This window comes from Plectropomus leopardus, chromosome 22, assembly GCF_026936395.1.
Source record: "Plectropomus leopardus strain MGB_pleo_1.0 chromosome 22, ASM2693639v1, whole genome shotgun sequence".
NCBI lineage: Eukaryota > Metazoa > Chordata > Actinopteri > Perciformes > Serranidae > Plectropomus > Plectropomus leopardus.
The window spans coordinates 25,011,863-25,146,876 of NC_142197.1; the positions used below are offsets into that span (position 1 = coordinate 25,011,863).

Consider the following 135,014-nt stretch of genomic DNA (forward strand, 5'->3'; position numbering starts at 1 on the left):
ATGAAATGGCAGTACACTTAGTGAGGAGGGCATTATGACTTGTTTGGGACTTGGATCTCAAAGTAAAGCACTTAGGACTTGACTTGGGACTAGTCCATCTTGACTTGTAACTTGACTTGGGACTTGCCGATATTTACTTGGGAGTTAAGTCAGACATGTAATCTCAACAGAATATATGTCATCACGCATGCAGTTTTAAGAGGTTGTGGTTATTTTACTTATTTTTCTGTGAAACCAGGTTGATCCATGCACCCTAACCACTTATGTATCCCAAACATATGGAGTATGCAATGAACTGCGGTGATTCTTCCATCCATCTGTCTATCCATCTGTCCATTCATCCATCACTATTCGCTTATCCGGGGCCCGGTCACAGGGGCAGCAGACTGAGCAAAGTAGTTGAGACATCCCTCTCTCCAGCAATGTTTTCCAGCTTCTCCAGGGGGTCCTGAGGCATTTTGAGGCTAGATGAGGTATATGATCTCTCCAGCATGTTCTGGGTCTGCCCCCAGGCCTCCCACCAGTTGGATGTGCCTGGAGCACCTGCATAGGAGGCACCCAGGAGGTATTCTGATCAGATGCCCGAACCACCTCAACTGGCCCCTTTTGACACGAAGGAGAAGCAGTTCTGCTCCAATCTCATTCTAGCGGGCATTGCCCAAAGCTCATGACCATAGGTGAGATATGGAAGTCATAGATTGACCAATAAATCGAAAACTTTTCCTTCTTGCTCAGCTTCTTCTTCACCACGTTCAGCACAGCGTCCACATCATTGTATATCCCTCCTCAAACTGCAGAGATTCAGTATTCATCAACACTGTAAAAAAATTAAAGCAGAAATCAAAAAGACGCAAACACGTCTATGTTATGGATGCCATACTTTTTATTGTGCTGGATAAAACGCAGTGAATATCTATAAAGACTTTGTTTAGCAAGCAAGCAAAATTTGTAGTGAAATTAAAGACGGTAATACTACGTGGATAGAGAAAGCAATAAAAGTTAGATACTGTAGAAGACACTTGAAATGACACAGAAGGAGCAAGGCAGAAGGAGAGCTGGGAAATCTCTCCACTTCCCTCACAGCTAACTACAAAACATTGCATAATGTAAGAAAAATCCTTTCCAAAGGTTACATGTCCAGTCTTACCTAATGGTGACTGAGAGGCAGAGAAAAACAGTCTTATAAAATTCATCCCCCACAAAAATAAACTATATATATATAAAATTTTAAAATGTTCTCCATATGCTCTCGGACACCTGAATTTTAAACAGTATTTAAGTTTGAAAATGAGGTAAAAGTAGGCCTTACAGGAGGTAGTGATGTGTATTCGATTGTACTAGAACATGATATCATGAAGAGATCAACTTCATTAAGACTCCCAGAGCTGAAAGCTCATCAACAGTGGCTTCTGCAATCATTCTGCCCAACAGCGAGGTAACATCTCCTCCACACAACATGAGCTGGTGTTTCAGATTCTACTGACCTCAAGTTTCTGAAGGAAATACAAACTTCAAAAGCTCAAAATTTGGAGCTTGTTGAGCTTGGTGGTGTCACGTAGGCCACATTTATACCTGGTATTATCGCATGCTCCAGTACCCTTTTTCCTTATCGGGACATACAGATCACATGTTAATACCAGGTCTACATGGGGTCTGTGTGACTGATGGATGGTGTGGTGTTAAATGATGAAGCCTGTCTGTTTCAAAGCCATTCGTTCAAAGCTACTGATGAGCCGCCATCAACAGGTGCACAGTGTTTTCTTAGCCAGCTCATTTAACAGAAGCTTATGATTCTCTCTGTCTGGATTGGTTGGATTATTAGAAATAGCATTACCTGCACAGTGTCTGGAATATAAAAAATAGCAGTTTCATGTAGGAACTATTTTCCAAACCTATCAGCACGCAGAGGGAAGTGTGCAGCGTCTGCTAGCACACCTAGCCCTGTTGACCTTGCTAACGTTAGAGGGGCACTCAGAGAGTGCAAACCTTGGTCATGGCCAAATTCTCTATCCTGCAGCTTTCACCAAAATGAAAATTTGTTTATCTGTTCAATGATTTGGATTTGCTTCAAAATGTAAAATGTTCTTCCTTGGCTCATACGACACCCATTAACCAAATTTCATGAAAAAAAAATCCAGAAGATTTTCCGTAATTCTGCTGATAAACACAATCGAAAACAGCCGTCTTCGTATATGACTCAGTTCAATTTACGTGTCCTTGCAAACCATCACAGTGTGACAGTGAGTCAGCATACACAATACCAGGACCCTGAACCTGAAGCAGATAAATAGAATTCATTAATTTATCATTTAAACCTGTGCTTTTCCTTGTATATGAAACCATCTTGCGTGAAAAAGGCCTAATGTGGGAGCAGTAAGCTGATGGTGCTACTATGGTGTGTTCACACTGAATGTGTACTGAATTTTAAACCCGGCACACCTGCAGATAAAGGCACATAAATAAGTCAACACGAACAAACCCAAAGTTGCCCTGGGTGGTGCCATTTGAGGCAAAGACACAACAGTGGCTTGTAATTTCACCTGCATCAATTGTATTTTGTGAACCCTCACATGCTGGCAGTATCATTGCTGTAAGACTTCTTTATTGAGCAACTATCACATGCAGTGTTTTTTCAAGTTCTAGATATTGGTCCTTGGACACTCAGTAAAGTGGGAATACATTTTGCAGCTTGAAGGCAGTTTCATGGTAGAAGACACTGTGCAGGTTGTTGCTTAGCGAGAGTTTACCACAGCCTCTGTTAATTTGCCATTGTTCCATACTGGTGTTGCTGACCTGGTTTGAATGTTATCACTCGAGTAAAGCTACAGTTGGTACCTTTTATGAAAATAACTTTTTGACATATCTGCAGAAACCATCACTATATCCTGACAGTAGTACATGAGACAGATCATCTCTAAGAAAAAAGTTCTCTGCCTCCTCCTATTTCTTCCAATGGTATTTGTTAGAATCTACCTTGGCTGAAGGAAAACCATTCATCAGTGCTGAGAAGTCTATAACGCAGCTGTCAATCATGTCAATCACTGCTTGTAAAATCAAACTATGCAGCACCGATCAATTAGTCAAGATTTTGTTACTGCATTTCCCATTTCCTGCCTCAAATGTTTTCAGAAACATATTTTTGTGCACTGTTTAGCTGTAACATAAGATTGTTGGTCTGGCCAGTGAGCCAGTGTTTTCAATATGGTGGCTGGGTTTCGCTGAAGGGGATTCTAACAAAAGCCATTAGAGGCACTAAGAGAAGCAAGAGGAACATGTTTTTTCACAGACATGTGATCTGTCTCATTTACTACTGTCTGGATCTACTAATAGTAGAGCGAATACAACAAAAACTTGTTATAAATGTTACCAACTACAGGTTTATATGGCCGTTCTTGGTGGTAGATGTGGGTTAGAAGAGTCTTGCTAAACCAAGTAGTATGTTCAGAATGCTGTTATCAGTGTATTAAATGTCAGTGTTTATTGATATGCAAGGACGAAGGAAGTCAGTTGACATAACGTTAGTATAAAGAGCAAGAAAGTCCGGTAGGTAGGGAGGGTGATCGGGGCGATGGGTGGTTCAAGCACTGGACTTTCACTCAAGAGACCGGGATTTGTGTCCCTTGTGAAACTAAAAGGCATAGGTATGTAACATATGTCCAGTAGGGTATGTCACATGACATATGTGTATAATAGATGCCAATGGGCATTTATTGATAATGGCATTCTGATTATACTGGTGTAGAACCCCTCTAACCCATATCAATGACCACTAAATTGGGTGGTAACATTCAAAATGGGTGCTGGCAGCAGGTTGATGGGCTGTAGCCCCTCTGAGGCTCTACCTCAGGCCCAGTTTAAAATACCATGTTAACTTTTCAAAGGTTGCCATGGTGACAGGTGAAAAATGGTATAATCCATCACTAAGTACAAAGCAATTCCATATACATCTGGTTTAACCATATCACAAGAAAAGAAAAATCACATTTGTGTGAAGTACACAAAACAGCTAATCAAGTATATCGATATCTACTAATTAAAAACAAGAAAAACATATTCATGAATACAATATACAAAAATCCAAACATATCTGTTCCAAAACCTGAAAGTCACTTTGAAGTTGAGAATCCAAATGTACTGAGATCGGAAACTTGAATGATCTGATACAATACTTTAAGTAAGGAGCTTCTGCAGTCCTGACATAGATCATATCATACATCAATGTAACTCATACTGAAAGTAAACCAGCAAAATCATTCCTTTTCGAGACTGGAGGTAGGTATTTGTCAATTGATTAGTCCATTTTTAACGTGTGTTTGAGGTACTGTACATATATAGGTAGTACATAACTCAGGAAAAACAAGTTTAACTATTAAAAGCCAAAAAAAAACAACAACAAAAAAAAACATTTGTAGTAATATGTAGTGTCGTACAAACACTTGATCCTTATTAAACCATTGTGTAAATCAGAAGAAAAAAAAATAAATTCAAGTTAACAGCTTGTCAAACAGAAGTCCCAGTTTGCAGATAATGCTAAATATGTTTCATTAAAATGTTTAGATACAAATTAACATTAAGGTAAATAAGAAAAAACAGTACTTAATATGTTAGCTGCTTTTGTGTTTTAAGTATAAAAAACAGACCACTGAATCGAGGCTTTTTCCAGGAATCTCTAAAGAAGAAAATGTCAGGCCAGTCAGTGCCAAGTGCATGAGTGATGAAATTGAACTCTCAAGACTGCATCGAAACAATAATTGTTGGATCATCACCGAAGGTTATGACGACATTTCAGTCATATTGCAAAGATCTGGAAAGTCTTTACCACAAAGAAGACACAAGTGATCCATTAAACACATACTCAGTTTCACTTCTGTAAAGCTGTCTTAAAAACATAGACAGATATACATCTACAGGGCAGAGAACATATTTTCTTTGCAGCAGTGACGAATAGTTCTCAGTTGTATCATCAGCGTTTTTACCTAAAATGTCTTCTGTGATTCTTGTACCTTTAGCTAATTCTAAATTATTAATTCTTAAATGCTTCTTGGCTTAACGTGTGGGTAGGTAAAAATGATATTTTGGTTGTGTTACGGTTTCAAGTAAAAAGTTGTTCAGATAATGCAGTTAAGTCTGAAAGCAACAACAATTTTAGGTCAAATATTGTAGTGTCATGTCTAGGAAATCATGAGCACTTTCCTTAAATGATTATTGGTAAAATTAAAATCATTTGAAAAAAACGATGTAGAAGTGTTGCTTATTTCAAGCAATACCAAATGCTATTTTTCACAGTAACATTTTGCATATACTTTAACAGCATTGCATAGCCTATTGATTAATCAAGTGAATTTCATGTTTGATAAAATTCTTAACAACCAATTAGTCGATTGTCAATTAATTGTTATCATTCCTAGTCATAACTAAGTGAAACCAACACAGGAGTGCATAAAAACTGCGGTTCCTCAAATGGCCACTTGAGGCTTGCTCCAAAAGTGAGTCAATCCCCATAGACCCCCATGTTAAATGCCCAAATTTACAGCAGAAATAAACATGTTTACAGCCTGAAACTAAAATACTTTTGGTCACAGTCGCTAATTTCAGCATTCATAACAAGAGTACGGGATGAATTTTTATATCACTCTCACGATTAATTGTTATTTAGGCTGAAAGTTATGTGTAGCTAAGGGCATGGCCACTTTGAGTGACCACTGGGGTGCAGTCCACTGACAATTAGCTACCACAACAACAATGTTTGGATAACATAACTAAAGCGTATCCCCCAGAGTAAAGACATAGCTGTAGTGTCTATGATGTTATGAGTATTTTGAGTTCATGAAAATAACTTTTACCATTTTGGTCATCTAAAAAGTCTTGCTCAGTATTCGGTTCAACTAAAAGTCCTTGTAATGAGTCAAATATTCAGTTTCAGTGATGTTACATTTTGTTTTAATAGGTTTTAGGCTGCTTTTTGCCAGCAAAAATTAGCACTAGCATTAGCATTATCACAGTTGAAAAGTTGTAAATGTACCATGCTAACCAAGCTAGCAGCTAGCATTAGGGTTACCTCCACCCTCATGACCAAATACGGTCACTTGTAGTTCCAGAAATCCAAGATGGTAACTGCCAAAATACAAAACTCAAGGCTTCAAAATGGAAGTCCACATTAGCGACCATTATTGTATACAGTCTATAGTCATCACCAATAGTAAAGATGATCATATGTGACAAAAATGAGGCCACCGTAGTAAAACAGCTGAATTTTCCTTCAATGTTTATGCACTTGGCTCTGTCATATCTGACATTTGCTTCTTTCTGGATTGTGTAGGGTTTACCTGACTGAATCAAACAAAACAGTTGCAGACAAATTGCCGTTCCCCCATGACAAGACAGCAACCAACCGGCATGACCTCGCTTTAATGTACAGTATAAAGTTGCAACACAATATCTGAACGCACACTGCCCTCCCTGGCATTACTCAGTGTGTACTGAGCAACAGCGTTCATTAGCTGGTTCTTCTGAGTCAGAGGTAGTTTGAAATCATGAGAGGATATTGCATATCAGTGAGCAGAAAGCACTGGCATACCAACAGGTTTCTATAAATGTAAGGCTCCCTGGAGTTACAGTGCGTGATGAGTCATCCAATGTCACACTGCCACTAAATCCAGGTATCAAGTGTGTCATGAGGTAATGTGTGGTTTGTTCTTGTGGTTTTTTGTTCTTGAGGTTTTGGGTTCTTGAGTGTTTTTTTGCAAGTCTGTGGATTTCTTTGTAGTGTGACATCAATGACGGAGTCAAGGCTTTAAAGCTATGCTGCGCAAAGAACAAACTGAACAAGGCTATGTTAATGTAACTGTGAACAAATGGTATACAGTAGTCTGATGCAATGTCAACCTGTCTGGTAGTGGAGTACCAACAGGATGTGAAGAGGTTCTATGGTTTTTCTGGCGCAGTAAGAGGTGTGGAAGTCCACCAACAACAGGGAGAGCAACGGAGAGTTCATGTAGTTCTCGGATGTTCTTCTTTATCAAGTAAAACTGACACCACCTTGGGTGACATCAACAAAATTAAAGCTTTAAATGCATACTGGAGGCATTGCTGGACTAGATCTTTCAAATGGGCAGATCCATAAAGAGAACTGGCTGCAACCCAATGTTAAATTTTAAGGCTGTTGAGTTTTTTAAATAACCAAAAGGAAGAGACTATATATTTCTGGAGAAAGATAAATCAATTGTTGAGTTTCATTCTGAGGTCATCAAATACTGCGTGTGACCATAATGACTGTCCAAGTGAGCACTTTAACTTTCTAGATTAAGTGATGTACGCAATAATAAAATCTGAACACTAGTATTCAACTGATGACACATTATAAGCTTTAACAGCAGTTGATCTACTTCTGTACTGACAACGTACCCTCATACAACGTTTGGTATGATATCTAACAAATTAACTCTCTACAAATGGCGTGTTCAAAATACTTAGCACAAGGTACTTAAGTCAACTTATGTAGGTTAGATTAAGGAAAAGAAACATGGCAACAACATGTTTTAAAATAAAGATCACTTGGTTTCATATGGTTCCAAACACTGGTCTCCTACAGGAAAGTCCTGTGTTTTTTGACCCATTCAGTGACCCAGCCTTCCCTTATTTGGCGCACTTTTGGTCTTTATGCTACTTCCTCAATGCCACCAGCACAATGGCCACAGAACCACAGCCTTCCTGGGCTGTACACAAATTACTGGCTTATGATTATGTGAATCATATACAAATTGTGGTACTTTTTGTAGGTATACATAGAAATGGTTCAGATCATCAAAATGCATGTTTATAGCAGATGTAAACAGGCTCTTTAAGTCAAGAAAACTGACTTCACTTGCGGACTGATCCTTTGATGGACCTTTGCATTGGGCGCAACCCATAGAGAGAAGTACAGGATGGCTTTTCCTTAGGATGATGTGTGAGGACTAGCCAATGCTAACAACCTCAGCAATTTTTTTTCTAAATAACTTTGAGCCAACATGATGGATCAACCAGTGCCCTGAGAAAGGCCTGAGTGTCTCCTTGTTGTTGGTGGCTTGAAACCAGTTTTGGTGAGGGGTAGTTGGGTTGGTTTGTCTTAGTGCCAACACAATGATATATTGGAATAGCAGACTGTTGTTCTACATGTCTGTATGACAAAAGCAGACTGTCCCAGTCTCTTTTTGCCATCGGTGTCTGGAGAATCAGTCAACAACGACAGGGTGTGTGAAAGTTTTCTGATTTGTTTCTGTCCATGAGAGAGATGCAGTGGCAGTATGAGTGCATGTAATGTGCACCTCAGTACAATGGTGTGGTCTTCAGAATTATGCACCCCCTAGTGATGCTCTCACTCATATGAAGATGATTATGCTCTGAGGATTCTGAATCGAAACCACCGAACATTTACTCATTGTGTCTGTCTGTTTTCGAGTTGATTCTCACTGAGTGTGAGTGTGTTGTAAGGGGGTTGATGATGTGTCTGTCTCTGCCTGAGTTGTGTTTGTTTTGGCAGGCAGAGTGTCTGAAGCTGTACTTTTTGCTTGTTTGTATCTGTTCAGCCAATAAGACCTGGCAGCACTACAATTACTAGATTTTTTTTATATGTTGCTGCATTCTGTATGGTCTATGTAAAAGCGTATCAAAGGAAATAAAAGACATATACTGAACGTTTCTGCCAGTTCAGTGACAGAGTTAAGATGGAAACTCTCTAGCTGAAACTAAACCAAGTAAGATAACATGTGGAAAAAGTCAAAAATAAGTGGTCAAGGCAGTCTTTTCCCTTTGAAAGACCTGACAGCTGAATGAGGTAGAGTTTTCATGATGTGGTAGCTTAGTCCTCCTCTGGGGACTCTCCAGCCTCTTCTTCTTCCTCTTCTTCCTGTAATGAAACAAGACACAAGCATACGACTCAGTATTTGACCAAATGTCTCCTCAAAAAAACAAAGAAAAGTGTTTTTGCAGAACATTATGATGTCACAGTTACCTTTGACCTTTTAGATATACAATGTTATCACTTCACTGTATCCTAGTAGACACTTGTGTGACTTTTTTGTCATCATAACTGTATAAATTTCTGACTTATGGTCAAAAACATGTTTTGTGACTTCACAGTGACCATTGAGCACCTAATTCTAATCAGTTCATTCTGGAGTCCAAGTGGGCGCTTGTGCTAAATTCCAGTAAAGTTAAAGTGAATGTTTGTGTCATATTTAAAGAAATTCCCTAAGGGCATCCTTGACATAATTCTTTTACAAGAATGAGACGAATGTAAGGTCACTTTGACCTTTGACCACCAAAATCTAATTTGCTCATCCTTGAGTCTGCTCAAACATTTGTGCCAAATTTAAAGAAATTCCCTCAAAGTGTTCTTGAGATATTGTGCCGACAAGAATGAAGTCACGATGACCTTGACCTTTGACCTGTGACCTGTGACCACCAAAATCTAACTGCTCATCCTCGAGTCCAAGTGACTATTCATGTAAAATTTTGAAGAAATTCCCTTAAGGAAATTTGGGAATTTGAAGTATCGCTCTCACAACAATGTGTCGGATGGACCGACGGACGGACAATCCAAAAACATAAATCCCTCTAGCCTCGGCTATCACCGGTGTGGAGGTATAAAAAATGTGGAGATGTTGTACTCAAAATCTGTGCAAGTATAAACTAAACAGCCACACCAACACCTCTAAACAATTTTAGCTGTTAGCTTTAGCTGAACCAGTATTTTTCAGCCTTTTTCTGCATTTTGGAAATCTGCATGATAAAAAGTCTACCAGCAGTTCCTGTTAGCACTGTAACCATGGATGTACAGACAGTTATCATCCTGAATAATTTTGATAGTGAAGATGTCCTAACATTATAATTATGAGGCAAGAACTTCCATCTTTTCCATCTTTTTTATATAATTTCCAAGTGGATTAATACAATAGATTTTTATCTAAATGTACACCCAAGATTCCATTATCAGTGGTAAAAGTAAGTTCTCTGATTTCATGTGTTTGGACTGAAAGAAGAAGCTGTTTGGATTTTGTTGGTAATTGCTCTGCTTGTCGGCAGCAGGTGCTCTTTAATTAATTTTGCTGGTGAAGTAACAAAGCATAACCTCAAGCACTCACTTCACTTCACTTAACAAAATAGCAACATTGTTTTTTTTTCTTCTACAAAATCAAAATGTGCCCTACAACAGAGGATGTAAATGGACTGCAGTGCTAATGATGGCTCCCTAACCCTAAATTCCCCTCTATTCCCAGAACAAGTGGCAGTTGTTTTTTCAAAGTGCAAGATGACCACTGCGACACTGGGGGGGACAGAGAGAACTCCTCCCTCCTCAGATGAAATGGATTTCATTTTCCACATGGCTTCATTTTATTCAGGGAGGCTAACTGACACAATTTATAACCCTCTTCCTTCCCAGGCCACAGCAATGCAGCTCAAACTCCATTCATTAGCACTCACACACTTTGGTCTTGAAAGGCCCGCTAAATGCTACCATGTGTAACGAGGGCAAATGAGAGCAGGAGAGAAGAAAGGTGGTGGTCATGGTGGTAGTGTGGGTTGAGAACAAAAAAGAAGCTTTAATCATATTGGCCCTCCACTCCCACCCACACCAATTCACACCTTCATTCTAAAAGGATGGAGGTATCCATCACTATTGCCTCCAATTTAATCAACCTGGTGATGGTGTCTACAACCAAACTGACATGTCAAAGCACAGATTCCCAATCAATTAATGATGAATTTTACATAAAGATTTGTATGTGCATTTTCTGCCACTCCATGGTCAAGGTTTGAGTAGGTAGCCTGGTACTTCCTGCTTAGCACTCCGTGTACTTATGTGAGGATAAAAAGATTCAATCATGCAGCTCTTCTAGACTTTCCAAATGTTATCAGACCAAAGTGATCAAATCCTGATAGTAAAATTAGTCACTTTGTGGAGATTGTGAGGCTCCAAAAATTGTATCCACTGACTCACAGGTGCCTCTTTCACATTGTAAGTCAATGGGAAAATGTCTTTTTAAGCTGCAGGGCATCACGTGACTGTATAATTACATGGTTTTACTACCACGAAAATTGGTTTCAGAGTCCAGCATACCCTCTGGGAACTTGGTTTGGACTAGTTTTTGCGACAAGTCGTCTGACTACATCTGAAGTGTGGTCATAGCTGTCCCAACCAGTCACACTTCAAGTGAAAAGGTGAACACTTGTCATCACAGAGATGTGACACACCATAATCCTTCAAACACTGGCATAATAATACCCTTTCTGACAATCACTACTCCGGCATTTATAGTTTCAGTTGTACCTACAAAAAGTATATCCCAATTCTGTTCAAGTCACACTTGCTGCTTCATCAACTGCCATCTCCTCCAAACAAAGTTTCGTGGCCACCTTGGCAAGAATCACCGTTGCTCCCTACCTTATTGGTTTCTCTCATATTCCGTTTCTCCAGTCTCCATAAACTCAGGACATTCAGTCATACAATTTCTGAATCAGCTCACCACAACTTGTGACATCTAGTGCCAGTCTTTTTTTTGCATCTTTCTTGTATCTTTTTGTGACAGAATCCTTCTCCAGTTGTCCACTAATTCTCAATAGATAGCTAACATCTTACCAGTGACTCCACGGATGTGGTGTTCCCCACAACCCTCAAATGTGATAGCTGTCTTAAGGCTAATTTGTACTCCATTTCCGTAAGAAAATACATATGCCGTTTCAAACATTGTAAACATCACTGCCCTCATAATTCTATGACTCCTTTATGATTGCATAGATACAACCAATAAGTGGCACTAGAGGTCAGGGTCAAAAGTTTCCAACACAACAAACAAGGCAACGGTGGAAGAAGTTGTAATAATGTGCCTTTGATGGACACATTGTAGAAGTCAGAAGCCTGTGAGGCCATTAAATACATCAAGAAGTGGATAGAGAACCATTTCAATTCATTTCGTTGAGCCATTTTTCAATGTCTTTGTCATGTCCTCCAACCATATCCCCCTTAAACTATGCTTCACTGCCCACACAATCTCCAGTGGTACTGCTCTGTTTCGTTCATATTGATAAGCTTTTAGATAACAAGCATTAATACGAACAAAATCAATGCAGAGTATGGACACAAGACTTCACTCGAGTCCATATATGTATCTAACTTTGAGCATAAATAACCCCTTAGGCCAGTCAGGAGTACAGAAAAAGTAAAAACTGTTTAGTACCATCATGCATATACCGAAGACTTTGATTACTATGTGGTTTGCTTGTAATACAGGAATCCAACTGCATGAAACAGTTGCAGAATGTAAACAGTTAGAGATGCATCGATTGCAATTTTCTCAGAAGATCTCAATTTCCAGTCCTTGACATGACAACTGAGTTTCTGACCGGTTCTGATTTTCTTTCAAATAACATATAACTGACACAAACATATTTACAACGTTTCTTCAAAGCCAAGGATGGAGGATGTTTGTTTTACTATACCTCCTAGAATGTGGTGCTTATAAAAAGTTAGCATTAGCTTTTTTTATGTGGAACTGTTGAGCTTTTAGAGTGCCCAATGAATGAGTCCTAAAAAACGAGTTAGCATCTCGGCATGTATGGTTCCCTCGTCTCAAACTCAATGTGTTTTTTGAGTGGGTTTTTGGTTAGATGTCAGAAGGTCTGTGGTTAACACAAACTCAGGAGACTTCCACATTTTGTTCTTAGATATAAAATACAACAGTAAACTGTAAACAGTGAACTTTGAAGCTTTTATGCGTCTTAAAAAAACAAGCTTAATGAGATCTTACGTTAGTTTTTTACTTCTGGCAATTACATTTAGGGTTCAAAAATTCAAAAGTAGTGTTCATTACTGAAAATTATCTTGCTGAACAAAACATGTAAGTAACATAAACATTAGTTTACCACAGAGTTTACTTTCTGCAGTAATCCAAATTTTAATGGAAGAATCCCACAGAATTTGGGATAAGGGAACTAGGGCGAAGCCACATGGTGCTACAGATTAACGTTACTCCTGGAGCAATCTATTATCAACTACCCCAGTAGTCTTCTAGTTATCTTGGCTAATCAGCTAACTAGCAGACTAGCATAGGCCAATTATATTTATGGTTTTATTGACTTATACTTACTTACTTATACTCTCGGACTAAGTGCACAGTCTCAGTTTCTCTGAGTAATCAGCCAGGGGAGATATTCAGACTGTATTTTTCAAGCAAAACAAGCCGAATGTAGAAATAGGAGACCTGGCAGGTAGCAGTAGCTGAAACTTCAATGGGAAATGGTGCCATGTTCATGTGTAAAGTTGAAGGTTTCTTTTGGGTCATTTATCCTTCCCACCCCACCCCATCCCAAGCACTGGAATGAAAGGGACTTGAGGTTTTGTACAGGCTAGTGGTGGTGGGGCTGAGATAAAGCAGCCTATCAAAGTGGGAGAGCTAAATGACATTTTTATGGCTTGCAGCTCCCAGGGCCTCACAGCGCCTCCCAACTACCTCAGCCCTGTTCCCACACAGCCACAAATCAGAGCCGAGTTATGCATTCACACCAAGAAGTGGCCCGCATCAGTGAACAGAGGGAGGCTGGTGGATTCCTGGAGTGTGAGGGAATGCTGGGGGTGGGGGTCCTGTGTCATGTTGCACTCACTTATTACCATTCTGCTTTCATTCTCCCTCTGATGTAGGTGCTCACACCAACAATACAAAACAGCATCTAATTATCTGCTACATATGAACCGTCAGAGATGGAGGAACTGCTGTTAATCTTGGAATTTCTCCCTAAGAATAACTCATGGCTCATCTCACCTTTTTCTTGCTAAAAGCACCCCTGTATTTACAGATATGACTTAGTCCACAGTTCTAATCTGGCCCGACCTTTTGTAAGTGAAAATGCCAGCACTAGCGTAAGCCTTACATAGGGACATAGTTAAAGTTGCACCAACTATAGGCTTGGACCAAGCCTCAGAGGTGATTGGTACAGTAAAACCTCTTTGGGAGGACCTGGAGTGAATGGATTGGTCAACTATGCATGCAACTTTAACATAGGAGATTAAGCTTGGACGGTATCACTGTATTACGGCACACCAAGGTATTTAAAAATCCTGAAGGTATGTTTTTCAATACCATCAAAAATACATGCGCTCCTCTTTCTGTTAAACTCATTATGTGTAGTGCATAGCACGCACTGACAGAGCTTAGTCTCTGGTCTCTTCTGGTGAAACAGGCGGGTGAGTGAAAATACACTGCGATACTTAGTGTTGGCGGGAGAAGTTACAGGACTATAAACAGCCGGCGCCCAGCAACAACAGTGTGGGGAATTTTTACATCTAACTCTGAGAATTGAGGATTGGTTTTGACCAAACAGGAGATGGTGTTTTTGGAACTGTGGACTTGCTTACTAACGCCACACACTAATTCCATCATATAGCATATACCCTGTTGAAATTTCAGAAACATATGAAGGTATGAAATATTACATACCACCCAAGCTTACAGGAGACAGTTATGTTGCTCCTTCAGTCAAATGTGGCGGTACACAATTTCACTTTGTGGAAAAGATTTTAATCCAGGACAACCAAGGTTACCCGAAGAAATTATTGGTATTGTACATTTATGAAAACCACGAATGCCTTCCATTTGTATGCTTCATATGTATCATATCAGTGTTTCTAAATTGATTTAAGTTAAGTAGTATATAAACTGACTGTCATGTGGAGGTGGAGGGGATGGTGGATGGCGTGACAGCTAGGCGAGATGCCTACCAGGCTGGAAACCAGTGTTTGACACGTACAAACAATAGCAAGTAATCACTGCTTGTCTAGTGGCTTTTAACCTCCAAACATGGGTGTTTTTTATTGTCACCTGGTAATGTGTTCAGAAATGGAGCATCCCTACGACCAAGCCAGGTCGTGGGGGCACTAAAAGTGGTATTTTTTTTACGAAGACATCCTTGCATTTCCTGTCACGATTGGGCCAATAAGAAAGGGTATTTTTAAGCCAAAACATGGTCTTTTCTGAACCAAAGGGGTAAACTCCAGTTTTGTGCCTTAACATAACCACACGCTGACCACAGCATTGTTTACACATAAAGTTTCAACTACACTTACCAGGACTGCAAAAAACATACAACCACATCCTCCACTGGGAGACCAAATGATGCTTTTTACCATGGAAACCATTCAGGACCACAGTAATTTATGACTTTTAAATTCTGAACTGGATCTACCTAAACTTAAAAACTCATAGTGAGCAATTTAAAATAATAGTTGAGTATGTAACCTAAAAATGTAGCACACAGTATTCATACAAAGCGCAATGTGTTGAAATACAGTGTAATATAATGTATAATAAGGACTGAATAGCATGTGTGTTGCATTTGTGTTTGTGTGTTGCATTTGTGTTTGTGTGTGTGTGTGTGTGTGTGTGTGTGTGTGTGTGTGTGTGTGTTAATGCTCAATCTTTATGGTCTTACCTGAGCAGGCTTTTTCTGGACGACTTGCTGTGGCTGCAAGAGATCAGAAGGGAGAGGTTAGTCCTCCACTTGCTATCATAAACAACAAGCAGAACAGTTCTTTGCTGTCATTTAACAAAAAGGTCAAGGCAGAAATTGATTGCTAGCTGGTTTATTATTCAAGATGAAATAAAAGCAGACTGAAACTGGTAGAACTGAAAGTACAGAGTATCTTGGTTCGGTCTAAAACGATGTACAGTAAGTAAATCTGCTTGACACTCAAGAGAGCAGTGTACATGTACACCATTATATACTGTATACCCTGGTGCAATTTCAGGATGGTATTAGGGTATGACATATTATATACCACCCAAACCCAAGGATCCGATCACACCGAGTAGTATTTTTCGAGAAGCGTCGCCAGCAAAACCATTGTTTCCCTAAAGTACAGCACACTTCTCCTCTCTTGCTGCTACACAACGCATTTTTTGCAAGGTTATTATTTTCTGCTTTTCTGCTCAAAATGCGGATTCGCACCGCTCATCAATGCCACTTTTGGCCACCTGCACCAGTTCCACTGGCACTCCTAGATGTTTTTCCAGATGTGCTACCTAGGCGTTTTTGGAGCCATTGAACCTGGTGCGATGTATCTCGGTGTGATCAGCCCATAATGTATTACAGTATCTAGATGGACTTACCCATATAGACAACCAATTACATTCGGATTAACACCAACAGGCAATTTAAAGGTTCACTATACTTGAAACAAACTAGGTCATGGTGGTGTTGTCTCACCCTTCAGTCGAAAGTCCAAGTGTTTCTAATTTTTCTAAATGAAGGTATGTAAAGACTGTGCTAAAAGGTTGTTGTCACAGTCTCCTCCTAGCTGCACACCACAAACCCTATTTACATTTACACCACACCTGGCCAATCAGGTACATCAATGAAAAGTGAACATGACTAAGCGGGTTTCCATTAGAGATTTGCCCAAAACTTAAGCAATATTTTCACAATTGTATGATGACTATGTTTCCACTGAGTGATGTTCAGCGACTTCTCCTTTGGCAATAACATTCCAAGAAGCATGGTGATGGATTTTCAAAGCATTAGCAGCTTTATTTCTATGGCAGCAACCGCACTAGCCATCATTATTTCCAATCCAAGCCCATGTTATGCGAGCGACAATGTAAAGGTGAGCCCCTTATACATGGGAGCAGCCACGTAGGAGGGGCTTCTGGGAGGTGATAGTCCACGATTTCACAGAGGAATTATGGATCTAAAACATCCGGATGATCCGCTCAACAAGTTATGTAATGCAATAACACCTCTTGTAGCGCCTCCCGAAAACCGCATAGCCATAGCATCATGTGACCTATAAAAACGGAAAAAAAGTATTTCAATTGCATCCATCCATCCATCCATTTTCTACCGCTTATCCAGGGTTGGGTCGCAGGGGCAGCAGCCTAAGCTGGGAAGCCCAGAATCCCCTCTCCCCGGCCACTTCGTCCAGCTCTTTCCTGGGGGCTCCCGAGGCATTCCCAGGCCAGCTGGGAGACATAGTCTCTTAAGCGTGTCCTGGGTCTTCCCCAGGGTCTCCTACCAGTGGGACGTGCCCTGAACACCTCACCAGGGAGGCGTCTGGGAGGCATCCTAATTAGATGCCCAAGCCACCTCATCTAGCTCTTCTCAACGCGGAGCAGTGGCTCTACTCCGAGCTCCTTACCCTTTCTCTAAGGGAGAGCCCAGCCACCCTACAGGGGGAGCTCATTTCGGCCACTTGTACCCTCAGTGAGGGTAGGAACGGGGATTGACCGGTAAATCGAGAGCTTTGCCTTTCGGTTCAGCTCCCTCTTCACCACGACAGATCGGTGCAGAGTCTGCATTACTGCAGATGCCGCACCAGTCCGCCTGTCAATCTCCTGCTCCATCCTTCCCTCACTCATGAACAAGACTCCAAGGTACCTAAACTCCTCAACTTGGGTCAGGATCTCTTCCCCAATCTGGAGAGGGCACTCTATCCTTTTTCCGGCTGAGAACCATGGCCTCCGATTTTGAGGTACTGATTCTCATACCGGCCACTTCACACTCAGCTGCGAACCAATCCAGTGAGAGCTGAAGGTCACGGCCTGATGAAGCCAACAGGACCACATCAACTGCAAAAAGCAGCAACCCAATCCTGAGGTCACCAAACTGGACCCCTTCAACACCCTGGCTGCACCTAGAAATTCTGTCCACAAAAGTTATGAACAGAATCGATGACAAAGGGCAGCCCTGGCAGAGTCCAACCCTCACTGGAAACAAGTCCGACTTACTGCCGGCAATGCGGACCAAGCTCCAGCACCAGTCGTACAGGGAACGGACGGCCCGTATCACGAGGTCCGATACCCCATACTCCCGGAGAAACCCCCAAAGGACTCCCCGAGGGACAAGGGTTGAATGCCTTCTCCAAGTCCACAAAGCACATGTGGACTGGTTGGGCAAACTCCCATGCACCCTCAGGTTTCCTACCAATGGTCCAGAGCTGGTCCACAGATCCACAACCAGGACGAAAAACTGCATTGCTCCTCCTGGATCCGAGGTTCGACTATCCGGCAGACACTCCTCTCCAGTACCCCTGAATAGACCTTACCAGGGAGGCTGAAAAGTGTGATCCCCCTATAGTTAGAACACACCCTCCGGTCCCCCTTCTTAAAAAGAGGGACCACCAACCCCGCCTGCCAGTCCAGAGGCACTGCCCCCGATATCCATGCAATGCTGCAGAGTCGTGTTAACCATGACAGCCCCACAACATCCAGGGCCTTAAGGAACTCTGGGGGACCACCTTATGGCCACAGCACCGATCGGCCGAATCAGCAACAGAACAATGTTCCCCGTCTCCCCCGGGACATGGTCGAAGCTCTCCTAGAGGGGGGAGTTGAAGCTACTTCTGACGGGAGACTATGCCAGATGTTCCAAGTAGACCCTCACAATGCGTTTGGGTCTGCCAGGTCTGACCGGTGTCCCCCCCCACCATCGGAGCCAACTCACCACCAGGTGGTGATCGGTTGACAGCTCCACCCCTCTCTTCACCCGACTGTCCAAGACATGCGGTTGCAAGTCCGATGACACGACTACAAAGTCAATCTTTGAACTGCAGCCTAGGGTGTCCTGATGCCAAGTGCACATATGGACACCCTTATGCCTGAACATCGTGTTCGTTATGGACAATCTGTGGCAAGCACAGAAGTCCAATAACAAAACACCACCCAGGTTCAGATTGGGGGGGGCATTCCTCCCAATCACGCTCCTCCAAGCTCCTCCTCAAGCTCCTCCACTCTTTTATTACATTTTTTATACATTTTTTTAAACAAGGCAAGATAGTTATCCCTTTTTAAATGTTCCCGTACATGTGTTTTTATTAATCTATGGAACTGTTGTGTGATTTTATGTAAGTGTCATGGGTGTGAGTGCTTTTTCATGATTTTGGAACCCTCTACCAAAGGCTATTTTCTGTAACTATGTGACAGAAAATAACGTTTTTTGAATCCTGAAAGGCCCCAGCAGGTCACTGCATTAAAATCCTCTGTGAGGTGAACCACTTCACCACCATATCATAGGTGTCCTAAAAATAATTGTAACAAAACGCTCTGCGATTTGTGCATGCAAAACTCTTCTACAACTGCACATGGACTTTACCTCAATATAACACAGTGTTATCATTTTAGGAAATAGATTAGACACCTGCCTTCAGCCTGGCCTGTAACAGTCATTTAAACACTTTAATGATGGCAGGCAAAGAGCCAAACAGAAGCAGCAGCACACCACAGGGACATTTTGGCTGCAACACTGTATAAAGGATGCAGCTGCCTCTCATGCCACATTATGGCCGTGTGGATATCTTATTTGGATGGCAATCATTCTCAACAAAGCCACATGCAGAAACTCCATGAATGGAAAATGTCGGGAATGCATAATGAAGTTATATTAGCCGACATATTATCCACTAAAGTGTGCAGCAGATTTTTGAATAGGACTTGTGTTTGCATCTCTCAATATGAAAATAGCAGGGACAACTGCAGTGGCACGCACTTGATCAAGCATACATACCTTCTACTACAGCTCTCCAAATTTTGGCATAGTTGGGAGTCACCAAATTACAAATGGGGACCGATGATAAACTAGAATTACGTCCTTGTGGTTCTATGCATCTGTGAGCCAAGTTGCACTCGCAGGTTACATCATGTCTGTGAAAACGTGAATGATTCACACACAGAAGATCTCTACATTTAGCACAGTTTAAGACCAGTGTCACCAATTCAGTATCTGACTAAATGTCTCCCCTTCTGTCCCTGAGTTATTGCATTGAAAAATGGCCAGAAAAGTGTTTTTGCAGAACATTATGATGTCACATTGATGTTGACCTTTTGAATATAAAATGTCAGCACTTCATCGTTTTATCCTATTGAACATTTGTCTGAAATTTGGTCAAACTTAGTATGTGAATTTATGAATTATGGCCCAATACAGGCTTTGTGAGGTCACGGTGACCTTGACCTACCACCATTAAATTCTTATCACTTCATTCTTGAGTCCAAATGCTCATTTTTGCCAAATTTGAGAAAAGGCTACTTGAGATATAGCTTTTCACGAGAATGACACTGATGCAAGGTCACAGGGACCTTGACCTACAACCATCAAATTCTGATAAAATTTGGCTCTAGCATCCACTTAGACTCAACAATTAACTGATGAATTCCTCCTGGGTGTTCTTGAGATATTGCTTTTACTAAAATGCAACAGATAAGGTCACAGTGACAAATGGACATTTGTGCGAAATTTAAAGATATTCTCTGAGACATTTTTGAGATATCGAGTTCAAGAGAACGGGATGGACAGATGCACAGTCAACCAGAAAACACAATGCCTTTGGCCACAGTTGTCACTGATGTAAAAAATTCCAGGACATACAGACATTAAATAGCCACCCCTAATGTTCTCCACCACATTTGCGTGCTTGCTTTCATGATACGTAAAATCAGGAGTGATTGATTATTTCTGATAAAAAGTCTGTATATGTGAAGACAAACGCCTTTATATTCAAATCTTTAGGCTTAGGACAACATGCAGAACGATCCGTGTTTGCATTTGACGGAGGTTTCATGTGACGGAGATCCCAAACAAGCTCACAACTGCACAGGAAGTAGCTCTGGACCAGAGCTCAACAGCTGAGCACTCCATTAGCTCTGAGAATGCAAAAAGAAAATGTAGAGTCCCTGGTGCTCATAAGCCCAACCAGCTGCTGGCCCCAAAAAGAGTACCATGTCCCTAACACTCCCAAACACACACACACACACAAGATCAGCTCAACAGCTGGTGTTTTCTGTGCCAGCTCTGGCTGGAATGTCAGTCGGCTCAAACTCAGTAATGGAGTCCATGTCAACACCGGATGGGTCCTGCATGAGGAATGCAGGCAGCAGTGAAGGAAGAATTTTGGAAGTTGGTGCTCACAGAGCGGAGGATGCAGGCCCTCCGAACACTGCCAGGACTCTGAAAAACGCCTCGAGCACTCTCCCTCCTTCGTTAGTGAGCAGGTGGGTGCTCGACCACTTCCGCTGAGAACTTCCACCAACCCCTCACACTCCGCCTGCAGTAACCTACCTACTGTAATGTCCTGTTTCTGACCTGAACTGTTGCATTTACGTCTTTAAATCTTTTTTTTTTTTTGTATTACTTCACCTAACCAGGAATATAATTATTGCATTCTGTGTGAAAAAGTTTTGGTTTCAGAAGGTGAAATGTAATATAACAATTTTTTTTTGTTTGGTATTGCTAAAAATAAGTTCTTATTTTCCTTGCAGGAATGGCCTTCCATACCTCTTGGTCAAATAAATAAATAGTGCAGGTCAGAATTTTTAATAATGAACCAAGACTCATGGACTATCACCTCCTAGAAGCCCCTCCTACGTGGCCGCTTGAATAATAAACTTTGGACAATCATGTGTCTGTGGGTCACTTACTGAACATAATTCATGTGTCTTTACACCTCTAATGATATCCATGTTGGTTTTATACTCCAAACAAGTTTACAATTTACAAGAAAATTACCTAAAAATATGCAAAAAAAAAAAAAAAACGCTGGATAGGTGTTAATGGGATCAGTATTTACGGCCTGTTTGTTTGTTCCTTTGCTCTTTCTTGTCATTTATCTTTTGTTGTATTTTTCTGTTTTTTTTTTTAATTTGTTTTTTTGTTTGTTTTGTCATCGTTTTTGTGTTTGTTGTTTTAATGTTTATTCATTTTATAATAAATATATAGTTTTCAGGACATTTTTACTTCTTTTTTTAACATCTTCTAATAATCCTCCCCTCTTTTTGTTTTTATTTTCTTCTTTATTTTGCCAAGTTGGTCACTGCTTTTGTTCCCAATGTTTTCTGGAAGAAAAAACTAAACAAAACAAAATATTTGGGTTTTAAAGGTTCAAATGGCTTGTGAAAGGTGTCCCAACGCAAACACAAGAAAACTGATGTCGATCCAGGTTCCAGGGGGTTAAAGTAGCTACAGGTACACAGCTGAATGGAGTTACAGGGACTACAAAGACAAAGGATGAAGAGTCCTCCATGTTTACTGTCTGACAATAAAACTTAGCGCAGTACATCTGGAGCAAAGTATTCCGAAATAACCATCAGTGAAACCCAATCCCTTTAAGTACAGAAGGCACTCCTGCTAGTAGAGCTTCTCCCCCACTGCCCCAAAGCAGACCCCTCTCCCTCTGTACCACAAAAGAGAACCAGCAGCATTGTCTTTCACAGGCTCCGGCAGCTCTTTGATGTCGCCTGGGCCGAACACGATGAATCACTTGTAGGCCCAGCTGCTCCCCTACAAGTGATTCTGGGGGAGCAGCTAGCGTGAGGGCAGTGTGGGCAGCCTCAACCATTCCAAGGTATGCAAGGTAAGTATGCCTAAAAGTAGGAGCCCTATGGTGGGGGACCCCATCTCAGCTGAAACCCAATCCCTCTGCTGCTCCAGGAATGCGGCGCTCCAGGCTCTGCGCTCTACAACCACCCAGCAGCCTCTTTCCAGAAGTCTTCCTCTGATCACAGATCAAAGAGAGCTCTGCTGAGCACCTTGTACAGGCCACCATTCACAAAAGCCCAACCTATCAGCCCCACGCTCTCTCCAGCACCACAGCAGTTTTCCTCATCACTTTCCACTGTGTCTTTACTGGTTCTCCAACCAGCCATAGAAATGCCGCAGTCATGTCATCACTTCCGCTGTGTTCAAATAAATGTAGATTTGCACAAGCACTATAAATGATAGACTGCTCTTAAGAGAGCTAGTAGACCATGTGGTGTTTAGCCTTTTTCTGGTTCAACAGACTGAATACAGACCAGAATCTCTTTTTTTTTATAAAAGAGAGCAACTTCAAGTCTAAAGTAAGCTTTAACTCTGGGTATCAGTACTCAATGTCTTTAACTTATCAACCACAGTAATCCAGTATCAAGCAGCCAACAGTTGTATCTGGGGCCAATGTGGGCCCAAAAATGGACTGAAAAATGGACCTTGTATGTGATTGTCCACCAGTTCCACAATGGCTCCATGCCATATGCCCATATGGGTGGGTTTACCCAAGTGGGCCCCACACTGGTTATGCTAGGGCTACCTGGGTATCAAGTGGGTATAGGGCCAAAATGAGCATCTTATCTTGTGCCTACTTGGGTAAGTTCGTCCATGTGAAAAACTGGCATGGGGCCATTATGGAACCCATGGACAATACCATTCAGGGCCCAATTCTTCAGCCCATGTACTACCCACATGGGCCCCACATATAAATGTTGGCAGCATTAAAACTTCTCCAGTCACATTCTTTTTGTACCCAGATCTAGAAACGGGTTTAGTGGTCCTTTCACACCCAACATTTTTGGATTGGTTGAACCGTAAACTCTGGTACAGACCAAAAAAGGGACCCCAGCATGACTTGCTGTCAGTCTCTCTAACTCCATGTTTACTTCTTGAGGTTTGTTTGTAAAAAGTTAGAGTGAACATGAACCGAAGCAGAACTAAAAGGCAAAACTGTCAAATAAACATAACTAAGTGCTCTAACTTTACGTCTACACAGGAGGCATTTCAGCTCCTTTTTTCAGTTGTCCATCTAATGGAACAGATCTGCCTCTATTTTAAACAATCCAGCTGTCAACCCAGGCCATGTAGTGGCTCACATTTCACTCGCTATAAGTATGTAAATGTGACCTTAAACGTATTTTCACACTTAAAGTCTATTTTTTTCCCATTTTCCGTATAGTGATGGTGTGTTGGACTCTGAGCGCTTGGGTGGCTTACACTCAGTACTGTGCCTGAATGCATCATGTCAGACACAGATGCTGCTCTGCTAATGTGCTGCATTATAAGTCAGTGGGTAAAAAAAGCCCCAACTGTGTGTTCAAGTGTTCAACCCATTTAAACATCCAAGCTTTTCAGTGGAATCACATTTAATATCTGAAGTAACTAAAAGGAGATATCCATTGTTGGCTGTTTTTGAATATCTTTTTTGTAGTCCATTCTAATTTGGGATGAGACACAGTGCAGCTGCATGCAAACAAAATAGAGACAAATTCACATGCATGCAGCATACAAGCCTACTGTAAAACACTGCAAACAACACCTTCAAATTTACCACAGCGCTGGATTTTCTTTTTCAGTTTTTTATGTTGTTGTTTCCCTATCAACCCTGTCTCTAGGAATTACATTGGCATATTACTAAATTGCATTATAATTAAGTTGTGGTGTTGCTAGAGTTCCTTTGAGTTAATGAAACACTTAATTTTTGTACCGCTCTGGATTTGCAAGGAGGTGACTGGGATGGATGGCAGACATACAAAGTCTGTCACAAGAACCTTGGGTTCATGTCCAGACTCATGTATGCTCTTAGGTTTAGGCAAAATAAAAAATCATTTTGGTTAAAGGTTCTGTATGCAACATTCAGAGCATGAATGAAGTAGCAAACCACTATTTGCCATGTAAAGATAAGGTGGAGTAATGACATCCTGAGCAGAGAATAAAGTCATGCTCTACAGAGAAGCTCCGGAATCTGAGCTTGTTGTAGTTAACCCTCTGACCGTGCGTGCAAGTTGATGCATGCAAGTATACTGGGCTCATAAGGTGCATACTGCTGATATCAGGGCAGCACCATGGTTAACATGTTAGCTCTGCCAGCACTGTTGCAGTTATTTAGCACTGGTTAGCATACTTACCTGGAATTAACTTATGCTACTTCTGTGTGTTGTGATCTGAGCTTCTCTGTAGCTTGCTGCCAGTCATGTTAGTGCATGTGTGTAGGTAGCTAATTTCTGCCGCCTTCCACTGTGCTCATATGGCAGTTTCTGCTGATGTCGGTTTGTTGTCGTTGTGGAAGCCACACCCCCAGTTTCCCCCTGGGTTACCATTGTTTGTTCTGTTAGCACTGTTGCCTTTGTTAAGTGCTAGTTATGGAGTTAGCACCTTTAGCAGCTAGTCACTGGCTCAGCAACCTCCATGTTTAGATCCACATAAAGACGACTAAAATGCTCTGAGTTTCCCAAAATAATGCTATAGTCACCACAATATTTGCCATTTTGGTGGAAAACAAGGGAAATATGTTGTGAACATTTGAATACGTTTAGCAACAACATTTTTTTGACATGCAAGCTAGTATTTCAATTTAATGCAATTCAGTTCTATTCTATTTTTAAAATTCCCGATACTGCCAATAGAAAAACATCATGTGCTCTCTGCATTACATTTCCCTCAAAGACATATTTATTGTACATGAATGTAGTTTCTATGAGACAGGGCCCCACCTCTTCTGACTGCACATATAGCATTAAAACATGTATTTGTGTATCTGATTGTACTGTGTGCATGTGTGTATGTAAAGTGCATTGTGTTTCCGCTCTGCTGTCCTTGCAGTGTGAGTGTTAATTATCCCATAAGATAGGCACTGCTGCTGTTTACTCTGGTTAACCGTTACTGGGCCGGCTAACCTTTGGACCTCCTTTGAAGCCAAATGGATGATTTGACCAACCTTCCCTCCACAAACACAAGTCTGCATGGATGAAAAGTCCGTCCTGAGATATGCTTCGGATGAAAAGCTGTGCAGAGCATGAGCCTGTTAAAGCCTGGAATGGTCACCATTTAAATTGTTAAAATGTAACTTTGCCTAATAGAGCACTTAGGTAGGTAAACATTTGTCTTATCTGGCAGGTTTGTAAAACACTTGGGAATTCACAGACTGCAGGGGTTAACTGTCTGTGTGGGAAACTATGGAGGCTACATTGTGCCACTACAATCATTGTAGACTTTAAACCATAATTTACATTTAAGTGATGTTATTTTGAATTTATTATTGGTAAAGGTAATCAAATACACCACTTATTACAGGTACTGATTCTTCTTCCTCCTATCATTATTAATAATAAGGGTTTCTAGGTAACTGTCTATCCATCCTCATTCTGATGATTTGACATTTGGTCCAGACCAAAACCTTTCAACAGTGGATTGATCACCATCTAGGCCTTTCACATTTTTTCCGTTATTGACATATCGTATTATAGATGACATGAACTCGATTGTTGCTGTTGCTGACCTCAATATTACCCGTTGTGTTTTTCTCTCAATCCTCACCTAATTGCAGAAATCCAAAGAAAACAAAAAAGCACATAAATGACCCAGAGAGGCTTATCCCTACCAAATTTGGGTTTTCTTGGATAGCAAAGGCATGATGTACCTTAATTAAGCCGAGAGTAAGAATATCATGGTGAGCCAATCAACAGCAGAGACAAGCATAGTAGGGCGAGTCATGCCTTTGTTATCCTTGGAAACGCAAATTTACTTACCGGTAGCCTGCAGCAGCACTTCTTTTAATGGAAAACGCACAGTCCTAATAGTCATGAGCTTGCCTACCCCTGGCAACAAGCTACAAAGATGATCATTTGTAGTTTTACCTCCCAACAATTTCATCCACCACTTCATAAATTCAACAGCAAACCACCCATGAAGGTAACAGCAATGTTCAGGGAGCTTCATTAAGCTTTTCTATCAGTCACCAGAAGCAAAAATCTTGAAAGTTTGGAATACTCCTATAATAGTACATGACTGAATATACTTTCATGTATATATTAACAAGTGTTGATTCATTTTTTTAAGAATATATAAAATATAGTATTGTTAAGAATATAAAAGTTTGTTGCTTTTTGAAGGAGTGTACTTGCATTATTATGCTTTTATATTATCATTATATCAGTGGCATAAATTGGTCCCAGAATGAACCTGATGAACCTGTTTCCATCAAATGTTTGAAACAAGTTGCAACCTCCAAGGCTGAAAAATGAAGCCAATGCAGAAGTGCCAAAAACTAAAGTTCATTAAATTTTCACTTAAGGCTTACTCCAAAACAGAGTCAATCTCCATAGAGCCCCATTTTCAATTTTCCATCTTTATGGAAAAAATATACACATATACTGATACAAAAAAGATGGTTTTGGTCTCTATAACAAATTTCCACATGCATGACAAATGTACAGGGGGTGATTTTTTTAAAAATAATTTTTAGAACTTTCCGTTTATGTTTTTTAAGGCCCATAGTTACACATGTTTAAAAGCAAGGCCGCTTGACTGTCACTACAGTCTTTGAGTCAAACTAACCCCTCCTCCACAGCTCCTCCCTCTCGTCCCAATATGGTCACTTCTGGCTCTAAGAAAACAAGATGGCGACAGCCAAAATGCCAAACTTGAGGCTTCAGAACAGCAGTGCATAAACCAGCGGGTGATGTTACAGTAGCTACGTTAATTAATTTTACAGTCTACTGCTGTAAAGACATCCACAGTCTGGATTTTGGTCACCAGTTGACCTTTCCATCATGTTCAGACGAATATTTCAAATCGTACATGCCTTGTGGTCAGAAAAGCAGATGACATGAACTGAATACTTTCATGCTCCTCGAATTCTGATGACCTCATGAGCCTTCATCTAGCATCAATCTCAGGACAAGCAGACATCTTTTCACACACGATATCTCATTTCATACAGGCAGGTAGCCATGGCATTCACTGAGCAAATTCATCCTCCCAAAAGAAACAACCTTGGCCTTCAGCAAAACCTAAAACCTTTTTGCACGGCTCATGATACAATTAAAAAGTTTCTCTTTCCTTCCGTACATGCACACACTCCCCCAATTTCTCGCCCACATGTGCATGCTTTTTATTTCCTCTCTTGTTCTTTGTTTCTTTTATTTCAACGAAAATTTTGCCTTGAACTTGACCCCGTGAGATTTCCCTACATGAGCAGTCTACCAGATTCAGGCTTGTAGTCTCAGAGAGAGCAAATAATATAAATCTTGGTGTTCATCAGCACTTGTCTTCTGTGGAAGAGTCTGATTACAGCTTGTTATTGTCTGTCTGTCTCCAGATCAGGCACTCTAACTTGTTCAAACATGCAGGTCTTCCTCTAAAGATTATAGGATTGAATTCAAAATCCATCAAAAATGTGGAAGTTCTTCTGTTGACTTGACCTCTCAGTACGTGTACATGATGTAAGAAAAAGTAAGTTATTGTTTTAGTCCAACAAAAACTGGACTTTCAAATACATGTTAGACTGACAGAAATTGTACTAAGTCGAATTTCTCAAAGTCAGACTAACATACCTATATAATGCAATTGGGGGTTGATAAATTCATAGCAGAAAGCTGCAAAAAACAAAAGAAGGAGGGAAGAAAACAACACGAGACACGAGAGTACACATAAAATGTACAGCGCCATGTTTTCACCATTTGACATGCAACCCGTTTGCTACTTGTTCACTTGCTTGGTATGTGACATAATAGGTCAACCAGAGGAGGGTCCAGTAGCAACTAATATCCCCCAAACTTGTGCTCCTTTCTCACCAAAGTTAGCGTGTGCACTCAGGTTTTTTAAACATAGATACACCCCTAAATTTGACCTGAAATTTGATGTCCACTGCCACTAAACTCACCTCTGGAGGACGAGTCGGCCTCTCTGTCAGCTGGCATGTATGTGTGTATGTATGTGTGTCTGTTTGTGTTGTCTTGTTTGTGTGTCCGGGCGACATCACAGACAGGCAGGAGAACAGTTAAACAGCAGACAACAGCAGGAACAGAGATCTTTGAAAACATTTTGGTGTCTTCTCTTTATTTATCTCTTACTTTTAAAGTCCCTCTTTCAAACTCAGTGCAGACTAATTTGGGTGGGTGGGGAGGGTAATTAGTGATGGCACATCATTGCATCTCAGCGTTTAAGGAGCTGAAATTAGCATGTTCACCCGGATGTTGCGTTCCCATCAATGCAGATCAGAGCTGGAGGCAAAAAACCTGTATCTACTGCAGAGTCATTTGACCCGGATGTGAATGCCGAATGTATGCATTCCCATTGCATTAAAAAGGCAGATGTAAGGAGGTGATAGAGTTTTTTTTGTGCAATGGGAATAAGGCTTAAAAGAGGGCATATCACCACCAACTGTGGCGCAGTTGGACATACTTCTGTCAATAAATTGATTCTCCTCTGGTGCTTTCATACTGGGACAAGGACAGTAGTCCTATTAAATTATGGCATAAGATAGCTGTCAAAAAGATGTATCCATAATTAATCATTCTTATTTGTAATTTTAACAATTTCTATGTCAAAAAAGTTGTTTTACACAAAATTCTGCTGTCATATACGTGAGTCTGTGAAACTGGGTTTGAGTTTGCATTGTTTTTATGAGTATGAGTGTAAAATCTGTGAGTGCAAAGTCTTGTGAATATAACTCACATTTCTACTACTACGTAGTCTTCACTGTGAGCACGAATCCAAGTTTACGTGTACAAATCGAAAAGTGCTGAAATGACGTCACTGAGGTCACAGTCAGGTCGCAGGGAGAGTAATCGTTCTGCAATTCCTCCAACTGCGCATGCGCATGCATATCAACCTTCTCACTCCTTCCATGTTATCACAAAGTTATGGGTTCACATTAACTCATCCCAAATGTGGCATGATTGTTAATGCTGTGGTGATGAACATATAGGGTCAGTGCATTATGTTTAGGGTAACGTTAAATGTTTCATAACATGCAGTTCAGTGCTAACTAACTAAAATAACATAGCACTGGCCAACTTCTAATCCCAGTAACGATAGCATTACAATAGCATCATCAACATGTGAATGTCTTTAGCTTGCAAGTTAAAGCAATAAGTTTGTGACTCCAAGAAATGTATATTTTACATAATGGTTCGATTTTATGAAAGAAATAATGGCTATGCAATGCACGTTATGATTGACATTACCTGTGATGTTTCTCCGGAGCTGCTACTACTTGGTACCATGTTGCCCTCCATGTTTGCCTCTGGGGCATGTGCAGTTGGAGGAAAACAATCCAAACTTGAACCCAATTTCACAGACTCACGTATATGACAGTAGAATTTTGTGTATATCAACTTTTTTGACATAGAAATTGTTAAAATTACAAATAAGAATGATTAATTATGGATACATCTTTTTGACAGCTATCTTACACCATATTAAATGACCTAAATGAGCTAACCGTAGCTCAATTTAACCGTGCATGTAAACGTTCTGTCTGATTAACCCCAGGAAGCACACAGAAGAAAACAAGACCAAAGAACAAACCGTCAACTGACCAGTGCAAATTACACCTGGACACCAGTGCCACCCAGTAGCTTTCCCTCCTGAACAGCCATCATTATCCTGGATAAAAGCCATATGTTGTGATGCCATATGAAGTGATGGAAATAAACCAGGGATCTCACAGCTAAAGCCCCCCCCCCAATCCAACCATTGCCCCACCAGAGTTATGAATTGCACCTATCAGGGTCCAACTAAACCCGGCGATTAGTGGGAATTTGCCGAAGGGCCCTTTGTACAGGAGAAAAATGTCTGTCGTTGCAAGGAATGTGGAAAATTCCTAGCAGACAAGCAGGCTTTTGTTGGTAGGGTTTTGGGGGGTGCTCTGAAAGGAAAGAAAGGCGCAGACAAATTGGATCGGCTCCATTTAGGAGCCTCTGCTGTTTGAAGTGAAATCTGTTCCCAGAGTATCTCAAAGGGAAAGAGGAAATGCAATATGTCTGCTTAGACTTTACAAATATTTCTTTGCTTTTTGTTTGGTATATTGGATTTTGCATTTACAGAATTTTAAAACATCACAAACTTTTTTTTGTTGTTGAGCATGTATTATATGCAGCAGTCTTTGGTGTCTTGGAACCATTTGATGCAAATGCATGTGGCTGTTTCCCAGTGTGCATGCGGGGCTGCTTTGAAACAGGAAGGACTGTATGCATGGCACTCAGCTCTGCCTTGTTTTAACAGAGCCTTGCAGATGTTATGAATTAACCTGTCGGGCCTGGAACAGCTCACTTCCTGCCTCATAATAGTGGTAGCAGAAATACTCTAATGACATAAATGTCCATATCTATTTAAGGAATTTGAAAGAAGTGCATTGTGAAAGGAAGAGGGAAAAATCCAAGCCATCGCTGCACAAACAGCCAGGACACCACAGGACAGCCATGTAACTTCCTGTGTAAAACAAACAGTGAATGAGCGGTACTCTGAATAAGTGCTCTGCTTCTCTCACTTAATGTGCATGTTAAGATTTTGTGGGCAGGTTTGCTTGTTTCATTACAATATACCAGCAGACGCTCAGCTTGTTTTTCTTTTTTTTTTTTTTTTTGCTGCTTTTAATGGTTTCTACAGAACCCCTAAGGAGCAAAGTAAAGAAAAAAAATCTGTTTTGAACTAAAAATTAACTTGATTTTTCCAGAATGATTTGTATCCTACACATAAGTGTGAAATTGATGTTAGTAATGGCCTAAAATTTCAACATGGGAATTCCCTATGGAGCACTGAAACAAGTCAACAAGCCAGTTTATCTATTTTTTTTGTATATTTATTTGGTATATTTTCCAGCAAAAAGTATATATAAAATATTCAAGTTAGCAACACTTTGCAAAAGATACATATTTCATCTATTTGTTTAAATTTTAAGAAAATCGAGGTTACATTATATCTGCATGTAAATCCCCTCGCTGGTGATTCATGATTTGCCAAGTTTGCTGTTGCAAACATCCTTCTTTTTATCTTGGGGTAGTGTGCCCCCCCTTTTTTTATTTTTTTTTATTGTTTTGTTGTCCCCTCTCTAAATTTGGATGCTTTTGCGGGACCCTGAACGTAGTGCAGGTGGAACTCTTCGTGAGATTTTTTCCTCAGCAGCAGTTTATGATGTTTGAGTTGCTGGGTGGATGATTGATTGTTTGAGCTGATCAGATTAGATCGATGGATGAGAGGAGCAGCTGCTACAGGGTGAGTGAAAGCAAGCTTTTAGATCCAGCTAAATGAAAAGTGAGGTTTCACTTTCACTGTGTCTGGCATCCTGCGGCTCCGACTGTACACGCCGCGCTACGATAGTGTGGTGTAATGCATCACCAGATTATCTGAGTGTGTAAATCCTCTTGCTGGCACTTCAGTTTGTTAGGTTTGTAGTTGTGGTTATCATTGCCCATGCCAACCTCCAACAGTTTCCTCTGTTAATTCCTGATGCATCACTGGATAGGTTTACATGCAAGCCAATATTCCACTATTATTCTAATTATAACAATATTCTGAGTTTGATACAGGTCATGTAAACAACATATTCTGTTTAGATATTCTAAACGTTGTAGACATAGGATATGCCGATATTATTTGGGTTTTAGGAGCATTCGTCATTCATATTTACAGGACTATAAGTCTCAACCAGGGTTTTTAACTACTCTTAAGCATTATAAAATACTTGAAGTCTCAAAACAGAGAGGCTGTGTTAGTACGGTCCAACAAGTCCAGTGGAAAACTTTGCAAAAAAAAAGTATTTTGACACAAAGCAGAAAAATGCCAAAAGCGAACACCATTCAACTTTTCTATATTTTGACATGATAAACAACATGTAAGGACATGTTAATCGCAGTGTACATTGCTTCATGTCAATGGGAATATTAGTGTAATATAAATTTTCATGTAAATTTCCTGTATGTTTTACAGGGTTTCCCGCACATTTATTTATTTATGGCAGCCTGCCATGACATATTGATTTTATATTTTTGGAGCTGAACTGTTCATTAGAAACACTATTGGAAGATATCTATAGCGCTTGGCTGTTGATTGCACAACACTCTCAGCAGCAGAATGTAAGGTGCAGTGAAAGTGAAACTTAGCCATTCATCGTGTTGGGTCTAAAAGATTGCTTTCACTTCTTTTACAGCAGCTCCTTCTTTCATCCATTGATCTGATCTGATCAGCTCTGAATGAATCAGTAGATGAGTTATCCACCTGAGTCACAAACTGCTTCTGGGGGATAAAATGGACTCATGAGAGCTCTGCCTTTGCTGCGTTCATGGTCCCACAAAAACCTTTACATTTTTTTTTTTTTTTCTATTTTGAGGTGACACCGACACGTTCATCAGGGATGAATAAAGTATCTTATATTCTATTCTATTGATTGGAGTAAGCATAGCTGTATGTAAACAGGAATATTACAGGAATACAGTAGAAATATTGTATTTTTTTAAATAAGGGGAAAAAATAACATTTTGGGGATATAAATGTACTGTATGCCTGAGGATTTCTGCAAGGAAAGCTTTCATAATGAAGCACTATTCTGTGGAAGTACTTAATCAACAGAAGAACAAAAGAACAAAACTATTTTTTTAAGTTTTAGTGATATGGAGTGAAAGGATGTTTGATTCATGCCATGTTGACCAAAATGTTAGTAGCAGTCTTAAACGCCACTGCTTTTTACATACTAATCTGTGTAACAGCTCGCTGAAGACTCAGAGTGAAATGATTAAACTCTTCCAGAGACTGCAGCAGGAAAAAGGGGGGGTGGGAGTATGTAGAGAGAGGCATAGGTGACCTGTGGAAATCCGCTAACGTCCCAGAGAACTCCTGATGTTTGTAGAGTCCCTGTCTGAACAAAGGCCTCTAGTGGCTGGAATCCAGCCATCCAGCCCGCCAGCAGCCAGGGCTGGAGAAAGGTGGGGGGTTGAGAATGTGGGGAATGAGGCAAAGCTGCTGCCCACCCCCAACTCCTTTCAGTGTCTCTGTGGTCTCTGAGGTCTTTCTTTCTCTCGCTCTTACAAATAGCCTGGGGAAGCAGTACCGTACAGCACAACCAATCTAAAAATAACTAAATGCACTAAATCATTCAGTAGACACATGTCACTACAAGTGTAATTAACTGCAACCTTAATGCAAAAAAACCTGTTTTTTTATAAATAAATGGAACTGAGTCATAAGAATTCTAACAGCATGTTCTGTGAGCAGCACAAAGAAAATGAGGTTTTGCATCACCAGTTTGTTTATTATGGACAGAGGAATTACAGGAGAGTTATCATAAACAGGCAAAGCCACAAAGCATGCAACTTTATCTCCCGTAAATTATGAACGAATGCATTTTGCAAACATAAAAAAGGGAGATCCATGATGCCACCAGGATGACTTTTGTAAATATGAAGTCATATTTATACAGTCGCGAGGGCAGTCATAAAAGGTTAGACGTCGCAACATTTCTGTAAAACTTGCCGTCACATTGATTTAAATCCCATGGCGGCAAGGGTGAAAAACACTCTGAAAAACAGTACACCTGAACAGTCCGCTTTGTTAACAGCGCTGCTACGATTTATAAAAAAGTAATTTTTAGGTGTTTTTTAAGGTGATTTAACCCTCTGAAACCTGAAGCAACATCACTTTTCTTGAGCTGCTTTCACATGCATCTCACAACTATTTAAACCTTTGATTTCTTTCAAAAACATGAGAGAAAAGTCAATGAGCAACTTGGTAAGAAATATTCCACAAATTGCAAGACATTAGTAGAATTAGAAAGTTATTTTTAAACGCTAGGGGAAATAAATCTAGGACAAAAAAGAAAATCTAGGGAAAAAATATATTTATAATTACCATAATTACATATTTCAAATTATACTACAGAATCATAACATGTTTCTGCACTTTTTACTGAGTCTTGTTGCCTTGCTTTTTTGTTTGCTTGTTTTCATTTCTTTCTTTTTATTTTCTTTTTCTTCTCTTAAGGTGATTTTACCCTCTGAAACCTGGAAAGACATCACTTTTCTTGTGCTGCTTTCAGATGCCTTTCACAGCTATATAACCTTTAACCCTCAAGAAATTGCGGTGATTTCTTTCAAAACAAAAAAGTGAATGAGCAACTTGGTAAGAAATGTTCCACAAACTGCAAAATCATTCAATTTAGATTTTTTTTTTTAAAGAAAGGGAAAAAAATATCTAAGGAAAGAAAAGAAAAAATCTAGGAGAAAAAAGTACATATACAATTACAATAATTTTATATTTAAAATGTTGCTATAGAATTATGTATATTTTAAACACGTTTCATCAAATCTTGCTGCCTTGTTTTTGCTGTATTTTAAAATGTTTTTCTTTTCTTTTCTTTTTCTTTTTTTAACTAATTTTCCTGTACTAAGTTCCTGCTCATTTTTGAGTCATTTCTTCTTTCGATGCTTTTTGTGTTTTTCCCATGTTTTTTGTTTTTTTTTTAAATTAAGCTAATTTGCTTGGGTTTCAAAGGGTTAAAAAAGATACAGAGTTTGCTGCCCTGAACTCACCATGCAAATCATTCCAGGAGCCTCATGAGCAAAGCTTCTATCACCTCTAGATCTTGGAACAACAAGAAGAGAAGAATCTGAGGGTCTCGGGGAGCGAGGGGGAACATAAGGCGCTAAAAGATCACATATTTAGTTTAGGGTGAGATATTTTAAAGTAATCACATTTTGTAATCAATCAAAAATGCAGATAGTCTGCAGAGGGATGAAATATGGTTTTGTTTCTTTGTTTCACTTTAAAGTTTTGAATTAATGACTTTTTTCTTTTCTTTTTTTTTTTTTTTTTGCAAATGCCCTAGAGCAGAGTTAGATAGTCAAGGTGATGAGGGAGTGATATAAATAACACGTCTTTGATGAAGAGATGAAGTCTAATCTTTTAGATGTTTTTCTGATGATCAAACAGGATTGAACCACAGCTTTAATGTGTTTATCTGCGCTATCAGATTAGAGGAAAATTCTGCTTTTAAATGTGGTGCATTCAGTTTTCGGACATTAGTCAATCATCATTACCTATGCATAAATAAAATCAGTGTCTGAATCTAACATAATGGTTCTGTTATGATTAGAATTTAAAATAATAAATGAAAGTAATCATAATTATAATCATTTGAATTAAATGATTAAATGTACTACTTTAAATGATTCATAATGCAATGTTGTAAAGCAAGGAGCAAGTTCAGATTTTATACGTCTTTCACAGACAGACACACACACGCACACACACACACACACACACACACACACACACACACACACACACTCCTTACCCAGATGTTTCCTAAATTAAAAGACGTTATATTCCTGAGTCTGTAATTTTTGTCCAAAATGTCCAACGTTACAGTCAAATCTCATGATTTTTTTAGATAAGTCTGAAAAACCCTTGATGGAAGATCTGAGTCAACAGGTTTAATTCTCTGTCTATGAATGAACGTCAACAGCTTTAAGATTGTTTTTCCATGGTGTGTGTGCATCCATCAAATTGTAACACACTGGGCTCGTGAATTGATGAAGTCACACCCTCCGCCCCCTAGAAAACTGCCTTATATGGAATCTGTGCAAACAGATTATTACGATCCATATTTAAGTGAAAATTAAAGACGGGAGCAAAGGAGGAGGACGGGAGTAGGTCGGTGTGAATGGATGGATTAAACATACACAGGACTTTGGTCCAAAAGTCAGAGTAGACTTATTTTTAATTACACAGGTAAGTAAACTTAAGCTGTAAAATATGACAAGTTAATTTTACTTTTTAAAAAAATCTGGGAAACAACTGACTTGAAAAATTTAAGTAATTATAACTATTACCCTTAATTTGTTTACTTTGTATCTAATTGTTAAGTTTCCTCAAAATGCAATCCTAGTTGCAGTTTTAGTTTTAGTTTTTAGTTTTGCAACTTAAAATGACAATTTCATTTAAATCAGTGTTTCCAAGTTTTGCCAACTTCAGTAAATCAAATTTACTATAGTAAAGTTAATACCTGCATTCTGCTCTTAGCAAACTAGTCAACCATATTTGTATATTCTCAAACATGTTAACACAGAACTCACAAATCTCCTTACTTCATCATTGGTGAAATCCTCTTTGTCATGATCTAGTTAAGTCAGACTAACTTGGTTTACTGAAGTTGCTTACACTTAGAAACAATAAGGTGATTTCACTTGTCATTTTTAGGTTCAGAAATATATGGATTTCCAAGATTAATTTAACTAAGATCAACTTCTCGGATTTACAGTACTTGACGTACTTACATTATGGACATGACATAGTTATGCACTGCCTTGCGTTATGTATTTATATTATGTTACTTACTTATGTTACATAACAATCATACGTATTTTAACCCAAACGATCTTTGCCGAAAACTAAACAAGTAGTTTGCCTAAATGTAACCAAATTGCGATTGCTTCACAACATTAAATATAGAAGTGTCACTGTTATGCTCCAACGGTCATAAACATAATTTTGGGAGTCAGTGTAAACAAGCTATGTGTCTTTCAGGTATGAAGACATATTGGATAAAGTAGATCTTGATGATTCAGCTGAATTTTTTGCTAAAAACCTAACCCTGTCTAACCTTGACTAGTCAACATGACACAGTGCAGTAGGGTAGGACTTGGCAGTCGTGCCTGTCGCTTTTACGGATCCAATGGTCACAAACATCATTTTGAGAGTCAGTGGAAACAACCTACTGTGTCTTACAGGTATAAAAACATGTTGGTTAAAGTAGATCTTGATGAGTCAGCTGAATTTTTTGCTAAAAACCTAACCCTGTCCAACCTTGACTACTCAACATGACACAGTGCAGTAGGGTAGGATTTGGCAGTAGCGCCTGTAGCTTTTACGGATACAACAGTCATATACGTCATTTTGGGAGTCACTGGAAACAACCTATTCTGTCTGTAGTATGAAGATACGCTAGATAAAGTAGATCTTGATGGTAAAGTTGAAAATTTTCCTCAAAACTTAACTGTCCAACCTTGACAAGTCAGCATGACAATTACTAGCTAATCAAAGCGTAGCAGGGTGGGACTTAGCAATGGCACCTGTCGCTGTTACGCTCCAACAGTCAGACAGCCAACAGTTTAGAGGTCATTGAAAACAATCTTTTCTGTCTTATAGGTATGAAGACTTGTTAGATAAAGTAGATGTTGATGGCTCAGTGCCCTAACCCTAACTGCATCCGACCTTGATGAATCAACTTAACAGTTACTGGCAAATCAAAGTGCAGCAGGGCGGGACTTAACAAAAAAACTTTTGGGAAAAAAATGTGCTCGAACACCAGCATCGACTGGGAGGAGGTCAAAGATCATCGACCAGGAGATCAAGGTGGCCCATCTCTAAACAGAGGCAGTGGTTGTGTTAACACATGATGTTAGCATATGACGTAAATATGGAACTTTGAACATCTAAGCAAACTCCGTTTGATGATGAAAATTGTCCAATCAAGAAAGTAAACTTTGAGTTAAGATCATCTTGTCAAACATAAAGGTCAAGAAAGGTTTATAATGCTCTAGAATATATCATACCAAAAATTCAGACTTGTGTTAGTCTTGCTTGTGCACCACTGCTCTGATTCAGCCCCTGACTCACTCTGGAGACCAGCTCTGCCGGAGGATCTGTTGCCCAGATCCCTGGAGGCCAAGTTCCATATTTTCTCTGCGAAGCATGCCAAGGCTATAAAAAGCCTTTTAATGTCTGACACTGATCACAATAGTACAATTACTCCTGCCTTACACATGCAGACATTCAAAGGTTCTCACATGCTGCTAGTTTCGGAGGGCTTTCCAGGCCTCCTCGCCGCTCTTTCAAAGCTGCTGGACAAACTCCTAATCGTGCTGCTCATCACCTCTGCCAGACTTTCTTACTTTTCTTCTCCTCCGAGCTCTGATTCCAACGCTTGGCACCTGCCTTCAGCATCTGACCCGAAGCCAAGAGCAGCAGAGCCTTGTGTGAGATGGGAGTAGACCTCTCCCATTCACACTCTATCAGCTCCCCGAACACACTCTCATGCCACAGCACTTGTGCTCCCTCACCCATTCACTTAGTCATTTCCGCACATTTAATGCAGAGGGCATTAGTCTCACAGTAGACTCCATTTAACAGCAGCGAGGGTTTGCGTGGGCACAGAAAGGGGAGATGGGTATGAGTGTGTCCTGGGTGTGAGTTACGTCGGATGTCAAACACAAAGAGGCAGCTGTGTGGAGGGCAGCAGGACAGCCCAAGGGTAGCGAAATAGTTTGGCTTCCAAACTCTGGCAGAGAGGAGCTGGCTGACCAGAGGACAGGGAAGCAAATAGAGACCGATCCAGAATCATGTTTTCTCCTCTTTCCTGTCCTCTCTATACAAATACAAATGGACCAACTTGTGCTTTGCATTTGTTGGAACATTGCTCGACTAATCATCTTTGTTCACCTTAGACATTGTTTGTGCAGTTTTGCTGTATTACTTGATGGCCATCAAATGACGATCAATAAATTAATTAACCAAACGCCAGGAATCATCTACAAACTGGCTATTTCCACACGTTTCCATACAGAGCCGTCACATACCACCACTTTGTCAGTGGACTTTGGCGTCTATATGTTATGCTGCATCTGCTGTCAACGTTCCGGTATGCTGCTACCGATGCCGGGGTGTCAGCATAGGCACATGGTGGGATCAAGCAACAAAAACAGGCGGTTATGCTTAGAAAACAAAAGCACATGGCAACCAATACTAGGATGTCAACAAAAGGACATGCTTAGGATTAGGCTACAAGACATGAGTGGTTAGGTTTAGGCAACAGAAGCATGTGCAGTGTTTCCTCTAGGATTTTTTTCAGCAGCGGGGGCAGGCTCTCCGGGGAGCCGTGGCAGCGTAAACAAATGACACTTGACTGCAGATTTTAGTTTTATGCCCAGCATAATGCCCCTTTTTATTGAATGGTTGGCATGAAAATCGCTTTTTAAAGGCTGAATGTAAAAATACATCATGGCGTGTATATCACTTAATGCTATCAATTAGTTTACTCACATTAGCGACACTGAGTTGAGTTGGCACCAGGCCCAATTAACTTAAGCTACGTAACCTTAGCTGGCCATCAATATTTTGCGAATGTTTATTTAACTAATAAAATCTATTATAAGTTTTCTTAAGCTAATAAGTCTACCTTTTCTCCGGTAAGTTGCACGCTATTTTCAAGCCGACACTCCTCTGACTCTCCGACCTGATGCCTGGATGCGAGTAGCTAATTAACGTCGGCACCAGTTAGTTCTGTTGGGAGGTGGGAGTGGTATCTACCCCAAAGAGTAGATACGGAGCAAGATAGTTATCTGCCTCAGCACTCGCGACACCCAACGCAGTGCAGGACTGTGCTGTGATGCGGCGGTGGTGTATTTGCAATTTAAAAAAAAAAAACAACCAAAAAAAAACGACATTTGAAGGAGCGGCGGGTAGGATTTAGGAGTGGCGGGCCGCCACTCCTAAATGAGTGTAGAGGAAACACTGATGTGGTTAAGTTTAGGGGGAAAAAAAACTGATGGTTTTGCTCTATATTCGGACGGGATCCTTATACCATACCTTCCTTATACTACGTTGTTACCAGCAGCGTATCACACTGCCACAACAGGTTCTATCCAGCTAACTGGTGGCATATCATAACACAGTCAAAGCTTCCATCTGGCTACGTAACAAACTGACACTGCCTCATGGGATATCATAGTGCCATCAAAGGTGGCTTTTGGCATCGGTATCTTATGCCAAAATCACCAACAAAGCCACAGTATATGACAACTTCGAAATGAGAACAGGCTGGTTATTTTCTCTTTATTCCCTCGCACTGTTTTCAACCAAAACATTGTAAAGACAGAAGGAAATCAATTGAAATACTGTTCCTTAGAAACGTTGCAAAATAAAAGATACTACAATATTGAGATGCCATTTCACATTGGACATAAGTATAGCAAACTGTGGTAGGTCACTGGCAGTCATCTGAGCTCAAAGGGACAGTTTACTCCAAAATCAGGAACTTTGGCGACTCTTTGTCATCTAAGGGACAAATTTCATCCGTCTCTGTCCAAACAGCACTTAAACATCATTTCAAATTCTCCTGTGTTTTTGGTGTTTTTCAACAAATTTGTGAGGTGGAACGTAACCCAGCTGGCTGTCATTGAGCATTGGTGTTTGGATGAATTTAGGTTGTGACTTTGGGTGACCAAAATTCAATTTCAGTCAAAACATCTGATGCCAATGTCAATTTGGTGTGGAATACTGATGACAGATGACAATGATACTTTGTTGGTTGCAAGTCTCAATGTAGAATAACAATATTTAGTCGTATGTAGACCAAAACCATGTCATGATAACATCCACACAACGTGAAATTCTCATGATTTTGGACTTAATAAAACATCAATCTGATTTCCATTCCAACCAAAATGTTACAGTCCATCCAATGTAAGAGTCAAATGTTTTTTTGACTAAATATTGATGCCCAGTGCCAGCTGGAAACATACAAGAAAAAAAAACAGAAAGGCATAGTCATCTTCCGGTAAGGGAGTCTATTGCCTAATTTTAACATTTAAAAAAACCTGCATAGTTGCACTAATTTTGTTCAGAAATGGGTGTTATAGGCAGCCAAATGTTAAGGTTGCCAAAGCTATACTGTAACACGCCTTCAAACAGGGACAAAGAGTTTAGTTTGCCTGTAGAGGAACCAACACATAAAATCCGTTGGACCGTCGCCATTTGGCAGCAGAAAAGGGGGACTGCTGTGATGAATGCAATCTATTGGAGAGCAGAGACTCCCCCTTCAAGCTTTTACTAGCAGAGGAAGCTGGTCAGCTCTGCAGAGGTCTACCCATCCATCTCAGCACCTGCACACAGAGAACAGGACCTGCAGCCATAAGGCAGAGGAGCAAGGTGACATACCGATGAGACTGACCCTGGATCAGTTCCTGCCAGCTGTGTGGTGGTGATAAAGAGAAACTCCACCAGCTGACTGGAAATTTATAAATCTCCTACTGCTTTTGGACATTTCTATTTTTTTATTAATGGACCAATGCTGTGGCAAAAATGTTCTGTGCATTAGAATATTTACAAATACTGACCCTGACGCCAATATATGTACAACCACTAATTCCATCAAGAGTAGGCAGTTCATGCCGATCCAAGCTTACAACAGCTGAGCGATATTTTATTATCACAATTTAGGATGACATATACTATATACTCCAGCAGTGCGTCATGTGGATGCGACAGGTTTTGTTCATCTGCATTCTCAACTAACGCTGTCTGGTCTGCATTATCCTACTGCCTGTATCAGGTGCCGTTCAAACATCTGGCCCCGTATAAAACCTTACAAACAATTCTGTCTGGCCACGTTCTCAACTGATGCCCTCCAGCGGCGTATCATGCTTTTGGCGTCAGGATCTTACACCGAAAGCACTACAAAAGCAGTAGTATTTGATGACTCCGGAACCATCCGCTCTGAAATTAATCACAGTCCTAAACCTTTCGGCATTCAGACAGCAGACAATTTTGTTACGAATGTCAAAATATCAGCCATTGACTGATAAAGGAAACAGGAAACGAAATGCATGACCAGACCAACTGATTATGTTTTGTAGCCAGTAAGGTGGAGCATAAAAAGCATCACCACATCAACCACACCTGTGCCAACATTTTCCCTTATAATGCCAGATAAAAATGTGACTAATTGCTTTAAACTATAGAAATTCAGCAATTATTTGACAAAAAAGCCATTAAACATATACATAGTATGTATATACATATACATATACATATACATATACACAGAAGATAGAAGATAAAAATAAAATTGAAATTAGTCCTTAAATCCTGCTACATCTTTTGATATAGTATTTGTATACATACAGACATATATATACACACACACACAGACACACACACATATATATACACACACACATGTATATATATGAGGCATCAACTAAAAGTTGAGGCATGCAAGTGCATTATGCTGCTGCATTGCTCCTGAATCCTTTAACGTTGAGATGTGTAAACTAAACAAGAAGACAAGAAAAAAAGCAGCTAAAGAGACTAATTATGGTGCTGACAGGTAGCTGTGCTGGTTAAACATTCTCTTTCAGATGGAGCAGAAAGCAGCCGGAAGGCAGAGACTTTGTCATATGGGCGTCAGCATATGGCCTGTAGCAGTCACAAAGGTACGCTATTTACAATGCAAAACTGACTGGTTTGCAGCGCGGCCTTACTGTAGTTCTGCCAGGACGGTTGACGTAAAGCAACCGAGGCCGCTGCGTGGGTGGATGTTGGTGTGTGTACCTGGGACATGCAGGCACCGGCAGGCTGCACAACAAAGGAAACGCTGCAGTAAAGCTCCCTGTTTTATCAGCTCAGTCCAAGGGTTCAGAGGCTGCCCACGGCTGGGCTGAAAAAAAAACTGACTTGTTGGTGTTGTTGCTCTGACTGAACATGGTGCTTGGCTGATACATATATTTTCAATAGTAGTGAAACTCACAAAGACTTTACACAGCTGGTTTTAAATTTACCACAAATTATTTGCCAAAAAAGTTACAATGCATACTATGAAGTACTATGTTGTTGCTGGTTTTTTTTCCTTTACATGAGTATGTGCCCCTCTTATCATTCTATGTCCACTCTCTAAATCTGGAAATCTTTTGTGGGTCCATGAACGCACCACAGGTGGAGCTCTTCATGAGTTCTTTTTTTTCTTCAGCAACGGTTCGTGACTTATGTGGTGGATAATTGATCTGTCAATGTCTTTAGAACTGATCAGATCAGATCGATAGATAAAAAGAGCACTTAATGTAACTAAAAGCAAACTTTTACACCAAGCAAAATGAATGGCTGTTTGCAAACAGAAATTTTCCCTTTCACTGCGCTTGACATTCTGCTGCTCCCTCTGTGCCCTGATTACACTCTACCCTCCAATACTGTAGTGCTATACATAACCAAACAGTATAAACTATTCAACAGTGCTCCTAATAAATGGTCCAGCTCCAAAAATAGAAAATCTATTCGGGGCGGCAGATGTTTTGATCATGGCGGCCGCCACAAATACAAGAATGTAAGGGAAACCCTGATATAAATCTTATAAAATCATAAAGGTTTTTTTTTTTTAAAGTTAGTATTCATTTGTTAAAACAAGTTTGTTTAAAACAAGTGAAACTGAAGTTAATCATAAAAAAGTAGTGCTGACTTTGCACTTTAAAGCGTATAGAATTATTTACCACAACAGAATTAAACTGACATGTTTCTGTCCTGTCTTGGTGTATTTAACTCATGTTACATTGGAAAAAAATGTTCGTAACGTTCTCTTCTGAACTAAGTGTGGGGGAAGGCATCAAGTTTTTTCAAGTTAAAAGGCTCAAGTCCAAGTGAAGTTACAAGTCATTGGTATTCAAGTCAAAGTCGATATACAAGGTTTTTTTTAATTATTATTATTGTGTCAAGGCAACTTGAAAGTCAATATGCAAATATAGCTATAAATCTTAATATATGTTCACTTTATATCTAAGTGTTAACTTAACCTAAATTTACTTTATTTAATTTTAAGACGAAGTTGAAATAACCTTGTTACTTTGAAGTTTTAGCAACTTCAATAAACCAAGTTAGTCTGACTTAACTTGATCATGAAAAAGAGGATTTTGCCAATGATGACATCAGGAGACTTCACAAAATTCAATAAATATAACTAAATTTTAAGTGAACTTAACAATTACATATAAAGTTAACATTAAAATGGATAGCTATATTTACATACACTTTTCAAGTACATCAACATCATCAAATCAGATTTTACAGTGTGTGTTGTTGACGCTCTTTTCCACCGACTGTATAATAATTCTATTTGATTAATTAAGTCATGCACGTTTTGTTCAGTCTGTCTAATTGATTGTCAGCCACTAATCTTAACTTGCATAAGTTTTCCGTTGATTCACGATTTAAGGAAAATTTTGCTTTATTTCAACCTGCATATTTCCCAGATATGTTCCCATTGTGACTGTTTTGGTCACGCTAACATTGCACTCAGCACCTCTGTTATATCCTTTTGCAGTGATCGCTGACTGTATAGTGATGTAGATCCCTATGCAGTCAGACTCGGACACATGTTTCATGTAGAAATTATGTATTCAAAGTTAGCGTGACCAATAGAGTCACATGCACGTGAGCCAGGCAGCTCATGTACTCACTGCAGCCTTTGAAGCTACCGCATGAAGCTGATAAGTCTCAATGAGAGCTTGCACCAGTGAGAGTTTGGTTAATGGAGAACATACTAAATATTCTAAGAGTTGATTCTTGGAACACACCAATCCATCCAGGAAATGAAAATAAATCTAAAATTCACTCTTTACTTCTCTTCCACTCTGTTCTTTTGGCTTTCACTTCTTCTTTTTTTCCTCCTTTGACACATAAAAATGCAGCTGTGATATATGCAGGAGAAAGTTCATGTTCCCTGCCTCTCTCCTCACCCTTCCTGGTGGCACTTCTAACCGCCGACTGCCTTTCCCTGCGCTATCAATCAAGCCTGTTACTTTGGAGCTGATAAACAGTGAGGCCTTCAAGCTGTCAGTGGAATTATTTAAGTATTCCTGCGGCCAGCGTGGAGAGTAAACATTTTCTTTGACTGATAACGCAAACATTTTGGAGATATCCCCGAACACACACATACAGCAGCAACCAGAGAGGAACCTCTGGACATATTCAGGCCACATAATCAAAGTTAATAACAAATACAGAAGAATTCAACAGTCCGTCTAATTATGTTTTAAACCCAGGAGATAAATCCACTGGGAAACAAAATGCTTTTGAATGATGAGTAGCAAGAGTTTCTCTCTCTCCGACAGGGTTTTGTATGTTGTTCACAATATGTGTTTCAGTATCCAGCAGCAGAATCAAGCTCAGACTCAGAATCAAACTACAGACTCACCCATTTCCTGGGTCGCCCCCTGGGTCTTTTCTCCCCGGTTGCCTCGGCTTTCTGTGAAGACAGATAGGGAGCAATACAGTCAGTCTTTAACCAGACTATCACTTCACAAGGTTCCCACATATATTGTCATGGACAAAATTTCAAAACTTTTTCATGACTTTTCATGGAACCAAAGAAAGATCATTTTTGCCCCACTTGCCCATGTGTTCAAGGACTGTCGGAAATTTAAAAATTAGACAATCATTTTTGATTTTACAGTTTCAAAGCAAAAATACTTTTTTTTATGCAAAAACAAAATAACACATTAAAGAAATAAGCTTTTTTTTTTTAAATAAAACTTGCAAATCTCTTACATATCCCACGCTGTGATAATTTAAAAAAAAAATCTACTTAGCATGTACTATTATTAGAAATAATTCATTTTTTGTGTTTTTTCATCTACAAACATAGTGACATCATGACAAAAACCTGGCATTTAAGGACAATTACAATTCTGAAAATTAATGAATATTTGATTGATATTGATATTTGTTTGATTTTAAACAAAACTTATCAAATGATTCCACATTAGCATTAGGCTTACATGGCCTAAGTTAGAAATGTGACTAGGTTTTGAGAGTCTTTCCTTACTGTTAAATGAATACCTGGAATATCCCAGTGTGTTTGGATTAAAGAGGGATAGAATTACTTTTCTTACAAAGATATCAAAATAATTTGACAATTGTGGGAACTGGGAGATATTGGCCCGTGCAGACTGTCCATTGCAGTCACAAAGCCAGCTGTGCGGTCATCCACAGTTAACAAGCCCAGACCCAAGTCAATAATTCTTTTAACACATCCACGCTCTCTGGCTTTGGCTGACAGGTGAAATCTTAGTCAAATTTCTGCACCGCGATGAATTTTGCAGACAATGACCAGCTGGTATCGGTGGTGGTGTTGGGGCATGTGTGAGGCCTTCTGCAGCTATTTGGCTCAGTAAACAACACCAGCTCCTTTTTCATCCTGACACTGAGTACAAGTCACCCAGCCTGGTCACATGGCAGCAGGTGGAGGGTTTCAACACATCACCTTCTGGGTCCCAGAGCACCAAAAACACAGAAAGCAAGACCTCTTGGACCAGAGAATTGCTTTGCTCAGGGTCCATTTTTTAATATAATACACAAATTGTCTGTTTTCAACCTTTCAATGTTTGCTTCCTCACTGATCTTTGCCTAAAGGTAAATTCAGCTGCAGTAGCCCCAAAATTTCCGGAAAATGTCACGACAGTTGGGACTCATGCTGCATTAATGTGCTGTCTGAAGGTCGTAGTTTCTGAGTTGGGAAGTTGTTCTTCCGACTTCGTTGTGTTCATGTGCTTTGAGGTCATAAAGTGAGAGCAAAATGGAAGCTACAAAGAAGATGGGTTGCATTTTAATTCTAAGAGCATGTAAACAAGAGGTCCATAGCTGTTTTCAGTTTATTTACTTTTTTATATATTATTTTATTATTTTATATTCTTACAATTTATGTTATGCTTTTATATATTTTCTTATTGAATCTAGGTCAACCTACATACACAGCAATTAACACTGATATGATATTACACTTTACATGTAGCCAAAAACTGATATCTGATACATGAGTCAATAAATACGTTTCTTCCCATTGACCATTGACTTTTGCCGCCATGTATGCATTTATTGACATCACGTCATGTCATGTCAACTCGTGTTAGAAAATAAAGTTGTTATCTATGTTAGTATACTCGCCAAGCATGCTTTATAGTTCAAAGTTTGCTTGCTTGCTACAGCTAATAGATGCAGATACTAAAATGTGCAACTACAAATAGCAAATGATAGCTACTAGGAAAAAAATAACCAAATATATGATTTTTTACAGTCAATTGTTAAAACTTTCCATGCTTTCCATCATTTCTCCTGCCCTGAAGCATCACGCAAACTTCACAATTCGGCAGCTCAGGTATCATCGAAATTTCCCAATTTTCCACTCTTAATTACAACTTTGGGGGGCCATTCGTGTGCTCATAATTCATAAATACAGTAAATATGACACTCCTGAGGAGCACATGAAGGCAGCATTAGCCCGGGCCTCTGTCAGTGGCTCCAGGGGATTTTACCCTGCTGCAAACTCTATTTTTATGCCTTTTTCATGCACCCTGGCACTTATTTAGATTACTTTTTTTTTAAATCCTCAGTCTGAATCAGCTTCTATTCTTTGTGAATTGGAAAATGTTTGGCAGCCAACCAGCCAGGTTTGACCAATGGGCGATAAGTTCAGTGTTGCTGTCTTAGACCATGTCCACACTAATGCATAGTTGTCTCTGTTTTGGCCATCCACCTAGAGTAATGGATCACATGTAACTGTTAACTTTTCACAGGCATGGTAAAGTACTTTCTCATAGCTGAAATATTTACAACCCAACTTTCTATTGTCGGCAACAGCATGGGATCACCAGTGTTGGTCAGTATATGTTTCTCAGTAATGCGTGGTTTATGCTCACCATAGTGTCAGCAGCTTAAGCTTAGCATGCCAGAAAATGACATAATCAGCCCTTCTGCCTCAAGTGTGAAGCCTCTGAAAGTTGCTGCAGTGAATGGTTGTCCACCCCTGAATTTTTGTAACTTTCAGTTCAACAGAGATGCTCTCGAGGAGGTCTGATATCCTACAAACTGGTGCCCCACGAATGTTATTGCATCCTTAACCTTAAGTTACGTAATTAACGTAAAGTTTTGGAGGATATGTTTCAGCAAGTCAAGTTACTGTGGTTACGTTAAGGAAAAAGAAACATGGTTGGGCATCTTTAGGTTTACACAATTAAGTTTAGGGAAAAGAAGCAGACATCTGTAATGATGTCTAATAACTAACAACAATGAAATAGCCACCAGACTTGGGATTGAGGAGGTTTTTGCTGCAAGCTTTGGACAAACATGAAAGGTCGCTGTAATCGCTAAAACGCTGCATTGTGTAAAGAGTGGAGACCTGGTGTGAAACAAATGGTATGAAATAATTTTGACTCGAAGGTAAGCAGCAGTATTAATTATAGCATACAAACTCAAAGTTAAGCAGTACATATGTGTATACCATTGCCAGGTAGTCTACTTTTCTGGAAACGTTCTTCCAGTAATACTTGTTGCCATCTTGTTTATCCACAGAGCATTTTGTTTGTAATTTATGACACAATGATGAAGTCTTCTCATGGGATGTTCTAACGCTCTGCTCATGCAGGTCTCCATAATGACATATCAAATTGCCGGCTAGCCAATCTGTGTACTGTAATCCCAGTTCTCTGTTTAGGATGCTGCATTTTTAATGTGGAGATTTAATCGTCTGAAAGGCAACACCCTGTTCAATTAATCATCAGTGTGTTTTATATGTCTGAGCAGAGAGATGCAGCATGTCTGCGGCGGCCCTGAATACCCAGAGATCTGACGCCTCTTTCAGCAGGATCGCCTTTCAAAGCCATTACAAATCACCATTACAATAAGATTAATGTGACCGTTTTCTGATGTGTCACTGCTGTGGTTAAAGTTGGATTAGGGTTTAGGCAGAAAAATTAATTGGTCTGGGTGAGGGAAGGACTGCGGTTTGAGTTTGAAAAATACTTTGTGAAAGTTTGGGAACCATTTGCATCATGGTTAAAATAAGGACCACTTGGTTAAGGGTTAAAGAAACCAAATGTTGACTGTTAATAAGAAATAGGAAGCAAACACCTCCTTCCTACAAAGTTTGGGGATGTATAACAATGGGTTATCATTCAATGAGTTTTGGGGATGACATCTCTGTTTCAGTACAGATCTATACTGCTCTGGGTGAAATGCTAAAAAGTTGTTAAGGATATTAGCAAGCTAATATCTGCTAAAGGACAAACTACAGTTGAGGAAGATGGAGATGTCATTAGTTTTTCAAGTATTTAGTCATAAAACAAAGTATTGGACTGATTTTATATTCTACCTTTATCCAATCTTACAACAAGCCATTAGCTGCAAGATTTTACTGAAAAATACAAATGTGACCCTCTGAAGTCGCAGAGTTACTAAGGTTCAACCTCTGGGTACCATGGATATCCATACCTAATGCCACAGCAATCCATTCAATAGTTGTTACGATATTTCAGTAAAAGCCAAACAGAAGAAGTGTAAACTTGCTGATTGCACAACAGGAAAAGTAATGGGATCACTGTAGTTTGAAGACTTCATGCTCTGGGGACCATGAATATTTGACCAAATGAGAGACTCAGTACGTTTACATGCACAGTTGAGTCAAGCCACAGTTATAGCTCAATTAGGACATTTAATTGGGCTACCGTGATTCGGGAGATTCGATTTATTGACAGAAGTATGTCCAACTCTGCCTCAGATGGTGAAGATATGTCCCCTTTCAGCTCGTTGCTATTGGACCTTCTGCCTGTTCACCTATTACACACATGCCAAACAAGTTAGAAAATGGCAAACAGGGTGCATGTTGAATGGTGACAACATGGATTAACTTTTAAAGTACATTTCCTACGTAGTCTATGCCTTAATTTTTATCTTTGTCCTGTTTTCTATCCTTGATCTTTTGTTTTTCAAGCTTTCTTCTATGTATATTAAAAAAATGTGTTAGTCCAAATTCAACTAAATTCAATAAATTCAACTCTGTACGAGTTCAGTTAGACTAACATGTTAAACTGTATTTTAAAAGTCCAGTTTTAGTCAAACTAATACAATAATTTGACTTTTTCAAACATCCCACTCTTTCCATCACTAGAGCCATGCTGCTAACATGGCTAAAAAAACAGAGTAATAGGAGATATTCCCCTCAGTAATCTTCCCAAAAAATTCCTCTTTTAACTCCAGAAACTTATAAATAAAATAAAAATCAAATAAGGTGGCAGCTGGCTGGAGATCAACAAGGATCTGAAAGTTTCTCATAAATGACCATTGCTAATACCAACCTGTTTTCTATATTGTGTCATTTCTGGTAAATACCACAATACAAAACCTGTGATTTCTGTTTTAAGTACAAACATAGGAAGACAGCAAAAAGGCAACTCACCCATCTATAAAGTTGTCATTTAATGAATTCATTGTTGAACATGGTAAGCTTGTTTACTGTTAGAATACTGTGTCATTATGTTCCCATCAGGAGCAACTGCTGATCAAGTGCTTGACCTAGTAGTAAAATTCAGTATACTGGTCCTGGCCAGTGTTTGGTTTAATATCAAACCACTTCAAAAATGTTTACACCTGCCAACACTAGAAGGAAGGCATGGTTTGAATTTCTCTTGAAGTTTTTATTGTCCAACTTCTGTGTGAATGTCTACAAAGACAGTCTTTGAAAGCCGTTATTCCAATTTGTGCAATTCATCACAACAAGCTACAACACTGCAGGCTTCATGGGCCGCCTTTGAGAACAGGTCAGACACCACTTCATAAGGCCTTGTTTGTTTGAAGCATAATGAAGTATTCACTCACTCTATCAGTCTATCCACCTCCACATCCTAATGGAAGTAATGACAAAACAGTCATTATCTACAAAACCTTTTTAGAGGGCTATTAAGTGTTTGAACAAACAGCCAATTCTGCTGATTTCTTGGTAAGGGTGGCCTCAGATTTTGGAGAGAATTCCGAAATCTCCCTGTATTCACCCCTAGACTATATATTTTCTATTTATAATGTCTTGTTTTTTCAGAATGGCATAAAATCTAGTTTATATTTTGTAGTAATAGTCCAGTTAAGGTTTGCAGTGCAATAGTTTCTACTTACAAGCTGCCGTGATGTGTGTCAGAGATTGCAGGAGTGATTGATGCGGGGAGTGGAAGTGAACTTTTAAAGAGTATAAGTTAAAGGTGTGGGCTGACCCACGACTCTTTCATCTGGAAAGATTGATATCGTCAGTGTTTATCATAACAATACCAGATGAGATGAGACTGGATTATGGCGAGTGCAGAGTGGTTCACTTTTCAAAGTGCTGGGAATGTTTACAGTGGTTCATGGTGGCAAGGGAGCACTAAGGCTGCTGTCATCGTGAACCTAACACAGCTTCATCTACCTAACGAATGAAGACACGGGGACTTACCCTTGCCTCGCTGACATGTACAGTATCACATCCCAGAAGTTAGGTGGGATATTGCTGTGAAATCCCAAAGCTTCTCTCTTTTTTTGCAACTTTAATCTTTTCTCATTCATCAACTCTATCTCTCACGCACACCCATGTCTCCCCTCTGTGTACACAAGTGGGTAAGAGTGCTGCTGAGTTATGACCATGTGTTTCTATCAGCACAGATGCACAAATAGGTTCCTGTGTTTTCAAATGTGTTCATGTTGCAGTGTGGTCTTAAAGACTGGAACACACATCTGTGAGCTGTACATAAATGAGCGCACAGAGGAGTCAACTGGAGACATTCCCATGGCTGTTTCTTTTATACCTTTCCAAAACGTTAACAGTTTCTTTTCTGCTACCCATAACACCCTTCCCACAGTATAAAAATTAAGCCAAAATATCTCAAATGCAGCAGCTGCCATCTTGCGCTAGTGATGTCATTTGGAGCCAGAGTCTGCAGTATGTGTTGACCAATATTGGTTTTTCAGGGTCGATACTGAATATTTGTAGTTAATGGGACCAATAACCGATATTTGGAACCGATATGCATTAACAATAAAAATGAAAATCCTTCTGTCAATATTTAGAATTTGGAATATAACAAAATCCAACAAAAAACTTTGTTTAAACGCCTTTAACAATGATAAATCAATATCATACCATATACAGCAAGCAACTTAACTTTTTTAATAAAGTCAAGTGAAAATTTAAATTAAAAAAAATAATAAACAAAAAATGGCTACCTAAGGTTTTACAAGTCAAAGTTACTCCCATGCTGACACTTTCTTTGCACTTTTTACTTAATTAATTTTATCGGCAATCATACAGATCATCGGTAAAATGCCAAATATCGGCCCCAATATCGGCCAGGCTGATTATCTGTCGACCCCAGTTTTTTTCTGCTACACATAACACCCTTCCCTCTGTACAAAAATGAAGCTAAATATCTGGGATAAGGCCGCTGCCATCTTACACTAGTGATGTCATTTGGAGCCAGAGTCTGCACAGTAGCAATCTCTGCGGTATCAATCTCCTGACATACACCCATCCACCCAAACGTGAGCGGTGCTATGTCATCAAATTCCCTTTTATACAATCAAATCACTGCTTCAAATCAAACTTACAGGATAAAACAATACTTGTCAAACACCAGCGTGATAAGAACCACCTAAAATTAAATTTATTTGACAAGTACATTGAGTTTTCAGTTTGGCCAATTGGGAAAGAGACGTCTGTAAATTAGTGGATACATTTTTATGAGCATCAAAAACTTAGCAAAATGATTTGTTTTATTATCTAGATTTAACCCATTAAGTTCAATAACATTTGGAAACTTTGATCAGCATTCAAGCTAGGGAACTGTTAAACCAGAAGTCAGCCTGTTCAGAAAAATATTTAGGTTCAACCAAAGCTAGTTGGACCATCCAGCCATGAACTCTTTTCAGTCAACACTTCGCTCTTTTTTAAATAATCAAACCTGTCATATCTTCAGCTATTGAGGAGAAAACCTTTGGTTTTTCCTTTTGTTTTAAACATTTTCAGTATTTGGTTTGGTTGAAAAATCTTGAAATAGGCTTTCCATCACTGCTCCTATGAGAATGATTCTGAGTAGGGCTTGGCGACATGGGCTGAAATGACGATATGGGATTTTTTTTAAAATTCATTAATGAAAAAATACTTCATTAATGCTAGAACTGGGAGACACAATCAAAAAATTATCTTTGAGTTTACAATATTGTATTGGTACTTTGAAAAAATATTAACAGGATTACATTTTTGATCAATAATCATTAGTAATGTAGATAGGGCTGAAACGATTCCTCGAATAATTCGAGTAACTCGATTACAAAAAATGATCGAGGAATTTTCTCTGCCTCGAGGAATCGTTTAATTTTGCCAGCTCAAAGCATGGTATTTCGCCCGGACTACTTTTAATGCGGCACAACGCGCTGACGTCACGCGCGTAAAGGAAAACGAAAGAGGCGGCGGATATGTTTGGTTTTAACCATGGATGTAGAGGTAACGACGAAGAAGGCGACGAAAGCGAAGAGAAAGGCACAAAGAAAAGGCAGAAAATGTCAAAAGTGTGGGAGCATTTCAAGCTGGACACCAAGGCGAACACTGCTGTGTGTATTCACTGTAAGACAGCACTTGCATACCACAACAGTACGTCTTCAATGCTGCAGCATCTCCACCGAAGGCCCCCTGTTTAATCCGAGAGCGGGGGACCGTCACCCGAGACAAGGCAAAATTAAGTTAACGTAGCACTAATTAATGAGATTAACGTTACTGTACCTTGCTAACATAACGTTAGCCCTGCGGAGGGCTAGGTTTCTATTAATTATGACTACTGTCGATGCGTGGCTAACGTGCCTTTCATACAGGCTTTATTTAATCTGTAAAAACACAGCGCTGTAGAGTGATGAGGGTGAAAAATAAAAACATAATAAAGCTAACTGGGTAGTTAAAAAAGGAAACCAATGGTTCATTATTAGGTGAAATGTCTTATTGTCTCATGTATATTTATAATTGCTCTTTAACTAAACAAAAATATGTTTTATCCGATTACTCGATTAATCGATGGAATTTTCAGTAGAATACTCGATTACTAAAATATTCGATAGCTGCAGCCCTAAATGTAGATATAATGACTTAATGGGTAAGGGCAAATATTAAAACAAGTAGAAATGTCTGATAAGTTGAGAAAAGTATATCACTTTACTGTAATGCAACCTTTAAAATCAGGGGGAAAAAATACCATTTAAACCACATGAGGATATAACAATATCCAGTATCTAAGACCCTATATATCTTGTCACATCTCAATACGATTTCATATTTTTACATTGCCCATCCCTAATTCTGCGCAATCAATTTATTAAGACAATCTTCAGATTTTAATGCAACTATAGTAAATACATAAATCCTGCAGTCAAATCTATGGTGGTTATTTTTATGGCTCTGGTCAGTGTTGAACTGCATCACAGTGGCAGGTGTTTCTTGTATTTACATAATTTATATACCTGACTGGAGCAGAGGAAACAGACACACCTGGCAATAGGGCCATTTAACATAAGGCCACCACTAATACGACCTCAAAACTGAATCTACAAAACTGAAGCGTGTCTATAAAGTTGGAGGATGGGGCAATTTTGCAGGGCACCAGCATGACAGACAGCACCTGAAAACCACAGTTTCACAGTGTCTCCGTCATTAACACCGCCAACAGCGTGATTTAGTGAATGTGTGTGTGTGTGTGTGTGTGTGTGTGTGTTTTGGAGTGGGGTTTCAACCTGTTAAGCAAGAAGCAGCTGAAACACTTTCTGATGTAACTGAGGTTACAGTAAGGCTGAGATAAGGTCAAAAGTAGTGCATCTTCCAAATTCAAACTCATCTCACTGACTGATTGACTGAAGATTATGATTATTAGGTAAACACACAAATCCTGAGAACCATCAAAAAGTTTACTTAGATGTTGTAATTTGCACAAAAAAAAGGGAAAGCATGACGTGAGATTTGAGTGACAAAAAGAATGGGTCTGCACTGAAACCTGAATGATCTACATGACAAAACACTAATTAGTCCTACTCATGGTGCACTAAGTAATTTTAGCTCACCATTTTAGTACATTTATATTTATTTCTCTTTCTCACATGTGATGTGGGTTGTTCACATTTTTAAAAAAGCAAATTAATTATGTTTAGAATAATCTTAATGAGAAAATTGGGCAGTCACTTGATCTTAGCAATTAGAAATATAGTGTTAGTGATGTCCACTCCAAAAGCCATGTATTGGTTATTGACAACCCGGGTCTTATTTGCAAGTTATTGTGTGGCAAATAAAATGAAACTTAACACTTCAACAATGCATGGTGAACATGTGGTACGGTTCAGGCACAACAACCACTTCATTATTGTTGGAAAATCATGTTTCGTCTTAAAATACCCAATTTTGAGGGCACAGTCCCCACTGGAAAAGCAGCAATGTCTCAGTAAAATACAACACTTTTTGTGGCACTATCTCCACTGCAAAAATGGTAACAGGTCCCTAAAAAACACCCATGTTGGGGGCCTAAAAAGCTGCTGGAAACAGTGATGGGTCTCTGAAAGCACCCACATTTGTTAACTAAAAAGCTACTGAAAACACAGTGATAGGTCCCTTAAAAATACCCACACTTGGGGGGTGAAATTCCACTGGAAACACAGCTACAGGTCCATAAAAACACCAACATTTTTGCCTAAAAAAGCCGCTGGAAACACAACAATGGGTCCCTAAAAACACCCATGATTGGTGCCTAAAAAGCGGCTGGAAATACAGTCTTGGATTCCTAAAAAACGCCCACATTTAGTAACTAAAAAGATGCTGGAAACACAGCGATATTTCCCTTCAAAATACCCAAGTTTAGGGGTGTGAAATTCCACTGGTAACACAGCAACAGTTCCATAAAAAACACCAACATTTGGTGCCTAAAAGCCTCTGGAAACATAGTGGTGGTTCCCTAAAAAACACCCATAGTTGGTGCATAAAAAGCTGCTGGAAACACAGCAATGGGTCCCTAAAAAGCACCTATGTTTGGTACCTAAAAATCCGCTGGAAATACAGTGATAGGTCCCTAAAAAAACACCCATGTTTGTTGCCTAAAAAGCCTCTGGAAACACAGGGATAGTTCCCTAAAAAAATACCCACATTTTGGGGGGGTGAAATGCCTCTGGAAACACAGCAACAGGTCCCTAAAAACATTGATGTTAGGTGCCTAAAAATTTGCTGGAAACAAAGCAATAGGTCCCTAACAAAACACGCCATGGGGAGCTGAAAGCAGCTACCAAAACAGCCTCGGCCACTAAAAAATACCCACGTTTGGTGCTTTCAAAGCAGCTGGAAACACTTAAATGACCAAAAAACTGATTTTGTTGTTTGTTTGTTTCCAGTGATCTGCAGCTTTGTGACCCATCATTCACCATCCCCTTCATTTTTCAATGATAAAATAAGCTCACATATATGTCACTTTAGAAATGTCAAATGATAGTGAAACATTTTTGCAGTTTGCAGGACGTGATGTCAACTATTTCTACAAGCAACAGCATTGTAAGTCATACATGTCCCTTAAAGAAGCACTAGCAGACATATGTGTAGCATTTAGGTGTCGAGGCTCCTCACCTTCTGAGCTGCCTTGGATGGGCCCTTGTTCTTACTTCCTTTGGGGCGGCCCCTCGGTCGCTTGGGGACAGGCTCTCCACTGGGCTCCTGTAGGGGAGGGGGGACATGACATGGGTGTTGTGGACAGGAAACAAAGCTTTGAACCCCCCCATTTGGTCATTGCTTTATGGGTCAAGACCAAAAGAGGGACAAAGGTTGTGTGTGTGTGCGTGTGTGTGTGTGTGTGTGTGTGTGTGTGGGCACACACCATGGAGGGAATGAATGAGAGGGATTTATTACCCAGTGATTCTCCGCTTTTAAATTCCACACTGAATGTTGCACATTTACCCTCAATATCTCATTATGCTAAAAACCTGGACTTGTTAGTGCATTCCATAATGTTTCAAGAAGTTTCATATTTAACTCTAACTTTACATAAAAGCAGCTGCAGGCTGCTGTGGCTCCAGTTTCTCTCACCTCCGGTCACACTGCACACTGCGGTGTCAATGGACGTGATTTTGGTGTGAAGTTTTGGTGGGAATGTGACTCAACAGTGAATCACATCCATAAACACATTCACAGAAACACGTTCAAAGCCCTCGGTTGCCATGGCGTCTCTGATTCAACTCACGAAAGTTCTGCACAGTTACATTCATCTCCATACTATGCTTTTTAGTCATGTTGTCAATTAAAGATCAGCCAGGGCCAAGACTGGAAACAGGCACATTCTTCATCATGTGTACAGACCCAGGCTATATTCAGGCTACACAAATACACAGAGTAGACCAACTTGCTCTTTTTTTGAGGGGAGGGGGTGCATTTTGACATGGGGGCAAAATTACATGTGGCCAGGGGACAGTTGCAGCAGCCCCATACATGTTTCTAAGATTTTAGGACATTTGTAGGATTTTAGGACATTTGAAGGATTTTAAGGACTTTTCTTGGATGTTAGGATGCTTCTGGAATTTTAGAATGTTTGTAGGAATTTGTGGGATTTTAGGCAGTTGCAGTATTTTAGGACGTGTCTAGGATTTTAGGACGAGTCTAGGATTTTAGGATGTTTCTAGGATTTTAGGACTTCTGCAGAATTTTAGGACATATGTAGGATTTTTGAACGTTAGTAGGATTTTAAGACACTTGTAGGATTTGTGGATGTTTCTAGGATTTGGGGACTTTTGCAGAAGTTTAAGACATTTGTAGGATTTTTGGACATTTTTCTGATTTTCTGACATTTCTAGAATTTCAGTACATTTCTCATATTTTAGGACATTTCAATGATTTTAGGTCAAGCTCTGTTTTGATGTTGTTTCATGCACTCCGGCATCTTAAAAACACTTAAAAGTAGAAGTACAATTCGCCATGTGAATCACTTTTTTTTATTGTGAATTAGAAAATGGTTGGGGGGGCACCTGGCACCCTATAGGGGACCAGATCTGGCCAGAGGGCCTTAAGATGAGTTTCTTTGAAGTAGACCTATAAACCACAGTATAATGACAAAAATGTGCAGTTGTTTTAATACATTTGTTTGGCAGAAAAATTGCAAGCCATAGGAAAAAAAGATACATTGAACTGCACACACTGCTTCAATGTTACCATGGAACAATTACACACAAATTCAGCGCTATTTGTGCACATTCATAAAGAAACTGCCTTCACCACCTTGTTGCAGCTGCTCCTGTTTACCTCAATCCTCCGAGCAAAATAAAAGTATGATATTTTGGTCAGACTCCTTTTCATGTGTATGGGTGTATATATTCAGTAATGCATGCAGAAAGCCTAAATCAAACTGCAGTGTGCTATATTTGACCAAAATATGCAGTTGTTAATTGCATTTTTTAACAGAAACTTTCACAAGCCAGAAGAAGAAAGAAGTTATGGTGGATTGCACACACTACTTCATTATGAACATGGAACAATTAAGTACAAATTCAGCTCATCTTAAGACAGAATACTCGCTTTTTGTGCAATGTTAAAATCAAAGCGGCATCACCACCTTGCTGCACCCGCTCCTCAATGTTTACCCCAACTCTTAGCGCAAAATAAAGTGTCTAAAGGAACCTCCGAGCAAAGTAAAGAGCCTAAAGGCACCTAAGGGCAAAATAAGTTGTGTAAAAGCAGCAGTTTTCGGTGGTCACACACCGTGCAGATATAACCTGAATTTGACTCGTCAGCAGGGTCAGGACGGCTGCCTGTCCGCAGACTCTTCATTTAAAAACAGCGGGAAAACAAACTTACTTTTGGGGGCTTCCTCGGTCTCCCCGGCCTCCTCTTCTGGGGCTCCGCGGCCCCCGCGGGCTCCTGGGAGCCAGAAGTCTCCCCAGCCTCGTCCCCGCGTCCGCTCATGCTTCCCGGTGCTGCGGTTCCTCCGTTCTCCCGGTAAACACAAACGACTTCCACAAATACCGTCAAAAGAAGCAGAAAGAGCCGGCGTGTGTAGCTTCAACGGCACTCTAGCAGCTCTGTAGTCCGCTTGTACACGGCGGGTCTGGCGGCTTTGAAGCGGGTAAAAAAGAGCCAGAGAGCAGCTGGAGGATTTTTGGCTCAGCGAGCAGAAGGAGACACACCGGCGGGGACGGTGGAGTTTGAGACGCCGGGCCGCTGCGACTCAAACTCGGCTACAAGTCAGCGCGGCACCGGGCAGGACCATGCAGCGGAGAGGCGTGACAGCTCGGCGCGGAGCGACGGAGGAGTGTGGGCATAATAACCGCATCCACAGCCCACTCCTGAAAACCAGGACCCACTCAGTGAGGATGGGTTAAAAAAAAAGGAAGGAAAAAAAGAAAGAAATCACCTCTCCCGTGGGTGGATAACACGGGCGGGGGCGGGGGAGGGGGTCTGGATGGGAGCCAGAGAAAACAGAGAGGAGACGGAATCCTGGCGGCGGGCCAGACATGGCAGGCCGCATTTATGAATTAAATTCACATTTTCACACGTTTCAATGGAATCCGCTGCAGCCGGACACTGAACAGCCATTCAGAGTTCACCTCTGAGAAATATGAAGACCTGTTTGCCTAATGTTGGGAAGATAGGCCCAGTATCACGCACTATAAGAACTGATACAAACTTGTAGGCTACTGCTACATATACCACTACTACTACTAATAAAACATTTCTTTTAATATTTAGTCATTTTACAGCCCTTTGGAACATACAAGTTAACCTTGAAGCCTGGATTGACATCAGTGTTCATGTGCTGTGCTCAGATGACTTGAACAACCCTTTGAAACCTGAGCAGTTTGATTTCTCTCAAAAATGAGGGGTATTGGCAATGAGCAACTTCGATTTTTTTAAAGACAGAGACAAGAAAATGCTGTGAGAATTCGTTTTTTTAAAGGGTGGAATCATAATAATAATGATAATAATAATAAGAAGAATAATAATAATTAGGGGGAAAAATCCAAAATTGTCTTTCCTTTCTTTGCACTTTTTGGGTATTTTTATGTATTTTTTATTTTATTTTACTTTATTTTATTTTTGCTTACTTGCAGGTGATTTTCTATCTTCTTTCTTTTTTTGTACTAATTTCTTGCTAATTTTTGGGACATGTCTTGTTAAGATGCTCATTGCCTTCTCTGATGGTTATAATAAGTAACTTTAGTTCATTGTTGTTTATTGTTAACATCAATAAAACATTTTAAAACAAAAATGGATCCTAGATTTTGCACAGGCCTGTGTGAAATTAAAAAGCTATGGTTCAGGATGTGAAATGTCTTAATAACATGTATATGTGCAAACTCCCAGAGTGAAAAATACAGTTTTCAGTGTGTAGCTAAATTTTTCACAGAAATTGTTGCCTTTTTCTACAATAGTTTCATGTGTGCATTAAACATTGTCCAGTAACTGTAAAATATGACAAGTTGATCTTATTTTATTTAAATGTACATATAACCTTGAAAAGGGTAAATAAAAAACTTTTCTTATTTTATGTTTACTTTGTATTTATTTTTAAGATTTACCTCATATTGTGGAGTAAACTTATGAATGATAAGTAAAATTAACTTTTTTTTCTAATTGATCGCAACTTAATCAAACCAAGTAAGTCTGACCTATTTAGAAAACTGATTGCATTTGAAAAAAAGAAAAAAAAAGTAGGCATAATAAAGAATGATTAATTTGCAGGACTATTATGATTTCTGTGTATTTTGAGACAAGACCAGTTTTTGTACGAAAGAAAAGAAAATTCCACTATCAAACAATCGAAAGGAATCCACTTTAAAGCCTTACAAATATCTATATATATATATATATATATATATATATATATATATATTCATACTAAATCTTTCTATTTGACTTTATGTAAGATTGCAACATTGAAATATGCCATGTAATTTTATCACAAATATCGAATTTCAGCCAATTTGCAAAATACATAAAACTGTTCAATTAAGTCAGACTAACTTGGTTCACTTAAAAACTTAAGTTGCTCTCACTTTTAAAGAACAAGTTAATTTTTAAGTTGCGAAACTAAAATTGTAAACCTAAAAATTAGGTATGAAATATACAAAAATTAGACCTAATTTAACCTTTTAATAAGGCAATGGGTTGTTTGTTTTGTTGTTTTTTTTAAAGTAAGATCAGCATGTGAGTTTACAGTGTATTAAATAAATGTGCAGATTTTAAAGTAGGTTAAACCTGAGCCATGAATTGGTTCCAATCAATAACAAAAATCTGAGGTTCGAATATTTCAGGTTAAATTTTTAGGAAACATGTAAAAAGACAAAATAAACAATGCACGCTATACGTCTGTGCATGTGTAAAAGACCTTTACTTGAGAAATGGTGCAGCCATAAAAAAAAGTGTGTGTCTTTGAAGCACTCCGCCGTGGACGTGGAGTGAGATCAATTACACAAGAACAACAGACACAAAGAATAAAGTGCCTTACGTGGAGGACCTTTCCCACGGTCCTGCAGCCCGCTCTCCACGCTCTGGCCACTGCGAGCAAAAGTAGCTTAATGCTCACTGAATATAAGCAACATTCTGAGCTTTGTGAAACTTAACAGGAATACCTGCAAAATGCACGCTCTTGTTCCAAAGCATTTATTTTCATAACTGCAGAGCTTCTAGGGAAACAGTGGATTTATTGAGAGAATGTGTGGTTAATTCGTAGCTGCACTTCATTCATAAAAAAACAGCTCTCAGACCCCCAAAGAAGGGCTTTCTGTGCAGACCCCTCCCCTTCAGACAGAGCGGCGTCAGCATCAAACCAATACAATCAATGGCTGCACAGATCCATTACCTAAGGCTGGTTTCATGCACACGTCTGTGCAGCGGGCGCACAGCTCTGTTTGAGCACAATGAACGAGGAAATAAATGTGTTATTGCAGTGAAATGGACAGCTTAGTGTGTTTGTTTGTGTGTGTGTGTGTGGGGGGTTAGTGGGTGTGTGTGGGTTGGTGGGTGTGTTTGTGGCAGAGTGCATATTGATTTAAGCAGCAGGAACACACACATGACTGTCTGCTTAAGTCAGTGACCTTTCACCTTGTTTGGCTGAAGTGCTCCTCTGCGGCATCTAAATGCATCAGAACTACTTAATAATTAGTAATATTTTTGCAGCTGTTTTTGTCAATATTCAATATGCTTGCTTGTAGTCACTTTAAAAAAAAATCCAAACTAAAAAATTGATAGCTATATTTGACCTGCAACTCCTGAGTTCTACACAGTAAAATAGTTTTTATTTCATTCATAAAACTGCTTTTGTGAATGGAGCCTGATTGTTTTGAGATAATGGCTTCACTTCCCCAAAAGAGAGGGCTGTCTGTTAACAAGGGAAAGCCATGAAAATATTCTAAATATAGCGTACACTTAAAGGTCCAGTCTGTAGGGGCATCTGTTTGCAGAATTGGTATATAATATTCCTAACTTTGTTTTATTTAGTCTATAATCACCTGAAAATAAGTTTTGTTTTTGTCAACTCAAAATAAACTGCTTTTGTCTACATAAGCGGCAGGTCCTCTTTTATGGTGTCAGCCATACTGTTCTACGGAAGCCCAGAAAGGACAAATTAAACACTGGTTCTCGATACAGGGTCCCACGGTCATGGAAAACATGGAAAAGTCATGGAATCTTAAAAAACATATTGAATGTTTTTGAAAAGTCATGACATTTTGTTGTGGGTAATGAAATTGTTACCACAGATCCTTAAAAAGCATTGAAATTGTCCATCTACAAATTAATTAATTGGCATTCAAATGGCTGAAATCAATCTTTCAAAAGTCTTTAAAATGCTAAGATGTGGGAAGTAAGATTTTAGGATTTTTAAAAAAAATTTTCTGATGTTGCATTGTAAAATCTCAAAATAACGGTAACATCTACTTCTTTAATGATTTTTCTTTTTTTGAAGTAAAGAAAGAAAAGACGTCTGTTTTTAGTAAGTTGTTTTTAGCTAAACGTGACATTGGAGAGACAAATGTGGATTAATCCACCGCTGAAAAAAGTCCCCAACAATTTTACTATTTCCTTCTGTTTGAGTGACATTTGTTAACAATTACATTGACCATCTTTTGGGGGATATTACTAAGCCTTTTCCTAAACTTAAATTGTATATTTGTGAGCTGTTTTTAAAAATTTTCACCTTCAGGAAGAATGTACAAAAGTGGTAAGTTGGGACTTCAGACAGTGGTGAGACTAATGCCATAATGTCATTTCAGAATACTGTGCTCTGATGCAGCTTTGGTTTAAGATCAGAGCAGTTTGTGGTGACTTGTGCATAATGTTTGCATAAATTCAAATACAAAGTCCTCTCATGGAGCTAATGCTAATTGCATTCTTGGTCCTTTTCTCAGTTGTTTTTTTTTTGTAAGGAGGAATTGTCCACAGCACGCTAAAACATCTCAGTCTGACCACAGACTCTTTGCCACCCAGAGTCAGTTTTAACTGTTTCCCCTCCAGATATGTTCCTCCCCGACTCCGTCAAAGCAGCAGCACATATGTGATACATTTATGGCGCGCAGTGCCGAGAGGCCGTCTGCCAAACACTTCAGACTGTTTAAGGATTTCTATTTCTATCTCCTCTCAGATTACATTCTTTTCCAGCAGATTTTCGGGGCATGGCACCACAATGGTGTCCTTAAACCAATTAAATACAGCCGCTCCTCTGTCCTCGTGCTCACTCTTTCCTGGACGAGGTTTCGCTCGTGCAGCTCCAGCTCCTGTGAGAGGTTACTGAGCTGTCTCTGTGCTCATCCTCACCGTCACAGAGGAAATGAACAAATTAAATATAGAAGCTGGGAGATAAAACAAGCCATCCACATGTCAGATACCAAGTGTGTGTGTGTGTGTGTGTGTGTGTGTGTGTGTGTGTGTGTGTGTGTGTGTGTGTGTCAGAGGTGACCATAAGCAGACAAATGATGATCTGTGCCTGATGTTGTCTTCCTATCTCTCTAGTGGTCGGTTAACCCTTTAACACCTGAGCAAACTGCCTTGATTTTTTCCAAAAGCATAAGCGGGAGAGGGCAATGAGTGACTTATCAAAAAATGTCCAAAACATTAGCAGGAGATTTACAAGAAGAAAATTACCTAAAAGTAAGCAACAAAAAAGAAAACAATAATAAATAAATGAATCATTAAAAAAACTCTTAATATATAATGATTAGATTTACAAATGAAGTGCTCTGGACACTTTTCCCTACTTTTATGATAATATCATATAATGCACCCAGCTATTTTTCAGATGATTCTCTGACATCACCTTATACGTTGTTTGTTTGTTTTTTTTTTTGGGGGGGTTGCAAGTTGCAGGAAATTTCTTTCCAAGTTGCTCAGTGCATTTTTTCAAAATTTTTTCAAAATAAATCAAACCAATGTTCTTAGATTTCAAAGCTTTAGACACTTGTGAAAGGCATCTGAACACAGCAAAAGAAAACTGACGATGTTCCAGGTGTTAAAGGGTTAAAACACAAACAGAGGGTGAGTGCGGGGGCCTCATGAACTCCAGGGGGACTCTGGGCTATTAATAGACTCAGAGATTTTATATTGCAGTGACTCCTTATGTAAACGGACCTGTTGCACGATCTGTGCATGCTGCAGATGAACTTCCCCTCACCTCTGATCCAGAGCTAACAGGTTCTTCCAGGAGCTATGTTATACGAGATCTGCAACACTCCTGACCCAGGTGCATAGCCGTTGTTTAATGTTGGCAATGGGAAAAGATAAGATGAAGGTGAACCACCCCTCCTCCATCCTCTGCTGCCACCGAGGATGCAGCCACTCTGGTGTTGGTGGACTGGGGGAGCCTGGAACAAGTGAAAACAGGTCGAACTGTCACTGACGCTGATCTGCCCTGACCAGCCTGGCCCCACACAAACCTTTGTTTGTCCACAAACACACAACAGAAGGTGGACATCATTAGACTGTGTGGTCCTGTCCACTGAGGTGGACGCTGTAACTCTGACTGCAGCAGCTGGACCATATCTGATGTCAGCAACAAAGACAGCCATCAATCTGCCTGCCTGTCCATGCTGCACTGTGTGTGTGTTTGTGTGTGTGTGTGTGTGTGTGTGTGTGTGTGTGTGTGTGTGTGTGTGAATACCTTAATCAATATGATGTGAATGTATCAGATTTGTATCAGAATTTTAGGCAAATTTCTATTTGCAGTTCCAGGTTGACATTATGCATAAACAGAAACAAGAAGACACATACCAAGACTATGTGGACACTACAGCCACATTTAGATGAGAAAAGTCCAACTAATAACAGAAAAGTCTCTCCTTTTCCTTTAAAAAAAATCATATGATATGATATAATCATATGATAACATTGTGAAAATGATTATCATGTAAACTGATCTGCAAAAACAACTAAAAACACTGTAGTGTGCATGTCAGGCCAGTAGTTGGCGGTCTAACTTTGTAATGACACACCATACAAGAACACAACATGCATGCATAAAGTGCGGCTGTGATGTCACTGTTCTCACAGGATCCATGCATTACCAGTTTACACGGCAACAGAAGGGGTGGTGTTTTCCAAAGATTACTCTCTGGAATCTGATTTCAAAAGTTTCAAAACTATTTTAAGCCCCCAAAACACTGCTGTCGTGTGAACGAAAGGCCAAACTGCAAGTTTTGAGGCTAAACTCTTGGCTGGTTGTTATTCTTGGTATGTTTATGCAATGACTGATGATGATGATGATAACAATGACAACGATGACAACAGAAACAATGACGATGATGATGGTGACGACGATGGTCATGACAATAAAGGTAATGATGACGATGATGATGACAATGATGATCACACTGATGATGACGATGAGGCTGATGATGATGATGAAGATTATGATAATGATGATGGTGACAATGACGACAACAACGGTGATGCTGATGATAATAACTATGACGACGATACCGATGATCAAAACAATGATGATGATGACAATGGTGATTATGACGACAATGACAATGATGAAGATGACAATGACGACGACAATGATAATGATGATGATGATGATGATGACAGTGATGATTATGATGACAATGACAACAATGACGATGACAACAACAACAACGATTATTGTGATGATAATGATGACGATGATGACAGTGATGTTGATGATGATGATGAGGTCGATGATGACAATGGTGGGGATGACTACATTTTATAGATGACACCTTGGGTGTTTGTATGATGGAAAGCATGTTATGATAAAGAGATGTTGATCTTTTTATGCATCTTATCCATCCTGTTGGGTCAACATGCACTTTATTTACCCTTCTCCACTTCAGATGCTGCAAACCATTCAATTTGCACAGTATTTTTTTTACATTGCAATGGCATGGCTGAATCCCTGTGTCCACTGGCTTACCTCACTCACTCTGTCACTTCACACCTACAAGCAATTTCTATCCTCCAATTTACCCACGTGAACTTGCATATATTTGGACAAGCAAAATCCACAAACAAAGCCCCAGTCTGCTGTCTAATTCAAGGCTCACATCCTTATTGCTATGAGGCGACAGAGCAGCCCAGGCCATCCACCTCCATCTGACTAACTATTTTATCCTTGTACATGCAGATACTTGTTGAGGCTTTGTTACATTCCACATCAGAAGAATGTATAAAAATTAAACTGAGGCAAACTAGGGAAAACCTCAGAAGAATTAGAGGTTGTTTTGTTGGTGTTTACACCCTCCAACAAGCCTGATTAAGGTTTACAAGGTATTTCATTTTAAAAAGTGTTTGTTTTTCCTGACAGACCTTAAGGAGCACCCCCAACATTTACTGATTAATGATGAAAAATAAAGACTAACACTGGGACACTGGGCAAAATTGAGATTGTTTATCAAAAATAAAAGTGTAAATGGATCCTCAAACCCTGACAGAGATCCTAGCTAATCTCTGTCCTTAAAAAAGTAGAAACTTCCTAAAATCCTAGAATTGTCTTAAAACCCTTGAGACATCCTAAAATCATTGAAATGTCCTAAAATCCTGGAAATGTCATTAAATGCTAGAAATCCCCTAAAATCCTAGAAACGTCTTAAAATACTGGAAAAATTCTAAAAACCTAAAAATGTCCCAAATCAGAGAAACGTCTTAAAATCCTGGAAACGCCCTAAAATCTTAGAAACTTTCTGAAGTCCTACAAATGTCCCAAAATCCTGGAAATGTTAGAAAATCCTAGAAACATCGATGGGGCTGCTGTAACTGGCCCCTGGCCTCTTGTCATTTTACAAAAGTGGCCCCCAAGAAAGCAAGCTGAGTATCCCTGTAGTAGATCTACTAAAGCTTTATATTCTAAGTGACCTTATGAAGGTTAGTCAGTAGAAGTCTGAACCTGTGTGACCGTGATCCCCTGGACAAACTCATCCCTCTTCAGGCCACCTCTCTTTTCTTTTTACATGTCATCTCCAATTAGAAATCATTACTCTGCCTGTCTTGCACTCCAGTGCCTTCATTGCTTCTATGTTATTCTAATTTGGCCTCATGTAACCAGGCTGCTGTCTGGTTGCACTGAGCTGACCCAAATTAATTGCAATGAGACCTTTGACCAGAGCTGTTTGGCATTCTGACTTTTGTCTGGTGGTGGATGAAGTCAGTGTTTTGACTGAAGCTGAAGCAAAGAGCTCAATTTAACAAAGGCTACATCAACACCAGTACAGTTTTGTTTTAAAGTAAGTAACTGTTGCTATGTTTATGCAGAGCTTCCACACTACCCTCAAGTTTCAAGCATGGAGACCTTTGAAAATACTGCTGAATGCTTTTTAGAATGAATTCTCCAACACGTTTTAGTCTGGTACAGGGCTGTGGGAAGATGTTTCTAGTTGGGGGTGCTGTGATAAGAGTTTTTTCTAAAGGCATATATTGTGAAAAATCCCTTTATATTGTAACATTCTATCATAACATGCGCTACTGGAATATGGATCAAACATGTCACCACACACTGTTGCACATAGTGAGCAAGAACATTATTCCTAGTTTTACAATAAGAACACTGCACACATATCCAAAACACAGAGTATTTTAACCTCAGAAATACATCACAGTATGAAGCCAGAAAAAAAGTGTGCCAGTCTTTAAACTATTATGTGCCTGCTTAGTAATAAAAGAAAAATCTTTAAAAAGGGGCCATCAACAAATTGCCTGCAGCAGGCCAGAACATGTCGAAATGTGCAGTTTCAAACAATCCAAAAGGCCAACTTAGCCAAATAGCCAAATACACTTTTGCAGCACAATTATCAGCGTAAAATACCGGCCCCAATAATGGTGTTAAACTCCACAGCCGCAGCTCTTAATAGACACTGTACCTTGGCTGGGTTTGTGCTTCACATATGTTAATCCAAAAGTGGCTTGGCGCTCAGGGGTTGATGAGATAAAGTCACTTATGAATGAATTAATGTGCAAACTTTTTGAAATGTCTGTGTGCACGTTCGTCAGGGACATGTGCGTGAGTCTACAGCAAGCTGACCTACAGTAGCCTACGTAACGTCTGTTGACCATGATGCTTAGCGTAATAATAGTAACTACTAATTATTCAGTGTTTCTAATTGAGTTTTAAAACTTACTTAAGCCTTCATTTTTGGTAGATACTAACAGAAAAAATATATATTTTAAATTTTATTTCCTTTATTTTTTTCATTTTGAAGAGAGTGTTGTGATGTTGGCCTTTTCCAGCAGGGGGTGCTGCAGCACCTGCAGCACCACTACTTCCCACAGCCATGGTGATGAATGGAAACAAAGACGTTTGGAAACTTTAACTTCCTGATAGGGTCTTATCAGTCATGACTTGTTAAGCCAAAACATTACAGCTCAGCTTGCATACCTTTTGTGAGTCAAAATGGCTTCTTCTGGCAATGGATAATGATACTGCTATTGCTCTGATATGATGTTGTATTTGCTAAGGGAGGGCCTTTGGACCTATACTGTAGACCACTGACTGTAAATACAGATCCCCAAAAGTGTAACTTTTCAATCTGGACCGCCCCCTGGTGTCTGGCTGTAGTAAAGGTCATAAAGCCCTCCCCTCCATGTTAGCGAATATGACATATGCCGTGGAACATAAGTTCTGTTTTAATTAATTATACAATACAAAAAAGGGGGATTTTTCCACCATGACTGACAGGTGTTTTGGCGGAAACTCCTCACTGAAGGTAGTTCTCATTACCCTGATTTTTGTTCAGGTTTGTTTTTATGATAAATTGCATTTTAACAAGTTTTTCAATTGTACAAAAGGGGGCTTTTCCATCATGATTGACAGCTGTGACAGCCAATCCGTATACTCCCATTCAATGGAAGTGCTTGTGAAAGGTGTTTCAGTGAGAATTCCTCCACTGCGGATATCATTACTGGACAGGCTCTGGTTTTCAGTGACATCACCCTCGTAAGATGCCATGCCCGTTTCTCAGATATTTTAACCTCACTTCAGCATAGCAGGGGTTAGTGGTGGCGTTGTCCATTTTTATATACAGTCTGTGCTGCAGACAGACACCAGGAAGCGATCCAGATTGAAAAGGTACACTCTTGGGAAACTGTCATGTTGTGCATCTTTATATATAGTATAAAGATTTTGAGTTTATGAAGATTTGTATAACCCCCACAAATATAACATGCTAACGTTATTAGCACATTTTGGCATTTTTGTGGAGATATTCTTTGCTCATAAGCTAGGAACAACAGCAACATTTTAAAAAGGTAATGTGCCAAAATTTGGGTCAATTACAACTCACGAGGAGCACTGACAAAACCAGTGTCTTAACATGTATTTCCCACAAAAACAATAGGCTTTAGTTGTTAGCACAAGCCTATAGCATTTTACATTGCAAAAATTAGCCATGCACTCAACAGAGATTTCCTCTACCCATATGAAGTCAGGATATATCACACACGGGACTTAAAATGCCATAGTGTCTTCAGATTTGATTTTTTATCTGTAAAATAAAAGCTGATAAAAGTTTTGTTATCACTTGGGGAAGTTTTTCAGCTTACAAAATTACACAGCATCTGCATCAATGCACATCAGGCTACAGTGTAGGTCTACACCATGCAGAACCTACATTGTAGGTTCGGTGTTGATTCATTGCAGAAGTACAGTCTAAATATGGCTTTAGCATAGATGGAGATGATTTCTGCAACGCTGTTAAAAATGCTTGTGTGTATGGAGATCTTTGTAACTTATTTAAGCAGATGTGGCCTAAATTATCATGTGGGGGAAGTTGAAAGTGTACACCGACATGACTTTGTTTTGAACCTCACAGTAGTGATTCTCCTCCACCCATAGTGTGAATGTAAAGTGTGTTTTCTGTCACAAAGTGGTGTGTTTACTTCCTATGGGAGGTACGCAGGAAGCTGATTGGAAGAAAGAAAAAAAATTAAACAAAAAAAAACAGTGACCTTTAAAGCAGCGCAGTTGACTCTAATGGATTTGCAGTGGAATCCAGTCACCACACCCACAGAGGTCAAGGGTCACATTGCAACATAGACTTCCCTCCCAAGGGTTCTTTGTCAGCACAATACAGAGATTCCTGCTAAAAGGTGCATTTTGCAGACATCATATATAGATCATGAGCACACATTTTATTAAACTTTCTTGCTGTGACATTGAATAACCTTATGTTGCTGTGATGCTGATGTGTTAGCATGAAAAAAAAGATTATTGCCTCTTATTTTATGATGAGCAATAACATTTCAAAAAGGCACGGACTTGCTCTTATGTTTTCTTTTGTTTTTAGTAATTCTCAGCACAAGGCACTTGGTGCAGCAGTATCACTTCTAGTAGGTAGAAGGCTCCATCTGCTGGTCTGCAGACTCCCAGAGCATCTCAGAGTTCCCCCACACCATGACCATCAACATACCAAATCAAACCAAATCATTCAACTGCAAAGATATAGCAGGATCAAGGACAAATTGTAATTATTTTAAAAATCTACCTTGTACCTTGTAATTGATACTTAAATTGGACTTCTGCATTGTTTGTTTTTGAGACAGGACTATTTATGAATGCCTAAAAATGGAAGTTACAACCTGTTTCCCTGTCTGCAGTCTGTCTGCTGGAGACCTGTCCGGGATGTTTGCAGCATGCTGTGATAGACTCCAGCCCACCCACTTAGAGAAATAATGACGGGGGAAACAAAAAGAATCATTGAAGATGTAGGAAATAAACGTTTACATAATAAGACCCAAAGAGACATTACAGCCTATATTTGTATATGCCGTCTTTTAAGTGAATGGCCTGTACAAGCTAGATGTGTCAAACCAAACAGTTCTCCAGACTTTCTTTCTTTCTAGGAGCAACATTTATCACACTTTCTCCTTTCTAATTTGTTTTCCTGTAAAGTCCACATCCAGCAAGTTCTCAAGGGAACTTTTAAAAGCTCAAACTGCCTCGAGCGCCCAGCCCTTCTTCTCGATGTTTTTGTTCGTATGGAGGCAGGATAAGTGGGCAGGAAATGTTGCTTACTCTACAAGGCAGACACACAGCAGTGACAGCAGCAGCTGCTGGTGGAGCTGGTCACTTCAAAGCTGACAGGCTAGGTGTCTTTCTTTTCACATGCTCCAGGCGTGTCTCAACCAGCGGATGTTTAAATTTTCACTAATCCACATTAAGAGTGTTCAGGTCATTGGTATCACTCTGGAATGACTTCTCCTCCATTCCTGCAAGCATGCACACACACACACACACACACACGTATAACTATCCTTTGAGAAACCTACATAATTCCTTTGACTATAACCTTAAACCTTAAACCATCAGCTGTGCATGCCCAGACTCAAAAAGTGCCAAAAATTGCAGCTCCTCTAATGGCCACTTGAGGCTAGCTCCAGAAGCGAGTCGATCCCCATAGACCTCCATGTTAAAATGCCAAACTAATAATCATGTTTACAGCCTGGTGCAAAACATCATCTTCGTCTCTGCAGCTTATTTCAATATTCATGACAACTTGTCATTAACGTTTAAAGTTAGGCATAATTAAGGGCGTGGCCACTTCAGGTGACGTGGTTTGCATCCGAGTAGTCAACTGCTCTCTGTAGTATGACACAATGAATCATACAAATGGAGACTCTGTCACATAATTTTTGGACCGTCTTTCCTCTGAGGTGTTCATGTTGTTGCACTTAGCTGTTCAAAAGAAAAGTTTCAATCCAACCTACTTTTAAACCTCCACACCTGGCCTATCACCAATCACTACTATAACTAACAGTCGTCCAAGTCAGCTACTTCATGCAAAGCCAAAAATGCACTCTATTTGTAACAGGACTTTGGATAATCTAACTTCCCAGTTGGAAATTTCAACCAAATGCCCGCCGAAGTCAAAATTCCAATCAAAAAGATGTAGAAGCTTTACCAACCCAAAAAGCAAAATCCAAGAGGGCCACTCTGTGCATAAACAGTAGTGATGCTTTGTTGTTAATTACTAGCACTAGTAGCAATAGTTGCTAACTCGACTAGAACTTAGGTTGTATTGCTAACATCACTGTGGTTTTCCAACATGTTCTGGAATGCAGTCAACTCGGGTATGACCTCAGTCCCGGCTCCATCTTTCAACTTCCAGGGTAAATGGAACGCAGCAATAGGCCAACTGATGCCTCAGTGACTTTATCAAGTTGCATCATGGGAGATGAAGGATGCACTGTTTTGTAGCTAGACCCATTTCAAGGTCTAGATTGCAATCTCTCTTATTTCTAGCCCTTGTTTCTTCAATATTTGAGAAGTATGGACTGCCAAAAATGTCCCAGGTCTTCAAGAATATGCAGTATCCAAACGGGAACACTCTACAAACACTGTTATGAAGAGCAAATAAGAGGAAGCCAGTTTGTTTTCATACAGTTGTTGTGAGGAACTTCTGCTTTCATTTAGCAAAAGCAATTCCATCTATTTCCTGTATGACTCTCTGCCAAACACATAAAGCCAGTGAATGAATTGAGGTATGGGGTGCACAGAACCACTGCTCTTATTTTGGCAGGGTCCACAGTAGCAGCATGCAATAAAGCACAGGCTTGTGAGCTTTTCCACGAAAGTGCTTGTTTTTCCTAGAAGAAATATTTCCAGAAAGGCTGAGATGTTCCTCTCATGCTCGCACACAAGTGTTCTGTCTCTGTGTCGCACACAAGCGCTCACAGTTTATCACAAACCAACATTCTGTGTGCCGGCCTTTAGAGAAGTCCGCTCTGTTCTCCGACGAAGTCTCCATCACTGAGAAGCACGTGCAGGCTGTCCCCCTGAATTGTCCACAGGAGCCTGAAGGCTTGTTGCATATTTCCGACCACCCCAAAACCTTTAAGCCTGACAGAGAAAAATACACCTCCACTCAAGCAGACCCTCCTGGGAAAAAAAACACAGTTTATTTATGCAGGGCAAAATAACGAATTTCCTATTTTCCTTGGGTCAATTTGTTGAATGCATTGCTTACATCGTCCACCCTGTAACACAAATTACTTCACAAATTGATGGCAACTTTCAGAGCTTAAAAAAAAAAAAAGGAATTATGCTTCGGATCAAATGTGTCATCTATAAATCTGTAGTAATATTCTCTTCTTCACAATTATTGCCACAGCTTTAAAGACCACTGGCTGTTTCATTCAACATATTTAAGGCCCGTATCTCCTATGTGAGTGTGTCTATTGTACTTTCAGGTCTCTTTAAGTGTTCGGCCTCAGAGTAATTCACAACACAAGGTCCTCAGTCTCAGGAGGATTTAGAGCTGTGATATTCAGCTTATGCCCTGCAGGCCAAATCTGGCCACTGACAGGGTGCCGGTTGGCTCCCCAACCCTTTTTTTTCAAGTCACAATAAAAATAAAGCGAAGGGGAAGATAGTTAGGTGTCGAAAAAAAAACAACTTTCAGATGGGAAGTGAACACTGGGCTCACATTGCACCACATTAAAGTCTGGGGTTTGCTGGCTCCATCCATCATCCCTCCCACTTGCCCCACAGGGACCTTTTTGCTCCTTAAATTATGTCATTACCAGCAGCATTTGACCTGATGCCGCCCAGCAGCGTATCATGCAGACTTGAAAGGTTACATCCGGCCACGTTTTTAACTAATGCCGCCTGACTGTGTATCACTCTTCCAAAGCAGGTGCCATCCAGCTGTCCACCAGAGTATAATAACACCACAAAAGGTTCTATCCAACTGCATTCTCAGCTGAGGCCACCCAGCGGCGTATCATACAGCCATGAAAGGTGGTGGTGGTGTCAAAATTACTGCCAAAGTGGCAGTATTTGATGTGTGTTGAATGTTAACAGACTGCAATAATGTAAAATGTTACATATTCAGAGTTTGTGGAGAGGTACAACACCAAGATTTATTCTGGTTGTTGATACAGAGCAATGAAGGTGACCCCCATGTTTGCATTCAAACTTCTTTTGTGCACAACAACCTGTCCATTTAACAATGTATCATTTTTGATTGCATTACATTGAATACATTTCTAAAGTTAGTTGCAAATCGAGACACAACTTTGTTTTTCGGTCCATTGAGTGGATAATATGATGTGTTACCGGAGTAGCTTCGACTCTGAGAAGTGTTTGTAGAAGTACATCTTAGTTGGTGAAAGGTTGTGCGGTGGGTAGACTGGTTCTGGGTTGAAGGATGGCTATGGGGAATGTGAGGAATTTGTGAGCAGACTTCTCAGAGTCAACAAGGTCACAACCCAAACTGCAGCAGCACTCACCGATCCAGACTGACATTATCAATACGCTGCTCCAAGTTTGAGGGAGAACAGCCTGTGTGTCAGGCCAAAGACACGTTATCTGTGTTTTTGTCTTGTGTTAGTGGTGGGAGGAAAGAAGGGGAGGGACAGGAAGCTGAAGTTACACTCAGTAGTTAAAAAAGTTGCAGTAGAAGTATTGAAGCATAAGTAACAACTGAAGTATAGTGTTCTTGGCTTCTTAGATCTGACTGCACAAATTGAAGAAGGAACCTTTGGACTGAGCTAAAGAGAGGCTTTGTAAAACCAAGCGCAGTATACGTCATTTCCCATATATTGCAAATTGGTTCAATTTCTTTCAAAAACAAGGGGGGAAAAGCAATGAGCAACCTGAAAAGAAATGTTCCAAAAAATCCAAGAAATTAACAGATTTAGAAAATTATTTTTTCCGTCATTCTTGAATCCAAGTAGATGTTTGTGCCAAATTTGAGGAAATTCCTTCAAAGCCCTTTTCAGATATCCCATTCACATAAATGAGACGGATGCAAGGTCACAATGGCCTTGACCTTTGACCAAAATCTAATCGTTGAGTCGTTGAGTCAAGTTAATGTTTGTGTCAAATTTAAAGAAATTCCCTCATGGTTCCCAAAAATGAGCAATGGAAGGTTACTGAGACCTTGACCTTTGACCACCAATATCTATTCAGTTCATCCTTCATATGAACGTTCGAGCCAATTTTGAAGATATTGGAGGCATAAAAAGGTAGGCAAAAATGTCTGTAGGACTGCATTTACAATTATCATAATTACATTTTTTTTTATTTTTTAGGTTTTTTTTGTTTTTTCTTTGTTTGTTTGTTTTTACTTTTACCTGTTTTTTGTTTGTTTGTTTCTTGGGTGACGTTTTGCTAATTTTAAGGTTATTTTCATCTACTTTTTAAACTAAGATCTTGCTAATTTCTTTTATTTTCTCATTGCCTTTTTCCCAAGTTGTTGAAAGAAAATCAAACCAATTAGCTAAGGTTTCAAAGGGTTAATCCCCCCAACCCCTGCCCACTCTCTAAAATATTTTTTGCCTATTGTGCCTTCACTGGGATGTTGGACCTTCAGAAAAAGTTGCATTTCTCTCCTGTTAATGTGAGTTTAATGTATGTACAAATGTCATTTTGTGACAGCACAAGTTTGATGCAAGTCATGGATTTTTTAGAGAAGACTCAATTTATCTATAAAGTAGAAGGAGCAGATGCTTTTAGAAATGTTTAACTGATAATTCATTCAGACATGAATTAGTATTTTTGTAGCCTGTCTTGAATCCAGTGTGTAGGATTTAGGTGGATATATTGATAGAAATTGAATATATTACAATGTACGTATGTTTTCTTCCGTGTATAGTCATATGTCTCATGAATACATTTTTTATTTTATTTATAAGTGCCTTTCTGACATTCATTTCATGAAATGACATGAAATTTGGAGCAGGCGGACCTAAATGTAGGAGACGACATGCAATATGACCTCAAAAGATCACACTTTATTTCAAGGGAACAGGGGGATGATGTTGGTTAAAAAATTAACTCAATTAAAGTAGAAAATTATATTAATGTATAATGTGTTTTAAAGCTTGATTCTGAAAAGTGCATTTTGTGCACAGAGCAATATGAGTGTGCGTAATATTAAAGTTGGCCCTAAGGGTTAAGATTAACAGTTATATTTACTTTCTTTTTTCAAGGCAAATGATTATTTCAAATAAGATCAACTTGTTAGATTTTACAAAGTGAATATCACACCACCAAGCCAACAAACACTGAAGTGAAAACCAGGACTTAAATACAAACTAGGTTAACGAGAGGATGACGTGCAGGTGGAGAAAAAGGAGAAAAGCTCAGGTGAGGGAAACTGAGGAGCAAGAAGGACTAACGAGGCTGATGCAGGACAATTGTGTGTGGTTTAATGAGTGAAAGGCTTCACAGGAACACAGGAGGGGAAAACACAGTCAACTGAAAGCCAGAAACCAAGAAAACACAATCATCTTGATAATAAGCTGATCAACTGACAGACTCACTAATGAAGGCAACTTAAATGAGTCTCAGACAGACACTTAATCCAGTCTTCCCAAAAGTTTGAAAGAATAAGGACACAGCAGATTATGACAACACTAAAAAACAAGAATTGTTGTGTTTTCTTTAGCTCAGGTCCTCACTATGGAGTCCAACATGCTGCAGTACCATGTGTCTACAGTAGCCCAGAATGGATATATATAATATTGGCTCTAGATAGGGATATTCATAAATTTGCATTTTAACGAGACTCAGTACTCAGCCACAAGCAGTGTCAGAAGAAAACAAAACAATGTTTTTTTTTTAAATATTAAACTGCTTTATTCTGTGTTTTTAGTGGTTTCTATCATCTGGTCTACATGTTTGGGAGAAGAGGAGACCTCTTAAGATAATTTGGCTCCTGCTAACGTATGAATTATTAGTTATCAGGTGAGCCTACATATTTGCTGGTACTAAGCAGGCAAGCCATCTGTGACGTGCTCAACAGCATCTTCGAAGCACTGATTTACGCCTTGAAACTGCTTTATTTAGTGTTTTTAACGGTTTGTTTTTACCTGGAAATTATAGCTGGTTGCAATCTGCAATGCTCATCACTAGATGCCAAAAAATAGCCCTAAATTTAACACACTGTTTCTTTAAATCATCTTCAAAGGTTCTGTATGCAACTTTCAGGACATAATTATAGCAGCAAACCACTATTTACTATGTAAAGATAAAGTGGAGTAATGGCATCCTGAGCAGACATTGAGGACACACTCCACAGAGAAGCTCATGGAATCTGAGTTTGTTGTCGTTAACCAATATGATCATGCATGCATGTTAGTGCATGTATGCATCCCAAGGGTTAATTCATCACCACCATTTTGCACAGCACTCAAGGCAGATATTACTGATATCAGGACAGCGTCAGGACAGAGGCATAGCATCCACCCTCTGGTTCCCTGCGGTTAACACGTTAGCACTGTCAGCACTGATGCAGTTATTTAGCACTGGTTAACACCATTACGCACTAGCCGCAACTCAGCTTTTTTGGGCACACATAAAAGTTAAAATATTTTGAAATGTTTCGCTCAAGGCATGGAGCACATTGCTTGTCAGTATCACTTTGGTTCACATACATGCTGTATGTGCGCGCGCATCCTGAGGCATTTTTGGAGTGGTTGCGCCTGGCACAATGAGTCTCAGTGTGATCAGCCCCATAGAGCCACTTTAAGGTTAAGGACAGATCATGATTTTGGTTAGTGTTATTTAAAAAGTAATGTTAAAAAAAATGAATGTCATAAAAATACATGTTTCTGGGAAGTACTAAGCATACAACTGGATTATAATAAATCCTAAATTATATTGTATGAGTTATTTCAGAGCTTGTAAACTTATGTTTTGATATAGTTTTGCTCTTGTTAAACATGAACCTCATTTACTTCAATTCATTAAGAATTTTCTTCTTTTTTGGGCTTCTTCGCTCACCGTGGAGGTATACAAGAAAAACAAAGTTTTCTTCATAAATTCAATGTAACACAAGGGTGAGTTATCATTTTGGGGTTGAAGTATTCATTTAAGTATAAACTACTACTTTAGTAATGTATGCATAAAATTAAAGAAATGCTGCTTTAAGTTTAAAGCTTTAAATAAAAAGAACACGATCATAGGTCTTTTATCATGATCACAGATCTACAATCTGGACCTGTGATGTTACAAAATAGTACATCGCGTTCACTAATGCACTACCCTTTGAATTATAACACTTTCTCAGTTTCCCACAGTCCTCCTGACTGAGAGCGGAACACAACAGTCTGAGGACTTGCTGCTATACTTCTATTTCTATAAATAACTCTTGGGTGGCCTCATATCTCCTTTCTTCCCGATGGCTGGCTCGTAGCCTAGATCTAGTCTTTTTCTCCAGATGTGAGTTTAGAGGAAAAGGATTTGACTGCAGATGCCCCAGTAGCCCTGCTCAGTGTTACAGCATCGCCATGTCTCCAGAAAGACTAACTGTCATTCAGTCCCACATTCTCAGAAGTCAACAGCGGGCACAAGAGGAGGCTCCGGAGCCCCCAGGTTCATAATTGATCCCAGAGCTGCTTCTTCCGCCAAGTGCCCCCCGATTCCCACCCCCCAACCCCCATTTCCGCCCCTGCAAGCCTCTTAATTAATCAAGAGTAACATGAGTAGGTAACGTATTCCAAACATCCTTGGCTTTAAGAATAACTCGCCTCTCACTTCTCTTTCCCTAAATCTGTTTCCACTCTGTCCCCCATCCCCAATTGTCATCAGTCCCACCATTTCCTCTGAGAGACAAACCCCTCCTTTGTGTCTCCTGTTTCTCCTCGCAGAGAGGAGGGCCCAGAGTGGTGGGTGTTGGCCTGACACTGCACCGTCTACAACACTATAATAACAATAACAGCATCTACATAACGCCACCCTGCTCCTCACTGCTTTAAATGACCATGTTTTTCGAAGAGTGCTGCAAAGTGCTCCATCCCTGTTCAACAGATTGGTATTTTTAGGCTGAAATACTAATGCAAAGCTATGCTGTGAGAAACCGAGATTCAAACTTATAATGCAGACAGCATGAAGAGGACAGGATATGTTTGGCTGGTCTCTGTTACAGGGTCAGATGCACTGACTGTTAACACCCCTCAAACAGAGGACACATGTGATGTTGGTCCACTGGACTCTTATTAGATTGTGTTCTGCTATGTTTAGAGATCGGGCAAGCATTGGCACCCTCAAGGGAAGCCCACGTGGGGGGCCATGGCCAACCTGCTCCAATCGCTGGCTCCCCCGTTCAAAACCATAATTAATGCATGCCTGCAGGTGTTTCATACCTGCTAAAAAAAGGCTATAGACTGTTTTCCCATTGCCAGTAGAGCAGAGTTGTGTACATGGCCCTGCAGTAGAGGAGCATGAGTGTGTGTGGGTAGTTTTGGTGTGTCTATTCGATGTCACAAACAGGCTGGAGAACAGGCAATCAGCAGAAAGCAGCATGGACAGGTCTGAATCAGTAATAGATATCTAAAGAGAATTAACCACTGTTTGGACAAGAACACCTTAACTAAAAAGGGAAAAGTCTATCCTTTCCATTTACAAAAAAATCTGCATTCATATGATAACATTGTGAAAATGATCCTTTTTTACACAGATCCTCAAAAACAACTGAAAATGCTGTGGTATGCATGGCACTTTGTCACTTTGTGATGACACACCATAGAAGAACACCACACACATGCGAAAAGTGTGGCACTGACGTTCACACAGAATCCATGCATTGCCAGTTTACATGGCGACAGACAGTGTGGCGTTTTTAAAAGATTACACGAACCCGGTTTCAAAAGCTTGCGTTTTCAGGCCCCTAAAATGCTGTTGTCATGTGAACGAAAGTCCAAACCGCAATAAAAGTTTACCGTTTCATGCATGAGCCATTGCTGTGTAAACAGCCCCTGAGTCTCTTTTCCAACTAAAACCAGTCTTTGTTTTTGAAGGTTCTGCTGAAAAGCTCTCCCTACACTTCACAGTGCTGTACGCCCTCTTCATGTGGTTTCCGTCAAATTGCATCATTTGGACCAAGGCCAGGACAGCCTCAGTCTGACCCACAGACTCTTTCAACGCAGCCCCCCGTCTGAAAGAAAACTCCTTGGCGAAAGTTTACAGAACAAAATGAGATCAGTGCCTTTCCTCCCAGAAGAGGAGTCCTGGCCAAGACATGGTCCTGCCAAGCCAAAAAGTCAGTATGTCTGTCGGTGCGTCTGTCTGTCTCTCAGGTTAACAACAGGAACATGAATGTTGTGTTCAATCATTTTCTTAGGGAAGAGGAAGGCGGGCCCCAGTAAAGCTGAGACTGTGCTATCAGTGGAGGCTTATTCCTTCCTAAAATATATGGCTTTTTAAATTTGATTTTCCCATTTGTACAGTCTTTGTTAACTCTAATCCTACTGTCTCTCCGGGGAGCGAATTTCCAAAACCTAGGAATAGGAAAGGAATAACCCCACAATTCTGTCTCTGACTGGCTTATGCTTACATTATCACAGTTAACTATAGCTATAAATGCATCATAATGGCAGCTATCGTTAAAGTCATCTACACACACCCATCTAAATATGTTTACTTCTGGCTCTAAAAGTCTGAGACCACAATGGCCAAAAAAGAATTTAGGTCTTTTCTAAGATTTTGGGGCATTTCTCGGATTGTAGTATGTAGTTCAGATTTAAGAACATTTCTTGGAATTTAAGACGTTTCTAGGATTTTAAGACCTTTTGTAGGATTTCAGGATGTTTCTAAAATTAGAAAATGGTTGGGGGATCACCTGGCACCCTATCAGGGACCAGATAAGTTGAGTATCACTAACGTAAGGCAATGGATATGTCCCTGTGTTAGGGTCTTTGTTTATTTGATTTTCTTACACGGACAGTCTAAACAATTTGTTTTGGTGCTTTCTTGCTTTTTAATGAAAATCAAGTTTTTTCCGTTTGCCACAATAATCAGCAACAATTCATCCGCACTTTGACAAAATCAGTTCAGAACTGCATCTGTCTGTAAACACGAGCCCATGCTGCAGCCTCCCTTCCTCATCTCATCTGTAAATAGATCACTTCCTCCTACCGATGCCCTCCACATGTTTGTGTGACCTCAGGACGAAGATGACACATTGTAAAATGTTGGGACTTAAGACTCTCCGGCTGCCCTCGCCCTCCCTCCCCCACCACCCCATCCTCTCCCAGCTTTATACTGCCACTCAGCAGTCTAAACACATCTCACTTGTAAATATTCCTTATTGCAGGCCGAACATAAACGCTCTCACTGCTGAGGCTTAGCCACCAGGCTTTCCCACACTCACACAGCGAGCTGGGAGCTGGGCTGATGTCACACTCCTGCATGCCACCCACACACTCCATACCTCCACCCTCTCGTGACTTCCAGTGTTTAGAGAAACACCTTGTGACCTGAAGGCTTCTAGTCTGAAATCCAGAGGAAAATGTAGGTGTAGACAATCAAAAAATCTCTAAACATCCACTGTCGGGTACACTTAAAGCTGAGGTGGGCAGTTTTGTTTTGAAATAACTGGACAAAAATCCCTTTAAAACTTTGAGCATATTGTAATTCATGTGGTCTGAGAGAAAACTACACTTATGCACCTCCTCTTCGATTTTTAAGCTTTAGAAAATTTAACTTGTGACAGTAGACTTTGGCCAATCACAGGTCATTTCAGAGAGAGGGCATTTATTGGCTGTATAAATGCAGATGCACATGCATGTACTTTCAGTGAAAGCTTGATTCAATGGCAGAGGACCCTGCACAAAAAGTTGCTATTCCAACATTTGCAACACATTTCTACTGAAGGATGAGCTAATCAAGAGTCTAAAGGATAGTCTGACAGTATATTAGAGAGGAATTACTGCCACACAGTCGTATGCCTCTGTGTACCAGTCAAGTGGACGCTTCACACACCGTCCCCCGGCAGCACAGAAGATCTCTACAATCAGCTCAGTTTACAGATTAGTGACATTGAGCAATAGCCAGAAAAGTGTTTTTGCAGAACATTATGATGTCACAGTTGACCTGTGACCTCTTAGATATAAAATGTCACAACTTCATCTTTATATCCTTGTGTTAAATTTGAGTAAATCAGTTCTTGACTTATGGCCAAAAACATGTTGTATGAGGTTACCTTGACCTTCGACTATCAATTTATCAAGTCGATGTTCATGCCAGATTTGAGGAACTTCCCCAAGGCGTTCTTCAGATATTTCACACACAAATCAGACAGATGCAAGGTCACAGTGACCTTGACCTTTTCACACTAATGTCTAATCAGCTCATTGTTGAGTCAGAGTGAATGTTTGTGTCGAAGTTGATTAAATTCTCTTAAGGCGTTCTTGACATATCACTTTCACAAGAATTAGACGCATACAAGGTCACAGTGGCCTTGACCTTTGACCACTTAAATCTAATCAGCTTATTGTTGAGTCAGTGTGAAAGTCAAAGAAATTCCTTCAAGGTCTTCTTGAGATATCACTTTCAAGATAATACGACCTTTGCCCACCAAAATCTGATCAGTTCATCCATGAGTCCAAAACATGAGTGTGCCAAATTTGAAGGAAATCATAGACAGTAGTCTTGAGATATTGTGTTCAAGAGAATGGATGGACAAACGACCAGACAACTGGATGACCTCAAAACAAAATACTTCCAGCCTATTGCGATTCCCGGTGTGGAGGGAAAATAAAACAAGTCAATATTGGCAAAGTTCTTTGCACATCACTTGATGTCCCAGTTCCACCCACAGATGAAGACCATAAGATGAAAGCTCCAAAGAAAGTAAGTAGACCTTAAGTTGATATTATGTTGTGTACTGAGAAAAGTTTTCAAAAGCGGAACAACAAAGTCACAGTGTTTCTGTATATTTTATTCATCCAGTAACTGGTTTAAAGCAAGCCGTGAACACAAACTGAAAAGATTTGCAAACAAGCTGAAGGAACAAATACAGGAAGTGACCTAAAGGCCACATCACCACAATAAGATGCCCTCTGTCACAGTATGCTCGGTCACTGCTAACAGGAGCACTTACATGGGGGACTTCATCAAATCCTCAAAACCTCTCAGTATCAAATATCACTTCAAAAATATACTCTAATATAATAGTTTTAGTTAGAATATAAAACAACCCTCTACATTTATATATTTATATATATATGAGTGTCTGTGTGTGTGTGTGTGTGTGTGTGTGTGTGTGTGTGTGTGTTTGTGTGTCTACTACTACTGCACGGCACGCCATCCATGTTCAAATTAGCAGACCAAATGCTACCACCCAGACTGGAGAAATTAAAGGGTATGAAGGGAAAACGCTAATATTTTTTAACATGGGTGTTATCCTCCTCTACCAGAGTGATACTGGCTGCTTCCATACCTGTCTAGCTCTGTGGAGGGAGGTCTGGCTACTCAAGCGTTCACAGAAAGTTGTTGGTTGGAACTCCCTGTAGCTGTTTTGGTAAACTGCGGAGCAAACCACGTCCTCCACCTGCTCCCCTTTCCCCACTTCAAACACAATGTTAGCACGAACAATAGTCACAGTGCTGAAAAGTCAAAGAGTAACACCCAGGTTGGAAAATACTGCAAGTTCCCTTTAAGGCAATCAGCTGATACAGTGTGTGTGCAGCTTTGACTGTGACTGTTTTGGAAGCGTGCACTTTAGATTATACATGAGAGTATTTCTCTGCTCTGTGTCTGAGCTCTTTCTTTTTGCAATATATTCACCCACTCCGTCTTTACACTGTGAATCAGAAACACAAGCTAGCTCGTGAGTGAACTCTCCGTACACGGGCGCAGTCCTCAGTCGGCTGTGGTTCCTGAGTCTTTCAGAGCTCTGTCTTTTCATCGCTCACGGCGCCGCCGGCAGCTCCACCCTCTGCCGCCGAGCCGGAGGTTGAGGAAGAGGCGGCGGCGTCTTTGGGCTGGAAACCCAGCGAGGCTGAGTTAATGCAGTAGCGTTTACCTGTGGGTTTTGGTCCGTCATCAAACAGGTGTCCCAGGTGAGCTCCACACTGAAACATAAAGGGAAAGATTGGTTTGCAGCTATTTTGGAATTTAATGCTGCGTTCATGTGATGTCAGAAGATTGTAGTTTCTGAGTTGGGAAGTCATTCTTCTGATTTCCTGCAGCCTCACCAGCCTCCCCGCCGGCTCGGCTACTGGAATCCCCCTTCCCTACATTCCCATTCTTCCCCACCAACAACCATTAAACCCATTATTCATCCATTCACTCTGTCTGTGTGTTCGCTCCTGGGTCCTCCCCTTTCTTCCGGTTCTCAGACCGTAACAATATGTATACATAATAGTTAAGTTAGGCTTGAAACACAGCTGCGACATCACTGGTCGTGCAGATTTTGTATCGGTGTTCCACAGTATCAGGAATGTGTACTTGCCCTTGTTTAACTGGCCTACACACTGAGTTGCTCGATGTCGTGTTGTGGTAAAAGCTAGCTTCAGGTTTTTCGGAAGCTGAAATCAGTGCAGCTGATTCTTCTTTCTAATGTTGGTCTAAACACAGTGATATGGCCTGTGACTCCATTTCCTGCAAAATGTGTTCTGTTATAGGTCACAACATTCATCTGACTGGACATTTTTCTTGTTATTCTTACTGTGTCTATTTTTGTTTCAAGTATTATTTTATGTGATTGATTTTGTCATATTTCATGTGCTGTGTGAAAGCAGGTGCATCTGATGTTGTTCTCACAGTGACTCTGTGCTAAAGGAGTGAACAGCAGATGCTGTCAGGGTGAACACAGTGTTCACAGTGTACCTGGCTGCATGTGGTCTCCACTCGGTGCATCCCATAGGAGAAATCATCCGCCACAGAGACGGCTTCCTCCTTCACAAGCTCATAGAAGGACGGCCAACCTGAACACATGACGGTATCATGTTAGGAAGGTGTTAGTACACGGGTAGAGAGACATACAGAGGACAAGAAGTAGCTGTTGGCTTTGGAGACTCAATTAAACCTGTTGACTGATGTCCACCACTTTGGTGGGAATATTTCAACAGTTACAGGATGGATAGCCATAAAATTTGGTACAGATATTCATGGTGCCCTGAGGATGAATCCTAAGAACCTTAGTGGTCATCTGACCTTTTCTCTAGCACCATCATCAAGTCCAACTCTCAGTTTGTCCTGCGCTTTGATTCATGACATGCAAAACTAACCACTTTCTCATTATCATTAGAAAGACATAGAACTGCATTTTGTGATGTTTCCAGTTAGATGCTCATCCTTACTTTCACTTTTTTAGCAGGACTGTGGCGTAACACAGACACTGTTGGAGCTAAATTAAGCAGAGTCTGGAAACATGGTCTGCAGTGCCCCCTGCTGACTGATTCTTACATGGAACTGGTCCATGGTCACATCACAACTGTGCAACCTGACAGCTCATGAGGAGGTGTGTGGTGAATACACCTGGCTGTATTCCAAGAACTATCATAACCTTGAAGAGTATCCACTTACAATATATGCCTTTGAAAAGGTAAACACATCTCTGTCATATTTTTTGTGCATTTGTTTGTTTGTTTTTGGGAAATAGTCAGTATAAATCTATAACAGGAAAGATCTTGTGGATGAAATATATGAAATGGAGAAGATTAATATCAGAATTGGGAAAAGAATACATATATTTTAAAAAAGGTGGAGAAATGCATTGAAAAAATATCAAAGAACTTTTTCTTTTTTCTTCTCCAATTGTCTCACCTGCTGTTATCCTGTAACATGAAATGACTCTTTTTATCAGCCTATGAATTTGTAACAATTTATGAACTCTTCATGTTAATTTGTTTATTTATTTTTATTATTTTTTCTTCTTTGTCTTTATTAACATAAACTATATATATATATATATATTATTTGTTTGTTAAGCATTTTTTGTATGTTACTGGTTTTGTTCATTTCACTTAAAAATAATCATTTAAAAGAAAAAATATATACAGATATGCTATGGTGATTGCTAGGTATTAAGCATGTTGATATTTCTCATTGTCAAGTCTCCATTTAATCATGCGACAAAACAATATTTGCTCGATAGCCACTGGACAGCTCATGTGGTTTGTAGTATAAACCAAAGCACAGTCCAGCACATTCACAACAAACTGACTACAAGATCTGAAGAACATATTGTTCTCTGCAAAACAAAAAAGGTAAATGTTTTTAGTTACTGTCATTTACACTGCAGACCAGCCGGGCACACATCTGATGGAGCTGTCAGAACTCTCCTTAAAAAAAGAGAATCACAGCAGTTTGAAATGATTTTGCAGTCGCGACTGTGGCGACTTTTATGTGCAGTGTTAATCTAAATGAAACATGGCCACACAGATTGGTGCAGAGAAGCCACTGCCTGCAAAAGAGGCAACGACTCCACATGATACAGCCTCTCAAGTCTGCTGCAAGTCATGGATCCATTCATGCTGTAACTACAACGGGCTGCACACTTGTGTTCACACTGACTTGTGTGGATGTGTAGATGGACCAACTACTGACTGACTCTGTTAAACTGATGGCGAGTATAACCAAAAAGAAAAAAAAAGTTTTGTTGTATGTGCATAATGTCCAAAATTGAAGGTCAATGATTGGGAAACATCAGAATTTATGGACAACACATAAAAAAAAAAGAATGTCAGGCTTTAAAAAATGCTTGTGACAAACTGGCCAACATGTTACAGATGTTCAACTTACCCGATCCTGAGTCAAATTTAGTTTTTGAGCTATAAATGAAAATAAAAAAAATCAATTAGAAAAGGTATTTTTATTCCATGTTTCAAAAACATACTGCCTTATCTTTCTTACATGACTCATTTATGTTAATTAGGGATGACAACAATTTATCGATGATCAATTAAGAATTTAATTAAATGTGTGAAATGTAATCAATTCATCAACGCTGTCAAAGTATATGCAATATGCTACTGTAAACTCTGGTTGATGGATATTTGGTGTTGTTTGAAATAAGCAAAGTTTTTATGGTGTTTTCGTATGATGATTAATAAATTAATCAATCGTGAATTTTACCAATAATGCATTGAGGAGAATGCTCAAGATATGCAACTCTAGTTGTAATATAATGACTCCCATCTCCTGGCAAAAGTTCTGGTTTTCAATTCAAGACATCACATAATCAGGATTTACAGTCTTCACACGCACGCACACACACACACACACACACACACACACACACACACACACACACACACACACACACACACACACACACACACACACACACACACACACACACACACACACACACGCACACACACACACACACACACACACACACACACAGTACCGGCTCTTACCTGAACAGCTGGGACCCGCAGACAACACAAGTATAGGTCCCCTCATCTTTGTGATCTGTGAAGCCTCCGGTGAAGGCACTGTGGAGAAGTCAAACTGAATGACTCAAAATGATAAAAAAATATGAGTGTTTAAGTGTTGTGTTTCCATGACATGTTCCTGACAGCACATTCTTTTATGGCTTTGACGTGTGGGAATCTGACAGGGGAACAACAGCCATTGAAAAAAAAAGATGATGTTCAAGAGGCCTTTTGTATTAACCCTTTAAAACCTGGATCGTCTAAGCATATTGGTTTGACTTCTTTTAATAGCTTGTTTAACTTAACTTAGCAAGAAATGCCTCACAAATTGCAATACATTCGTAAATGTGACAATAAATTACCTTAATTCATTTTAAAAAAGAGGGGAGGATCGTTAGAAAATGATCCATAAATAGGGAAAAAAATATATATTTATTATTTATTAATTCTATATTCAAAAATTATGTTACAGAAAATTATAATAAAATAAATATTATAAATACATGTTTATTTTCTCTTTTTTTTCCACTTTTTAGGTCTTTTTTTTTGTTTTTGACTTTTTATTAGGATTTTCAATTAATTTTTTTTTACTTTTGTGTCTTGTTGAGTGGCTTGTTGCATTCTTCCCATGTATTTGAAAGACATCAAACCAAACTGCACAGGTTTCAAAGAGTTAAATTGTGCACAAGGATTCAGTTAACTTGCTACTTTAACAGGCACGGCAGAAAATGTCACTACCTCTCAGTTCCTCTCTCCTGGGTCACGTGGTACTGCATGGGCGTGAGGCGTTCCCTCAGCTCCTCCTGACTGAAGCTCACTGGCCATGTCTTCTTAGTCCTACGTGCTCCTGGTGGAAAGAAGCAATGAGGACAAAAAAAATATATTAATTATACATGTCTTCTGATGGCTCCAGGAAATAAGAATGAGCATTACACTATCCTTTACGTCAAACTAACAACAAAACTGCAAAATCTTCCTCCATGTTAACATTATCTAACATCATGCCAGCTCTTCAGGATAAGTCACTCAGGTTTTTTTGTTAAATGCATTTCTAGGTCATTTTTCTGACACAATAAACAGATCTTGAGGTAATTCCACAACTCCAGCATGAATGTTGAACATCCTACTCCAACACTTTTTCTCCTCAGACATGAACCATCACTGCTTCATCATGCAGACTCTAACTGTGCAAGTAAAACTGGTGCTCACTGTGCAAGGCTAAACAATAAACACACAAAAGAACCTCAGCACAATCAATCCTTTAAACATTAAGTGTAAAGTTAAACAAAACCACAACAATCGGTGCATGCAAGCTGCGGGGAAGCAAAGCGTGATTATTCTGTTAGCACTTGTGTGACAGCGGCATGTGAGTACTCAGATGCACAGATGCTGAACTCAGAGGAGATTTTAAAAGGTCCCCCATTCAATCTTTTTGACCACCTATGGCACTAATGCATCTCAGTCCAGCACGTCAAGAGTGCGTGGGTGGTGATACAGAAGGGCCCGAGCTGAGGAAAACAAACATCTGAATTTTTGTAACGTTTGTAACTGTAGGCTTGTGTACTCCTTCAGTCTTGAATATCTAGAACCTCTAATACGTCTTACAAGTCAAGTATTTGTTTGCATGCAGGCACAAATGTTAATGATTACAAATACTGGCCCCTGTCATTTTTGTGCCCAGATGCTCCAAAAGCAAGGTTTTCTCAAAACATTTGCTGAAATCCCAGAACGGGTCTTTTTTAAATTTTATTCCATGTTCCAGAACTCAGGTACCCCCTTTCCACCGACATGGAACCTGTTCCATTCATAGACTTTATATAAAGATGGACAACATGACAGTTCCTCCAAAGTGTAACTTTTTTAATCTGGATCGCCCCCTGGTGTCTGACTGCCATGTAGGTCATAAAGCCCGCCCCTCCATGTTAATGAATAGGCCAAACTGAAAACTCATGCCAAATAAATGTTTCCCAGAGATGGTTTCTGTCACTGAAGGTAGTTTTCATCACCCTGATGTTTGTTCAAGGAATATTTTTTCTAAGTTCTGTTTTAATTAATTATACAATACAAAAAAGGGGATTTTTCCACTATGATTGAGAGCTGTGACAGCTAATCTCCCACACCACGGATCTCATTATTGCATTAAATGTGCAAAAAATAAATAATCAAAACCACTAATATAGTGTGTGTTTTCACTTAACTGTAGGCATACAATTATGGAAGAAAATGTTTTCTGAATGAAGTGAAAAACAATACACTGTGTTTCTATGCATTTGCTTTTTATCTGCATTTTATTAGCATGTATGGCCAAATGAAAAACATATTTTGAAAAGGAGTAGTATTTAGCCTCTTGCTTTCAATAGGTGAATGAAATCACAGATAACAAAGAGGTGTATTACACCTAAGTGTTGTCCGGCAGAGAGCAGCATAGACCTACAAAGCTGGAAATAATGAGCTAGTGTGGAGGCTGTAATAGAAATAAAGCTGCTAATGTTTTGAACATCCATCACCATGCTTTTTGGAATGTTATCACCAGAGAAGAAGTCTCAGAACATCACTGAGTGGAAACACAGTCATCTCACAACTGTGTTTTGATCAGTATATCGAAGTACCACTTCAGTTTTGCACAAATCTGTAATGTAAACATGCTCCGTTACAGAATTCCTGTCTCTCATAGCTGCCATCAGCTTGTGTCAGCTTCGATAAGCTTGTTCCACTGATCCACCCAAAGCTGTGATAGGACAGTTGAATATTTCTTCATTTGGGAATGTCAAAAAAGAAAACACTCCTCTGTACCATCTTATGAAAACTAACAACAGCTCATGTCTCTAGTATTGGCAGGTCTGTGCTGCTCTCTGCTGGGCAACACTGAAGTGTAATACACCTCTTAATTTTCTGGGCTTTGATCTCATTTTAATGTGGCATGGAAAATACACGTCAAAATGACAAACAATAAATTCAAACACAACAAAAAAACCTACCTTGGGAGATATGTTTTTCATTCGATTTTTACACTAAATGCATACAATTAGACCCCAAAAAATATATCTAATCAGATAATGAGAAAACAAGAGTCAGACTGAGCATTCAGAGCTAAATCTGCAGCACCTGAATTTTTTTTTTGGAAAATGCATATCACTATAAAATATAGAGGTGCAATAACCGTGTTAAGATTTGGTCCAATCTGGGAGCTCTCAAGCATCGTTCACTGCGCATTATTTGATGGGTCTTCTCTGAGAGGGCCGATCAAATGTGGGAGAAGAACTAAAAGCAGCTCACGTCATTGTGAACACACGGAGACCGGGACAGTAAAGACATGCTGACACACCAGCCAGGTGTTAAGGCTTTAGAGAGGCAGAGCACAGCAGGCACACAGCACCCAGTCAGTGGACCTGAGGGAAGACTGCAGGACCTCAGAGCTACAGGCTGGCTCTTGGTTATTAGATGCAGCAGATTGAAGCCCGACATGGCTGCTGGAGAGAGGTGCTCCACCCGCCAGTAGGACCAAACACCTCTCAGTGGGGCTACAGCCAACGACTAGGCTGGATGAAGGGGAGCAGACAGAGGGAGAAACAACACAGGTCACCAAACTCAACAGCATTAAGACAGGAGGTGGAATAAAAGCGCCCGTCATCAGGATCTGTTTCAGGATTCCCGCTGTTAATGCAGAGTCTGAAGGACATCGGTTAACAGAAATGAAGAACATGGACACACACTTAGAAAAAAAAAATGAATATTTTATCATGCAAGGAGGTCTAATTCCATTGTTACAATCCACATATTCTGTGGAGTTTAAGGCTTTTTAGCTGGTGATGGCTACAAATTTAACTCACCATGAAAATTTTAATATTTAACCCTTTGAAACCTGGATCAACAGTAGTTTTTGATGCTGCATTCGGGCATCTTTCATAAGCTATTACTACTCTAAAATATGGGGAAAAGGCATTCACCAACTTGGCAAGAAATGTATCACAAATTGTGGTGACAAGAAAATTATTTTTAAAAAATTATCTAAAAATTAGAAAATTATGCAAAAAAGGGGAAATGTCCAGAAAATACATGCGAAATATATGTAAAAATAAAATTATATATATATTCTTTTTTACCACGTTAATTTTTAAAAAAATTTTGGCTAGTTTTTAAGCCATTTCTCGTTAAGCTGCCTTCTCCCCGTGTTTTTAAAAAAAATCAAACCAGTTTGCCAAGGTTCCAAAGGGCTATTTTTTCTGAGATTATAATGAAAAGACCTTTTTAGTCAGAAAGTAAAATCCAAATTCCTAATACATACAGAAAAAAATCAACCAAACGATCAATACCAACACAGATTTTTTTTTTTGAGTAACATGTTTGAATCATCTGTTCATATTGCAATTTTTGCCCTTGACTTCAGTTCCAACAAAAAAACCCATCAAATTGTGCATATAAAGATCTGAAGATGCAAAATCATTGTGGCTTTAAACATCTGATCTCCATACAGATATTTTCTATTTTCTATATTCTATTAGGAAAGAAAACTGTCAAAAACTGAAATCACAGTTTTGAGACAACAGAACCACCCTTTGATGATACTGATAATAATACATATTATTCATTATAACATAGATTTTAGAATGTCACACATTTCAACATAATGCCAAATATACACCATGAACAGAGAACTACATACTGTCTTTATAGATGTATTCAACTGCAATTACTGAAGCACATACACACACACACACACACACACACACACACGGCTCCTTAAGATAACACCCTGACCAAGGGTCTCTAGATGTCATTATTTGATGATGGATTTGATGATTTGATTGCAGTTTGTGTGATTTTATAGTTGTGGAAATGAATGACTGGTATATATGTGTGTAAAACCTTAGCTTTTTGCAGCTTACCCAAGTGTGTTGTGGAGACTTAAAGGGCTAGTTCTCACGTTTTATGAGGTACTCATCCATAGTGAATTATAACAGTAGTTGGCAGTGTGAAGGGTAAGCACCTGAAACCCATAACACATGCTAACATCTGGCTTTTTAATGCAATGAGAAAGTATACTACTGGCATTCACACCCAGGTCAAATGAACTCTGCAGTCGTCACAGGTATTTTTCGCCTCCAGCTCTGATTGGCAGTGTACACAGCTCTGCTCTACTAGCAATGGGAAGGCAGTCTATAGCTGATTTTCGTGGATTTACCCGTGTTTGAAAAACCTGCATGTTCATGCAAATTTTGGTGGAAAAGGGGTATTAGCTGCCTAAAATGTGAATGTTTTTACCACTTTACCTTGCCCTCAGACTGCAATTTTCATCAGGAAACTGAAGCTAATACATTGCTCTCTTCAAGCTAGACTCTATTGAGAAAAAAATAATCTAACATAGTTGAACACAGCAGCTGCTGGTCTAATGCTGCCTCCATCAGTTAGTTTGTTTGTGTTAAGCATTTAAAAGAGTTAGTTCAGATTCACCAAAGTCACACAAACACAAACGAATTCACTGTTGGAAGCAGCAGTCGACCATCAGCTCCTGTGTTCAGTGAGCTAAATTTACCGTTTCTCTCAATGGAATTTGGTGGCTTTGACGAGAGCAGCGATGGGGAAGTGAAGCTGTAAACAGCTTTCCTGCTGGAACGGGCTGTCTGATGGGAAGGTAAAGTGATGAGGGTACTCTAAATATAAAATACACTTAAACTGACATTGATTTTTTTAGGTGGGACTTTTTTTAGGTGGCTAAATTTATTTTATTGCTGGCCCCGTCCACAGCAGTACATTGCTTAGCTTCTGTGCTGGCACTCCTGCCATTTCTCCAAACTAAGGACGTGCTGACTGACATTTGCTGTATGCTTCTGAATAAGTACCTCAAACCACCCCATGTTGAAACATCAGAACTATCCCTTTAAAAGGTTTACCTTACGTCTTTGATTGAACTTAAAAAAATTAAAAAATATTTGCATATCTATACATCTCAGAGACTGCACTGAGGATTTGCTCAGATAAAATGCCCAACTGCTAAAAATGCATGTTTGCTCTTGTGTAATATGTATTTTAGAGCATTTCTGCAACTAAAAATTAAATATCACAGACAAGTGTAAAAATCTGCAGCACACAGAGGCAGAGAGACTGAGAGGACAAGAGAGTGAAAAGACAGAAAGAGAGACAGACAACAGTCACACCGAGACGTGCTAACACCAAAGCTAACAGTTACTCTACCTAGCAGAGCGGCAGGCAGTGTACGGTGGCAGACAGAGCTGCTGCTGCCTTGTCCGACGGCACAACGCAGGGAAACGATAAGCCCACGTCTGAGGAGGACAGCCATGAGACACACAGTCACACTGAAGAGAGAGACAGCGAGAAAGAAAGAGACAGACAGAGAGAGAGAAGTTATTTATTGACTGCTCATTTGCTGATATTTCTGAACATACTGAGCCACATCTGCCCATTATTGTAAATACATAGTTATTTCCTTTAAGCACACAACGACTCATTAAATGACAACCAACAAACAAACCTATTTATGCCAATTAAATCAATATTTTCAATCCCTGTGAACAGTCTGATTATCTCTATATTTAATCTCTGGATTTGTGGCAGCCTGAGAAAACACTTTTGCATTCACAAAATAATGACACATATTCAAAGTGTGTAAAGCAGCTGCGGAGCAGACAGAAAACCTCACTGACTGATGACGGCCAAAATTCAAGAGAAAAACCTCCCTCTGAGAGAGCTGCTTCGTGAGAAGCGTCTCCACCAGAATGGCCTTATATAGCCGTGTTTCCAGCAGACTAATATTAACGTGCAGGAAAACAGATTTCTGCAGAAAGATGGAGAACAGCACTGAGGGCCCTGACACACCAAGATGACTTTAAAGAAAGCAGAGACAGCAGATCCTGGCTGTTCACACACTTTGTATTGCCTTAAGCCACTATTCTGATAAACAATCACTATCCTTTTTTGTTGTATTTTGACACCATAAGTTTTCTAAATATAGGCCTTTCATGGTAATGGTAAAACAGAGAAAAAAAAATAAAATGACAGATCATTTAGGATTATAATGCTTGTAATATGCTGGTATACCAACATATCACCACCTTAGGGTGCATTCTGAGCAGTTTTCAGACACCGAGCTTCAGAGTTTCAATTCCAAATAGCAAAGATGACATTTATTTTTTTTGTTTTGTTTTCTGAATAAAACATCTAAAAAATGCATGGAACTTGAAAAAAAAATCTCATGTAATGTTGAAATATTTCACAGAATATGAATATATGAATAACTCAATTTTGACAAAAATGTGAGATAAAAGCCATATAATGCTATGGTGACAATATATCAATTTGTGACTGTGGAATTAGTAGTATTACAAGTACTACTATTATTTCCATGCATATTTACCATTACATTACTTTGAAAACGTCTTAGAAATAGCTCAAAAGACAAAAGTCATAGATAGAATTTCTCTCCCCAAATATACAGTGGACTAACATAAAAGATATGGTATTAACCACAGTGACTATTCATCATTTTTTTATGTAATAAAACAATACTAATTTATTATCTCAGCATCACTACTTTGATCATAAAAAGACTATTCAATCGTTTGGTAAAATATGGTTTCAGACAGTAAAAAAATATACTTAAAAAAATGATGGATAACAGTAATTCTATCATTTAACAACAACAAATGATCAGAAGTTCTTTCATACCTTAGCAAATAGTTAACTTTGATTACATTAGCTTAGCTTCACTACCTTTACCATGGAAAGCCAAATTAACCATTTGGTAGAGTACATTTTTATAAAATTACATACTTGACATACTTGACACATACTTGATTTTTATTTTTTGTATACAGTTACATAGATCTGCTCAGTTAGAATTAATGGTTGAGTAGGACGTTAAAGGGTTTAAGGAATTTATGAGGAAAAATACCCAATCTTTGGATTTGGGTTGATTGCTCTTCTCTGTTTTAAAGCATAGAAAGCTGAATATCTGAACTTGAGAATAATCGATAGGACAACCCATCATTGATTAGATATCTATCTGTTATGGATATCTACATTGCAGGCAAATTAATTGGACTTACTAATAGTACCTTCACAGTCACCTTCATCCTCTGAGGGAGGAAACTAAACGATATTTCAGATTTTTTGTTCTCTCCATTCAGCGCTCTGTGCAGTGCTATGCTATTCTGCTGCCCATAGCTGTGCAGGAGAATGAGGTCAGCCAAACAGCTCCATACCAAACAATGACAAGATACGCTGCTGCTGACAGGAGCACAACAACCAAAGCCAGGTGGACGCACACTGCTGTGGTGTTTTATCACTGAACTACATTCACAATCAACACTTGGTTCAACAGTCATCAGCTAATCTGAGGTGTTAAATACTAAATTCAAAGTTTCACAGGTGAAAGGAAAGACTTGAAAGGTTTGTCCTTCTGTGGGTGCTGAAATTATTACACAGCTTTAGACAACTTTTTTCAGGAAGGTATGAAATATTACATACTGCCCAAGCCTAGTGCCCCAAGAGCAGAAAACAATAATAAATGCTAAGTCATTAGGCCAAGCAGTGCTAACAAAACGTTATCAAATCGGTAGTATGCCATTATTATTGTTTCATTCAAAATTTAATTATCTTTTCCAAAATGTTCTGTTTAACATGTCCACACAGACAAAAAGTAACCAGAGTTTGATAAATCCTCACCTTCAAGGTTTTTTTTTAAGATCTCAGTATTAGTGACTGAAAACTCTGTTTGCATGTAGACAACACATAAAACTGTTTGAGAGAGCTAAAAACTTTTTTGCATTTGCATCTGTCCAGAGTAGTATTTTTCCAAATAAAAGCTGTACCACGTGCACACAGCATAACACACACATACATTTCCAGCTCCTAAACACACTCATTTTAACTGTGTTGTGGAGGAGTCGGAGCAAAGCTGCTCTGACAGCCACTGCCACTAGATGTCAGTTAGGTGTTGCATGAAAAAGAGAGAAATGTATAAATCTTTCAAGTGAATATAGGAAGTGTAACTCGATGCAATTACTGTCTTTACCACAGAACATAAATTGCATTAAGAAACCCATTACATACTGACAGCTAAATTTTCTGAACGCACCTGCCTGATTACTCGCCCTAAATACATTCCTTTTCCTAGGATGGCGAGGGCATAACCCGCCCTACTCTCATCACGATTGGTTAATACTCGTTGCCTTTGTTAGTTTGATTGGCTAGCTTTAAACAGAACGATTGAAGAATGTCACGATAAGCCAATCAGAATCAGAGTACAGCAGAGTAGGGCGGGTCATGCCGTCACCATCACGGGAAAAAATAATTTGCATTTCGGACAGAAGACTAGTCTGTTCAGTTTAGTCTACTTCATATTACTTTCTGTATGTCAAAGTTACAGTCCGTTACATTGTAATGCACTACATTATACAGCGTTGTAGCACACTGCCGCCTGTGTGCATCTATTTGTGCTTGCTAACACGACACTTAAAATAACTGCGGTTACATGTACAAGTACATAATTATCGTATTGTTTTGACTCTACATCCATGTCTCCATTTTGACAGCTTGTCAGTCAAAAATATTATTTCTAATTCGTTCAAATTTTATTGCTCCGAGTTGCTATATTCCCCAACATCCAGAAAACTCTACAAACAGGTCTGTTCGAGCACTCAAATTCGCCCCGTCACGGTTTATGCTAACTGACCCTTTAAAACACTAAGTTAGTCCACGAAATATTAAAGACGGTGTCTTACCCTACAGTCTCTGGTCTTACCTGAAAAACACAGCAGCAGCAGCAGCAGAAAGGGGACGCGTACAGAGAAGCTTTGTATCGCCAGGGTTTATCCTCCTCTGTCACCGAGGCACAGAAAATGGACCTGAAGTCTTGACGAGCTAGCAGGCTAACACGCTCCGTCCCGTTCACCAACAGGCTGAACCGTGTGTGTGTGTGTGTGTGTGTGTGTGTGTGTGTGTGTGTGTACGGGTGGAACAACAAAGTGCCTCCTGCACATCTCCAATTATGGCCAAGACCCCAGCCTCGTCACACAGCATGATGCAACCGGACTACAAACCGCACAGCTAACTCACGGTCATATTTTGAAGTGTCTGTAACGTCATTTTCAACTCGACCAAAGCGTCTAAAACAAAAAAAATTCAGGACACTTGACTGACTGATGGAGCTAACGGAACTAAATGAACACAGTGCACAGGGACACAGCTAGCTAATGAAATTAGCAATAAATTGAAGGGGCGATATGTTGACACAGGGGCGTATGTTTCGTTTCAGCACTGTGGGGCTAGTGAATAAACTATATTTTCATCATAATGAAGAAATCAGTAGATTCTGAACATTGTTGTCATTGGAGAAAAGGGAGTTAGGAAGATATCTAGAGAAAACGTCTAAAGAAAAAACTATAATTAACATACATACATTTTTTTAAATTATGGGATTTTTTAAAAACTTATTTGTCAGTTAACTGTCTTGTACTTTTTAAGTTATTTCTTGCTTATTTTTTTGTCTTTTGTCTTTCTTGCTTGTGTTGGTGGGACTCAAAACATGGCAAAAGGGCAATGATCAACTTGGTAAGAAATGTTCCAGAATTTGCAGGTTATTAATAGATTTCACAATTTAAAAAAAAAAAAAAAGCTGGGGGGAAAGTTATAATAATTGCATATTTAATTTGTGTTGTAAAATTATTACAATTGTTAAACATTTTCACACTTTTATACCTGGGTAACAACTGTCATGGCATTGTACGGGCAGTTTCTGCCTCAAGATAGTGTAACTGTGACATCAAGACAACACAGCTTGTTTTCAAGGTATCTGCATATGGATTGAGAGTATTTTAAAGTAAATTGAGAGTTTTGATACTTTCTCAGAAATTATATATTACTTATACCTGCATTATAATAAAACTAGAATTACCATGTTGCGGTTGTATAACTCCGTGCACCAGTCAAGTTGCTCTTACTGTTCACTCTTACATACATCTTACCCCCACCAGCACAGAAGATCTCAACAATCATCACAGTTTCAAGATTAGTGTCACCATCCAGTATCTGACCAAAGTCCCCCCTTCTGTTCCTGAGATAGGACTCTGAGTACTGGACAGAATTTCTTTTTTCAGAACATTTTTTTCAGAAGTTGATATAAAACATTACTTGATTATTTTTTCCTATTGGACATTTCTGTGAAAGTCTTTCATAATTAGCCAGTATTATTGAGTTCTGAGAGGTCACAGTGACCTTTGACCACCAAATTCTTGTCAGTTCATTATTGAGTCCAAATGGAAGTTTGTGCAATATTTGAGGAAATACCCTCAAGGCATTCTTCAGATATTGCATTCCCAAAAATGTGACGGACGCAAGGTCACACAGACCTTGACCTCTGACTGCCAAATACTTATCAGTTCATTTTTGAGTTTGTGCCAAATTTAAGGAAATTCACTCAAGGCCTTCTTGAGATATTGAATTTACCAGTATGAGATGGATGGACCTTCACTTACGACCAAATTTTTATTAGTTCATCCTTGACTACATGTGGACGTTTGTGCCAAATTTAGAAAAAAATTCCTCAAAGTGTTCTTGAGATATTGTGTTCTAATGGAACAATATGGGACTTTTAACAAGATTAATTTAAACTTGCTACTAAAACTTGAATAAATAAATCCAGAACAACCTCAATGTAGATGGAAAAAAAACTGTGGAAAGCTGTTTCTAAAATGTTTCTACCACATGCCTGCACAACACAACAGCACAACACGCACAATTGTAAAAACTCCTAATAAACCTTTAATTTGAGCTGTTTGTACAATTGACAAATTACATTAAAACGTCTGTATCTTCTTAAATGTCTGTAGTATTGTACACCTCCCCCCTCTGGCTAGCAGGTTAGGGATACCGGTAACTCCAAACATACAACGCAATGGAAATAAAGCTGCATATAATAGTACATATTACAGATATATCAATGTACAGTGTTTACATAAAATACATCAGAGGAAAAGGTTGCATCGGCGAGGATGCATTTAAAGGTGAATCACGAGGCTGGAGAAGTGCCGTCGCATCAAACCAACATTTACAGTCAGCCTCGATACAGTCCGTGCGGGCTGAGACGCTGCAGGCGCACCGTTCTGCTGGAGACGTACAAAAATAGATTACAGTGATGCACTATCGACTGGCTTATTTCGGAAAGTGTTCACTTTATTTTTGTTATTTTTACACATCCTCACAACTGTCTGGAAGCGGATGTAAGGTCGATCCTCGATGGAGAAAAAAACAAAACGTTATGACACATATGTAACAGGTCTAGTGACATTAAAATAGTACATCACCACAGCTGATTTAAAAAAAATAATAATAAATAGAGAGAAGCATTTGGTTTAATATCAAAGGAAACTGCTACAAAATACCCAAAATTTGAAGATGTCTACCAAAACTATCTATGGCAGGCCTTACTCACCCTTTAAAACAGTTTCAACATTTCAGAAATTCAGTACATTCTCCAGCAATGCAGTGCCAGGTTAAAAAAAAAAATCACAAATTTAAGGCACAGTTGGGGTTTGCCTGCTGCAAAAAAATGTTGCTGCAGGATTTTGAACATTTTGAAATGTGCATCATTTGTACAATTTCACACTGCAAATACTGAACTTTCAATTCACTGCATTAAAAAAAATTGAATTATGTCTGACACCTCCTGGAGTTTTTTTTTAGCTCAATACACAGGTGCCTTAAAAAAACACAAGCAATCAGTACAGCCTTCTTACAGGGGCTGGAATATTTGGGATCGTGTAGTGACCCTTTGAAACCTGAGCAAACTGGCTTGATTTCTTTCAAAAACATGGTAAGGAGGCAATAAGCAACAAAAGAAGAAATATTCAAATGTTGGTGAGAAATTAGTAAAATGTACAGGAAAATTACCTGAAATTTTTTTTTTTTAAATCCCAAAATCTTAAATATGTAATTATGATAATTACACATTTTTTTCCTAAAACTTCCCCCTAGATTTTCTTTCCCTAGACAGTTTACTCCAGCTTTTTCTCACCTTGACAATTATTCCTAGCCTTTTTCCACTCTTGACAAAAATGTTCTAAATCTACTAATTTCTTATTAATCATAATAATCATATATTTTTACCCTAGGCTTTATCCCCCTAGACATTTTCCCCAAGCTTTTTTATCCCATGACATTTTCCCTTAGCTTTGTTTCACCCTTCACAAAATGTCCTTTATCTACTAATTTCTTATTAATTATGATAATCCTAGTTTTTCCCTAGCTTTTTCCCCCCTACATTTTGTTCCCTAGATTTTTTTCCACAGAATTTATTTATTTTCCCCTTGACATTTTTTCCCAAGAATTTTTTGCCTGGACATTTTTTTTAGCTTTTTTTCACCCTTGACAAAAATGTTCCAAATCTACAAATTTCTTCTCAATTATGATAATCAAATATTTTTCCCCTTGATTTCTTCCCCATAACTTTTTCCCTCTAGATGTTTTTTCCTACCCTTTTCCAACTTGAAAAAAGTGATTTTTGATATCTACTTATTTCTTTCAATTTGTGGTACATTTATTACTGAGTTGCCCTTTGCCTTTTTTCCCATGTTTCTTAAAAGAAAAAAAAAATCATACCAATTGTCTTAGTGTTAAAAGGTTTAAATACTTGTGAAAGGCATCTGAAAGCAGCACAAGAAAAGTTATGTTGCTCCAGGATTCAAAGGGTTAAAAACTGTCCTCTCAGTACGCCTTAGGACAAAAAAACGAGTGTTAGCATCATCACAAGAGGCTGACATGATCAGAGACCAGTACTGACAGCTTTAGGTCGTATCATGACGGAAAACATCAGCATCACCGGAGTGAGACGAGGTTTGGAAATTCGACGAGGGGACTCGCCGACAGTGAAAGTGACCCGACTTGAAAGAGGTAAGTAATAAACATAGTAAGAAATAATCATAATTTGGGAATATACTGTATTAGATCTGGAGAAAAAAATAAAAAGCTTCAGGTGACTGTTAAAGGTCCCTGATTGTGATATATCGTTAAAAAAGTTTGAGAGCACTGCTGGATGCTAGAACTAAAAAGGGAAAGAAAAGGCAGTACATGGAATACATGTGACAAACGCAGAGTCGTCCCTGCTCTACCAGCTGGACTGCCGTGTGTGTCGGTGCTGCGAGCAGCCAGAAAAAACGTATGGTTTGCTTTGAATACGGAGGATGTAATAAAGCTTGTGCCACCATTCACATGTATTTACAGCACACCCTCTACAAGTCCGCTCATGCCCTTCCTCGCTTGGCTAAATAATAATAATCTGAATAATAACACCTGGGGAGTACATCGAACATCTTCGGGGAAATCAACACCCGCACTGTGTTGCATTGAAAGCTTACATAGAGGCATACTCTGATACATGCAGCCATTTCCATACATGAGCTCCGCTGTGGCATCGGTTTGAGGAGGAGCAGGATGAGGAGGAGGGAGGGTCGGAGTCTCTGCACACATCTTAAATATTCCAGAAGAGCTTTGCTTCCATGTTAAATCCACGACATTTTAATACAAAGGTTATTGAAAACAAACACCGCATCGCTCAACAACTTGCGATCCTGTGTTGGAAAAACGAAATAAACAAACAAACGAAAAAAAAAAAGCTCTCCCGAGACGCAGACAGAAGTCTTCCCCCATTATAAAGCAGTGAGGAGCAGCAGCAGAGCGGTGCTGTCGCGCGGGGAGGCCGCAGACGACACATCTGATCTCATGAGAAGCCTGAAGAGTTGGCGGAGCTGCGCTGCTGCAGGCGGGGCGATGTGTTCGTGGAGCTCGTGGTGTTGGCGTGGAGGCTGGAGGCCTTCAGAGGCGTGCTGCAGCCTTGGGCCTGCGGGAAGCGCTGGTGGTACCGGTCCAAACGCAGGTACTTCACAGTCACCAGCTTACCTGTTAAAAACAAAAGCAGAAGCACGTCACTGACCAATCACTGCAGTGCTCTCCAACACAGGCGCTGACATCACATCAGAGTTTACAGCTTCCACAGACGGACGCTACAACAACACTCAGCCAACACCTCAACCAGCCAGTCAGAAGCTAAAGGCAGAATGCAGCTTTTACGTGTTTTTCGTTCTTCATTTTTTGATCATTTTGACTGTGTTCATGCACATGGCATACTTTTAGGCAAGATTGTGTATTTTTGTTATAAATTTGAATTTCCAGCTCAGCTCCTACAATAAGTCTAAAATACACTGTGGAAACTAAATAGTTGCATTCAGACTGTTAAGGTCAAAAACTGCTCCACTGAAACCCATTCAAACTGACATTTTTGATCAATCAATCAAAGCATCAGCAATCTTTGTCGGATTATGTCATTTTCACCATATCTGGCATACAGAGAAAATACATGCTATCTCCACTCGGTGCGCTTTCACAATCAATGTTGCTGCTAATCATTAACATATCCCAGGCTGTGATCATAAAATCATTTTTTGTGGCATCATGACAAAAACTTGGCATATTAAGGGTTAAAATTCTGAAAATTAATGAATAATTGATATTTGTGATTAGGAATGATGTTTAAAAATAAATTCAGTGAAAGTAAAAAATCATATTAATGTATAACATTTTTTTAAGCTTGATTCTGAAAGCTAATTTTGTGCACAGAGAAATATGAGTGTGTGTAATATTAAAGCAGGCCCTAAGGGGTTAATAATACTGTGAAAATGTTTGGTTTGTTCCATCATAAGCTGTGTTGGAGAGCTGCTGACTGTTGTTACAAGCTTTAGTTGAGCACTTTAAATAACAGCAGAAGCTGTGTGGGTGTTCTGCAGCTACAGGTGAGAAGATGAGATACAATAAAGAGCGCTCAGTTTGAGCGCCATGTCCATAAGACTAAAGACTTCACCACAAAACACCAGACACCACAGCACTACTACTACACGGCCTTAGAGCACTGTTGCTCAAAACACATCCTACTGACTGCCCACTGCTCCTGATTTACTGGAAACAAACTCAAATCTTTATGGAAAGGGTATCTTTAGTGGCAATTCCATTATTTTTTAAGACCTTCTTCCATTGTTGTTAACAGATTTTTAAATAAATCTATGTTTAGCAATATGTTGATAGTGAGTAAAAGGGCTCTCATGAGAAAAACGTTGACAGCAGATGTGCCCGAGGTTGAGGGCAGGATCGATGTTATTCATGATATTTATGCGCCGGGGAAACTTTAATTTGTTGTAAGAACAAGTTTAAAAGCTGCTGGGTACCTCGGCCTAAACATGTATCCACATTCAGATCAGACTTTGCTTGATCTAACAGGATATAGTCATAACATCACTTCCCCTAACTTTGAGCTACTGAAGTGTTATTATTGTTATAGAATTTATTCAATTGTTTCGTATTATTATTATTCCGTTTATTTAGTTCCTTTTCTGAAACAATATCTAATTCTGTTTTACTTTACATATTGATTTTTACTCAGAGGCCTATATGAACATGTACAGAATTGTGAATATTGTGAATATGCAAAATGTACACAAGCCAGGAGAAGTAATGGTAACAAATCTAAGTGTATAGAGGTACAAGAAATAATATTTTGTTTTTTACTTTTGTACTTTTGTTTCTTCCCTACCACAATAATATTATCAATTTATCAAGACACAGACTGTTCTGTCTTGTTTTTTGGTTTTTTTTTTGTTCTAGGTTTTTTTTTTTTTTTTTAAATCTTCAAAAAAACAACATTATTTTATCTCTTTCCCACTTTAATGTTCTGAAGAGAAAATTAGGTAAGCATGCTGTGCTGCATAATGTGCACCAATTTAAATAAATAAAGAACTAAAAAATACAGCCAGCTGAACTTCCTGGCTGGTTTATCATCGTCTCATCTGTCGGCATAGCAACAAACCCGCATCAGCACAGTTAGAGTGTGACTTACCATCAAACCAGGAGCCATGTAGTGCCTTGAAGGCTCTCCCTGAGTGTTCTGCAGAGAGACACTTGACGTAGACGCAGCCCTGTGGAGAGAGCAGGAAGCACGGTGTGACATCACTGCAGCCGACAGCACTGACGTGTGACATCCGCGTGAGCTCATCGCTAACGGGACAGAGCCTACCTCTCGGGAGTTCTTGTCTACAGCGATGTGGACGATGCCGTCGTTGTCATTGCACTTCTCCAGGATGGCCTCGTGGATGGCTAGATCCCAGTTCTCCCCGACCTCCCTAAAAAACAGCAAAACGAAACAAAACAAAAAAAAAAACAAGTTACAAACAGGAAGTCAAGGGAGGGAGACGTTTGGACGCTGCTGACGGCAAGTCAAACAGGTACTCACATGACAGGGTCAAACATGTTTCTGATCTTCAGACATGGAGTCAGGCTGTTGGGAGGTGAATTCCTTCGGTCCAGAGGGAATGCTGAGGAGGAGAAACAGCTCAGTCAGCATACGGCTGCTTGTCTACAGTCCACTGTAAACTTACGCAGTCACACTGAGCTTATGTGTTCCTGGATCTGAACACGCTCAACACGACACACGAGCGGCCCGTAACCTAGTAACTCACTCGCTCCTGCCAGGTTGTGCAGAAGGAGAGGGAGAGAGCGCCGTGCTGCTGTCAGAAGTTATTTGTTATTTATTTTTCACAAAAGAGAAAATGCACTTGCGGCGTGAGAGTGTGTGAAAAGTCTCACTTGCATGTGTCTCATACATGTGAGAGTTGGCAGCTCTGTCAAGTTACTATATTCATCATTTTTGTGTATATTAAAACAGCTGCTCCATTAACATGTGCATGTAAACACCAGAACGCATTAGAGGATATCCCATGTAAACAGTTGACTTGAAATCTTCAATCAGGTTGAGAAAAAGTGTGCATGTAAACACAGCGAGTGATGCTGTGCTGCTCTCCATCCATGTAAATGTCTGTTTGTGAAAGAGTCAGTGTGTGCGTGTCACCTTTTCCCTGCCAGACTTTGGAAGGCATCTGGGAGGTCTTGTCACAACTGAGAGAAGGCTGGATCCACCTCCAGACCAGAAAGTCCGCTCCACCGATCCTCTGAGTCTCTTTTCGAATCCGGCTCTCGTTGGCTGAGAGGAATTTCACAGCGCGCTCCCAGATCTTCTTCATTTTCTTCCTGTAAAGCATCAACATCACACCTACTGACATGTCTTTCTCACCTTGGCGGTTGTTTACAATTTTTAAGGGCAGTTTCCCAGTCACGTTGGTTAAAACTTTGTAAAGCAAAATGAAATATAATCAGTGAAATACTGTATACGTCAGTTTTAGCTTGATGGGGAGGTGAGCTGAGTAAATGTGTTTTCAGCAAGGATTTCTTTCCTCTTGGTGCAAAGAAAGAGGAAAAACACATGTAAAAACTGCATCATTCATCACTTCCATTCATTCAAACTGTATTTGCCGTATGGCAGCTCTTATTTTGGGCTGGGATATTTTTACTGGTTTATGTGACATACAAAAACATAACATACGACAAAATGAACATGAAGATATGTTAAAAGAGAAAATAAATAAGTAGATAAATAAATAAAGAATTCTAATAAAAAGATAAAGAAAATGAAACAGAATGAACAAATAAATAGATGGCAAAAAGGGGGGATAATTAAATAAATTCTATCGATAAAATAATATAAGAGTAGAAAATAAGTAGAGAGGCAAACAAAATAAAACACTTGTTGTAGACAAGGGTATTGGACCAAAACATATACACGTAGACAACCCTTAACCCTTGTGAGATGTTGTATCTGGGGATACAGGACAGGATACAGATGAAGTTGTGTGGGTACTGACCGGTCCTGAGGCTGAACCAGGGAGTCTCTGACATGGGGGATGGGCAGGTAGGGCTGCATGTCCTGGTTCTCTTGACAAGCTTCACTGTGGCTCCTCAACACATCTGAACAACAGTGTCAGCAAGAATAAAGGGTTAAATCGTGAGGATAAGATACAGAAACCTGAAAGTCACTGGCTAACAAATCAGCTGGACATACAGTATGCTGCACAGCAACCAGACTTTCAGAACAGGATCTCTATGGACATAACGAGAACTGTGTATTAAACACGTCACAGTGTAGCTGGACAGTCAGCTGACAGTTGGTGGTCCTTACCAATGATCCTCTCCACCATGTCGTACATCTGCCTGGTCTCCTCCTCCTCTCTCCTCCAGCGATACTTCATGTAGCAGACCACGCTCCACACACAGCCGACCACTGCACACACAAACACAGGCTTAACCTTTAGGGCCCCCCTTCATATTACACACACTCATATTGTTCTGCGCACAAAGTGTGCTTTTCAAAATCAAGCTTTTCACAAAATATGATACATTAACACGATTTTCTACTTTCATTGAGTTAATTTTTTAACCAGCATCAGTCATAATCGTAAATATTAAATATTAATTCATTTTCAGAATTGTAACTCTTTACACGCCAGGTTTTTGTCATGATGCCACTATGTTTTTCGATGAAAAAACACAACAGATGAATCTTTTTCAATATACTACATGCTAATTAGATTTTTTTTATTATTATCACAGCCTGGGATATGTCAATGATTTGCAGCAACACTGACTGTGACAGTGCACATGGTGGACGTTTTTATCTTAAAATGTTTAAATCATTCAGTAATTAAGTCTTTTATAACTTTTATATTTGATCTCTTTCTTCTTTTATTGTAAATATGTATCCTTTATTATGTTTTAATATTTTATTGCTCTGTAAAGCACTTTGAATTGTATGATATGTACTCTAAAAATAAAGCTGCCCTGCCTTGGAAATAGCATATATTTTCTCTATATGAAAAAATATGGTCAAAAAAATGGTCATCAAGTGGAGAAAAGCCAAAATGACAAATTCCACATCAAAAGCCCAGAATGACACCAAGAAATAATACAATGCATGTTTTTATGCTTTGATGGCTGTGGGAACACAAATGTCAGTTTGAATGAGTTTCAGTGGAGCATTTTTTTAACTTAACAGTCTGAACAATTTAGTTTCCACAGTGTATTTTAGACTTACTGTAGGAGCTGAGCACAAAATTCAAATATTACACAAAAATAGACAATCTTGCCAAAATGTCATATGCATGAACACAGCCAAACTATCCAAAAAAGAAGAATGAAAAGTGTGTAAAACACTCCAAACAGTCCCTGAGGGTTTACTACCACACAGTCTCTTGTCTTTTGTTTGATATCTTGTGTCTGTAAAAAATGTAGTTGCACTCTGCAGATCTGTCGTTAGCTTGTCTTACTGTATCACTTGAATGCTGCTGTCACACTTCATGTTTCTCTGATCCCCTTAAACTTTAAAACTTTGCATGGAAAACATTGAAAATTCACATGAACGGCCAAACCCAACTCACTGGGATAAATCTGTCTCGAGTACTGGAAACACGTCTAACAGCTGTAGGTGCACTAATCAATTACTGTGCTTGAAGGACACACTCTTTGCTGTGATTTTTCCCTTCATGTCTCTCAGGCGTCCTGCTGTTTATGTGCTGTGGCCGACTCACCGACTGCGATCAAGAAGACTCTGCTGATGACAGTGAGGAAGGCTCGTCTAAAGCGGCAGGTGAAGGGCATCTTGGGATGTGTGGACTCCAGCCGAGAGACCTCAGACACATCCAACAACGGCTCATCAGCTACTTGCCCCGTCAGCCTGCACACACGCACACGCACACACAGTGATGTCACATGTGGGGCACGTGATCAGGATGAATGTGTATGTGGTATATTATTTTATTGATCTATTTTTAAATTTTAAGAATTTTTATGTATTGATATTGTAATTATTTATTATGATCTTTGTAGAAGATCTTTGTTTACTCTCATGTATGTATGTGTTCTTGTTTACCTGACATATTTTATGTTTTTATTAAATAAAGCTGTAAAAAAACAAAAAAAAGGGGGGGGGGGGTTTATTACCTTATTCCAACGTCCTGTCCTGTCCTGATGATCCACTCCAGAGATGTAAGAATGAAGTTTTCAAACTCCTGATTCTGAGCCTGGACAGAGACAAAGGCACTGATGAGAAGAACTGTACTGATCTGTGTGTCCGCTTCCTTAAAGTCCCACTCCGAGGGGTCCAGCTTTATATATACTGCTATTAGATAATCTCCCACACTCTTTTAGCTGACTGAGAAAACATCCATCAGTTTGCTCCATCGTAACTGCAGTGAACGCTGCTCTCCACTGCACACGGAGGTGTATCTTCAGCCTGTTGTGTACCTCTGACCCTTTTCACACAGTGATGGCTACTTCAAGCTGCTAAGTCCCATCTTTACACCTCAATTGCATTTTGACACAGAAACAAACAACATGCCTCGACAGTGTGTGATTTTAAACAGTCAGTGCATATACATGATATTAGAAAAAGTGGAATTATTGTGTTAGTCCAACTAAAACTGGGCTTTTAAAATACATGTAAAAATGTTAGTCTGACTGAAGTCGGACTAACACACCCAGATAATGCAATTGGAAATCCATTTCCTCTGTCACGTAAACACGTCAGTCAGACTTTTACTGGACTAGGCAGCTTGCACATGCCCCTTGTTGCCGAACCAGCCTCCCTCAGTGGTTAGGGATGGGGACTGTTCATTACTTATGAGGGGGGAAGGGGTGCTGCAAAATAGGTCAGGCATTTTAAAAAATTAAGCACTGAGGAGGGACTTGTTTTTTAATTTTGGCTCAGTTGAGGGACATTGTACAAGTATTTTATATTCCTTTTATATAAAAAAGTCACGCCCCAGCCACCCCCTCCTCTGATAAATAAAGTAAAGTCCCACAACACCAGCAGGGAAGCTAAGTGATGTCCAGCTGTGGACGGAGCCAAAGCAAAACATAGTTTAGCAACCTAAAAAAAAAAATCAATATCAGTTTAAGTGCTGACTGTATTTGAATATTGTCTCCTCTTTAGCTTCCACAACAGCTGATGGAGGCAGCGGACAACTCTGTCCACCTATTGTGTGATCGAATCTTTTGACACAGAACAGCAAGGCAGCAAAACGGCTCAATACTGCCACCTTGAACAGGCAGTGCAAAAGGGGCTTCTGTTTGTCTCATCCTGTGCTAATAAAAAAGAAAAAAACAAACTGGTAAAGATGCTCAAGCTGTCAAATTCCTGGAAATAAAGCCAGAAGTTTGTTTTATTTATGAATGTTTATTTACGCTTCAAGTCAGTTTTTTTGACAATACATGCGTAAATGCGAGGCCTTGTATAAAGGCACTATATATATATTTATTTATCTTCATTTTGCAATCTAGCTGGAGTCAAACAGCGGGGTTTATGTTGTTTGTTATGCACTGGAATTAAAAAATCCATGTTATCCAATCCCTTACTTCGTGTACTGTGTAAATCAGAGCGTTGCTGTTTGGATATTTGTATGTTTTTGTGTTGATATGTACTGACTGTGAAAACCAATCTTCCTCTGGGACAAATAAGACCATCTATCATCATGGAGCGAGAGAGAAACACTGATGCTATATCCTGCCTTCACACTGGACCCAAAACATCTTATCCAAAGGAAACAGGCTGGATATACACTCTGCTGTATGAATGCAAAGTGACCCTAGTGCAAAGTTTACTTTGCTAAAAAAATGTATATAGAATATCACGCTCCCAGGTAATCCCATGGTAACTGTGAACCACAAACCTTGTGGTAGAGTGTGATAACTAGAGCCCAACCAATACTGAATGGTTTTGAGCTGCGGACATTGATATTAGGGAGTAAAAAATTCCAAATTTGACATACCAGCGATGATGTGTATATATGCAATTATGCAATGCAATTATGCCTCAGTTGTCAGCTACTTGTGACAAAGGTAATGTAATGCAGGTGAGATATTTTAAAGCATGACAAACTTTTACTGTTAAAAAATGAAATCAGCACACTGAAATAGTTAACTTCATTAGGAATTTGAACATTCTAAATGACTCCAAGTGTCTTTTTCTGCGTCGTGTTCTGTTCAAAAATAAAGTTTGCATATCGTGCAATATATAAATGTATACCAATACATCTGTGATGGGCCAATATCGGCTGATAATAGCCCGCACAGAATCACTACTTTACACCACAGCTCTTGTTTAAGGTTTCTTTTTTGTGCAGGCAGGGATGTTCGTGTGTGGACGTACCCGTAAATATGCAGAGGCCTCCTCCATGGACAGACTCCTGTTTGGATGCTGCTGGTCTCCACAGTCATGCTGGCCTGCAATCACAATATCAAACCAGCAGTGAAGAAAAACTCCTGATCTTGTTTACATGATAAAGGGACTGTGCACTATGACATAAACTTTAAATCATGCCAGATTCACTGTATACATGGATCATTTCAAGTACGAGAGTAAAGTACTCTGAATTAAGAGCTATATATTCAGTTACTACTCAGGTGTTTGACAGTCACTTGTTATATTACACACACCTGGCTCTCTCTGAGCACAACATGCACTTTTCAAGCTTTAAAAATATTAAGAATTCATATTATTTTCTACTTTCATTGAGTTAATTTTTTTAACCAACATCAGTCTTAATTATAAATCTAAAATATTCATTAATGTTCAGAAATTTACAACTTTAAATGCCAGGTTTTTGTGATAATGCCACTGTTTTTAGATGAAAGAAACAACACTAAAAAGTGTATTACAATATACTACATGCCAAGTAGCTTTTTTTGCTGATCACAGTCTGGGATATGTCAATACATAGCAGCAACATTAATTGTGACAGTGCACCGAGTGAAAACAGCATGTATTTTCTCCATATGCCAAATATGGCAAAAAATAAACTAATATTAAAAGTCCAGAATGACACCCAGAAATAATACAATGCATGTTTTTATGCTTAAATGGCTGTGGGTTTCAATGAGTTTCAATTAAGTTTTTGACCTTAACAGTCTGAATGTAACTATTTAGTTTCCACAGTGTATTTTAGACTTAATGTAAGAGTTGAGCTGGAAATTCCAGGATTAAACAAAAGTAAACAGTCTTGCCAAATTTTACGCGATATGCATGAACACAGCCGCAATTACCAAAAAAAAAAAAAGAATGAAAAGCGTGTAAAATGCACCAAACAGTCCCCAAGGGTTAATAACAGAGTCACTATCAAGGAGCTGCAGTGTAATGCTGGCAGCAACTCAGTCAATGGTCAGTCAGAGCGGAAAGATAATAGCTACCAGCAACTTGGGCCAGGTGGTCATGTAGCTTCAGCAGCAGCTTCAGGATCACGTCCTTCTCCGTCTTGTCCTGCAGACAATAAACATTTAGTGAGCACACTCTACCAACTCCTCTTACTTTGTTACTTTGTAGACCCTTCTGATGACAATTTCATAGCTGAAATTGGATTCAAACCTTCCAGAAACCCTGAAAAATGTTATCTTGTAAAGATTACCCGATCACATTTTTGATCCTAATCAGTGGTCTTTAACATTGAGTAAATGCTGTTACCAGATCTAAACCTATGCATATGTTAGCTTAAATATTGATTTAGTATGTATCAGAGACATTGAAATAATAGCTGTGGATGGACACTAAACCTGACGCACACAATTTTCCTCACAGAATAATATACCTGCAATATGACAAAGTATGTACTGTGTATCAATATTTCACCATGTTATGATGAATTCGTGGAGAAAACTGTTCTCTTTCAGCATGCCTCAACAGTAAACGGAGAATCCAAAAAGAGGTGAACATTCTTCATGAACTGAAGTCACTGGAGATTGCGATTCTCTAAAAAGTTAAAACATAAAACACTTCTGCCTACAAGTAGCGCTCAGAGCAGCGACTCGGCCATGCATGAAACTGTTTGTACTGACACATTTTAAACCGAAGCATTGTAGTGACAATGCATGTTTTTGGGAAGTACTGAGCAGATGACTTTTTTCTTTTTTTCTTAATTTCTGGACCTTGGCTTGTCAAGTTGCTCATTGCCTTCTCTCTGCGTTTTTTTAAAGATATCAAACCAGTTTTCTAGGGTTCCTAAGGGTCAAAACATGCCCAGATCTGCTCAGGACATCAAATTGGGCCCAAAGATTTTGTGTGCTCTTATATAAGTTTAAAACATAGCATGTTTTATTAACAGTATTCAGCAGATAAACTGTTTTTGCATTTCAGATCAGAAGCACGGCCAATTTTCAAAGTTCAATTCTTTAACATGGCAGCACTTGAGCTGCGCTCACCGCTCACATTTATGACATTTCCAATCTAATCCCAGGATAAATGTGCACGTCACATCTCGTGTGCTCAACACACCGACCAAAAACTCTGCAACACAACAGAAAAATGGGGAAAGGGGAAAATATGTACTTACATAAGAGTTGTCAAAGTCGCTGCCAAAAGGGTGGCTCTTAACTGCAACAAAGGAGACACACAGAGATACACTGAAGGAGACAGAAACATGGGCAGGCTCAGCCGAACCACAACACGGCAATGTAAAGGCACATGCTGGATCAGAAGAAGGAAAAAGTGGGTCTTCAACAATAAGACGGCGTGTTTGCAGACAGTGGAATGCGAGTGTAGCTCAGACATCACTTAGCACGTGAGTCAGTGTCTGCACATGAAACTCAACCCCTGAAACCTCAAAGCATCAGCGAGACACTTGGAGCGCTGCCATCACGCCGCAATAACATTAATCACAGTCACAAAGTTAATTCAGGACTAAATCATGCTGCATGGAGTGTGGAGAGAACTCTATTTTTAAAAGCTAAAACATATCTTTATTCCGGATTTAAAGCATATTTAGTCTTGAACTGGAAATTTTACTCGCACATTTTCACATGCACGATAGTCACGCATAATATTCAAGAAAATCTGACACCCGCCTGTTTGTTCATCATGCAAGTCAAACAAAAGCATTGACTCTTTGAAACCTAAGCAAAGTGGTTAGATTTCTCTTTAAAACATTGGGAATAAAGGCAGTAATCTACTCACCAATTTTTAAGGTCTTTTTTTATTTTTTGTTTTTGTTGTTTACTTTTTTTGTTTTTGTGCTTGTTCTCAGGTAATATCCTTGTATTTTTTTTACTAACTGAATGCTCATTTTTGGGCCATGTCTTGTTAAGTTGCTCGTTGTCTTCTCCCATGTTTTCAAAAGAAATCACAACAACTGGCAAGTGATAATCCACTGGAGATGTCCTGTGGGGTTTTCTTGTAAACAGTTTCAGTGTTTCTCATCATTTATCTCACAACCATGAACGCATGTCCTTTTAAATTTGAACCATCTGCTTTTAAACTTGCTTTGTTTACATCGATGTTTACTTTCTAAAGGTAGTTGCTGTTTGTGGCGTGCTGCTTCTTTTTCCCCCTCTGTGGATCAGTGGAACCTGCATGCAGGTGCGTCCTTGAGTGCATGCACATTTTTTGGTATTTTTTAAATTACTCAGAATTGTAAAACATCCCTCTGTCAATGCATTTTTTAAAAACATAATCTTTATATGAATTATATGACCATTATTCTTATTATTTTCTCATTGTTGACACCTGTTTGCATAACAGGTAATCTTCTGAGAGAAGTTTGCACACGGAGCAGACTCTCTGGAAGTCTGTGGAGTGCATTCAAGAGTCCCTGTGCGCTTTATAAATTCAGGATTTGGGGCAACTCCTGGCACTTGCAGACTTCCTGGAAAGGCACACTTTAAGTCTGCGAGTGCAGGAAGTCTGGACATTGTTTTTGTCCATACATTAAGGGGGACGGCTGAAAGTTTGGGCACTACGAGCCACTGCCTGGAGACTGCTGAAAAGTCATTTGCTTGATCGCAAACATATCAGAAACAACACTGTCTAGAGTCAGTCAGGTGTGGGACTGGACCAACATCCATGCCTACAACTCTTAGAGAGAGATGGATTATGTTCCTGTCGGCTAACAGGTTCTGACAAATATAAGGCAAATGTAGTGATGGCACCTGCAGGGTACACAGACTGAAAACAGGACACCGATATGTTTTGCGGCTTTGCATTTGTTAACAAGATATTGTCAATGGTTATGAGAGGTGAAGCCATGGGAGCAAGGTGAACAAAGATCATGTCAGCAGCTTAAGGCAAGTTAAGGTTAATCTTAAGGTTACTAATTTCTTTACTTATCATTTCTATAAATTATTAATTTTCCTTTTTAATTTGTTGGGGTTTTTTTTGCCTATTTAGGCTTATTTTGTAACATTTTTACTTCTTCTTTTTGGCTTATTTTCAGGAATTTACATATTTTGGCGCCATGTCTTATCAAGTTGCTTGCTGCCTTCTTCCTACGTTTCTGAAAGAAACCAGGCCAATTTGTGATAGTTTCATAGGGCTAATGCCTCGCAGAATTTAAGACCAATTTCACACACAAAAAAGTAAAAAAAAAATACAACATAATCAACACTACTTTTGTAGGATTAGGGACAATATTGCATAAATTGTTTATTGTAAGATAAACATAACTTTTTGGGGGCTGGGGTACCTTTTGTTTTCTCGACAAGTAGGGGTCGACAGATTATCAGCCTGACCGATTATCAAGGTTGATATTTGGCATTTTTCTGGTTCCCTGTATCATTTTAATGGTCATCGATAAAATTAATTAATTAAAAGGGGCAAAGAAAGTATCAGTATGGAAGTACCTTTTACTCTGTATAACCTCACAGAGCTATTTGTATTTATTTATCTTTATTTTAATTTTCACTTGACTTGCTGGAAACTTGCTGTATATGATGTTAAGGTTTTCGTTTTGATGAAGCATTTGCTTAAGATATTTAAACAAAGTTTTGTGGTGGAGCTTGTTATATTCCAAATTCCAAATATTGACAGAAAGATTTTCATTTTTATTGTAAATGCATATGGGTTCTCATATCTTTCTCATTAACTACTGATAATCTGTATCGACCCTGAAAAACCAATATCGGTCGACCTCTATTGGCAAGTGGCTTAATTCCCACCATGAGCTTGAAATATTTTCAGCATAAAATACAGGGAGCTTCTTAGGTGTTGCCTTGTAGCAGTAGCAGTTTCTGCCTTGCTGTGATTTTTTTTGCCAAATAGCCAATTTTTGTAGAATTTGCACTTTCCCATGTTATCAGTACAGTGACAGCTTGCAGGCAGACAGTGGATCCTCTGCTCTGAGCATCCCAGCTACAAAATAATCATGTTATTGGTTCCACTACCCTGATCTTTATAGCGTTAATGCAAGAGGCACTCTGTAAAATGTATCAGAAAAATGAACATAAGTTTTTATTTTGAGTTTTTACAATGTTGGATTTTTTTCTGATATCAGATATGCCGATATATAACGACACATTTGGCCAATAACCAATACAGATACCAACATATCCACTATCTCCCCTCCTAATTTTAACGATCGTCATGTCTATTCTGCAGTAGAATTGACATTATCTGGGGCGTCTGGTGGCTAAGCGGCTAGAGCAGGCGCCCCATGTACAGAGGTTGTATTCTCAGGGGTTCAATTCCAGCCTCTGCTCTTTGCTGTATGTCCCCCCCCTTCAATCTTTCCTATCCATTTTCTGCACTTTCTTAAGGTCATTGTTTTTTTACTTTTCTTTTTTGTTGCTTATTTTTATTTAAATCTGAGCAAATAAGCTTTATTCTATTCAAAAACATGGAAAAAGTAAAGTAGTTTAATTTAAAACAATTACCCTAAAAGACATCAGTAAAATGCTACAAGAAAATTACCAGGAAAATTGAAAGACAAAAATAAAAACCAAGAACAAATGTGGAAAGGAAAATTACAATAATAATAATAAAATAATAATATCTCTGTTACATAATTTCAAATATAGACTTGACATTTCCCCATACTTTTTTGGATAATTATCTAATAATGCCCTCTCTGTTTCTCCTTTTTTCACCTTTTATAAATTTCTTGTAGTTTGCAGGACATTTTTCACCAAATTGCTGATTGCCCTTTTCCCATCTTACTGAAAGAAATCCAACCAATTTCCTCACTCATCAGAGGTTTAAATTGGGGGTTGACAATATCAGATTTTTAGGGACGATTATGATTATTAGTACTTAATGAGACCGATAACCGATAATTGGAGCCAATATGCATTTACAATAAAAATGACTTTTTCTGTCAATATTTAATATTTGGAATATAACATACTCCAACACAAAACTTTGTTTAAATGCCTTGAAGCAAATATTTCATCAAAACTGAAACATTCAGCATCATGTACAGCGAGTTCCCTGCAACTTTTTTTAAAAAGTCAAGTGAAAATTTAATTACCAAATTGAATAAATAAAAATAGCTCCCTGGGGTTTTACAAAGTTTAAGTTCCTCCCATGCTGACACTTTCTTTGCACTTTTTAATAAATTAATTTTATCTGCAATTATTGAAATAAAATACAGATACAGATAATCAGCAGAAAGCCAAATATCCGCCTCAATAATCAGCCGGGCTGATAATCTGTCGACCTCTAGTTTAAATGCTTTTGAAAGGCATCTGGATGCAGCACAAAAAACTGATGTGGATGCAGGTTTCAAAGGGTTACTGTTACTGTATCTTTTACCAATTTTTTGCATTTTTGGCCATTTCCTTTAAGTTGCCCAATCCTTTCTTCCCATGCTTTTGAAAGAATTGAAGCCAATTTGCTCAGGTTGCAAAGAGTTAAACTGCACATGGTGTCAGATACTTACTGACTCCATCCACCTCCGAGGATCCAGAGCCCCTCATCCGGAGGTACATGAGGCCCAGCAGCAGGAAGAAGAGGCAGGCTGCCGTAAGCAGGAACATGGACAGGTAGTGAGCGCTGAAGCTCCCGGAGGAGGCCACCTCCTCCCGCTTGAACTGCTGGAGCAGCTCGTCCTCCGGGACAGACAGCTTGTGCTTGAGCACCGCCTGGCTGTATGAGTGGTTGGGGGCGGTGTGGTTGGAGTGGTTGCCCCTGTAGCTCTGGGACAGGCTGCTGTAGTTGGAGAAGCGCGGTCTCAACCCGATGGCAAACCGACTGCTGCTTCTGGATGCTCCGTCCTCGCCGTCGACGTGGTTGTTTTTGCCGGCCTCTCCTCCGTGGTTCTCGGTGAGGGACACGTAGATGGACTTCCTTGGAAAGTTGTGGCTCCGGGAGCCTCCCGACACCTCCGAGTCCCTTCTCTTGGCGTCGTCTTCCTCCCCCTCCTCCCTCCGGCTCCCCACCATATTTAGACTCTCAGACGGGTTAACCTGTCTGGCCGCCCCTCCCGTCTGGGACCCTCTGTGGGAAGGAAACTCCGCTTTCGGGTGGCTCCGTCTTGGCTCCAACCTCTCCCGCCGCTGCTGGTCTACGGCACCAGGGCCCCCAACCTCCTCCTCGTCCGAGTCTGAGTAATCCCCAGCTAGCTTGCTAGTGTTTAAATGAGACGCCCCACAACCATTTAAAGAGCGAGAGTTCTTCTCCGGTCCCCCCTCATTATCGTCCTCGTCCCCCGAATCGTCGTAATCCCTCCCTTCCGCCTCGGGGCTGGATCTGGCACGGACTCCCCAACCCAGCGAGACACTTCTGTGTCCGCCCGGACCCGGGGAGGAATTGTTGCTGTTGAGCGGACTAGTAGCGCCGTACTGACTCTTGCTAACCGCGCTCGGTGTCGTAACGGGCCTTATCTTCGGTTGTTGCGGGAAACCGGGGCTCCGCTCTGCCCTGCTGCTGTGGTTGAGGCCTTTTCTTTTCAGCGGAGTTTCAGCGTCAGACTCGTCGGAGCTGAAGCCGAGGACGGTGGACTTCCTGCCCGGTCTCCTGCTCGAGCTCAGGTGCGTGACGTCATGGCTGGCTGGCCTGGATCCCGCCGTGTTGCCTCCGCCAGTGGTGCTGTTGATGGCCCCGCTGCTCCGGGTTTTACCCGCTCTGGAGCCCCGCTGCTGCTGCTCTTCGCGAAGCTTCTTCAGTTTCTTCAGATATACCGGGCGCGTGTTTTCGGTGACCGGGCCTGGAGTGAAACCAAAGCGCTTTAATTCGGAGAAAAGCTCCTCATCCGTTAACTGCGTTGACGCCATCTTGGACAAAACTCTTGGAGAAGGTTGTGTAGCGGAAGTGACGTAGGGGTGAGTGGTAGTAGACACAGGGGTGCGTTCAAAGCCACCAGCAAGCTGTCGATACACGATAAGCTTGCTGAACAGGCAGTATGGTAATTTTGTGAATAAAGAGATGAAAGAAAACAAAAGTGTGTGTCTGTGTGTTTTATATATATATATATATATATATATATATATATATATATATATATATATATATATATATATATATATATATATATACTCCTGAACAAGACCAGGGAAAATTGCAAGTATTCGCATTTTGCGGTGGTGGCATCAATTTGTTTTGGCATCAAGCATGCTTAAACAAATTTTGAAGTGATCAACAAGAACAGTGGGGCTTCTCACTATGGAGTCCTTTTTGACACTTTTAGTTCTGTTTTTGAGTTGTTTCGGGCTTAGCTGATGAACAGCCTGTTTAGTTTAAATGCCGTTTTCAATATATTGCCTACTCTATTTTTTTTCTCTTCCCCCTATTTCTTCTTTTTGCATTTTGATGCTCTACTTAGAACCTGGTTACAATCCACCAGTGCGAAATGGGAATACTTGTAATTTTCCCCCAGTCTTAAGATTTTGTTCAGAGTGTGTGTATATATATATATATATATATATATATATATATATATATATATGAAAACTGTTTTTTTAAATATGAAAAATATGAAAAATTGCTGCTCAGAGCATGTCAATATGACACCCAGACCCCTTATTGAGTTAGTGAGTGTCATTCCATAATATTCAACAGCTGAGGATATTAAAAGTCATAAATGTACCAATAAACGTATTAGGAATTGTTTTTACAGTAGGGGAAAAGTGACTCCTTGTGGAATATGTGCATGGAACCCGGACCTTCATTCATACAAATATATTTTCCCCCATAAAAATACAGAATTGTGCATAATATTTATCCCACTCTTTAAATTTTATATCTTAAGATTTGAAGAGGTGATGAATAAATATGTGTGTTCTTTTTGTTTTTGTAAAGACAAAGACACAGTCAAAAAATTATTTTAAAAAAGTTCATTCACAAGTGTTTTGAGTTTTGTGAGTCAAATAAGCAATTAGATGGAAGCCAGAGATATTTTATGTCATGACTACAAAAAGCAGCAAATACAACTGACTGTTACCTTCTTATCTTATCAGATACATGTAATATACATAAGTTCAAATCGACCATTATTCATAGAATTTGAAAATTAGATTGAGTATTTTAAACTTATTAACAAATGTGTGTTTACAGTCGGTGTGCCCTTTCATGTGCATGTTTGTATTTATCTGTTAATTATTATATTATTACTATATGTATTAATATCATTTAATCTCCATCTTTTTTCACAATTCAAGATAGCACTGCATAGTCACTAGGAGAGGCCACATCGGTCATGCCATGTTGTGTTTTTTAATTCTTTTTTACATTACTTTTTTTAATACCTTGGCGGTGATTATTATTTAATATTCAAATACGTTTAAAATGCCCTTATTCCATTGGAAAAGAAAAATGTTATACGACAGATCTATCACTGTCAATTGTTCTAGTTCTTGCAAAGTTGATTTGTCATAAAAATGTCATTAAAATTTGAAGTATAAAGTCACAGTATATTGTATGTATATTGTATATAAATGATGTAATTTTAAAATGTCATAGTGTGTGCACTTCTCCTGTGCATATGCTGGCTCCCTAAAATTGCATTCTCTCTTCAAAACTTTGAGTACACCTGATTTATGATTTTGTTTCAAAATGCTCTTTTATGGTCAGTGTAGTTTCTACGAAATTCTCCTGTGGATCTGAGTGAGTCAGTTACGTTTTGAAAAGAGATGCTCTCCCCCGACAATTTTTGGGATCCAAGTCTTCACCTCCATTCTCAAATCCATGTCCCTTTGTGACGGCGATAGACATTAAACTTTTGATCAGCTGATGAACAGCCATTAAGTATTTACACACTTAAAGTCTGTTTTTAATATTTTGAAGTCTGTTGGCTTATCTCTGGAGGACTGGATAAGATTAATTTACAGGGTTTGGGGAAAAAAAAATAGACAAAAGTTCTAAATTTTTTCTAATAATTTCGATAATAAAGTTATTTGTTTTGGCTGTTTTGCAGCAGTAGGACCAAATGTGTATGTACTCTGGTAAAAAATTCAAAGATAAAAAATTCAAAAATAGAAAAAAATATTGAGTTGTGGACAAAAACATGTTTTTTTTTAGGTCAAAGTGACCTTTAATTACCGAATTGTAATCAGTTCATTTTTAAGTTTAAGTGTTAAGTTTGTGCCAAATTGAAAGAAATTCCCTCAAGGTGTTCCTGAGATATTGGGCCTATAAGAATGTGACAGACGAGGTCACAATTATTTTGACGTTTGACCACCAAAATCTTATCAGTACATTGTTTTGTCCAAATGGACGTTTGTGTCAAATATGAAGACGTTCCCCGAGATATCTTGTTCTGGGGAACGGGAAGGATGGAAGGTTGGACAGATGTACAACCCCAAAACACAATATCTCCAGCCTCGAAATCGCCCACACGGAGGCATAATAATCAATGTATCCAGAACCTTTCAGATTGTTTCCTTCATACTTTTTCCATTTGGAAAATACAGTCTTTATTTTCACAAGTCTGTTACAGCTCCAGAAAGAATATTTAACAACAGAGATTACAAAAAAAGGGCAAAAGGAGACCAGCAGCAATTACCATAAAACTTCAAATAAAAGCCTGTCCCAGTTAAAAGCATAGTCCCTTTAACTAGCCCAGTGTGCAGACACATTTTGACAAATAAAGGCCTGTCTCAATCAGAGGCTCGATAACCATGCAGTGCATTTATAGAAGTTATAGAATATATAGAGGTTCTTTGACTACCTGCTGGAGCTAACATTAATTAGCTGCTTAGATGATGCATACAAAAAATATAAATGTTAAAACTTTTGTCAATATGGACATGCTACACACATGGTTAGCTTGGTAAGATTATCTAAAATTCAAACATTCACTTCATTTTACTGAAACCATGAGCAGCAAAGAAGAAGTGAGAGAGGCAAAGAAAACAAGATGCAAAAACAAAAAGAAAAGGTTGGAATCAAAATTTGATTGTGTTCCCTGTGGAAAGGGAATAAAAAGCCTGTCCCATATAGAAGCTTGTCCCAAATATAAACCCGTTGAGTTAAGTGGATTAAGCAAATAATAGTTCGGACTGTTAATTGAAGTTTTACGGTAATCATAAACCATAATCAACAAAACAAACACAACAGAAAAAGCAGTACAAAACCAAGTTAATTACATTCTTTTTTTAAGACAAGCACATCTGTGGTTTAAAAATGGAAGAATAATACATGTGTTATTTTTATTAAATCATTCATTAAGAACAGCTGAAGCATTTATCCATAACTTGAAGTATGAGATTACTCAAAAGAATAGAATTACATCATTTTCATATATAGCCTTCAGATTTGACCCTTCAGTACTAAACTGTACAGTTACATTTACACCATTAAAATATGTACAATCAATAACATATTACCACACCCAGGACATGCACTTTAATAATATGAATCAACTTCTTGCTGCTGCACATCATTAGCAGATGTGGAACATGAAAGAGGTGCAGTGATATTGATTGAATATTAACTATTTCTTTCTGTTAACATTAAAAACATTCACCAATAAATTCAATTTGAGAATAAATTAATGGAATGACAGATACGAAACCCCGCAAAGAAAAAAAAAGACACTAAAAAATGCACTCTAAATTTGTTCCAGTGTCCACTAGTGCCACACATGATCAAATGTCTCACAGCTCACTTTGAAAATTTTGATGTACTGGACTTTATTTTATCGCAACCCCACAAACAAAAGCACCCAACTAATGTGTGATTGCTAAACTAATTGCCGACAAAAATAAAAAAAAAACATTGTCATAGTGTTAAAAGAGGCACTGAAAGAGAGACAGAGCCTGTTTACATCTGGTATTAACAAGCATCTCGTGTGATCTGATCATGCGTGGACAGCTCTAGGTCCGTCTCTTCACACCTGCCATTAATACAAATGCTACTCAAGTGACTGCTTGTGATCGCATCTTACTTTTCTACTTGGTATTAACAAATAAACGCCTATATATCATTTCATACACCATCATAAACACCTTTTTCACCATAATTAGCTATTGTATGCATGATTCTGAACACTTTCCCTGCCACTGACGAGATACACCATCAATCTGTGTTTTCACTGTTATGCTGTAGAGGGCGCTGCTATGGATATTGTGCAATTGAACAATATTTCCGTGTTCAAAAAAACCCCAAAAGAACAAGACGATCTGTGGGTATTAGGAAGAGACGGCCACAAACTTGCCAACTTTCTTGCTCTTTAGCAGCTTTTAAGACCTTCTAAGCGTCGTTATTTTAAAAAGCAACAAGAGACACATTTACCGACTTACTCAGTTCATCAGGGAACAAGGGAGAAATAAGTGACCGCAGCCATTAGGCTTTTCAGGATTATTTTTGGCTTCATTTCATTTACGTTGACATGAAAAAATAAACAACCAATATAAACAGGGTACTGATTTTGAATTTGAAGATGACTTTCTTGCGAAATGCCATTTCATCAGCTTTTTGTCCAAAATGTTGTTCTTTTTATTAAAAGGCACAAAACCAGGTGTTGATAAAAAGGAAAAAGTAATTGAAGAAGCTAGGATAAACTGTTCACTTGTTTATAAAAACAGAAGATCTGTTTTTTATTTTGATGCATTCATTGTTTATATATTCAAGGAACAAAATATTCTGGGGTCTTAAAAAAATTAGGGAATATGACCAAAATTGCTGGCACTGGCTGGCAACTTAATAATAATACTCTAAAGGGGAAAGTGTTAATATGGATTTCCCCCCTAAGAATGCCCTTTCTCATTGCCAGTATAGCAGGGCTGTGTACACAGCTCCACAACAGACTAGTATGCCTTTCCGTGTGCGTTTTGTTTGTTTGTTTTTTTTGGTGCGTCACATTCGATGTCACAGACAGGCCGCAAAACAGGTTAGTAAACAGTAGAAAGCAGCATGGAGGCCAGTGAAAATGTAACAGTGGTTACTTTTATTATATGTCTCTCTTTTATTCAGTCTCTCTCTCTCAAGCTTGGTGCTGACAAATTTGTTATGATTTTGAGCACCACTTGGGCGACAGTATTCTGTTTCAGCTAGCACTGGTAAAGAGATTAAAATTAACGTGTTCACCCTGGTGTTGTGTTACCATCAATGCTAATCAGAGCCTGAACCGATTAATACTCGTGACTACTACAGAATCATGTGACCCAGGTATAAATGCTGATTGTAACTTTTCTCACTATATATAAAAAAACAGATGTCAGCAGGTCTTAGTGGGGTTTTTTACTGCTGGAATGTGAGTTCCACGCCAGGGACATTTGGTTAGAGTTCGCCCTCACAAACAGCGACAGGGCTAACTGTTAGCATCGGTTACTTAACAGTAATTAATGGCTTAAGGGGTTTAACATCAGAGTTGAGCTATTTTGGTGTTAGTGTGCGCAGAGTAATATTAGTGTGTGTAATAATAAAGCAGGCCCTAAGGGTTAATACCAGGTGTAGACAGGGTCAAAAACACAAGGTGGGCTGCAAATAATGTGATGCTAGTTGGCTCTATATCAAATCAAGCAGTGTCCCTTTAGGTCAATAAGCCGTCACATAATATGATGAGTACATTTTGGTTTCAGACATAACATAAGTGTAGACGCCTGTAAAAATAGTTCATAGTGAACAGACTGGTTTTTATTTTCGCAAAGATTCCTCTCTAAAATCAAAGTTTTGTTGAATTTCATAAACTCACATGAACACAAGGTGGTCACAGCACAGGCAAATCTGAGGGTCTCCAGTCAGCTGAGTTTAGTGGTCCATCAGTGCTTCTTCATGGAGTCCAGGAGACGCAGGATGTGCAGGAAGAGGTTGACGATGTCCAGGTAGAGGTTGATGGAGGCCAGGATGTGCTCCTCGGGGGAGAGCTGCTTCATCAGCAGTTGGGTGTCATAGATGATGAAGCCACAGAAGACGAGGGCCCCGGCTCCAGCCATGACCAGCTCTGTGCTGTCACTGTTGAAGAACAGCTGCAGAGAGAGAAGAGTCAGCATGAGGGGTGGCGTTTTGTGTGATGTGGGGTGGGAGCTAGGGATGCATGATATTGGATTTTTTGCAGATATCCAATATGTCGATATATAAAAATTCATTTGGCCGACAATCAATATCAATATATTCCCTTTTTTCTACCTAATGTTAGTGATCATCAAGTCTATAGAAATATTGTTGTATAGAAATACATACATGTTTAAACATAAAAACAAACAAAGAAAAGAAAAAAAGTAAAGATAAGAAAAGAAATAAAAGAAAAGAAAAGAAAAGAAAGGAAAATTTAAATAAATTAGGAATGATATCACTTCATCATGAAATGTGAAATTTAATCGATTAATCCATAGGCTTTAAAATACTGTCAAAATGTATGCTATATGTTGCTGTGAGCTTTGACTGAGGTTAAAACACATTTGGTCATGTTTAAATAACATAAATAAATAAATCAATTATTAATATTACTGATTAATATATTAAGAAAAGTGCCTACAATTTGCAACCCAAATAAATAAATAAATAAATAAATAAATAAATAAAATCTGTAGCTTTCGATTTTAGGCCCCTGGCTATTGTAGCAGCAGATGAATGCCTGTGAAATTTTTAGCACATGTTCAACTATCACACGTGGAATGTTCAGGTGTCCGTATACTTTTAGTGATCTATTGTATGTTATTCCAGCATACACTCCATTCCTTGAACACAGCCATGTGAGTATTACTATACTTTTTCATGACATTAACATTAATAGCCAATGAATGAGTTTTCTGACTAACACCCATACTGACTGTGTGTGTGTGTGTGTGTGTGTGTGTGTGTGTGTGTGTGTGTGTGTGTGTGTGTGTGACCCGTGTTGCTGTGCGTGAGGCTCCTTTGTGTCTCTGCACAGTCATGAGGAGGCGTCATCCAATTTAGGATCAGTGCAAGAGTGAAACATGTTTCAACTTGAGCCAATGGCTCTTTCCCTAACTTTTCATTGCCTCTACAGAGCCGATCTGTTTGCCTCCTCTCCCACTAACTCTGTATGTATCAGTGTTCATTTACATTTCTACATGCTCTCTTGTGTTATATATGCTTTGCTGAATAATGCTGACAGACAGCATTATTTGTATTTCTGTCCTGCTCTCTGGCTGGTTGGTATGAGCATAATAATCTACTCTTATGACTGGATGTAGAAAAAATAACTCCACAGACACAAACCCATTTCAAAACCTTGAATACATTTCAGTGTAGCTCAGCTGTTTGTCTTACATAATGTCTTTGTTTCAGTTTCTTTATTTCTATATTTGTTTCACTTTGTGTTTTTTTACTTTCTGTTTCTTACTCTCTCCTTCTCTCAGAAGCTTTCTCTTTCTGTTTTCTCTCTATTTGCTCACTTATGTCACTTATGTCAAAAAACACACTGCTTGTCATGTTCACCAGAGTGAGACACATGCAAGGTCACATTGACCTTCACCTATGACCACCAAAATCTAATCAGTTCATCATTGAGTCCTGGTGAACATTTGTGCCAAATTTATAGAAATTCCCTAAAGGTATTTGTAAGATTTTGGGTTCATGAAAATGAGTCAGATGTGAGTTCACAGTGACCTTTGACCTTTAACTTATGACCACCAAAAAAATCCCTCAAGTTGTTCCTGAGATATCGTGCTCATGAGAATGAGACAGACAAATTCACAGTGACCTTGATCTTTACTCTTTGACCACCAAAATATAATCAGTTCATTGTTGAGTCCAAGTGAACATCTGTATCAAATTTAAAGAAATTCCTTTGAAGTGATCTTGAGCTATCGTATTCATGAGAATGGGACAGATACAAAGTCACAGTGACCCTGACCTTTGACCACCAAAATATAATCATTTCATCTCTGAGTCCAAGTGGATGTTTGTGCCAAATTTGGGGGGAAAAAATCCCAGAAGTTGCTCTTAAGATATCGCGTTCATAAAAACAGGACAGCCGTACGTACAGACAACCCGAAAACATAATGTCTGTGACCTATAGGCTATTGTTGACGAAAAGGAATAAAAGGTGGAACCTGGCTTAATGCAGCATCATCTGGAAAGATGCTGCACTGGCCAAATAAATAGAGGAAAGCAACTGCTTCTGGTACATCACCAAGAATTCTGCTGGATAAACAAGGTGGGGGATAAAATGTCACACTCAGGACATTTCCACGCACAGTTTACTGGAGCAGTTATAGCTTGATTAGGCCATTTGATTGGACTCTTGTCCTTATCCTCCTACAAGCACCGGGGGAGAATCCATTTATCCAATCCACCGCTTTACCTTGATGTCAGACAGCCCTTAGCGATGAAGATTTAAAGCTGTTACATTAAAAAAAAAACAGACTTCACTCATTTTACTTCACTGAACTGCTCTACCGCTGACTCCATCAGCTGTTGTGGAAGCTAAAGAGAAGACAACATTCAAATATAGTCAGCACTTAAAATGATATCACAGCAGGACATCCCTTAGCTTCTGTGCTGGTGTTGTGGGACTATACTTTATTGTTCAGAGGAGGGGATGGCTGGGGTGTGACTTTTTTTAATTAAACTGAAATACTACCTTTTTAAGTCGAAAGCCCAGTTTTAGTCGCACTAACACAATAATTCCACTTTTTTTAACATCATGCAAATGCACTGAGTGTACTGCAGTGCTTTGATGTCTGATAAAACTCACAGCAGACTTCCTGGGTCATGTTTCACCAGCCTTTTTCTCACTTTTAATTCTTTCAAATTAAACACACACGCATGTCACTCACCCTCATGAAGCTTGCAATGATGAGGATCCACAGGCAGGAGAAGAGTCTGTAAGGACAGAGGAGATCAGACGCTGTGACGGTGGCTCCCTCTAGAGGAGTAACAGCAGCTTTAACAGAAACCACTGAGCAGCAGCCCTGACGCACTCACCCTGCTCCCATTTTGCTGAAGTCTCTCTTGGACTGGAAGGTGTAGCATGTCAGTCCAGCAAAGACAGCACAGGTCAGGAACAAGGCTTGCAGAACGGTGGAGTATTCATAGAAGGTCACTGTGGAGAGAAAACCTCAGAGGTCAGAACAGTCTGCAGACAGGTTTAGAGGATGGACACTGACACACTCCCTCAGATAAATACTTACACGCTGTGGCCACAGAAACGGCTTCCAGCAGAGTCTGAAAAACAAGACACAGTTAGTGATACTTAGACACAACAGCTGAGAGCTAAAATAACCAGCTACTGCACAGATTACAGCCACTGAGAGGCTCATCTAGCATCAGAGAGAGATACAGGAGATGGAAATAAACACACACTGTGATCTATTGTAGTGCTCCAGCTAATGTTACATTTATTAATATTGAGCCAGTGACATAAAAAATTGATATAATAAAATCCAGATCCCATGAATTTTGGCATTTTTTATGATGTTTCTTTTTCTTTTTTTAAATGCTGATTAGCCACACTGTTCAAATTCAAATATTTTTTGACAAATAACTTCATTGTGTGCTGGCTTACTTCTATCAAAAACACGGGAAAATTGCAATGAGCAACTTAAATGACCCAAAAATTAGCAAAAAATGTAACAAGTACAAGAAAATTACCTAAAAAAATAAATTAAGAAAAACAGGGAAAAAAGTAAAAGAGATCCCAAAGAAAATGACCTGAAAAATGTTCTAATAAAACAAAAATAATAATAATAATTTTAAATATTTGACAATGATATTTAGAAATTTACATACTGTTTTTTGGACTGTTTTCCCCTGTTTTTTTAAATTATTTTAAAAATCCGCTAAATTCTTGCAATTAAAATTTTATAAATCAAATTCCAACTCCAATGAATTTTGGCATTTTTTATTACGCTTCATATTTTTCGGAGTCATTTCCCTACAATGTTGATTAGCCACATTGTTGGCCAAATATTTTTTTGACAAACAACTTAATGTTGTGCTTAACCCTCTAAAAACTGAGCAAACCTGCTTGATTTCTTTCAAAACTATGGAAAAACGGCAATGAGCGCCTTAAATGACCAAAAATTAGCAAAAAAAAAGTGAGAAGTACAAGAAAATTACCTAAAAATTTAAAAAACAAAGAGAAATGACTTGAAATGTGCTTATGAAATTAAAATTATTAAAAAAAAAAAATCAAATCCACTAAATTCTAACAATTTGCAGAACAGTTCTTGCCAAGTTGCTCATGCCTTTTTTTCCATGTTTAAATAAAAGAAAAAATTAAAAGAATCTGCTCAGATTACACAAGTTAAATTACTTGTGAAGGCCTCATAAGTGATGTTGATTTAGGGTTCAAAGGGTTGTTGTTGAAGAGGAGGATGATGTACACCAGAGTGGATGCTCACATTGTTATGGTTATAGTTATTGTTATAGTTAGAGTGCTTGGTGTGGACGGCCCTGAACTGCTATTGCTATGCATGCTGTCACTCTCAAATAGGTCGTGGTTAGACGGTTGACCCGGATTTGCAAAACTTTTTTTTTTTTTTTTATTGGTGATAAAGTGCAATAATATACATGAACAGTAACAGTACTGAACAAGAACACATAACACTAAGGACAAAACACCAAAACAGACATGAGGATGACTAATATGAAATGTGGTATAAGGAGTTCAGGCTTATTTGGTATGACATAGCAGGGGGGATTAGGGTTAGTGCTAAGGACAGTGTGGATGTCCCAAAATACATATATGAATGGATTTGTTAATTGGTTACCCAAAATAAATAAATTAAGAGAAGAAAAAAAAGTAAATAAATAAGGACATGAAAAAAGGAGATAATAATAATAATAATAATGAAAAAATAACAATAATAAAATAAATAAAAAATTTTAAAAATTCCCAGGGCCAGCGATGCCAGCCAGGGCAGGACGGGCGGTGACAGGCAGCGACCCACAGCAGCCGGCAACCCCCCAGCCACATGGCAGCAGCTCCCAGCAGGGACAGCCCAGGCACAGCCAGTACAGCGTCCCAAGCACTCAACTCCCAGAGGGCAGGAGAGAAAAATTTTTGTGTTGTTGTTGTGTTGTTTTTGTCTTTATTTCTGTTTTCTTCATTTTTTGTTTGTTAATCAAGTATATATTTTAAAGCTGCATGTCCTCTCATGGGTGGAAGACTCCCAGCCCTCCGGTAGGGGGTCCGTCCAACACCAGGAGTGACTTGCCCTGCCTCTGTTTATTAGAACAGATAAATGATTTGCCCTCTAAGGGGGAGGGGCAAGACCACCATGGCCAGGCCGAACCCAGCAGAGGGCACCGCCACGCCGTCAGCGGGCCACTAGCCAGATGACAACCGCTGCCCAACCTATCAGACCAACATCCCAGCCCCAAAATCAATCCCAGATGCAGGATAAAAAATAAATAAATAAAAAATAAACTTCCCTTACTATGATGGTGGTTATAATAAACTGGATTTGCAAAACTCACACAAGCTGCTTCAAACTGCTGCTTCAAACTGCTGCTTCAGTGGCAATCTGGTTGCTGTTGATTACGTATTTACCCCTATTCTCATTCAGAAAGAACTGAAAAACACCGGCAGCAGCAGAACTTTATCAGACTGGAGACAAAAAGAAAGGCTTACGAATACGAGCAGCAGGTAGAGGTTGACTGGATGTTGGTGTCTGTACACGGCCAGAGCCAGCAGGAGAACCAGAGAGCCCAGAGCCGAAACCAGAACCACCGCAGGACTGCAGAACAAACCACATCACAGTCAGACTCAAGCATCAGATTTTAAGGAGGAATACATGATTGCATACACAGGATCCATGTTGTTTACAAATAGTACTACACAAAATCCCCCAAAAATATGCTGATATTACTAGCAATAAGTGAGAGAATATGATTTCTTTTGTTTGTGTGATTTGGGTAAAATGACCCTTTAACATGTAAGGGCTGGATTTAGACAGTGTTGTACAGTATATGTCTAAAAATGAATGTGTATTGTCGCCACGTCACCACAACAAACCACTGGACAATATAGTTGTTTATGGTGGAGCTTATCTGAGTTTTAACAACAACAAAAAATAGACATGTTTTACTTTTAGGGGGCATTATTAATACTGGAGAGTATTTGAATGAAAGGTCAATGGCCCCTCAGCTTTCAGTGTGAAGTGTGTCACGAAGCTGTCATTTCTCATCTTGACTTCAGATCAGGTCGTCCTCACCTGGCATGGACGAACTCCTTGATGGTCTGAGAGAACATGAAGAGGGCGGAGGTGGCCGTGGTCAGGATGATCTGCAGGCTCAGCAGGGTGTACACCTTCCTCAGGAAGTCTGACCAACAAACACAGCAAAGCAGCAGTCAGTTTGTTCACATTATGTTAGAAATATATGTCAAATTATTGTGTTAATCCGACTAAAACTGGACTTTTAAAATCCATGTGAACATGTTAGTCCCACTGAAATTGGACTAAGTTGAATTTCTCAAAGTCAGACTAACACACAAAGACAATGCAGCTGGATTTCGAGCTATTCATTATATAGGGACAGTTTGTTATTTGGGGCGGCTTGGTGGTGTGGTGGCTAGCACTGACGCCTCACAGCAAGAGGGTCCCCGATTTGAACACAGGTTGGGCCAAACTTCGGACCTTGGGGTGGCCGTCTGTGCGGAGTTTGCATTTTCTCCCCGTGTCTGCTTGGGTTCTCTCCAGGGTCTCCAACTTCCTCCCACATTCCAAAGACATGCACGTCAGATTAACTGGTGGCTCTAAATTGCCGTAGGTGTGCATGTGAGTGTGACTGGTTGTCTGTCTGTATGTGTCAATGATTGACTGAATGAATGAATGTTTGTTATTTATGAGGGGGGGATGGAGGTGCTGCAAAACAGGTCAGGCATTTCTTTTTCAATTAACCCTTTGAATACTGGATCATTTTTTGTGTGCTGCGTTCAGATGCCTTCGCAAGGATTTAAACCTTCAAAATCAAATGAGCAACATTTTTAGAAAAGCTAGGGAAAAATGTAAATATACATACAACTTGAAAAGGTAGTATTTTATATTTGTTTTAAATAACAAAGTCACACCCCAGCCACCCCCGCCTTGAAAAATAAAGCACAGTCCCTCACAACACCTGCAAGAACGCTGAGCGATATCAGCTCGAGTCCGAGTCACACTTACGTATTTCTGTTTTCATGTACCAGAAGATACGACCAGTATGCTTTAAAGGAACAGTTCATCCCAAAAGCAAATATGCATATTTTATAAAAGTGATACAGATGGTACTTGACGGAAACGACGTCAGGTTATGCTTTTTAACGTAGGTTTCTCCCGTTTATCGATGCTAACGACGTTAATACTGTAATGGTTCTGCTAACTATTAGCTGTCGTAATGTTGAACCAGTGTTATCCAGCTAACACTGTGTAGACTTTTTCAAGTCATGGAGGTGTTGCATGGTTATTAACGACAGCTTTAATAACAATATTAAAATGGCAGTAATGTATTATTGTGCAGGAATGTATTATTGTGCAGTAAGTGACGTTAACTAGCGTTAGCTGCGGTTGCTAGCTGCTGTCAACTGCATCGAACACTCACCCATCCGGATCTGGACGCTGGCTGTGGCGACATTGGTGCCATAGTTAAAGTCGTCTTCAATAGAAGACCTGGGGTATTTTTCACTGCTCATCTTCTTACTACAGCGGTTTCTCAAATTAAGAAAACTAGATGGTAGATTCAGTAGAACACGGAAACGCTGCTGTGTGATCAACGCAACGCCAGGACGCACAGGCATGACGTCAGCGAGCTGAGGACAAAACAAAAAAACGTTTGTTTTTTTATAGTCTTTACTGGATATATACAAGGGTCACTGCTGAGAACGGAATAAACAGTGGGGCATAAAATATCTATACTATCTTTATATTTTAAAATATTTGTAATGAAAACGTGTATGTATATGAAAACATACTGAAAAGAAACAACTTCCTTCAGAGATGCAATGTCATGCTCCTTCTCTCTGAGGATTCTAAACCAACAGGTTTCACCAGTCAGCAGGGTGACTCACTGACACATTACTAAGACAAGAGACATTAACATCCAATAGAAATATGGACATTGTTTCAAATATAATAAGGAGAAAGTGTTATGGAATTCTGAAGTCTTCTTATAAACAAACAACAAGTATTCCAGCTGAGAGCCCAAGAGAAGGAGACACAGGGAATCCAGACCTGGTTCCAATGTCAGATATACACAATTTGTGTTCCTGAATAGTGATACTTAACCTATGCCCCCAACCATTTTCTAATTCACAATAAGAATATAGTGATTCACACTGGGAACTGTTTTTGTACTTTTAGTATGCAGAAGGTGCCAGAGTGCATACTGCTCCAAAATAGAGCTAAGTGTCAGTGGAGGATCCTCACACCCCCCAACAGAGGTCCAAGCTAAGACTCTATGTCCTAAAATCATAGAAATTTGCTAAAATCCTACAAATGTGCAAAAATCCCAGAAATCTTCCAATATCCTAGAAACGTCTTAAAATCTGATACACATCCTAAAGTCCAAGAACTTTCCTAAAATCCAAGAAATGTCCAAAAATCTTTTTTTTCTCCAAGATTTTCCCTTTATTTATGGGGGATTAAAGGTGGGAGAGAGAAGGGGGAATGACGTGCAGCAAAGGGCCACAGGTCAGATCTGAACCTAGGCTGCTACAGAGGCCTATGGAGGCATATGGCATATGGAGTGCACACTCTACCCGGTGAGCTAGAGGTCATATGGAGTGCACACTCTACCCGGTGAGCTAGAGGTCACCCTAAATGTCCAGGAGTCCTAAAATATTTGCTGAAATCCTTGAAATGTCCTAAAATCCTAGAAATGCATTAAACTCCAAGAACTTTTCTAAAATTGCAGAAACGTCCCAAAATACTCAAAATGTGCTAAAATCCTAAAATGTCCTTAAGTGTTAAAAATATCCTAAAATCTTAGAAACATCCTAAAATCCTAGAAATGTCCTGAAGTCCTAAAAATGTCCTAAAATTGTAAAAACATCCTAAAATTCTAGAAACATCTCAAATTCCAAGAAATGTCACACAATCCTAGAAAAAATGTGCTGAAATCCTAGAAATGTCCTAAACTCCTAGACAAGTCCAAAAATACACAAAATGCTGGAAACATCCTAAATTCCAAGAAATGTCCTAAGGTCCTAAAAACATGTGTAAGGCTGCTGTAACTGGCCCCTTGCCCTTTGTCATTTTGCAAAAGTGGCCCCCATGGAAAGCAAGTTGAGTATAAGGGTTGAGGGTCATCCAGTTATGAAATTGGCCTGACCTCTGCTGGTCTTTCTAAGCCTTTTCTTTTCATTTATTTTTTATTTATTTTTTTGTTAAGATAGGCGATCTGCACATTCAGACTGTACAGTGATTTATGTATGTAGAGAGTCAATAAACAGCATGCTGATATTAGTTAGGCATAGTTGATTCAGCATTTAACAGGACATGAACAAATCTGTTGTTGAGATTTTTATCTGTTTTGTTCTTCTTTCCCATGTTTTTGTGTCTGAGTAATCTCAGAAGAACAGCAAAACAAATCGAGCAAAATTTCACTTTCGCTTTGGTCCTTGACTGTCATTAACGTGTACTGACTGCTTCACATGTTAATAGGGGAAATCCAAAATCATTAAATCATAAGACACATTGGCAGAACAAGTTTGACATACTCAGAGGAGCGTTCACACTGTGTCGAGCTGATTGTCTAAATACATGCCTCTGACCAGCTCACACGTGATTTTGCCCAGTCTTTATGCAGCACTGAGAGCAGTGGTGAACCACAAATGAATAATACTTTGTTACTATACTATACTATACTATATGTCATTTTGGCAGTATCTGTACTCTGTTTGAGTTTTCATATTTCTGCCAAATTTTACTTTTACTCCACTACACCTACTAAATAAGAAAAGAGGGAAGGGATGGATGGACAAATAGAGAAAGAGGGAAGGAAAACTGGATTTTGTTGAAAAAAAAGGACCTGGTTTTTGTTCGAGTGTAATGTAGGCTTTATTTTTAAGTTGGTGTACATCTGACCGAAAAATACATTTCAGAATTCTTAAAATTCAGACCACTTGCTTTTATATCGCCAGCATTTACTTGTACTTTTACTTTCAATAATTAAGTACATTTAATATCATAAAATTGCTTTTGATACTTTGGTGCAGTAAATATCCGATAAGACTTTTAATCAAGTAACAGGTGACTAAATCTTACCAAAGTCATTTTCTGCATTCAGGCTGCAGGTCGGAGATATTAGTCTTGAATTTCTGCTAGACTGCTGTTAGCAAAA

At 39.3% G+C, this 135,014-nt stretch overlaps 4 protein-coding genes across 6 annotated transcripts; all 4 read right to left on the reverse strand.

Annotated features, from left to right (window-relative positions):
- Positions 1–865: 865 nt before the first annotated feature.
- Positions 866–59,179, reverse strand: hmga2 (high mobility group AT-hook 2). Its single transcript, XM_088072815.1, has 5 exons — positions 58,952–59,179; positions 56,738–56,824; positions 45,500–45,550; positions 15,466–15,498; positions 866–8,887 (listed from the first exon to the last, which is right to left on the reverse strand). Exons 1-5 carry the CDS (start codon positions 59,057–59,059, stop codon positions 8,840–8,842), a joined length of 327 nt encoding a protein of 108 aa, XP_087928941.1. The 5' UTR covers positions 59,060–59,179; the 3' UTR covers positions 866–8,839.
- A 24,059-nt stretch (positions 59,180–83,238) lies between these two features.
- msrb3 (methionine sulfoxide reductase B3) lies at positions 83,239–97,662 on the reverse strand. 3 transcript variants are annotated; one of them, XM_042511503.2, is made up of 7 exons: positions 97,467–97,662; positions 91,096–91,245; positions 88,445–88,553; positions 87,689–87,766; positions 87,069–87,097; positions 85,152–85,249; positions 83,239–84,394 (listed from the first exon to the last, which is right to left on the reverse strand). In XM_042511503.2, the coding sequence occupies exons 2-7, from the start codon at positions 91,169–91,171 to the stop codon at positions 84,209–84,211; spliced, it is 576 nt and encodes a 191-aa protein (XP_042367437.1). In that variant the 5' UTR covers positions 91,172–91,245; positions 97,467–97,662; the 3' UTR covers positions 83,239–84,208. The 3 variants fall into 3 exon arrangements, with proteins under 3 accessions (XP_042367437.1, XP_042367436.1, XP_042367438.1); XM_042511502.2 differs by lacking the exon at positions 91,096–91,245 and adding an exon at positions 93,899–94,020; XM_042511504.2 differs by lacking the exon at positions 97,467–97,662 and adding an exon at positions 93,899–94,020.
- Positions 97,663–99,461: 1,799 nt separating this feature from the next.
- On the reverse strand, positions 99,462–118,639 carry lemd3 (LEM domain containing 3). Its single transcript, XM_042511688.2, has 13 exons — positions 117,286–118,639; positions 112,972–113,012; positions 111,836–111,905; positions 110,799–110,872; positions 108,593–108,672; positions 108,181–108,326; positions 106,776–106,877; positions 106,462–106,564; positions 105,612–105,790; positions 104,997–105,078; positions 104,781–104,886; positions 104,604–104,682; positions 99,462–102,616 (listed from the first exon to the last, which is right to left on the reverse strand). Exons 1-13 carry the CDS (start codon positions 118,616–118,618, stop codon positions 102,438–102,440), a joined length of 2,574 nt encoding a protein of 857 aa, XP_042367622.2. The 5' UTR covers positions 118,619–118,639; the 3' UTR covers positions 99,462–102,437.
- Positions 118,640–121,215: 2,576 nt separating this feature from the next.
- Positions 121,216–132,477, reverse strand: tmbim4 (transmembrane BAX inhibitor motif containing 4). The gene is made up of 7 exons (XM_042511303.2): positions 132,276–132,477; positions 130,910–131,018; positions 130,327–130,432; positions 127,883–127,916; positions 127,677–127,794; positions 127,529–127,574; positions 121,216–124,750 (listed from the first exon to the last, which is right to left on the reverse strand). Exons 1-7 carry the CDS (start codon positions 132,469–132,471, stop codon positions 124,544–124,546), a joined length of 816 nt encoding a protein of 271 aa, XP_042367237.2. The 5' UTR covers positions 132,472–132,477; the 3' UTR covers positions 121,216–124,543.
- Between the last annotated feature and the right edge of the window lie 2,537 nt (positions 132,478–135,014).

What these genes read in the sequence shown, in the direction of transcription:
- hmga2 (XM_088072815.1), bottom strand. Translation starts at nt 59,059, where the DNA reads ATGAGCGGACGCGGGGACGAGGCTGGGGAGACTTCTGGCTCCCAGGAG. An exon ending in CATCCAAGGCAGCTCAGAAG is followed by an intron (nt 45,551 to 56,737) that starts GTGAGGAGCCTC and finishes CTGTCTTCACAG; the next exon opens with AAAGCCGAGGCAACCGGGGA. An exon ending in GGGGGCGACCCAGGAAATGG is followed by an intron (nt 15,499 to 45,499) that starts GTGAGTCTGTAG and finishes GATCTCTTGCAG; the next exon opens with CCACAGCAAGTCGTCCAGAA.
- msrb3 (XM_042511502.2), bottom strand. Translation starts at nt 94,004, where the DNA reads ATGGCTGTCCTCCTCAGACGTGGGCTTATCGTTTCCCTGCGTTGTGCC. An exon ending in TGCGGGTCCCAGCTGTTCAG is followed by an intron (nt 87,098 to 87,688) that starts GTAAGAGCCGGT and finishes TTTCATTTATAG; the next exon opens with CTCAAAAACTAAATTTGACT. An exon ending in TGGAGACCACATGCAGCCAG is followed by an intron (nt 84,395 to 85,151) that starts GTACACTGTGAA and finishes TTTATGTTTCAG; the next exon opens with TGTGGAGCTCACCTGGGACA.
- lemd3 (XM_042511688.2), bottom strand. Translation starts at nt 118,618, where the DNA reads ATGGCGTCAACGCAGTTAACGGATGAGGAGCTTTTCTCCGAATTAAAG. An exon ending in AGTCTTCTTGATCGCAGTCG is followed by an intron (nt 106,878 to 108,180) that starts GTGAGTCGGCCA and finishes TTGTGTGTGCAG; the next exon opens with TGGTCGGCTGTGTGTGGAGC. An exon ending in CATGGTGGAGAGGATCATTG is followed by an intron (nt 106,565 to 106,775) that starts GTAAGGACCACC and finishes ACTGTTGTTCAG; the next exon opens with ATGTGTTGAGGAGCCACAGT.
- tmbim4 (XM_042511303.2), bottom strand. Translation starts at nt 132,471, where the DNA reads ATGCCTGTGCGTCCTGGCGTTGCGTTGATCACACAGCAGCGTTTCCGT. An exon ending in CAGCGTCCAGATCCGGATGG is followed by an intron (nt 131,019 to 132,275) that starts GTGAGTGTTCGA and finishes TTTGTTGGTCAG; the next exon opens with ACTTCCTGAGGAAGGTGTAC. An exon ending in TCTACCTGCTGCTCGTATTC is followed by an intron (nt 127,917 to 130,326) that starts GTAAGCCTTTCT and finishes CTTGTTTTTCAG; the next exon opens with ACTCTGCTGGAAGCCGTTTC.